Source organism: Procambarus clarkii, chromosome 68 (assembly GCF_040958095.1).
Source record: "Procambarus clarkii isolate CNS0578487 chromosome 68, FALCON_Pclarkii_2.0, whole genome shotgun sequence".
NCBI classification, from domain to species: Eukaryota; Metazoa; Arthropoda; class Malacostraca; order Decapoda; family Cambaridae; genus Procambarus; species Procambarus clarkii.
The window spans coordinates 12,171,912-12,316,090 of record NC_091217.1 but is presented as its reverse complement, the minus strand read 5'-3'; the positions used below and the strand labels follow the sequence as shown (position 1 = coordinate 12,316,090).

The window sequence follows — 144,179 nt, the reverse complement described above, 5'->3', positions numbered from 1 at the left end:
CAGCGATTCAACGACTAAGTGATCGCACACTTAGTGGAGGTTGAGTCGTTTCTAGTTCCTCGGTGGATGAGGCGAAGGACTCACCAGAAGCCCAGCTTGTGAGCGAAGATGTGCATGGTCTCCACCAGCGACCCCTTCACCTCGTAGGGCGGGTAGCTCGCATTCAAGAAGATGAACGGCCAAAACTGCAATAGTGAAATATCAGTGATAACATTTATATTTTTATATTTATTTATATATACAAGAGTTCTTACATTCTTGTACAGCCACCAGCACGCGTAGTGTTTCGGGCAAGTCCTTAATCCCATGTTCCCCGGAATACGACCCGCCAAATCGTTTAACAACCAGGTACCCATTTTACTGTTGGGTAAAATATATATATCTTTAATATCAACAGGGTCAAACTAAATCTGTGTAAACACACTATGCAAATAAAGGGACCTAGTCTATGGAACTCGCTCGCAAACAAATTATAAAGCTGTCCAACCTATCCATTATTCAAAAGTATCACCAAAAAGTACCTAATTTCATCCTCACAGTTTTCTACCAATAAAATCAGCAGACTTCTAGATGTTACAACTGCTCGGCTTAGACTCGGTTACAAATATCTCTGGGAATTCTCATTATTTGCTGATGTAGACCTGACCAAATGTAAACGGTGTCAAAATTATTCGCACACCCTCCTTCATTATGTCGTGGAGTGCGAAAAGATACGTGAATTCAGAGACAATTCTATAACCAATGTTCCAACGATGTGTAAAGATTTTATTCAAAATGATCTGCTACCAGAAATTTTAGCCAAATATCCCCAGTTTGCTAACTGTAGGTAGTAACCGAGTGATTGTAACCTATCCACCGCTGCCCACTGGATGGGGGCGGTGTGCAGGACAAACATAAATTGTGACATTAGCTCTCCACATATATCAATTGCTTAATTTAGAAACTGTACTTGTGGACGGTCTTGAACCCATTGATAATGTGACTTGTACTGAATGTTGTAACTAGCTCATCAAGATTGTAACTTTCTTAGCCAAGTGAATTGTGTGGTTCAGTCCCTGAGCCCATTATGTGCCTCTGTAACCCTTTCCACTACCGCCCACAAGATGGGTATGGGGTGCATAATAAATGAACTAAAATAAATCTACCTAGTGCTTCACACTCGCACTGTATCGTGTGCTACCCACTACCCCAAAATATGTGCCTAAGCCATATAACTTTACCGTTGTAATCAATGCCATCATCTTATATCGTGGTTGTTATGTTGAACGCAATTTTTACTACAATATGTACCTAGAAATAATCATCAAATTATGCTACAATGTACCTGTTGATAATCCTCAAATTTGACTAAAATGTACCTACTAATTTTCTGAAAATTTTCTTACACTGTATCTGTTAACTTTTTTCAAATTTTCTACAAATTCGCTACTTAAAATTATCTGTTAGATTAAGGACCTGCCCGAAACGCTATGCTTGCTAGTGACTTTACAATAATGTAAAATCATCAATGCTATGTGCTCTCATAAACCCATTGTAACTTTTTTATATATATCAATAAATAAATAATCTTGTGCAACTGTGAAATGTTAGTAACAATCTCTGCAACATGGAAATTTTAGTGTCTAGCTCTGCCACGGCCTTTACAACAGCCGCGGCAGTAACACCTGTGATGGTCACGGCACTGTCTGCGGTGCTGCTGATTTTCTGGCTTAAAGGAAACTCGCAATACATGGAGGACTTTTAATAATAAAATTTTGTAATATAAAGTACAATACAAAATTGTAATTTGATAGACTAAGTAACAGTTATAAATTTAGTAGACTAAGTAACAGTTGTAAATTTAATAGACTAAGTAATGTGCAGACAACTTACAATAGTTACCAGTAGACGTAAGTATAAAGTTCCATGACATAAGAACTAAAATATGACTTTTAACTTACATAAAGAACACAATAGTAATTAACAGAGTACACAAAGTTGATTGAGTTACCAGTTGATTGACAGTTGAGAGGCGGGACCAAAGAGCCAAATCTCAACCCCCGCAAGCACAAATAGGTACTACAAAGTAAATAACGGTTTATGACCGTAGAGTAAGTACCAAAACGATTGTACCAATTGTAAGATGAAGTCATTAACATACCGATACATGACGAATTAAGATCGCAAAGTTTGTACCATAAAATTTGTATCATAAATGTATGGTAAAGGAAATAACCTAGAAAACATGAGATAGTTACCGGGGGTAATTACCATGAGTAAAATCATAAAGTATTTAAAATTACACATAGTAGCACCTAAATGACACTAAAAATTTAACCTTACAGCTTTGCAAAGTTTGCAATTAGAGAGCTATGTAATTTTTTTTACTAAGCTATGCAATTACCTTTACGGCCAGAAGTGGGACATTACACTTTGGGAGGTTCCAGCAGACACGAAACCACCCAACCCGAAGGGCAGCGTTAGCTGGTAGCGGCCAGCTGAAACCCCCTCACGGGGGTAACACTACTGCATCACATCTGACGTAATAACTAAAAGCCTCACTCCTCCATCTCCCCACCGCCTTGATGGTCTCCGTTGGAGGGGTTATCCCTGTGCATTTTGCATAGCCCTGTCAATTCGGAATGAGTGCAACACGTAATTTTGCTTCGGAATGCCAAGTGCCCCAAGTGAAGAGTGGAGTATTCTAGCGAAATCTCGCAGTGTGACCGGGCTCCCATCCCTGTGCATGAATAAGGGCCCCGGACGTGTATCCCGTCTCTTGATGAGCTTTTTCAGCGCCCGCACAGGGCAATGTGTGCACCGAGGGGTTGGCCCGCAGGTGCAGGGTCGGCGTCTTGCTTGCGCTGTGCTTGTAGGATGCGAAGGTTATTATGGCATTACTACTCGAGAGCTGAAGTGGTTCCGGGCAGTGTGAGTGCTGACCTGCGGTATGCACAGCCTCCCCTGCATGTATGCAAGCGTGATAAGCTAAGGCGAAGAGCCCCCTATAGCAGTGTTTCCCATACTTTGTTGTGCAGGTAGTTCCTAGCACAGCCAACAGGTTGCGCAGGAGTTTTCACGTTATGGGCATGTGTGCAGTAGCGCCCGCAACCTGTGATGCATTCCGGGCTCCCTTGAGTAGTTGCAGTACCAGGAAAGAACGAGCGGGGTCTCTCCTTCCATGCAGTTTGACCATGAAGGCTGTAGCCATGAGGTAAGACCATATGGTATGGTAAGCTAGCCCCCGTGAGACCAAGAACTGCAGGCAATCGGCGAGCACGTGTAAAGGTGCGGAGAGGAGAATTTCCCGATACCCGCACACTACCGCATAACTTGCATATTCATTCCACTTATGCTGGTAGGCTTGCCTAGTTGATGGTTGAAGTGAGTTGAGGATGATAGTGTTCACTGTCCCACGGTGAAGTTGCAGGGCAACGGGCTTAGCTGTACCCCGATTGGTTCAGCTGTGAGTCCCTGAACAAAAACGAGCAGAACATCAATTAGGAGTCGTGGACTGGCCAGACCCGCCAGGGCGAGTCGAGGGGAACAAAACGCTGTGTAAACTGGAGAGCAATTGCATTAAATTAAACAAAACAGAAAAAACACAGTGCGCTGCAACAGTGACCTGCATTTGCCGTAGTCCAGGAGAGGACAGCGGACCAGCTCGAACTGTGGACAAGTGAGTAGCGGAAGACAGCATAATACCAACCCAGGTACCCAGCAACTAAGTGCAAACATCAAAAGGAAAATATATCCGCAGAAGACACGAAAAGGGAGGGGGGAACCAGAAAAAATCAAGAGGACCTGCGAAGCACTTAGACCAAGGGCAGAGTAAGTCAGAAAATGCCAAAATCTTCGCTGGGGAATTCCAATGTCCAGTAATTCAAACGTAGGTGCTGAGAAGCCAACCCGTGGGTAACACATATCTAGGAATGCACACATAGGGATAACAGGATGTTGCATTGGCGTGCCTCTGCCAGGAATTGCACCCAGAAGCTGAACCTCCGCCTGGGGGGGAGGGTAGCCGGGGACAGCACCCGCTGGAGATGAGAAGCTTACCTGTGGCTGTCACTTTTCCAGGGCTGTACACGTAGATGCTAGGGGGTAAGCACAGCCACAGGGAACAAGGAAGAGCGGTGTCAGAGCACCAGCTAAAATATCCCCCATTCTTTGCGCGCGCAGCCGACCCAAGAAGGGGCGACAGACGTATTTCCTTTATCCAGAAATTTATCCGCTTTCCAAGCAGGTCCATATTCGTAGCTCTGGGAGGCGTCCTAATGTTTACAATAAATTTAGTTAATTTAAAATATCGTAGTTCGTCAGTTATTGAGTCTGGTAATGTAACCTGGGGCCAGATTTACGAAGTACCAAAGTTTTCGTTCTTACCATCTTTGTGGCGACTACGCCGGGATTCAGGAAGGCATTAAAGAGCAAAAATCTTACAAAAAACACCGCCTCAAACTACAACACCTCCAGACCAGTTGTAGCTTCCCGTAAACTGTATATAACTGTAGTTAGCCTCTACTACACAAACTGGTGGATCAGAATTTAATAATAAACATATTTGTGCTGGCGAGTCCTTCATGTTAGCTATATATGCAGTTTCTGCTTGTAACTTGTAATAAATGTCGTTTTTGTGAAATGATAATTAGATTTTGCATAGTAATATATTATTCCAGTAGTTATTAAGTAAATAAACGCTGGTGAACTTGAAATATAAGATTAGGTGGTGATCCCAGGTGGGTCAGGAATGTTTGGAAGCATTTACTATCACTTAATTCCTCTGTTCACCTAGCAGTAAGTATAGTACACAGAAGTTAGTCAGCTTGTTGTGAAGCTGCATCCTGTGGGGAAGGGGGGGGGGCTGGAACCTCGATATAGGCCTGACATATATAATTAATAATCATTATTAGCTGATAACCCTCAGTGGGTAAGAATGACTGAGGTTGGTTGGCATCAGTGGTTATTTAAATGGTTCTACTAGTGTAAGTCTTCCTCGCTGGAGTTCTACCATCTCAGACAAAGCAATGCTTAATCAACCCGTTGGCATTCTTTCGAGTTACACGCAGTTTGAAAAAAAAGATTCTGCCTATATCTAGTTAAACATTCATTTACAAAAACGGTGGTTTTAAATGATAGTGAGTATTAGCGATGCCGGATGGCCGCGTTGTGTACTCACATCGTAGACACAGAGCTTGAGACAGCGAGATGTGTTGAGAGCAGCCATCACAGCGGCCATCACCAACAAGATCCTGCAGCAAATGGTGCAAGAGTCCAGCACCCGGCATGCTCCCTCTGAGGAAAACATTATTGATAACTCTCCTCGTGACGCATCGTTGTTAATTATCGTTCAAATAACCTTTAGAAAAGTATATTACTGATGAAATATCAGCAGCTAATCATGCCAGGCTTCTTCTCAACACGTTTCATATGTTTAGAGAGGAGAGGAGAGCCAAATATACAACTCATCCTCCTGTTTAGATAGTACATATTGTGACGGTCGTCAATAGTCACGAATTCGTACGTACTTAGTTTCAAGATAGTAGTATTGTTAGGATTAAGGTCACTTAAGATTAGGTTTGTAACATTAAGATCCGATACTCATTTGTATTCATGGCACCTATACCCGGTGACGTCATGTTTTGTGGTTGTTGAATAAACGCCATGTGGATCACACGTTCGTTTCTCTTCTTGGCAAATTATTACAGTGGCGACGAGGATTATTAACACCTAAGGCAGAGAGCCGGGGTACAAGACGAGGTGAGTAGGATCAGGAGAGAGCAGAGTATGTCGTGTGGACGGGTGGAAGAATTTTGACAACAGTCAGTTGTTTAACCCCATGGCTGCCTAAGCACTTATTGCCAAGGAGTCGTTTGATACTACCAAGATCTCGTTGTACCTATGGCTGAGTCTGCTGGAAGCAAACTTCCAGTACTGTGGGATTAAGGATGTCGCAAATAAGAAAGCGGTGCTTAGTTTCACTGGGTACAACAGTATATGGTGTCTTGGGTAACGTGTGGGCTCCTGAGGTACCCCACACGAAGACCTATGAAGACCTGATTACCCTGCTTAAACGTCATTATGTAGTGAAACCTTCATATCACAGGTGTTTGATAGATTTCCAGAAGAAGACGAAACAACAGCAGGAATCCTTACAGGATTTATATGCGGAATTGAAGACGTTGGCTAACAACTGCAATATTGGAACACAAGTTTGATTGCCGGGTGTGGGATCAGTTGTTCATGGCAGTAGAAAATGAGATATTTTTCCCTAACCTGGTGGTGGAAAACTTGGATTTACAATCGATGATTTCATGGACAGTGCCAGAGAAGATTTTAAACATAGAAAGGGCTTTCGGAGGTAAGAAATCTACTACCCAAGAAATTATGGTCGTACAGGATCAAACAAGATGTAAAAATTGTGGGTACAATCACAGTAGTAGCAACTACAAGTTTTAAGGACTATATGTCCAACTTTTGTGACAAGAAAGAGCATTTGAGGAAAGTGTGCAGAGAATACTTGAAAAAAATATCAAGGCCTTGGAAAAGAAACGATCATGGAAGGCAGGAAGAAGAGGTAGTGGTACTGTGGTCAAGGCAGTAGAGGAAGGTAAACTGTTTGAAGAAGCTGCAGGTGAGGACAGCAGACTATATTCGGTGAAAGAAGAGGTATGTTCGGTGAAGTCACAAGTGGTGAATTTTGTAATTAATGGGAAGTTAGTTTCCTTGCAACTGGACACTGGTGCTGCAGTGTTAACACTGTCTAAAGATTGGGCAGATACCTTGTAATTAAATGTAAAACCCTGTGGAAAATCATTAAGTGCATACGATAATGTACCGATTAAAGTCTATGGCAAGGTGTCAGCAAAAGTAGGTTATAATAGGAAAGAATTTCTCCAGGGTTTTTATGTAGTGGATTCACATAATCCTAGCCTATGTGATAAGGATCTCGTGGAAAAAGTGGTAATTTTCTTGGCGGGCCTGGATGAATTCTCTATAAATAAAAAGATCAATAGTGCCGAAGATATGTTGAAAAAATATTCAGTGGATGCGGGTTAGCCAATTAATATCATGGTTACAAACATTTACCTGAAAAGTGGGGCTTCACCTAAATTCTTCAATGCAAGAACAGTTCCGTTCCATTACAAGCAACTGGTCGAATCAGCCCTGAAAAGGCATATGAGGCAGAAGGCATCTTGGAGCCAGTTACACATAATGAGTGGGCAGACACAATTGTACCAGTGGTGAAGGCAGACCGTAAATCCATTAGAATCTGTGCAGATTTTAAGGAATTAAACAATAGAATCCATTGCGAAAAATACCCATTACTCAAGATAGACGAGTTGTTGTCAGTGGTTTGCAAGAGGGGCAATTTTTTCTAAGATTGACCTGAATGATGCTTACTTGCAAATTCCTGTAGATGAGGAGAACCATAAATTTTTAGTGATTAATACTCCTATATGCTATTTAAATATAAAAGACTTCCTTTTCGACTCTCCTCCTCTCCCGCAATTTTTCAGAGATTCATGTCCCAATTGTTAGTAAACATTGAGGGTGTGGCTAGCTTTTTAGATGACATTATTGTATGCGGGGAGAATGAGGAAGAGCATGATACTAGATCAGAAAATACTTTCATTGAAAATGCAAGACCTTGCATGTGGGGCATAACCCACGTCACAACTGCCAACTTTATAACATTACCTTGCAGCAGATTGATAAAGGAAAGGACCTTGGAGTCAAAATCCACCATTCGCTGAGAAAGCTGCGGAACAGGTAGGAGCAGTAGTTAATAAAGAGCTAACCAAACCCTTGGAATAATCAAGCGTACCCTTGACTTTAAGGAAAAAAAGTTGTTATTTAACTGCACAAATCTCCGGTGCGAACCCAATTGGATTATTGTATCTAAGCATGGAGACCTTATCTTCATCTTCAGGAGGACATAGCTGCTTTTGAGAAAGTACAACCCCGGGCGACAAAAATCATTCCAGAACTAAGTCAACTCACACCAGGAATGATTGAGGGCCTCAGGGCTAACATTACAAACCAGGCATGACAAGGCGGATCTCATCGAAACCTTTAAAATACTGAACGATTTGGAGGATGTTGATCCAGACAACTTCTTCAAAAGGTCAGATGTAACACAAACAAGGAGCAACGGTTTCAAGTTCAGCAAGCCCCAGTGCAGGACTGAAAACTGGAGATGCCTTTTCACCAACAAGGCTATAAACTATGGAACCGCCTACCCGCCGAAGCCGTAAATACCAAAACTTTTACATTTTAAAACCCAGCTGAAAAAAATCATCAGAGCAAATGGGGGGGGGGGGAGGAGGAACCTTTGACAAGCCGCCGGCTTCCTGTCCTCGTCGAGGCCACTACAGTTACCTTGTGGTGCTTCAGGGGCTTAGCGTCCCCGCGGCCCGGTCGTCGACCAGGCCTCCTGGTTGCCGGACTGATCAACCAGGCTGTTGGACGCGGCTGCTCGCAGCCTGACGTATGAGTCACAGCCTGGTTGATCAGGTATCCTTTGGAGGTGCTTATCCAGTTCTCTCTTGAACACTGTGAGGGGATTGCCAGTTATGCCCCTTATGTGTAGCGGAAGCGTGTTGAACAGTCTCGGGCCTCTGATGTTGATAGAGTTCTCTCTGAGTACCTGTTGCACCTCTGCTTTTCAACGGTAGAGGTGCATATTTATTTCTGGTGTGGTGATAATGGGTTTCTATTAAATCTGTCCAGGGAGAGTTTCAGAGCAGGATTTGCATTTAAGAACAGGTTTTTGTAAATGTAGTTGACACAAGAGAATGTGTGGAGTGAGATTATGTTTAGCATGTTTAGGGAGTTAAACAAGGGGGGGGGGTTAAATGGGGGGAAATGGAAAGTGAAACGTGCGTAGAAGAAAGTAAGGAAGAACATGACGTATTGATGATAGAGGATAGTCAGCAAAATGAACTTTCTAGAAGTGTTAGCGGTGTTCAACCTTCTGTAGTGACAAATGTTGAAACAAAGGTTAAAGTAAAACGGTATACAGAATTAAAAAAATAGATATGAATAATATTACCTTTGATGTTAGTAGCTGTTGTGCAAGTGAGGAGAAAGCAAAACTGTTACAGTGTTGGGAGAGTGTTGTAACGTACGGTTATGTTACGTTATTGGGTAGATCAGATACACAGTGTTTAGTGAGTTTCATATTTATTTAGTAGTCCTGGATACAGCAGTGTCATAGACGGAGCCTGGAGCAGAGCAGAGAGCCGAGTGTGGTAGGAGTCGCGGAGCTCTATGTGGGAGAGCGTTGTAGCTCGTGGGGTCCTAGTTTGTGTCGAAGCTGTAGCGTCTTGTAGACGATTCGAACTGCATACGCCAAGTGCTACATTCTTGACTGGAAATTGTACTGTTTTGCTATTCTGTTGTTGTTATAGTTTCAGCTACTCGGAACAAGTTCCAAGTAGCACGGGCTATGGTGAGCCCGTAACTTACCTGGCACAGGAGCGGGGCCAGTAGCACGGGCTATGGTGAGCCCGTGGTGGACTTACCTGGCACAGGAACGGTGCTAAATGTGTTTTTGCTATTCTCAAATCGCTTGCTTATATACGGTGACTACACCTCACAATAAGATAGGAGGGTGGAAAAACCATTACCAGTAAATAGGGATAGGATTATAGCTTGTGTAGTTAGTGTTAATTAGTTATGCCATTAAGATGATGAGATAATGGAGCGAGTATAAGTTAACTCGCTACAGTGTCTAAGAAACTCTCGTATCTCATGGAATGTGACGGTCAGGGCAAAGGTAGTTTTATTATTAAACATGGATGAAAGTAGAGTGAGGATATTATCTTGGAGCGTTAATGGGTTAAAATCTAGTACGTTGTTGTTGTTGTTAAAGATTCGCTGCCTGGAACAAAAAGTTCCAAATAACACGGGCTATGGTGAGCCCGTAGATAGTTATATGCGGTGGATGTACACTATTATACTCTTAGAGAGTACTATATTAACCTGAAATGTTAAATGAGATTCTTGTATTGCGATTTGTGTATTTGTACTCACTAAATTTGTGCGCCCCTTGAGGTACTAGAAGTAGGGGGGGGGGGAGTGTAGAAAATAGCCTAAGCTACTCTTTGATATTTTTTTTTTGTCTCAATAAATATACTTGAACTTGAAAGAGCATTATGTATTAGAGTGTCAACATATTGATAACTACAGAAATAAGGAAATAAGTAGTGTACCACATCAAATTGTTTGGATGTGTGATAATGGTATGATAGACAGTATACTTAGGAGCTACAAGAATTTTGCCCCAATGATTGTAACACTTATATGCTGTGCTTACTATATTAACCTGCAATGTTAAATGGAATTCTTGTATTGTGATTTGTGTATCTGTACTCACTGAATTTGTGCGCCCCTTGAGAGACTTGAAATAGAGGGGGGGGGTAGAAATAGCCTAAGCTACTCTATCCCTTTGAGATGCATCTTTTTTTCTTGTCTCAATAAACATACTTGAACTTGAACTTAATTTAACATATAATTTTAAGTACGTAATTTATCCCTTTATTTCTTTAATTTACGTAATTTATCCCTTTATTTTAGAGTAGGTCCCTTTATTTACATAGTGTGTTTACACTTATTTAGTTTGACTGGGGAATATCAAAGAGATATTTATTTCTGGTGTGGAGATTATGGAGTTTCTATTACATCTGTCAAGGAAGAGTTTCAGATCAGGATTTGCATCTTGTACATGTAAATGACTATTTTGTATATGTATGACTAACCATTCTGTGAGATGGGGATATTAGATAAATTTATAGCTAGCTTTTTATCTACACTGTGTAATCTTTCATTTAGAATAGGGTAACAACACATTACTGTATATACCTAAGCTTGTTAATAACAATATATATATATATATATTTTCAGCCAAACTAATAATATTTTCTCAAGTAATGCGTTGTGTTCAATAGCACCATAAAATGAAAGGTTAATTGTCTTCTGACATTTGATTCACAAAATGTTATTGTTTTCCTGGTGGATGCATCGCTCGGTTTTGTACAAAACCCTTAGTATTAAGTTTTAGTCTTTAATGTTTTTCCTGCCCCAAACGCTTTGCGTAATAGTGGCTTTAGGCATTGTATGTACTAGCTCTATCTATAAATCTATCAGTTTTTGTATAACCTCTTGTATGTATGTACTTTGCCTGAATAAACATTTATTTATTATTTTATTTATTTAAATAATTTTCTGTTCGGGGAGAACAAAAAAGACACGCACCTAGTTTGAGGGGTACTTATTTATTATGTGTAGTTAAATTTTTGTTGATTATAAATTATTATAAATAATATTATGTAGTATCCAAGTATAATTATAATAAGCTAGAAGTAATACATTTTTGACTAAGTATTATAAACCTAGCTGATAGTAGATGCAAAACAGTAACTAAGATACAGGTAGAATATTACATAAGTATATGTAAATATATACTTATTGCTAAATATGAAGGAGAGTATTACATGGTTTGTTAGGCTTAGCCGTCCAAGGTATAAAAGGATAGTTACATTTAGATTTTCTCGGTTTTAATGTTAGAGCTTACTAGTGCCTTTAAGAGTGCACTTGTTTGAAGAATTCAACTTGGTAATTACGAATTTGCATGTTAGCAGAGGTACCGATACACTTTGGGGTTCCGGCGGAGCACCCTCACCCTGCAGGCCAGCATAGCTGGAACCCCCCACCCCGAAGGGCAGGAACCTAGCTGGCCGCGGCAGGAGCCCTCACCTAGGGAGACGTATGACGTCCTATCGGACGTAAGCGGTTTATACCTCGCTTTTCCACCTGCCGACCGCCATGATTGCCGCAGCCGAGAGGCCCCCACCCCGTGGGGCGGGTGTTAGCCGGCTGATGCATAGGGGTTTATGTCGGTAGCGTCCCTTTCGCCGTATGCATTGTATGCGTGCCTAGGAGTGACAGAGGCTAGGGTATGCCATAATAACGTGGGCAATAACGCCACTACAGCAGGGTCAGCCGCCTCGTCGTGTGACGTTGCGTGCGTCCTTGGCCGTTGGTACTTGCCTGGGCTGCGTCAGCCGTACCCGTACACCCGTTACATCTGCCGTTAAAAAACAGTTAGGAGGACTTGAACTGAAAAGGTACAGAGTCGGGCATACGAGGCTGATGCTGCTATGTAAGCAACATCCGGGAATTGGGCCAATGGAGCGCCATCTAAAGTATGGACAGGCAAGGCGGACTACTGGATGTCCGTGTGAAGTGGTACTGCGGCGGGTGTGCTGTGCCCCGCCCTCTAGTATGCACGCCAGGGCGTCCTCTTGAGCATCATCATCGCTGTAGCCCGCCCTCGCGGAGGCTAGCCCTCCAAGGCCGGCCCCAGGGTGGGTGCTGGAGGTGTGGAGGTCCTGCAGACTCCATCCCGGGCAGTTCCCCGTTCCTCGAGAGCGATCCCCGGGATTCATCCTGTGGTCATCCTCCATTGCGTGTCCTTCGGGCGGTCCGTATCGTTCCTAAGCTGCAGGCGATGAAGGTAATACGTGAGAGGCCATCCATAGATGACAGCACCGGAAACGAAGTGTAAATGTCGTCTTTGACAGCTGCATTAAATTACATGGATTAATTGGAATTGAAGTTTATTGATGTGAATTTCTGAGTATAGATGAAGTTCCTTGGTGATACCCCATAAGCTGCGGGAAGCAAATGCCGGAAGGTGGCGGGTAGGAAAGTAGGGAGACGAACTGAACCGCCTGGGCAATCAAGCCGAAGTGAGATTGTTAAACGTAGATAAAAGGAAAGCATTAGGGGTAGAGTAATGATGGCAGTCGATTAACTTCCAGCAGTCGATGACACCGCGGGAAGGCAGTTTGTAACCAACAATAAGTTGTAGATAAATGCCAATGATTGGTAAGCCAAAGGTTAGACAAAGGATGTGAGCAGACGGTAGACCATTGAGTCCATCCCGTCAGGGGGGGGGGGGTGGAGGGGGGCCGACAAGGCGCCCTTCATCGCACACGCTTGTGGCGGAGAGGACATCGGAGTCAGAAGACATCTGCCAGGACATCAGAATCGAAGGATGAGGCTGTAGCGAGTAGATTATCCCAATAATATACTCGCTCCAAATGCATTGTTAATATTCCTGTCAACCTTTGGAGATGAATGAGGTGAGGCGATGCCCGAGCAACACGGTGAGGTGTTGCCCAAGCATATTTCTTGTTCATTTTATTTGTGTTTTGTATAGACTTGCTTATATATATTATCCCCTTTTATATCATAATTCTATTTTGTATTCTGCCATTCTTGCCTTGTTTTCCTGCAACCAGCCTTTTTATGCAGGCAAGTTTAGACCCTGAACTAAACCTCTTATCCACTATCTATGACAATCATCACTTTAATGATCTGAACTGCAGATATTTTACAGCACATGATGTAAACAATGTATTAACACATAATCACAATATCTCTGTAATCAACTTGAACGTTAGATCCCTAGGTAAACACTTCGATGATGTTAGTGCCTTGATTGAAACTATTGGCAACAAATTCTCGTTTATTATACTTACTGAAACATGGTTGAAAGAGGATACTACTCAACTCTTTAACATGCCTAACTACTCGGCAATTCACAACTGTCGTCAACTTCAGAGAGGTGGTGGCACTGCTCTTTACTACCACCAAGAACTAACATGCTTAAAAGAAATTAGAACTAGAGACTGCTGTGGGGAGTATATCTTCGCCAGCTTCAGAGTCAAGGGTGCCGAGTCTGTCCTGTCTGTGGGTGCAGTCTATAGAATTCCTAACACTGATGTATCCGAATTCAACTCAAACCTTAGAAATCTAATACTCGATAACAGACTGAACAAAAACCATCTAATAATCGCAGGGGACTTTAATATTGACCTCTGCGAGCCTGAACATCCTACTGCTGTTAGCTTCCTCAACTGTATGAATTCCTGCTTCCTCATACCCTTAATCACTAGACCTACTAGAATCACTGATAGTACTGCCACGACTCTAGATCACATCTGGACAAACATAACCTCTCCGCTTACTTCAGGTATAATCACCGATAGCACTACAGACCATTACCCCACATTTCTCTTAACTAACATTAGCAAACCACCACTAGAGTCAAGGAAGTTAAGTTTTAGGCTGCACAATGAAACTGCTATAAACAATTTTATAACTGCTGCTGATAATGTCAACTGGGAGTCCGAGTTAGGTAACATAGGGGACATCAACCTAGCAGTGCAATCTTTTCTTCAAAAAACTCTTAGCCTTTATAACACCCACTGTCCTATGCTTACAAAACAAATCACAACCAAAAGGCTTAACAATCCCTGGCTTACAAAGGGAATACTTAAATCCATTAATAAAAAACATGACCTTGAGAAGAAGTATAGGTTAGGAATTGTCTCCAAAGAATTCTCAAAGAATTACTCATTATTGCTATCTAAGATAATTAGACGAGCCAAAACTAAATACTACGAAGATAAATTTTCCCAAATAAAGAGCAACATTAAAAAAACTTGGAGCACAATTTCACAAATATTAGGATCACAGAAGACTTTAAATAACAAACCAACACTCCTTTCCAATAACGATGGTCAGCTTTCAGCCTCAGATTCTGCTATTGAGTTCAATAGGTTCTTCTCTTCCATTGGGTCATCCCTTGCAAATGATATTCCATCTTCCAGTACTGACGTTAAGGACTATCTCACAGGTAACTATCCACAGTCTCTGTACCTAAAGCCTATTAATTCCACTGACGTCAATGAGATAATCCTTTCCCTTGTGACGGTAAAGCGTTGGTGTTCGGCTGTTTCAAAAGCTAGGGGCAGGGCCTCGTCACATTAAAGAAAAAAAAGAGAAAAAGCTGGAACTTTCGTCTGTGGTAAGGTAATGGGAAGACACACAAAACACAAGTAAATGTAACAATGAAATTTTAATTACGTTAGAAAAGCAAGACATGAATAAAGATAAGCATAAAATATACAAGACAAGTCAACAAACAAAATAATAAGAATAATCACTGGCAAATGAAAAGTTACGTTAAGACAAGTGAGTTATAGCAAAATAAATAATAATAATGCTGGAATATTGGCTTCGAGCTGCCACCTCCCTTAGTACACGAAAGCCAAGGCTTAGTCTACCAATGAGAGATGTCAACTGCAAGGAGCACTGGGATATTCTGACTATTCTGGGCCACTGCAGCCCAGACATCAACTTGTGGCGGAGGGCAGGTGCGACGGGACACCAGCCAATCAGCGACAGGCAGGCAATGGACAAGCAGTTTGCCGGTTTACAGTGGCGGTGGCGAGCAGGTGTGCCGGTGTGCTGGATATAATAATAATAATAATAATTATAATAATTTTTATTTAGGCAAAGGTACATACATAAAGAGATTTTACAAAGTTTGTTGGCTTTATAGATAGGAGCTAGTACATACAATGCCTAAAGCCACTATTACGCAAAGCGTTTCGGGCAGGAAAAAACACTACTGACTAAAGCTTAAAACTAATGGGTAAAAAGAAAAAAAATGCGTTGAGTACAAATAAAAATAGAGGTAAAAGAGGGGGGAACATTGTTGAAAAAACAGCACAAATACAATTACAAATTATTACAGAAAATTACATTAAAACAGCGTTGATTTGTAAAACAAAAAAAAAACAAAAAACATACATGGGTTGACAATAGAGAGGTAAGGTAGGTTGCAGGATATAAACGTCGGATACGTTTTGCTCTCTGGGCAAAACGTTTTGGAGATACTTGCTGGCCGTATCTTCTATATTATCTGTTGTTGTTACGTACTTTGAAGGGAAGAGCAGGCTCAATCTCTCTTGAAAGAGATTATCGTCACACCCTTAAAACCAAGTCTAGTGCCCTTGAGGAGATACCAACTTTAATTTACAAAAAAGCCTCCAGATCTTTAGCTCCTGCTATTGCATTGCTCTTCAACAAGTCACTTGAACTCTAAACCTTTCCAGATGTTCTAAAAAAAGCGAGAGTGACGCCTGTCCACAAATGTGGTGATCCCACAGATGTTAACAACTACAGACCTATTTCAATCCTGCCTAACTTATCAAAAATTTTTGAAAAACTAATCTACAAGCAGCTTTACTCTTATCTAGCCAAGCACAATATACTTAGCTCTTGCCAATATGGCTTCAGACTCAAAAAAAGCACTAACGATGCACTTATTAGTATGATTAACTTAATTCATGCAGCTCTTGATAAAAATGAGTTCCCTGTTGGGTTATTTGTGGACCTGGGTAAGGCTTTTGACACTGTCGACCACCAAAACCTTCTTCTTAAATAACATCATTATGGAGTCAGAGGACACTCCCTACAATACCTCAAATCTTACCTTACTGACAGGCTCCTGTATGTTTCTGTGAACAATTCAATTTCTCCCACCCTACCCATCAACATTGGTGTTCCTCAGGGCAGCATACTTGGCCCTCTCCTCTTTCTCATCTTCATTAATGACCTTCCAAATGCCTCCCAACACCTCAAACCTATTCTATTTGCTGACGACACAACCTTCATTTACTCCAGTCCTGACCCCCTTGCTCTAAATGCTACAGTAAATACTGAGCTAAATAAAGTCCATCTTTGGCTAACTGCCAACAAACTCACCCTTAACATTGACAAAACTTTCTATATTCTGTTTGGCAATAAATCCTCTAATCAAATAAATCTCAAAATAAACAATACCCAAATTTGTAACAAATTAGATGGAAAATTCCTTGGCGTTCTCATTGATCACAAGCTGAATTTCCAGGGACACATTCTAAATATATCGAAAAAAGTTTCAAAAACTGTTGGCATTCTTTCTAAGATCAGATATTATGTACCCCGCCCTGCCCTGGTGACTCTCTATTACTCCCTCATCTATCCATATCTCAACTATGGTATTTGTGCTTGGGGTTCTACTACCCAAAATCATTTACGTCCTCTAATTACTCAACACAAAGCTGCCATTAGGACAATATCCAACTCTGGCCCCAGACATCACTCGGTACCCCTACTCAAATCTCTGAATATGTTAGATATTAAGTCACTGCACATTCTCTCTTGTGTATTATGCATATATAAAACGCTGAACTGTAATGCCAATCCTGACCTCAAAAGCTTCATTGAAGGTTGTAACAGAACCCATGAGCACCATACCAGAAATAAATAGTTTTGATATTCCAAGAGTACGACTTAACCAAACTAGAAATGCTCTACAAATCAAGGGACCCAGAATGTGGAATGACCTTCCCAACCATGTTAAAGACTGTACCTCTCTCAACCAGTTTAAGATAAAAACTAAACACTACCTAATAAATTCCCTGTAACCTACCTTACCCCTCTATTGTCAACCCATGTCTGTTATTTTTTTTAATCAACACTGTTTGTCAACCTATTGTATTTGTGCTGCTTTTTCATTCATGTTCCCCCTTATTTTTATCTTTATTTGTATTTGTTCTCAACACATTTTATTCTTTATGCTCAATTAGTATTAAGTTCTAGATATTAATGTTTTTCCTGCCCGAAACGCATTGCGTAATAGTGGCTTTAGGCATTGTATGTACTAGCTCTATCTATATATCGATCCATTAATGTAACATCACTTGTATGTATGTACCTTTCCTGAATAAACATATTTATTTTATTTATATAAGCAGCAGAATAGCAAACATTAACTGTGTCCTCCACAGATCTCCAGTATCAGCTCTTGATACTGGTAATGGCTCAAAAGGGCCACCACTTACGGGCTATTCATGCCCGTGCCACCTCTTGGGTGGGTTAATCTTCATCAATCAATCAAACATTAACTTTACGGGCTATTCATGCCCGTGCCACCTCTTGGGTGGCTTAATCTTTATCAATCAAACATTAACTAGTCTACTTTCAAGTGTGGTCTTGAACAGACACTTGCGAGATACCGTACCAACTGTCAGTGCGCTCAACTCACACCATTGCTCGCCAAGGTATCACCTGCATACCTCTGTATACTCGACTAAATATATATATATATATATATATATATATATATATATATATATATATATATATATATATATATATATTCTCTTAGTGTCTGTGTTTATTGTCACCATACTTTACGTAACAATAGAACAGTTACATTGGTGACCCAGTGAGTGAAAAAGAACACTTAGTCGCAAACTAGATCTTCGTCATGGATTTATCTACCAGGTTTCCAGCATACAATGCAGATGAACCAGAATTTTGATTCATGCAGATGGAGGCTATTTTCGACCACCACGAAATTACGACTGAGAAAACCCGATATGCCTGTACCCTGCCAACACTTTCCAGGCCTTAGACCCAGATGCACCCACCACCACCTCCTCTGTTCCTTCAAGTTCTGCCCCGAAGGGTCTCCCTCATGGTTCTCTGTCTGGGGTACCCCTTCTTTCTACCCAGTCTGTCTTGTTTCCTGTGTCTTCTTCCTCGTCTCCAATCCTTCTTCCCATCCTTCTCCTCTGTCTCTTAGCTCTCCACGCTGCCTGTCTGTGTGAGCTAATGTCCGTCACTCTCCCAGCGGCCATCGTCTTGTTTGGTCTCGTTCTTCTTATAATATAATAAATAAATAAATAAATAAATAAATAAATAAATGTTTATTTAGGTAAGGTACATACAAGAGATTTTACAAAGAATGATGGATTTATAGATAGAGCTAGTACATACAATGCCTAAGGCCACTATTACGCAAAGCGTTTCGGGCAGGAAAAACTTAAATGACTAAAGCTTAATACTAATTGAACATAAAGAATAAAATGAGTTGAGAACAAATAAAAAAAAAAGATTAAAAGGGGGGAACATGGCTGAAAAAGCAGCACAAATACAATTAGGTAGACAAACAGCGTCGTTTAAAAAAAAAACAGACATGGGTTGACAATAGGGGGGTAAGGTAGGTTACAGGGAATTTTATTAGGTATAGCTTCGTTTTTATCTTAAACTGGTTGAGAGAGGTACAGTCTTTAACATGGTCGGGAAGGTCATTCCACATTCTGGGTCCCTTGATTTGTAGAGCATTTCTAGTTTGATTAAGTCGTACTCTTGGAATATCAAAACTGTATTTATTTCTGGTGTGGTGCTCATGGGCTCTGTTACAACCTTCTATGAGGCTTTTGAGGTCAGGATTGGTATTACAGTTCAGCGTTTTATATATGTATAATACTTCTCCTGTTGAGACGCTTGAATCTGTTGCCCAGTACGTTGTTGCTGGGACGCCTGTCTCTTTGAGTCAGAAGCGAAAGCCTGGCTCATCTCCTTCCTCCTTCCCCGGCGTGTAAGGCTCATCTCCTTCCTCCTCCCTTCGCTTTCTTCCTCTCCCCCTACCTCTGACTCTCTCGCTCCAATCCCTCCCGTTTCGGAGGCTGCACCCCCCTGTTCCTGCTATGGCGGTTTCTTTGGCCCCCCGCTTCCCTCTCGGTTGCTGCCCTTGCTGAGGTGCACTCCCTGATTTCTGCCCCTGCTGCTGCTGTCCTTCTCCTCCTCTTCCTCCTCCGGAGGAGGAAGGAAGAGGAGGACCAGAGGCTCATCCGCCTCTGGTCGGTCCTCCCGCTCCCTTCCCTCTGTAACGTACGTTTATGTTACGTTGTTGGGTTGATTAGATACACAGTGTTTAGTGAGTTTCATATTTATTTAGTAGTCCTGGATACAGCAGTGTCATAGACGTTGAGACGAAGCCTGGAGCTGAGCAGAGAGCTGAGTGTGGCCGGAGTCGCGGAGCTCTATGTGGGATGAGGTCGTAGTCTGCTGCCTGCTCTGTGTCGAAGCTGTAGCGTCTTGGGTCGATTAGAACTGCCCACGCCGAGTACTACGTTCTTGACTGGAGATTGTACTGTTCGATATTCGATTGATGATTGATGAAGATTAAGCCACCCAAGAGGTGGCACGGGCATGAATAGCCCGTAAGTGGTGGCCCTTCTGAGCCATTACCAGTATCAAGAGCTGATACTGGAGATCTGTGGAGGTGCGACTGCACCCTGCGTGACGGGAGATGTCTCCCGTGTTTTAAACAGATGAAGAAGATGAAGATGAAGCCACCCAAAAGGTGGCACGGGCATGAATAGCTCGTAAGTGGTGGCCCTTTCGAGCCATCACCAGTATCAAGAGCTGATACTGGAGATCTGTGGAGGTGCAAGTGCACTCTGCGTGACGGGAGATGTCTCCCATGAATGTGTCCAAGATGACGATTAAACCATCCAAAAGGTGGCACGGGCATGAATAGCCCGTAAGTGGTGGCCCTTTTGAGCCATTACCAGTATCAAGAGCTGATACTGGAGATCTATGGAGGTGCGAATGCACCCTGCGTGACGGGAGATGTCTCCCTTGTGAATGTGTTAAGATGAAGATGAAGCCACCCAAAAGGTGGCACGGGCATGAATGTGGTGGCCCTTTTGAGCCATCACCAGTATCAATAGATGATACTGGAGATCTGTGGAGGTGCGACTGCACCCTGCGGACGTTCGATATTCATCAAATCGCTTGCATATATGGTGATTACACCTCAGAGTAAGATAGGAGGGTGGAAAAACCGTTACCTGTAAATAGGGATAGGATTATAGCTTGTGTAGTTAGTTATGCCATTAAGATGATGAGATAATGGAGCGAGTATAAGTTTACTCACTACACCTCCATCTTTTGTCTTTTGATACTGGTAATGGCTCGAAAGGGCCACCACTTACGGGCTATTCATGCCCGTGCCACCTCTTGGGTGGCTTAATCTTCATCAATCAATCAATCTTCATCTTTACTCAGTTTACCCGTGCCCACTAACCCTGACTTCGCTGACCCTGCGCTTCTTTTACGTGCTGTGGTTCTTTTTTCACCTTTCTCTCTTCATTGTCCTCTGTTGCTGTCCTTTCTCTTCTTGTCGATGTCTATTTTTCAGTGGAATATTCGCGGATATTACCCCAATTTCCATGAACTCCAACTTCTGATGTTACAGTTTTCGCCCCTTTGTGTCTGTCTCCAGGAGCCGATGCTTGGTGCTCGTCTTGGTCACTTCCATGGCTATTCCTTCCCCCCCCCCCCCCCCCCGGCTTTTGCTGGGGCCCGTTCCTCTTCTGCTCTCTCAATTCGTTCTGATGTTCCCATCGTCCCCCTACTTTCTCCGTCGCCTCTCCAATGTTCTGCTGCACGTGTCTTTGTGCGTAAATGGTACACAGTTTGTTCCATTTACCTCCTCCCCAAATGTCCCGCGTTCTCTTTCCGATCTTAAACACTTACTGGACTCCTTGCCAGAGCCTGTGCTCCTGCTGGGTGATTTCAATTGTTGACATACCTTATGGGGTGATGTTCTGACAAACATCGGGGTCGCCTTGGTTCTATATTAAGTTGGATTAGGGCATGGCTATTCCAAAGGAAACAGAGAGTTAGTGTAAATGGGGTTAAGTCAGAGTGGGATAATGTTGTAAGTGGAGTACCTCAGGGCTCTGTCCTGGGTCCTCTGTTGTTTATAATATATATAAATGATTTAGATTCAGGTTTGAGTAGCAACATTTGCAAATTTGCCGATGATACGAAAATCGGTAGGGAAATTAATTCGGAGGAGATCTCACTATCACTTCAAGTTGATCTAGATAGGGTTTTGAAATGGTCAAATGATTGGCAAATGCAGTTTAATGCTGATAAATGTAAAGTTCTGAGGCTAGGTAATGATGATAGAGTTACAAGATACGAGCTAGATGGTGTTGAGATTGCGAAGTCGGATTGCGAAAGGGATCTGGGAGTTATGATTAGTAAGAATTTAAAACAAAAGGATCAATGCATGAATGTTCGTAATAAGGCAAATAGGACACTGGGATTTATTAATCGAAGCGTTAGTAACAAGACACCTGGTGTGGTTCTTAAGCTATATCTTGCTCTGGTTAGGCCCCATTTAGATTATGCAGTTCAGTTTTGGTCGCCGTATTATAGAATGGATATAAATTCACTTGAATGTGTCCAACGTAGGATGACTAAGTTAATTCCCCAAATTAGAAATCTTTCATATGAAGAAAGATTAACAAAGCTTAAGCTGCATTCATTGGAAAGGCGAAGAGTTAGGGGTGACATGATAGAGGTTTACAAGTGGATGAATGGACATAACAGGGGGGATATTAATAGGGTATTAAAAATATCAACACAAGACAGAACACGAAACAATGGGTATAAATTGGATAAGTTTAGATTTAGGAAAGACTTGGGTAAATACTGGTTCAGTAACAGGGTTGTTGATTTGTGGAACCAATTGCCGCGTAACGTGGTGGAGGTGGGGTCCCTCGATTGTTTCAAGCGCGGGTTGGACAAGTATATGAGTGGGATTGGGTGGTTATAGAATAGGAGCTGCCTCGTATGCAGGCGATGAGTCACAATAACGTGGCTGAAGTATGTTGACCAGACCACACACTAGAAATTGAAGGGACGACGACGTTTCGGTCCGTCCTGGACCATTCTCAAGTCGATTGTGATGAGGACAGATGAAGATTAAGCCACCCAAAAGGTGGCACGGGCATGAATAGCCCGTGCAGTTACCTTTGTTCTTATGTTCTTATGTTCTTATGTGTCCGCAAGATAGCGGGTAAGTTCGTTCCCGATGTCTCGCCGGTCCTTCACCTTCGTGGTACTCTTGTGGCTGACCCGTTGCAGGTCGCGACCGAACTGTGTTCCCACTTTTCATCTGTTAACTCTCGTTCTCATCTTCCTCAATCTCAATCTTTCCTTCTTCATAAACCTGCTCTTGAATCTCGTCCTTTAGATTTCTACTCTCATCTCAGCCTTCCCTATAATGCTCCTTTCTCTCTCTGTGAACTTCAGTCTGCCCTGGCCCTCTGCAGTTCTACGGCGGCGGGCTTCGATGGCATTCATTATGAGATGCTTTGCCATCTCCCTCTGTGCACGTCTCAGTATTTACCGAGTATGTATAATCGGATCTGGGAGTCGTCGTCAGTCCCTGAGGACTAGCTCGATGCCGTTGTCCTCCCTGTTCGGAAACCAGGGTCTCTTGGGACATAAGAACATAAGAACATAAGAACAAAGGTAACTGCAGAAGGCCTATTGGCCCATACGAGGCAGCTCCTATTCTATAACCACCCAATCCCACTCATATACTTGTCCAACCCGTGCTTGAAACAATCGAGGGACCCCACCTCCACAATGTTACGCGGCAATTGGTTCCACAAATCAACAACCCTGTTACTGAACCAGTATTTACCCAAGTCTTTCCTAAATCTAAACTTATCCAATTTATATCCATTGTTTCGTGTTCTGTCCTGTGTTGATACTTTTAATACCCTATTAATATCCCCCCGGTTATGTCCATTCATCCACTTGTAAACCTCTATCATGTCACCCCTAACTCTTCGCCTTTCCAGTGAATGCAACTTAAGCTTTGTTAATCTTTCTTCATATGAAAGATTTCTAATTTGGGGAATTAACTTAGTCATCCTACGCTGGACACGTTCAAGTGAATTTATATCCATTCTATAATATGGCGACCAAAACTGAACTGCATAATCTAAATGGGGCCTAACTAGAGCAAGATATAGCTTGAGAACCACACCAGGTGTCTTGTTACTAACGCTGCGATTAATAAATCCAAGTGTCCGATTTGCCTTATTACGAACATTTATGCATTGATCCTTTTGTTTTAAATTCTTACTAATCATAACTCCCAGATCCCTTTCGCAATCCGACTTCGCAATCACAACACCATCTAGCTCGTATCTTGTAACTCTATCATCATTACCTAACCTCAGAACTTTACATTTATCAGCATTAAACTGCATCTGCCAATCCTTTGACCATTTCAAAACCCTATCTAGATCAACTTGAAGTGATAGTGAGTCCTCCTCCGAATTAATTTCCCTACCGATTTTCGTATCATCGGCAAATTTGCAAATGTTGCTACTCAAACCTGAATCTAAATCATTTATATATATTATAAACAACAGAGGTCCCAGGACAGAGCCTTGAGGCACTCCACTTACAACATTTTCCCACTCTGACTTGATTCCATTTATACTAACTCTCTGTTTCCTTTGGTATAGCCATGCCCTAATCCAGCTTAATATAGCACCCCCAATACCATGAGACTCTATTTTTTAATCAGTCTTTCATGTGGCACTGTATCAAAAGCTTTGCTAAAGTCAAGGTATACAACATCGCAATCCTTACCACTATCAACTGCCTCAACAATGCTAGAATAAAAAGATAACAAATTTGTTAAACATGAACGGCCATTTATAAAACCATGTTGCGACTCAATTATTAATTTATGTTTTTCAAGATGAAGACGAATTTTATTTGCTATTATAGATTCGAGTAACTTTCCCACAATAGACGTTAGGCTAATTGGTCGATAGTTAGACGCAAGTGATCTATCTCCTTTCTTAAAAACTGGTATCACATTAGCAACTTTCCAAAACTCTGGCACTCTGCCTGACTCTATTGATTTATTAAATATGGTTGACAGTGGGTCACAAAGCTCCTCTTTGCATTCTTTAAGCACCCTAGCAAACACTTCATCCGGCCCTGGGGATTTGTTTGGTTTGAGTTTTACTATTTGTTTAAGAACATCCTCCCTGGTAACTGCTAAACTCGTCAACCTGTCCTCGTCCCCACCCACATAGACTTGTTCGGCTGAAGGCATATTGTTAAGTTCCTCTTTAGTAAATACAGATACAAAATATTTATTAAAAATACTACTCATCTCTTCATCACTATCTGTTATTTGACCTGTCTCAGTTTTTAATGGACCTATCCTTTCCCTAGTCTTAGTACGATATAACTGAAAAAACCCTTTAGGATTTGTCTTTGCTTGCCCTGCTATGCGAACTTCATAGTTTCTTTTTGCTTTCCTTATCTCTTTTTTAACATATCTAACCAGTTGTACGAATTCCTGTTCTAAAGTGACCTCCCCATTTTTAATCCTTTTGTACCAAGCTCTCTTTTTACCTATAAGGTTCTTCAAATTCTTTGTTATCCACTTTGGGTCATTAGTATACGATCTATTCAATTTGTATGGTATACTACGTTCCTGTGCTTTGTTTAGAATATTCTTAAATAAGTTATATATTGAATCCACATCGAAATCCCCATTTAAGTCACCTATCGCTGGGTTCATGTCTCGCTCCAAGACCGGCCCACACCCCATACCCAAATTTCATTTCCTAAGGACTTCTACCCTATTGCCCTCACGAGTTGTGTCTGCAAACTCTTTGAATGTATGGTTAACGGTCGTTTGATGTGGTTCTTAGAACACTATCACCTCTCCCCTTCTCAATTTGGTTTTCGTAAGTGCCGCAGCACAACAGATGTCTTGGTGAACTTAGAAGTATATATTCGTACTGCTTTTGCTGTGAGGACCTTCGTTGTTGCCGTCCTTTTTGACCTGGAAAAAGCTTACGACACCACCTGGCGATATCATAAGAACAAAGGCAACTGCAGAAGGCCTATTGGCCCATACGAGGCAGCTCCTATTTATAACCACCCAATCCCACTCATATACATGTCCAACCCACGCTTGAAACAATCGAGGGACCCCACCTCCACAATGTTACGCGGCAATTGGTTCCACAAATCAACAACCCTGTTATTGAACCAGTATTTACCCAAGTCTTTCCTAAATCTAAACTTATCCAATTTATACCCATTGTTTCGTGTTCTGTCTTGTGTTGATACTTTTAATACCCTATTAATATCCCCTTTGTTATGTCCATTCACCCACTTGTAAACCTCTATCATGTCACCCCTAACTCTTCGCCTTTCCAGTGAATGCAACTTAAGCTTTGTTAATCTTTCTTCATATGAAAGATTTCTAATTTGGGGAATTAACTTAGTCATCCTACGCTGGACACGTTCAAGTGAATTTATATCCATTCTATAATATGGCGACCAAAACTGAACTGCATAATCTAAATGGGGCCTAACTAGAGCAAGATATAGCTTGAGAACCACACCAGGTGTCTTGTTACTAACGCTGCGATTAATAAATCCAAGTGTCCGATTTGCCTTATTACGAACATTTATGCATTGATCCTTTTATTTTAAATTCTTATTAATCATAACTCCCAGATCCCTTTCGCAATCCGACTTCGCAATCTCAACACCATCTAGCTCGTATCTTGTAACTCTATCATCATTACCTAACCTCAGAACTTTACATTTATCAGCATTAAACTGCATCTGCCAATCCTTTGACCATTTCAAAACCCTATCTAGATCAACTTGAAGTGATAGTGAGTCCTCCTCCGAATTAATTTCCTTACCGATTTTCGTATCATCGGCAAATTTGCAAATGTTGCTACTCAAACCTGAATCTAAATCATTTATATATATTATATACAACAGAGGTCCCAGGACAGCCTTGAGGCACTCCACTTACAACATTTTCCCACTCTGACTTGATTCCATTTATACTAACTCTGTTTCCTTTGGTATAGCCATGCCCTAATCCAGCTTAATATAGCACCCCCAATACCATGAGACTCTATCTTTTTAATCAGTCTTTCATGTGGCACTGTATCAAAAGCTTTGCTAAAGTCAAGGTACACAACACCACAATCCTTACCACTATCAACTGCCTCAACTATGCTAGAATAAAAAGATAACAAATTTGTTAAACATGAACGGTCATTTATAAAACCATGTTGCGACTCAATTATTAATTTATGTTTTTCAAGATGAAGACGAATTTTATTTGCTACTATAGATTCGAGTAACTTTCCCACAATAGACGTTAGGCTAATTGGTCGATAGTTAGACGCAAGTGATCTATCTCCTTTCTTAAAAACTGGTATCACATAAGCAACTTTCCAAAACTCTGGCACTCTGCCTGACTCTATTGATTTATTAAATATGGTTGACAGTGGGTCACAAAGCTCCTCTTTGCATTCTTTAAGCACTCTGGCAAACACTTCATCTGGCCCTGGGGATTTGTTTGGTTTGAGTTTTACTATTTGTTTAAGAACATCCTCCCTGGTAACTGTTAAACTCGTCAACCTGTCCTCGTCCCCACCCACATAGACTTGTTCGGCTGAAGGCATATTGTTAAGTTCCTCTTTAGTAAATACAGATACAAAATATTTATTAAAAATACTACTCTTCTCTTCATCACTCTCTGTTATTTGACCTGTCTCAGTTTTTAATGGACCTATCCTTTCCCTAGTCTTATCCACCGCCCCCCATCCAGTGGGCAGCGGTGGATAGGATACAATCACTCAGTTACTACCTACAGTTACCAAACTGGTGATATTTGGAAGATTTCTGGTAGCAGATCATTTTGAATGAAATATTTACACATCTTTGGAACATTTGTTACAGAATTGTATCTTAATGACCAACTTGTAAAACTGCTGATATATGTCATGTATAAACTTGATATTCCATCTGTTTATTTAATTAAAACTACTATCTGCTGTTCTGTTACAATTTCTGCTACTCCATTCAACGTGTAATCACTGTAAATTTGTTCTACTTAGTTCATTTCATGCTTTTAATCTCAATTAGTTTTGTCTTAATGTTTAAGTTTATTTTTCCTCATCTTGCCTGAAATGCTGTACGTACTATTAGCTTTAGACATAGTATATACTTGCTATATCAATATTTTGTTATTGGTTTTTTGGCTCCAGCACGATCGTTGTCAGTGGTGTGCGCCGAGTCTGTTTGCTGCTACTTGATGGCGTGTGTTCGCTGGATGGGGTCGGGACGTTTGTTGACAACATCAGTAGAACGGAGCCTATGAAGTTTGTAATTTTGCGGAGCCTATGAGTGTAACTTGCTTATGTGTACAGTATATATCAAAATAGTAAGAAAGATTTAGATTAACGAATTCTTTAACATGATAATGGATGCGCCAACGTTAATTATTGTGAGTATGGTAGTTATTTATTGGTGAGTAAAGTGGCAGTGACTTGTGAAGTAATTTTTTGTTTGGGTTCCCATAATAACAAACTTATTATGTTATTATAACAAACTCTGCCTTCGACAACACACAGCCCCTCTGTTTAAGTCCCTTAGCATGCTGAACATACACTCACGCTACACATTCTCATGTGCTTTCTACATGTACAAAACCTTGTTCCTAAATGCTAATCTTGATCAGAAACGTTTCCCTTGATGGGTCCGTCTAATTACCGCAAGCTACCACAAGCTACACAAAGCTTCCTGGCAATACGTTAGTAATGAATAAATATTATAGGTTAGGCTGACGTAACCAAACCAAACCTAACCTAACCTAACCTAACCTAACCTAACCTACGCTTGGATTGTCGACTTGATTTGGCGTCACCAGCTCTTTATTTTTGTCTAATTTCTTTATAAAAAGATACTTTTTCAGATTAAAATTGTTTTTTCGTGTTGTACATTCAGCACCAACATTATAATGAGTAAATATATCATATTTATTCATTACTAACATATTGCCAGGAAGCTTTGTGAAGCTTGTGGTAGCTTGTGGTAATTAGACGGACTGCCCTTGATACGTGTAATAGAACCCATGAGCCCCAGACCAGAAATAAACATCTTTGATATCCCCAGAGTAACACTAAATCTGTGCAAACACTCCATGCTAGTAAAGGGACCCAGTCTATGGAACTCACTCCCTGATGAATTAAAAAATTGTCCAACCTATACCTTATTCAAAATTAAACCAAACATTACCTAATTTCATCCTCATAGTTTCCTACCATGTGGTTCGGACTCACACTGTCTTGTACCGCCCACTTCCCCAATGTTAGTACTTAAGACATATTTTCACCAGTGTAATCACCTCTTGTCAATTTATATTGTAGTTATTTGTTGATATAAACCTTGCTAAACCTTGCTACAATGTACCTTTCCATCTTGCCTGATATACGGTATTAGATTAAGGACCTGCCCGAAATGCTATGCGTGTTAGTGGTTTTGCATGAATGTAAAAGTACCAATCTTATGTAATATTATCAACCCATTGTACCTTCTTGTGAATAAATTATTATTATTATAATCAGGGACAGGAAGAATGTTAGGCCTATCTTGATCCTCACCCACCCTCCTAGGTCATAAACAGTACTGGCCTTACCTTGGTTGTAACCCACGATGGTTGTCAATTTCCTGGGGTACCTATGCACTGGGCCTCGACTTACGATGCTAATCCGTTCCCAGAGACGGATCGTAAGTCGAAGAGATTTTTCCCATAAGAAATAAAGGAATTTGTAACTCAAAATTATCGTAAGTAGGGGCAATCGTAAGTCGAGGTGCCACTGTATATGGCTAGGTGAACTGAGGCATCAGGTGAAAGAAAACGTTCCCCAAATACTTCTGTCCTAGATTAGAGCTATATGCCTAGTTGGATGACATGTTGCTTGTTTTTCTTTTTTTGGGGCGTTCTTTTGTTATTTGAGGACATAGCTCACATTTTTCAACCAGACAGTGGTTTCATTACATTCAGCGCTGGTTTTCTCCTGCATACACCCTTCATATCTCTGTATTTGTTATATTTGAACATGAGCCACTTTTCAGACCAGTCAATGTACCTTGGCTCTCTTCATACTTTTGTACAGGTAATGTATTGTATATGTTTATTACAGGAAACGGATGATCTACAATATGAAGAAGAACTTCTCCGAAACCCTTTTTCAGTAAAACATTGGCAACGGTACATAGAACACAAAAAAGATGCTGCATCTGAACAGCTTAACAAGGTCTATGAAAGATCATTGCTGCAAATGCCTGGGAGTTACAAACTTTGGCACCAGTATCTAAGGTAGGCATATTGTCTAGACAAACAGATATAAAACAAAGTTTAATTGTGTGTACTCACCTATTTGTATATACTCTATACCAGTATAAGTATTGTACTATATATATATATATATATATATATATATATATATATATATATATATATATATATATATATATATATATATATATATATATATATATATATATATATATAATATATATATATATATATATATATATATATATATATATATATATATATATATATATATATATATATATATATATATATATATATATAATATTATATATATATATATATATATTATTATATATATATCTATAATTCATTATTTTGGTTGCAGATGTGTATAATTTATTTAACTTTTCAGATTACGAATGCAGCAGGTAAAAGGTCGCTGCATCACGGATCCAGAGTTCGAGAGTGTTAACAACACTTTCGAACGTGCCTTGGTATTCATGCACAAGATGCCCCGTGTATGGATAGATTATTGCCACTTTTTGATGAATCAGAAAAAAATAACAAGAACTAGGAAGGTAAATTAAAATTTTTAGATAGTACTGTCTTAGAATTTATTTATTTATTTAATCCTTAAACTACTCCTGTCATTCTCAGATGATAGACCCATGGTGCTCCTGTCATTCTCAGATGATATACCCATGGTGCTCCTGTTATTTGCAATTACCTAAGTGTAGTTACAGGATGAGAGCTATACTCGTGGTATCCCGTCTACCCAGCACTCTTTGTCATATAACGCTTTGAAACTACTGACGGTTCTGGCCTCCATCACCTTCTCATCTAACTTGTTCCAACCGTCTACCACTCTATTTGCGAAAGTGAATTTTCTTATGTTTCTTTGGCATCTTTGTTTAGTTAGTTTAAATCTATGTCCTCTTGTTCTTGAAGTTCCAGGTCTCGGGAAATCTTCCCTATCAATTTTATCAATTCCTGTTACTATTTTGTACATAGTGATCATATCACCTCTTTTTCTTCTGTCTTCTAGTTTTGGCATATTTAATGCCTCTAACCTCTCCTCGTAGCTCTTGCCCTTCAGTTCTGGGAGTCACTTAGTAGCATGTCTTGGCACCTTTTCCAGTTTGTTTATGTGCTTAAGATATGGGCACCATAGGGGCCTCGTAGCCTGGTGGATAGCGCGCAGGACTCGTAATTCTGTGGCGCGGGTTCGATTCCCGCACGAGGCAGAAACAAACGGGCAAAGTTTCTTTCACCCTGAATGCCCCTGTTACCTAGCAGTAAATAGGTACCTGGGAGTTAGTCAGCTGTCACGGGCTGCTTCCTGGGGGTGGAGGCCTGGTCGAGGACCGGGCCGCGGGGACACTAAAGCCCCGAAATCATCTCAAGATAACCTCAAGATAACCACACAACCGCTGCATATTCTAGCTTTGGTCTTAACAAAAGTCGTGAACAATTTCTTTAGTATTTCGCCATCCATGCAAAAGCAATTCTGAAGTTAGAAAGTGTAGCATAGGCTCCTCGCACAATGTTCTTAATGTGGTCCTCAGGCGGCAGTTTTCTATCTAGAACCAACCCTACATCTCTTTCTTTATCAAAATTTTTTTTAAAGCTTTCTCACATAATATATAGGTTGAGTGGGTCTATGTTCTCCTATTCCACATTCCATAACATGGCATTTATTTACATTAAATTCCATTTGCCAAGTGGTGCTCCATATACTAATTTTGTCCAGGTCTTTTTGAAGGGCATGACAATCATCTAAGTTTCTTATCTTAGCATCATCAGCAAACATGTTCATATAATTCTGTATTCCATCTGGTAGATCATTTATATAGACAATTAACATCACTGGTGCAAGAACTGAACCTTGTGGTACTCCACTTGTGACATTTCTCTAGTCCGATACATTGCCTCTTATTACTGCCCTCATTTTTCTATGTCAGAAAATTTTTCATCCATGTTAGAAGTTTACCTGTCACCCATCCAATATTTTCCAGTTTCCAGAACAACCTCTTATGTGGAACTCTGTTGAAAGCCTTTTTTAGGTCTAGATAGATGCAGTCAACCCAACCATCTCTTTCCTGTAAAATCTCTGTTGCTCGATCATAGAAACTGAGTAAATTCGATATACAGGATCTTCCAGATTGAAAACCATACTGTCTGTTTGATATTATATCATTTCTCTCCAGGTGTTCTACCCATTTAGTTTTTATTATTTTTTCCAATATTTTGACTTTTACACTTGTCAATGATACAGGTCTGTAATTGAGGGGGTCTTCCCTGCTGCCACTTTTGTAGATTGGAACTACAGTATGTTAGTCTTTTTCCACACATCTGCTGCAACTTCTGTACACAGGGATGCCTGAAAAATCAGCTGAAGTGGAATGCTGAACTCAGGTGCACTTGCAATTCTCTCAGAACCCATGGTGAAGCTCCATGTGGGCCAACTGCTTTGTTCTTGGCTCCAGGAGCATTTGTTTCACTTTGTCTCTAGACACCTCTATGTGCTCTATGCTGTTCTCTGGAATACACCATAATCAAAGTTCCTCTCTGCCTCTCTCCTTACTGACGTGTAGTTGTTTCTTGCATCTTTGTATCACTGGTATGCTTGGGGGTTTAGTCTCTTTCTGTAATGATTCCATGCTTGTCTTTTGATCTCTGGCCCTCTCGCAATTTCTGTTGAACCAATCCTGTTTCCTAGGTCTGTATGTCTGTTTTGGTATGAATGTTTGTGTGCCTTCATCGTATATTTTGCAAAATTTGGCATACATCTCATTTACTTCCTTGCCTAGCAACAAGTCTGTCCAATTATACCCTTGAAAAAAATTTCTATGTTCCCCATAGCGTCCTCTCTTGAAATCGAGTTTAACAACTGTTTCACTGTTCCCGTTCTCTACTAGATTATATCGCATAGCGTATTTAATGTCCAAGAGGACGTGATCACTCTTTCCCAAGGAAGGAAGGTACTGGATGTCAAATACCTTTTCTTCTTTCCTGGTGAATACTAGATCCAATACTGACAGAACATCCCCTTCCCTCATTCTTGTGGCCTGCTTGATGTGTTGATACATGAATGTCTCCAAGATAAGGTTTACAAATCTGTCTGTCCAAATGTCCTCTGTTCTTGCCTCGTAGGCCTCCCAGTCTATTGCCTTAAAGTTGTGAATGGTCTAATGTGTCTCTCAATATTCAGAGTTCTTGAATATTCTGTGAGGTTGTGATTCTACATTAGAGGCCTCTGGCACTCATTTGGCATACTTGGAAAAAATCCTGAAAGCCTTAGCTATCATCCTAGGCACCCTTAAAAAGAATTTGCACCATTTTAGGTGCCTCATTATCCATTTACTGATGCCTGTGCTCGGAAACATTGACACTATAAAATTTCAGGACTTATCTAGGGATACCTGGTTGATACCTGGTTGATGGGGTTCTGGGAGTTCTTCTACTCCCCAAGCCCGGCCCGAGGCCAGGCTCGACTTGTGAGAGTTTGGTCCACCAGGCTGTTGCTTGGAGCGGCCCGCAGGGCCACGTACCCACCACAGCCCGGCTGATCCGGAACTTCTCTTAGAAAACCGTCCAGTTTTCTCTTGAAGATGTCCACGGTTGTTCCGGCAATATTTCTTATGCTCGCTGGGAGGACGTTGAACAACCGCGGACCCCTGATGTTTATACAGTGCTCTCTGATTGTGCCTATGGCACCTCTGCTCTTCACTGGTTCAATCTTGCATTTTCTTCCATATCGTTCACTCCAGTACGTTGTTATTTTACTGTGTAGATTTGGGACCTGACCCTCCAGTATTTTCCATGTGTATATTATTTGGTATCTCTCTCGTCTCCTTTCTAGAGAGTACATTTGGAGAGCTTTGAGACGATCCCAATAATTTAGGTGTTTTATCTCGTCTATGCGTGCCGTATATGTTCTCTGTATTCCCTCTATTTCAGCAATCTCTCCTGCTCTGAAGGGGGAAGTGAGTACTGAGCAGTACTCGAGACGGGACAGCACAAGTGACTTGAAGAGTACAACCATTGTGATGGGATCCCTGGATTTGAAAGTTCTCGTAATCCATCCGATCATTTTTCTGGCTGACGCGATATTTGCTTGGTTATGCTCCCTAAACGTTAGATCGTCGGACATCATTATTCCCAAATCCTTGACATGCTGTTTTTCTACTATGGGAAGATTCGATTGTGTTTTGTACCCTGTATTATGTTTCAGATCCTCATTTTTGCCGTACCTGAGTACCTGAAATTTATCACTGTTAAACATCATGTTATTTTCTGCTGCCCAATCAAAAACTTTGTTGACATCTGCTTGTAGTTTTTCAATGTCTTCAGCAGAGGTAATTTTCATGCTGATTTTTGTGTCATCTGCAAAGGACGACACGAAGCTGTGGCGTGTATTTTTGTCTATATCAGATATGAGAATAAGGAACAGTAGCGGTGCAAGGACTGTACCTTGAGGTACAGAGCTTTTAACATCGCTTGGACTCGATTTTATCTGATTGACTGTTACTCTTTGTGTTCTGTTCGACAGGAAATTGAGTATCCAGCGTCCTACTTTTCCAGTTATTCCCATTGACCTCATTTTGTGAGCTATCACCCCATGGTCACATTTGTCGAACGCCTTTGCAAAGTCTGTGTATACAACATCTGCATTTTGCTTTTCTTCTAGGGCTTCTGTGATTTTGTCATAGTGGTTGAGTAACTGTGACAGACAGGATCTTCCCGCTCTAAATCCATGTTGTCCTGGATTGTGCAATTCATTGTTTTCCATAAAACTAGAAATTTGATTCCTAATCACTCTTTCAAACACTTTTATTATGTGTGATGTTAGTGCAACTGGCCTATAATTTTTTGCCAAGGCTTTACTCCCCCCCTTGTGCAACGGAGCTATATCTGCAGATTTAAGTGCTGCTGGTATCTCCCCTGTATCCAGGCTCTTTCTCCATATTCCGCTGAGTGCTCTCGCTACTGGTACTTTACATTTCTTTATGAATATTGAATTCCATGAGTCAGGCCCAGGAGCTGAGTGCATAGGCATATTATCAATTTCTCTTTCAAAGTCTTCCGAGTTTGTGGTAATATCCGTTATATTATCTGCAGCTTGAATGTCATTCATAAAGAAGCTGTCTGGGTCATCAACTTTCATGTTGTTTATTGGTGTGCTAAACATAGCCTCATACTGGCTTCTTAGAATTTCACTAATCTCTTTGTTGTCCTCTGTGTACGTACCTTCATTTGTAATTAACGGTCCAATACTGGTCGAGGTTTTTGATTTTGATTTTGCGTATGTGAAAAAATATTTCGGATTTTTCCTTATCTCTTGTATAGCTTTCTGTTCCAATTCCATTTCCTCAGACTCATATGATCGCTTCAGCGTTTGTTCTATTTCCTCAATCTCCCTGCTTAGGCTTGTTTTCCTTGCTTGTGATAGTTGTGTCTGCCGAAGCATTTCCGTTATTTTTTTCCTTCTCCTGTACAGTCGTCTCCGTTCTCTTTCTAGAGTGGTCCTCTTTCTGCCCCTCCTCACAGGCACGTGCTTCAAGCAGACCTTGTAAGCTTCAGCTGTCAGTTGAGCTATTCCCTGTGTGGGAGTTTTGTCGCTTAAGACCGTCTCCCATTGAATGGTTGCAAGGTCTACATTTATTTTTTCCCAGTCAATCCTCTTATTGTTGAAATTGAATTGATTGAATATTCCTTCTCGCTTGTTTGGTCTCTTAGACCTACTACCGTTATTTATGCTAGTTCGCACTTCAATGAGCTTATGGTCTGAGTATGAAGTATCTGAGATTGTGATATCCCTGATTAGTTCATCATTGTTTGTGAATAACAAGTCTAGTGTGTTTTCGTTCCTAGTTGGTTCTGTAATCTGTTGATTGAGCGAGAATTTGTCACAGAATCTCAAAAGTTCTCTAACCTGTGGTTGGTTATTTCCCGGGTCATTCCCTGCTATGATATTTGTGTTTGCCGTTCTCCATCTTAGACTCGGTAAATTGAAATCTCCGAGAAAGATAATATCTGGAGCTGGGTTTGCTAGGTTGTCAAGTATGTTCTCTATTTTGTGCATCTGCTCTGTGAATTCCTCAATCGTTGTATCTGGCGGTTTATATATTAGAATAATAATTAAGTTTAGTTTCTCTACCTTCATTCCAAGTACCTCTACCACCTCATTAGTTGAATTTGAACCGAAGGGAGAGCCCCTTTGGTTCACCGGAGCTATCCGGGCTGATATGAATGTATTAGACCCAGGTATCAGTCAAAGCGAATGGAGTTCTAGACCTACCTGGGACCACAAGCCAGAACCTGGCCCCCCTCTTATAGGCACGAGGAGCAATAGCCTATAGAAACCCCCGTGTGGTTGGAAGCATTCTATATCTACCATCGACTGGGTCAAGCACCCAGAAAGGTAGGCACCCCAAAACAAACCCTATCTGGTTAAAATATTGCTACTGAAAGCCGAACTGTTGGACAGAACTCCCTCGAACAAAAAAACGAGCATGACATCACACCCGTCACTTCGCCGCTGTCTGCTCAGCTCCCCCCTTCCCGGGAGGGGGAAAGGGGAAGCCCAGACCCCCGCTCCAGCTATCCACACCTTCAGTTCTGAGGCTGATGTGAGACGTGGCGGTCGTGCGACTCTGGCTCCAGACTTGTTCCAGTGCTGTGCCTTGTGGTGTGGTCCTGTCCTGTGGTGGTGTGCAAGCCAGGAGTATTTTCACCGATACTCGGGCTGCATGCGCTTAGGGTTTTCTTCCCTAGGTTCCCTGTAAGTACTGCCCTTGTGACTTCATGTTATCTTCCACAAGTTGCTCAGGATCTACCTCCACCATGGTCTTTTGCTGCTCTGTGATTGCCTGCCTTTGGAGTCATCTGGGGTGTTTCATGCACTCCTGTTTGCCTCTGGGTAGGAGGTAGCTTCATCACTGGTAGGGGCACAAAGTACTGTGAAGCTTGTTTTCACCATAATACAGCAGCCAGCTCTGTTCTGCCTAGTGACATTGTGCTCGTGCAGGTTTTTTTGTTTTTTTTTCTGCCTGGAGGAGGGTCTGCCCTTGGTGTTGTTGACCCTGTTCATTCTGTATTCTTGGTGGTCCTCTGCTAGGTCCCCATGTGTGTACACATCCCGGGGATTCAGCTCTTAGTAGTTAGCTTGGTAGTTTGGGGCGCCGGTTAGCAGTACCTTGCCTAGGCTTCCCTTAGCAGAGCATCTAAGGGCCCTAGAAAAATCCCACTGGGGCTTAGTGGTCCGATGGATGTGTCCTCTGGGTCCCATCTCGCTTCATGTGAGTTTGAGGGTTGCCCTGTCCCCTTGTCTCAGGATGACAATAACATGTTCTGCCTCCCTCATTCTGCCTGTTGGGTCGGTGATAACTTTGACCCGGAGTCCTGTGAGTGGTGTTGCTTGCTTGTACTCCAGTTCACCCAGTCCACTGACCATGATATTTGGGTGCAGGCAGCTTCGTTGTTGCATGTGCGTTATAGGTTGCTGCAGCGCACTAGGTTGGTTGCTCACCTGGATGCCTCAAGGCTGCCCCATTTTGGTTATAGGGACCAAGACATGAGGGGGTTAATTGCCTTGACTTTGGTTTCGTCCATGCCTCGTGGTCCTTTCCCTGCTGTTGTTCGTCCTGATCCCTTCCCTCCTCCACTTCCGGCTCCAAAGAGTCTGAGGGTTTCGGAGTCGGGGCAGGGTTTAGTTGGTGGTGAGACTCGGGCAGTTCGGGGGATGCCCCATCTGGTGCGGAGACGAAGGCATTCGAGCCCGTTCCTCCAGCTGGTGTTTCTGGGTCTGGCTAGTGGGCCCCCTTCATTTTCGTTCCAGCTTTTCCAGCGGCTTCTGCCCTTTCTTTTGAGGCGGAGGGTTTGGAGGACAGCTCGGCTCCGGGTCCTGCTGTGGAGGTTCCCGGGGCAGGGGAGGGGCTGACTTGGGGAGCTTGGGCTCTATTTGACCCCCGCTTGGGTTTTGGTACACTCTGAGCAGGGCTTGTTGCTACAGGGAATGGCATTTTCTTATCCCCCCTCCTTGTATGAATTTGATATGGCATCAACCCCTTCCCGGGTTTGGTTCCGGATTCCCTTGGGTACTTCAGCTCCTTCCTTCTGGAGGTTTTTGGACTCCCGCATCCGCCTCGTAAGGTGTGGAAGGCCATTGCGGCTTACCTCCTGCGAGACACGGATTACACCTCGATAATGGATCTTGCCTCTTTAGAGTTTTGTTCTTCCTTTCCTGGCTCGGTGCATTACGAGGTTCCAGAGTGGTCCTGGTTGGCAGACTGTCCTCTCTTTTTGTTAGGGGCATGGCATACGTTCTGTCAGTCTCGCACATCTGAGTGGTGAAAGGTCTTTGCAGTTGTTCAGGTTTACCTAGGGGGCATGTTTGTTTGCCCCTGCCCTTCCTTGAGATGTTGGCCTGGTACAGTTTCACATGTAGGTTCCTTCCCTTTTGGCTGCCCTGGTTGCTGAGGACTTGTGCGCCCATGGCCATTTGGCTTCGGTCTTACATTTCTTTTCCCTTCTCTAGCTCTCGTCCCATTGACGGGGTGATGGGGAGGGGGGGAGCCTCGTGCTATTTACCCATGCCTGGTCCCATAATTTGTGAGCATTTTGGGTCGTTTCTTGCGGCCTGCGGTGGCATTGGGTGCCCCTTCCCTTTCAGGGGGTTCGGGGCTAGCGAGGCAGGCCGCCTCTCCTGCGCTGTCGGGTCATTTTGGAGTGAGTTTGCTTGGGCGTAGTTGGAACGTGCTTGTCCCTCAGGTGGGTTTCCTGCCCGTTTCCAGTTCTGAAAGGGGACTGCGTAGACCTGCGGTTCATTTTGGACTTGTCCCGTCTGAACTCCTGGGTTTATTGCCCCTACTATCGGATGACTACTCTGTCCCAGGGCCGTCTTCTCTTGGAGCCAGGCGCTTGGATGGTGTCCCTGGACCTCCGGGACACGTATTGGCACGTCCCGATTTATCCGGGGTTCACGGACTGGCTCGGTTTTGTTGTGGGGGCATCAGGCTTACGTTCGGGGACTCGCTTTGGGTTGATCCGGTTTACCTTCTTCCCTGTTCGCGGGTTCGGGTCTCTCAGTTGTCCGCAGGGTCATTAAATCTAGCCAGCCTGCAGTCTATCCCCGTACCCATGACATTCGTAAGTTTGCTGCTGGCCTCTACCCTTCAAACCGAACTATTTGCCTTGCTCCTTGCACTGAAATGTGTACAAGTCTCCAAACTTAATACATTAATTGTAAGTGACTCCTTATCATCCTTAAATGCTCTCAACTCTTTTAGACATAATTATAACATGCTCGTGCCCGAAGCTAGACACAAATACAACAAAATTATTAACCCTCAAACCGCTAGGGGCCCAAATGGAATTAACACCCACGGGCGCAACAAAAAAAAAAATCCAAAAAATTCTTTCGTCTTATAGAAGTGTTCATTTTTGTTCCCTGATCACGGAAAAAATAACAAAAAAATCGTAGGTGGCATATTTTAGCCGCAATAGGGTAGGGAAGTCTGTCAAAAAAGGGGCGTTGGCAGAGCCTTCGCCAGACGAGGTCTACTCCACCAGTAATGTAATCTAATGACACCAGTAATTCCATCTATCATCATACTATCATGCAAGAGGAGCCACACATCTATGGATCATCCAATAAAATCAGCAGACTTCTAGATGTTACTACTGCTCAGCTTAGACTCGGTTACAAGTATCCCTGGGAATTTTCATTATCTGCCGATGTAGACCTGACCAAATGTAAACTGTGTCAACAAAATTATTCGCACACCCTCCATCACTATGTGATGGAGTGCGAAAAGATACGTGAATTTAGAGACAATTCTATAACCAATGTTCCAACGATGTATAAATATTTCATTCAAAATGATCTGCTACCAGAAATTTTAGCCAAATATCCCCAGTTTGCTAACTGTAGGTAGTAACTAAGTGATTGTAACCTATCCACCGCTGCCCACTGGATGGGGGGTGGTGTGCAGGACAAACATATCAATTGTGACACTAGCTCTCCACACATGTCAGTTGCTTAATTTAGAAACTGTACTTGTGGTCGATCTCGAACCCATTGTTGATGTGACGACTTATATTGAATTTTGTAACTAGCTCAACAAGATTGTAACTTGCTTAGCTAAATGAATTGTGGGGTTCAGTTCCTGAGCCCATTATGTGCCTCTGTAACTCTTTCCACTACCGCCCACAAGATGGGTAAGGGGTGCATAATAAATCAACTAAACTAACTTGCTGCCGTCTTTGGCAATATGTCTTGGGCTGACATTTGGGCACGGGGTTTTTGGCGGTCGAACAGGGTCCTGGCTGCATGCTACCTTGTGAACGTTCCTGGGCCCAGTCGGGCCTGTGTTGCTTTCGGTCGGTGGTTGCAGCTCGTTGTCTCGACTTCAAGTTGAAGAGTGGAGCACCAACCACCTCCCGGGTAAGTCCCCTTTTTATTCTGTTGTCTTTGGTGAAGTAGCTCCGGGGAGCCATACGGGCTCCCCCAGAAAACCAGCGTTGAATGTAATGAAATGGCGTTTTCTGGGTTAGTCCCGCAGGCTCTCCGACAACCCTCCCTCCCTCCAGTCAGCATTTTTTTGCATTTTTTATATCCAGCTCCAGAACTGGGGTGGGGATCGCCGGCGCGGGGGTCTGGGGCTCCCCTTCCCCCTCCCAGGGAGGGGGAAAACATGCGGCGCGGCTCGGGTGACGTCATGCTTGTTAGCTCGTTTTTCTTTTGGGGAGATCTGTCCACTCATTTGGTGATTTTCGTTGTTAACCAGAATAGGGGTTTGTTTTGTGGTGCTTACCTTTCTGGGTGCCTGTCCCGGTCGAAGGCAGATACAGAATGCTCCATATTACATGTGCATTTCTATGCCCCATTGCTCCTCGTGCCTCTGTGAGGGGACCAGGTTCTGGCTCGTGGTCCCCGGTAGGCCTAGAACTCCACCCACATCGACTGATGCAAAATAGTTAGGGTATCCATATCAGCCATGGATAGCTCCGTGACTCACAAAATGGCGTTTTATTACATTTTATGTTTTTTTTTTTTTTTTTGGTTGAAACATATTTTTGCCAATTTTAACAAGTGAACCAACATCATAATCTTTCCCTTTCAGACATTTGACCGTGCCCTCTGTGCTTTACCAATAACACAACACAACCGCATATGGCCTCTGTATCTTAAGTTTGTGATGTCTTACAATATTCCAGAAACAGCTGGTAGAGTTTGGAGGAGATATCTGAAGGTAAACACATTTTTTTCTTGTACCTGTTCTAGTTTAGTTATATTGTACAATATTTTGAGATTATTTAAAATAATAATATATATTTTCATGAAACCAAACAAGTCATGTTCCTCACCTCAGGCAGAGTGTAGCTGCATTTTCTAAGTATAAACTATTTGGCTGCTCCTTTGGGCAATATTTAACTCTCTCCAGGACAACCTAATTCTAGCCTGATTGGTGTGACCTTTGTCTTTGATGCATCATTGATCTTTTCAAGTCACTCCCACTGGGTCATTGATGGGAGACACTGGAGAAATATCAGTCCAGCCTTGAATTATTGTCAGAAGGCCCAGTCACCTACACTCAAAATACCCATTGTTAGGTAATGTACTTCTACGTTCCCTCGCTTTCCTCTTCTCATTATTTTCTCCTTCTCTTTCAGTGGTTATAATAGGAACTGCCTCGTATGGGCCAATAGGCCCTCTGCAGTTCCTACCACTAGCCCCTCTACTACACCTTACTTTGCTCCTCATCTCTTGTGCCTATTTATTGCCTGTCTCTACTTCATCACAATCGACTTGAGAATGGTCCAGGACGGACCGAAACGTCGTCGTCCCTTCACATTCTAGTGTGTGGTCTGGTCATCATACTTTAACCACGTTATTGTGACTCATTGCCTGCATTTCATTACGTTCAACACCGGTTTTATGAATGTTACTTCGCAATATTCAGAAACATGGAGGATGTTGGGATAATTCTTGACAAAGAAAATCTTTTTCTATTTTCAGCTATGTCCAGAAGATACTGAGGATTACATTAGCTATCTTATATCCATTGGCCGATTAGAAGAAGCAGCCAAAAAATATGAATGGTGTGTTAACACAGACTCCTTTACTTCCAAGTATGGCAAATCGAAACATCAGTTGTGGTCTGAACTTTGTGAACTTATCTCCAAAAATCCTCAGGTAAGTTCGATAAAAACAGATTGTATATCTTTCTACTAAAGCAATGTCTTAGCTACATATTTTGTATTGCAGTGGAACCCCAATCTGTATCTCCACTTTAAAGAATTTTTGGATTATCTGGACATCTGGTTCATCCATCCCCATCAACCAGATGGATATCTAGTTAATGGGGATCCATCCTCATTAACTGGGAAGTCTTAGTGCTGCCAGGAAAAAAGTAACAAAAATAGCCTTACCTGACTTGACCAATTAGCTTATCTAAGATACCTTACCATAAATACTGTAGAGTGAAATCAGAAAAAAATTTAATTGTTATTTATGCATGCATCAATAAATGACATGGAAAACCCTGTATGAGTGCTCTTCATCGAGTGTCCCGAGTGGCCGGCACGTTTACTTTGAAAAAATTAGAGTGCTCAGAGCAGGCTACTTTAATGGCCTGAATGTCTTTAATGGCCTGAATGTACATTTTTGCATGAGTGGAAAATGTATTACTAAAATTGTGCAGGATGTGTTAGTGCCATTTGCTAGTCTTTACTAACACATTGCAGCCTGTTTACATCTCTCTCTCTCTCTCTCTCTCTCTCTCTCTCTCTCTCTCTCTCTCTCTCTCTCTCTCTCTCTGGTCATTTTAGTGCTATATTATCCTAAAATAATGAGATAGTAGAATCAGAATTCCTGTTAACATGGAGATCATTAATAACCCCTTGTTATATGTACAATACAGTATATATAATTTTTGGCAGTACTGTATATCTTGTAACGTACGTTTACAGTATCCACTCGATTTAACAGCCTATATAGGGCTGTACCCAGGTCGTTATTTCCGGGGCTCCGGTATTTCCGAAGTTGTTGAAGTGTTGGTAATATTTTGAGTAACATTCAGATGATATATTTTATATAACTAAAATGAAATAAAGTTCATTGTATAATTGCATTCCAAGTTAGTTCCTGTATCAGTGCCCATTTTATCACAGGTTACAATTAGTAATTCCTTCATATGACAAGTTGGATCACACAAGGGGACAAGTGGACCACACAACAAGTGAACCATATTAACTAGACATCTCCCTCCCTCCCTCACCGCCACTCTTCGGTGGTATTGCTAATTTTGAGTTTGGCACAGATGCCATTCCTAGGAATTCCAGATTCAACTTTCTTTATAAGCTGAACTTTTTGTTCAGAATTCATTACATGTTTTCTCTTGACTCCACCACTTGTTGAAACTTTGAATAACGGATTTCCCATATTTCTTTACGCCACAGTGGCAGGATGCAATATATATTTTACATATATAAAACGGTGAAAGAGGGGAAGGGCTTTGTTTGCTGTGGGTAAATACAAAATCAAGACTGGGTCATCAGAGTAGGTGCAGAGGTTGTGCCCCGGCAACACAGTGGCCAGCTGCCAAACTACATAGGTCTCTCCTGGGTGGAGGTGCCTGGGGTCAGGCTTGCAAACGAATAGATGAAATAATCAGATGATTAAGGTTTAGAAGAAGGGTTGGGCAGTGTATATACCAGTATATATATATTGGAATCAGGGTTGGCTCCCATGGCACAATCTTTTTGGTGCCAGGATCGACCCAAGTACTAGGTCAATCCTGGCTCTCAACAGTTAAATAGCACAACCTTCTGGGGTTGACCCAGGCATCGCTGGGTCAATCCCAGAAGATTGCATCTAGTATATAGTGTGAACTCTCTTCAACAAATATTAAAGGGTGAGGTTAATTCATTCCATAAAAGATTTCTCTCGATCCATCAGACCCCAAGCCACTCCTATCCCCTCCCAGGTAAATAACTTTTTAATTAGCCCTTCATCCATTATAATGCATATACAGGTTTGTGACTTACCTGGTGAGTAGTATAGTGAAATATCTTCTTAATAACCCTGAAGCGCATTTCACCAGAGAAACACACAAAAGGACATTGTGCAAGGAACATGTGCTATGCCTTCCAACTTCTTAATCGCTTTTAAATACTGTACATGGATGGTGAAATATTAAAGAAACTGTTCATGACTTTTGTGAGACCTAAAATTGGAATATGCAGCAGTTGTATGGTGCCCATATCTCAGGAGGAATATTGGCTACTACCAGGGCCAAAATAAGAGTAGACACAAGAAATTTTAGTGTATTTTCCATGCTTTTGCATACAGATCTACATGCAGATGATGAGTCACAATAATGTGGCTTCAAGATATGAGAACTAAACCACACACCAGAAGAGGAGGAGACGACTACGTTTCGGTCCGTCCAAGACCATTATCAAGTTGATTGTGAATTCGGTGCAGGATGGACCGTAACGTTGTCGCCGCCTCATCTTCTGACGTGTGGTTTAGTTCTCATATACAGATCTACCATTTCATAAGAAAAATAAACTAAAATCAAGAATTGTTTTTTAGCATAGTCAGGGTAACAATTTTAATGATTACTGTATTTTGAAAGATAAGATAGGCCCTGACATCTTTTGTGGTTAATAAAGATGTCCTAAATGCAGCATAAAATATCTTACGAAATATGTGTTTATATTAGAACTTAGGAAATGCTGTAATGGCAAACACTGTATAATATTTAATATAAAATAATACAGATTATACCAGGCAGGTATGTTATTAATGTTACATATACAATAATCATTCAGTTATTATTGATTATCAGTTTACATAATTGTGAAGTCCCTAATTTGTATTCTCTTCCTCATCTAGGAAACTAGCCTGAAAAACGCAGAAGCCATCATTCGTCATGGTCTTCAGCGTTACACGGACCAAGTTGGTATGCTGTGGAACTCTTTGGCTGAATTCTATATCATAAGTGCTCTATTTGAAAGAGTAAGTACAGTACTGGGCATCTTAAGATGCAGTGGTAAGCTTTCAGTTTCTGTACATGTATGTATGTGTGTGTATGTATGTATAGGGGCACCTCGGTTTACGAATTTAATCCATTCCTGGAGACTGTTCGTAACCTGAAAATTCATAAACCGAAGCGAGTTTCCCCATAAGAAATAATGGGAAAGTAATTAACCCGTTCCTGACTCCCCAAAAAATTCACTTCTAGGTAAATTTTATACCAAATTCACCCAAATCTTCACTACAAAAGTATGTACAAGTTATTACTTTCCTTTATTGATTACTCATGTTGGCATATGGAAGACAGTGAGGAGGGAGGAGGAGGAGAGGTGTTAATGTTTGGAAGGGAAGTCCCCTTCCATTATAACATCAGGCAGTGATGACTACTCTGGGGTACACACACTGGCACATTTTGCCTGCATACCACTAAGATCTGCTTCTGGCTCACTGCATGATTTTCTCATTGTTTTTCTTGATTGTTTTCCCTTCTTTGTAACACTTTTCTGTAGTGAGACATCACATTGTCATTAATAAGATCAATGCAACGGCCTGCTAAAGCTTTATCTGGGTGATTCTTTTCAGCAAAACTTTGCAGTTATTCCCATACTGCACACATTTTCTTAATTAATGAGGAAGGGACATCCTCTACTGCCTCCTCCTCCTCCTCTCCTGAAGATTTGTTATACTGCCTAGCTGGTTCAACAACACGTGTACCATTTTCATGTTTACGAATGATCTCTTGTTTTTCCTCTATGGTCATTCTTACATGTGATTTCTTGCCTTGAACCTTACCACTGGCTTTCTTGGGACCCATGGCAAGATATATAATAACAACTTTTATGCTCAAATGGCCAAAAATCTGAAAAAAACTGTAAATCCTTGTGAAAAATTCAGGCAGGATAGTCACTGGGGGCGAGGCACTGGTAAACTAAGGCGCGACCGTGGTGCCACCATGAGCTAGGTCGGCCGTACGTGTATCAATAAACTTGTATCCCGAGGTAAAGTTTGTAACCCGATTCAATTTTTCCAAACAAATCGGGCTCGTAACCCGAAAAGTTCGTAAACGGGCATTCGTAAACCAAGGTACCACTGTATATATGTGTGTATGTATGTGGCATGTGTGCATGTAATTACCTAAAACTAGTTACAGGATGAGAGCTACGATTGTGGTGTCCCGTCTTCCCAGTGCTCTTTGTTGTATAGCATTTTGAAACTACAGTGTGTCCTCACTTGAACGAACTATATGGGGCGAAGCCGATTCGTTCCAGTGCGGAATTCGTTCCATCCGTCCGGCCCCAATAACCTTCTTATTTTTTTTTTTTTTTAAACATATGCCAGGACACATTAGTTTGTTTCTTTGTTGTGTGGTGCTTCATTATAATATCTTTCATGCTCTTTTGGTGTCGATAATAATCTGAGATGCGAGAATCACCATCCCCCACCCCACTCAAACCATCCTCCACACCACCCACAAAATCCTCCACACCACCCACACCATCCTCCACACCACCCACACCATCCTCCACACCACCCACACCATCCTCCACACCACCCACACCATCCTCCACACCACCCACACCATCCTCCACACCACCCACACCATTCTCCACACCACCCACACCATCCCCCACACCACCCACACCATCCCCCACACCACCCATACCATCCCCCACACCACCCACACCATCCCCCACACCACCCACACCATCCCCCACACCACCCACACCATCCCCCACACCACCCACACCATCCCCCACACCACCCACACCATCTATGGGGTGTATTGAAGCAGCAGGCTTGGAAACGTCTCAACTCGCCCAACAAAAAAAAAAAAAAAAGATGGGTTGACAGGTCTCCCCTCACACCTCCAGGACCCCCCCACCCACCCTCCAGGTACGTGGCCATACACACCACAATGCCAAGTCAGCTATAGTTTTTTACAGGAAACAATAAAACATGTTAATGATTAATAATGTATATTAACACTTTCGCGCTATCTGGACGCGCCGGCGCGTTCGGTTTCGTCTAACGTAAACGCATAGTGGACATAAAGTTATGTCAACTTTTAAAATATTTGTATAAAATTCAATTTTTATCCGATTTACTTTGGGTTTGTTTTAAACTGCGCGCTATGAGGCTCTCTTTCTCACCACTAGGCTGCATGGTACAATAAGTTCATGAAAGGTGTGGATAACTTCGATCAAATGGTATTTTGTCCCAAACGGTTTGCAGGTGGGTGACTTTAGCCGTTTATACTGGTAATTCTTCCCCCATATCATGTATTATATGCATATGTCTGTTTAGGGAATTTTATTCCGATCAATATACAACCAAAAATAACTGTGTGCAACAAGTATAATCTTGACAAACATAACAAAAGTAAAAATATTTCGTGTGTGTTTGACGCTCACTGATATGTTCCAGCGTTGTTTTATATTTGTCGCTATTCTAACTTACGCTTTGTTGATATTTTTTACCTATGGGCACATAGAACATTCTATTGCAAACACATTGACATAAAAATGAATGACGTACATAGAAAATTAATGTCATGAGAGTGAAATAAGTATAAACTTTCAAAGCGCCGTGCGTCGTCCCGTCACCGATACCGGGTAACAATTTCACCACTTCCCACACTCTTGCGGGCGGGCTGCATCATTATTCTACGCTTATATTCATATCACCGTGTTGGGAATTTCATTGCGAGTCCATTGATACCAAAATTAACGCTGTAGAGCAAGTGTGGAGGTGATTACAATCCCAAGAGTAAAAACATTTTGTTGCTGATGGGCGCTCACGGCGAGTCATCTACGTAGTTATTTATTTGGTGCTGGTATCCCTATATGTTTCGTGACTTATTTTACTAATGTTCTTCTAGAGAATTTTATTGCGAACACGTTGGTACCAAAATGAAATACGTAGCATGAGAACTAAGGTCAGAAGAGTAAAAAGAGTATACACATTTTTGTTTTTACGCTTAAGCGATAAAAACGCAGCGCGCACATTCGGTTGGCTGAGTGACCTTTGCGGAGAGCGCGAAAGTGTTAATACACGAAAATTAACATATTTTGGCATAAATATTTTACAGCTAAGATTGAGATTTATAATAGAGTATGAATGAGAGGTTTGGCAGCAATGCGTGGTCAGCACCCTTCTCTCTCCACTTCCACCTCCCCTGACAACACCTTCCACCACTGACCCCACCTGCCTCCCCTGACCCCACCTGCCTCCCCTGACCCCACCTGCCTCCCCTGACCCCACCTGCCTCCCCTGACCCCATCTGCCTCCCCTGACCCCACGTGCCTCCCCTGACCCCACCTGCCTCCCCTGACCCCACCTGCCTCCCCTGACCCCGCCTGCCTCCCCTGACCCCGCCTGCCTCCCCTGACCCCGCCTGCCTCCCCTGACCCCGCCTGCCTCCCCTGACCCCGCCTGCCTCCCCTGACCCCGCCTGCCTCCCCTGACCCCGCCTGCCTCCCCTGACCCCGCCTGCCTTCCCTGACACCGCCTGCCTCCCCTGACCCCGCCTGCCTCCCCTGACACCGCCTGCCTCCCCTGACACCACCACAAATGATGCCAGCCACCTCACCAAGGCCTAACGTTCACACGACCTGTGCTTGTTTTATTGGCCTCCTCAAAATTTATTCTAAATAGGTATTAGTACAGTACGTAGGCTGTTAGAGGAGGGAGGGAGGGATCCAGGAAACAAACCCCCACCCCCTCAATGGCTCAGGGAGCGACCGGCCGGCCACACAATGCTAGCTGTTATCTACACCCCAATTGTATTAAAAATTCTGTGAAAAGGAAATGTGTTCAAACTGTTCAAAATATGTACTGTATATATCACAGTTTTCACCATTATTATTGCTCCAATATGACATTTTTCTAATAAAAAGGCTATTTTCAGTGTAGATAATGCGATAATTATTATTAAATTGACTCTTGGCATCTGACGACGAGAGGAGAGTGAGGTAGTGGGTGGTCTCTGTGGTCAGGTGCAGGAAGGAGGGTGGGGGGCAGGGGAGCATGGAGGCGCCAGTCACGTGTTGCCTCTACTGACACCACTTGCCTCCTGACAACAACTCTCTCACCAATGCCCCCTGACACCATTTTATCACCCTTTCAGCTGGTTGTCAGCTGCCTGGCTGACAACCTGCCTCCCATGAGAATACGTAACTTACACCACCTGCCCCCTAACAAAAAACCTTAACTACTGACACCACTTGCCTCCTGGCAACAACTCTCTCACTAATGCCCCCTGACACCATTTTATCACAATTTTTATCACCATTTCTCCCTAGAAACAGTGGGTAGGGATAATAAAATACTATACACGTATAACTGTTTACACTGGCGAATCATAGTTGATGACAGCCAGCTCCGACGCTCGGCCTCGGTGACCGCTTGGACGAACATTCCTCACTTAATCGAACATTTGTATGTTCCACTGAACATTTGGTACCGAATTCAATTTGTTCGGCTCTTCCGGGAATTCGATAGAGCGGGGTTCGTTAGTCTGAGGAAGCACTGTACTGACAGTTTTAGCCTCCACCACGTTCTTGGTTAGCTTGTTCAAACCATGTATCACTGTATTCAAATGAAAACTTTCTAATATTTTTTTTAGCACCTTTGTTTCCTTAGCTTGAATCTGTGTCCTCTTGTTCAGTAAATTGCTAGTTTCAGGAATTCCTCTTTCAATTTGATAGTTTCCTGTTAGTATTTTGTAAGTGGTAATCATATCATCTTTTTTTCTTCTATCTTCTAGTTTTGGCATGTTTAACACCTCTAGTCTCTACTCGTAACTCTTTTTATGAGGAGAGACGGGAGGCTTCAAGAATTTGTAATCTAATTACATCATGAGTTTTGTCTATTATGCAAGTAAATAGTGAGAGTAAGAACAAGACCGGAACATGAAGATGCCAACATAGATGACATTGCTCAAAATGCCACACCCACTACACCAGATTAATCTTTGTGTTTTCCCCTTTTTTCGGTTTATTTGTCCCCATTTACACTATTCTTCCCCTCCCTTTATGCCATACTCTTCACCTATTTGTACTTGTATGTATTTGACCCCCTAATGGAATAAATCCTATATGCCCAGTACAGTTCCATCACTTGAAAACGAACCATGTAGGTTTGAAACGTTGTGTAAATTTATAAATAGTGTAATACCGAGTTACTTGCATAGTTCTGTTGAATAAAACATGTAGATAGGTATACATAACATGTGTAAATAGTGTAATACAATCAGTAACAGTATGGTGGGAGGAGCAATGTTGGCGAGTAATATGTTGGAGGCGTGAGGGAGAGACTGGATGTTGGAGGAGTGAGGGGTGTTGCAGCTGACACTCGTAGAGTTCCGAGTGTGTTCATGTTGAATGTATATAGTGATAGTGTATAGTGTGTAAATAGACTGTATATATACATAAATTAGCATAATACAATGGAAATATGTGCCGGATATGTGTACACATGTGTCATGCACGTAACACAGTGTCTTCGGACAGAACGGATGTTCTACTGCTATAATATAGACTACATGTTCATTATACATAGGATTGGCACGTAAAAGCATGTAAAATGTATTTGGAAATGTGTGCAGAAAATGAACAAAAAAATATTCGTGGCAACTCGCGCATCCTGCCCCGAGCTCCCTATCGGCCCCGGGGGCGTATGCCACGGGCGACCAGGAAACGATGACGTCACGCACAAACTTACGGATCCCATAGCAGCTAAAGTACTTACAATTTCGACCTTCTGTTGCTATACCCTTACTCAGGGAAGGGTTTTTGACACTTTAAAAAACAGAAAAAAAAATTTCTTGAGATTTTATTTCCTGCGCACTGGGGGGGTGTCATATTTGGAGGCCGCACAGTTAACACTTTTGCCCGGGCATGACACAGCATTGCGTCATCTGTTTACTGTCGGTAATGCCGGGGATGACGCAGCATTGCGTCATCCACTTTAAATAATCGCCGAAAATCAAGTTTTTATCCGATTTTTTTTGGACTGGTTTTAAAATGCGCGCCGATGTCTTCCCATTTTCTTTGTTGAGCCTCGTGGCCCTCAGGTGGCTTGGCACACGCCGTGGGCCCATTGTTTTCGCTCCACTGTTGTGACCAATGTCGCCTGCCCTCGCATCTTAAAAGTGTGAACATTTCGGCTATTTTCCGTGGCTATATTTCTTACTGCGGCTTTAGAAACTATCTACGCTTACTCCACGATGGATAGTGATCATGAACAAGGCCCTTCCAGGAAGAAAATTGCGAAAGAAAGGCTTGAAAAGGGCGGGAATTGGGAGTGTAGCTGGAAGGTGTGCGAGCGCTCACTTGCGGCTAACGCGTGGCCCATCTTCAACTCGTTGGCGGTTGGAGCATGACCAGGTTTTTTATTTTATATGCTAATGTTCCTCTAGAGAATTCTATTGCGAACCCATTGAAACCAAAATGAAAGACCTAGGACGAAAATGGAGGTGACCAGAGTGAAAATAGTGAAAACATTTTATCGCGTTTGCACGCTCCTGGGTAACTCGTTCGCACTTTCTCTGTTTGCTGCGGGTAATTAGCTGGGCTTTTGGAGTTTATATGCATTTAGTGCTGTAGAGAATTCTATTGCGAACACAATGATACAAAATTTAATCTCGTAGGACGAGAATTAAGGTGACAAAGTTGAAGAGAGTATACACTTTTCAGTATTTACGCGCGCTCCTGTGACACCCTGGGTCCTATATCGCACAGTTGAGGGGTGGCGCGCGGGGTACGCCAAAGTGTTAAGGGGTTAAATTTCTATGCTGTTGTAAGATACTAGTATAATTTTACTCGAGTACAAGAAAGTATTTCACCCGAAGTATTGTGACACCATGTACTGTACATCTATGTGCATCTTCTGCTTTTGTTTATTGTTGCACATACCTTTTTAATTATAATAAAATAAATGGGTTAACTTGTTTTGAAAAAGGAATGACAGAAGTATCTTAATTTGATTTGTCATTTGTAAATAGGTAAAAACGAATACTCTTTAATTATGATCTCAGGCTCGAGATGTATATGAAGAAGGGCTGAGAAGTGTGATGACAGTGCGAGATTTTACGCAAGTGTTTGATGCCTATGCTCAGTTTGAAGAATTAATGCTAAAAAAACGTATGGAAGAAGTGGGAAATGAAGTTGAAGAAGAAGATGAAATTGACCTCGAATTACGGTATGTTTTGTTTCAATAAATTGTACTTAATTTGTATTTAGGTTTAGTAGTGTTTAATAAAAGGAATATAAATAGGGAATACTAAACCACACATGAGAAAATGAGGAGCTGACAACGTTTCGATCGATCCTAGACCAACCATCATCACAATTGACTTGATAATGATCCAGGACGGACCGAAACGACGTTGTCTCCTCATTTTCTAGTGTGTGGTTTAATCTTCATATCTTAAGCCAGGTTATTGTGACTCATCATTTGCATATAAATAGGGTTTTAAAAACATCAAGCCAAGTTAGATTACAAAAATATATTTAAATTGCAGAAATAGAAATTTAGAAATTAAAAACGTGAACACTAGTTCTGAAATATGTTGCAGATCTGTAGAATAAGATACCAAGAGTTATCATAGAAGAAACCTTGCTAGAAGTTTTCAAGCATTAGTTCCATAAGTAATTAAGTTGTAATAGTTGACATAAATAGAAGCTGCCTATCATGGGCCAGTAGCCTTTTACAAATTCATTAATTTGTATATCTAGAGCAGAGATTTTTCAACCATTTTCCTTCCATTTTCCTCTGAACATTATTAGTGTCATTCGTGTACCCCTGTAGTAACTAAAAAGTATGAAGAATTACATTCAATTATAAATATTTATTTATAATTGAATGTAATAATATTTCAATTATAAAATTTATTAGCATAAATAAATGGCTATATGACCATTTAATAGACCATTACAGTCCCCGTGGTATAGTGGTTAAGCCTGGCGTTTCGCGAGCGCTTTGCCCTGGGTTCGTATCCTGGCCGGGGAGGATTTACAGGGTGCAAATCCTTAACTGTAACCTCTGTTTAACTCAATAGTAAAATGTGTTTATTGGTTGTTAAGCGATTTTTTGTGGGGTCATATTCCAGGGAACATAGGATTAAGCACTGCAACATCTATTAGGTGGAAGAACTTTTTCGTCCACTTCACAGACTTGCGCCGCACTCCACTGCACCAAGCATCATGTCACATTTATTGACGAGGCACATGTTCACGTTATACTCTGACACAGTCCGGTTTATACATGGGGAAGTGTGTCAGAAAGTGAACTTTCCCACTGTCCAATATGGCACTGGTGTGAATCGTAATCAGCATACTCACCGCACGTCTGTTCTTCCACCGCACTGACAGCATATTGTCACACACTTGCGCAGCTGGCAATCACCCACTGCTATACCAATACCGAACACTGGCATTTCCTTCCTGTGGGTCTTCACAATGCCACATATGCCAGTGTTGTGGGCAAGGAGGTATGCGGTCAACAAGGGGCTGGTGTAATAGTTGTCAGTGAACAGTATACTGTATGCCCCTTGTTCGGCAACGGTTCCATCTGGGTTTTTATGACACTGCCGGAGAACCCCGTGTTCATCTTGAGCTGGTATGTCGACGTTTGTACCAGAATACAATATCATGTCCAAGACGATACCAGTCTCACAGTCGCACAGCACGAAAATCTTCAGTCCAGAATGGTGCCGCTTTGATGGGAGGTACTGCTTGAATGCCAGTCACCCCTTGAACAGTACTAGCAATTGTCGATAACCACATTCTGTGCAGGTACAAAATAATCCCTGAACTTCCCTCTCATGTCACTGAACACCTTCAATACTTTCCATACCTTCCACAGTCTGTCGTGTTTGTCCTCATTTGCATTATTCTCGAAATGCAGGCAGCCAAGAATCAAGAGGAACCTATCACACGACACATACCAGTTGAACACAGGCGATGGCACTAGGCTGTCTTTGCTCCAATAATCCTGGACGACATCTTTCTCGGAGTGCTTCTTCATCATCATGCTGAGTGCCAGAAACACGTACATTTCGTCAATTGTCGTGAACTTCTATCGCGTGAGGTGTGAGGCAGGTAAAATGCTGGCGTCTATGAGGCTGTGAGCGTACCTGTTTGTCTCAGTCACAAGATGCGTCATGAATATGTTGTTGAAATACACCTGGAAATATTCCATTTCTGCCATATCATCACCAGTATATGGGAATAATGGTGTAACACCAACATCGGTATCATCAAATGTTGGTATTTGAGAGACAAATGTGGAGCAATCATCCCAAACAAGTACACCCGGGGGTTTGGTGTTGGCGCCAACACCATGGCCAACACCACCACGAGCACCAAAAACGCGGCTGCGTCGTCTGGTGCTGGAGCTGCGTGAGGGGTATGCTAGACGATGAGGCAGATTTATGTACCGTAGGTCTACCACGAACACCTGATGTTGAGGGGCCACTGTCATCATTGCCCAAATGCTGTGAGACACGCTGCCGCCTGCCGTGACGTGTTGCTGAGGCAGCAAAACCCCGCCTGGTAACACACTCGCTGCTCGTACTCGGGTCGTCCACACTACTCGTATTGGAGCCTATGTCACTGAAGCCCGAGAAAGATTCATCGCATGTACTGTCACTGAATAAACTTGCGTCTGGGGACATACGTGGTGGTGGTGGTGATAACGTTGTTGCAACCCGTTCTCGCAAATTTAATAAGTCAATATTGACTTATTAAATATGTGCATAGGTGACATACTTAACATAATAGATACCCTTAAAAAGATTCATAGAAAACACCGACCTTACCTAACCTTGTTAGTATCTTAAGATAAGCATCTTATTGCTTCGTAATTACAATTATTACCTAACCTATAATAGGTATAGGTTAAGTAATAATTGTAATTACGAAGCAACAAGATGCTTATCTTAAGATACTAACAAGGTTAGGTAAGGTCGGTGTTTTCTATGAATCTTTTTAGGGGTATCTATTATGTTTAGTATATCACCTATGCACGTAGTTAAGTCAATATTGACTTTACGAATTTGCGAGAACGGGTTGGTTGTTGACCCAGGGCGGTGAGGCAGGCTGGGCGAGGCGCATGTGCTGTACATGCTCGCCATATCATCCACCTCAGTCTCCCTCACTTGTATCAGACCTCTGTGTAAAGTCTTTCTCTGGATCATAGTCTAGGTCATCATCCATAGCACCATCATCATGCAAAATATCGCGTATCTCCTCCTCAGAGAGTCGTTTTCCATGACCGGGGGTCACTGTGGAGCGGGAGCTCGTAGACAATGCGTCAGACATGGTTGTTGCTTTGAAACTGAGGCTCCCCATGGCTGCAGGGCATGCTGGGATTTTTTTTTCAAGATGGCAGACGATCACTGGGGGCCCCCAGGCATCCATCTCATACCCGCGTCACCGTGAGCTCGTTTTGAATGGAACATAAAAAATATAGATACTTAGAAGTGTGTTACGCACCCCCGTCGAGGGCCTGCAGGTGCAATGCGCAGTTGAGGGGTTAAGGATAGGAGTAGGAGGTGAGGCAAAGAAAAGAATGAGCAGATATGTTGTATGAGATGCAGGGAGTGTGTGTTTACAGTGCATGAAATGTGGAAGGGAACACTTAGTGCTGTAGCAGTTTATGAAGAGTGACTGAATGTTTAACATAGAATTTACCATGACAACTCTTGGGAAGAGCTTTACATTGAGTCATATCTAGCAGTGTGCTACTGTGGATGACTTGCTGGAATATGATACTGAAGCTACATGATGCAATGATGTGTGTGAGATTTGGTGAATGGATGGGTGTCTTTATCAGCATCTTTAAGGTTTTTTCTTTTTCAATTGCAGGTTGGCTAGATACGAAGATCTGATGCAACGCAGACCACTTTTACTCAATTCAGTTATGCTACGGCAAAATCCACATAACGTTTTAGAGTGGCAGAAGAGAGTAACACTCTATGAAGGAAAGCCTAAAATGGTAATTATTCTTTTTCTTAGTTATTAATGAAACTTGTTGATCTTTGAAGTTTTGAAGCATTCCACAATGTGATTTATAAAAATGGTAGAATAGAGCATTGTAGCAAGACAGTCATAAAAGTAAATAGATGTTTAATTATTATATTTCTTTGTTTGAGATGAGTGTATTTTATGGATAAATTGTAAAAGTGAATCAAGACATATGCCTCATCCGATGGACTACAGTGCAGTAATAATAAATAACAATTATTCCATATGAAAGATCCTCTTTTTCTGTGGGGAGCCCCATCAGCTCCCTGAAGCTATCATCACTGATTAAGTGCCAAACTACCTAGTGTCATCAGTTGCCGAGTTCTTTTTGCCTACTGGGGACCAAGAGCCAAAACCTGGCCCTCAGAGAGGTGCAGGGAGCGATGGCCTATGATCACTTTACATTTAAAGGATATCATCTTTGCCATCACCAGGGAAGGCATCCAGAAAGTTAGAAGAATCAAAACAAACCAGTGCCTGGTTCGCACACTAATACTCCTGGCTTACATACACTTCCCTGTAAAACACTGCCATAAAAGCAAGATAACAGAAAAGAAAATGGGAAATAAGAGCCAGAACAACGTGACCTTCAGGTAAGCACATCGGTAAAGAATTGAAGCCTATTGCCCTGGGTAGCCCGGGCCGGCTTCCTCCTACCCCCAATGAGGTGAAGGTGGAGCAGGGGGCTAGTTTCACCAAGTTTTGGTTGTTTCTTTAAGTATTGGGAGAGTTCTTTTGTCATTTTTGGGGCTTTGGTTGCATTTTTAAACTATCAGTGGTTTGTTTTGATTCATCTATCTTTCTGGCATCCTTTCCTGGTGATGGCAAAGATGATAAATAAATAAATAAATAAATAAATAAATAAATAAATAAATTTTTATTCAGGTAAGGTACATACATACAAGGTAAGGTAAAAAAGTTGATGGATTTATAGATAGAGCTAGTACATACAATGCCTAAAGCCACTATTACGCAAAGCGTTTCGGGCAGATATGATATCCTTTATCCTTTAAATGTAAAGTGATCATAGGCCATCACTCTCTGCACCTCTCTGAGGGTGCCAGGTTTTGGCTCGTGGTCCCCAGTAGGCAAAAAGGACTCTGCAACTGATGACACCAGGTAGTATGGCCTATAGGTATAGGTAATCAGTGATGATAGCTTCAAGGAGCCTCTGGGACTGGTTGGTGTGGGCTCCCAGCCAGTCTGCTTGTCTGCTCGCCGCAGGGGTGGTTCTTTCCCAGTTTGCCGGGTTCGGGATCCTGGTGCACTGAAGGAAGTCTCATCTTGTTCCATCCCAGGGTCAGACCTGTCTGGTCCTCGTGTGGGACTCGGACCGCTTCCATGTCCCTCCCTCTGGTGCCATTGCTGCAGCCGCGGTCCTGCCTTCAGCTGTTCTGAGGGGTTCCCGGGTCACTCGGTGGTTGCTCGTGCAGTTGTGTGGGGGTCTGAACTTCGCAGTGCTGATTTACCCGCCAGGTCGGGTCTGGCTGCGGCATCTGTTCTGGTTCCTTCGGGGATGTCACTTCCACCTCTCTCGAGATTGCTGGGTTTGGCTTTGGCGCCTACCTGAGCCCTCACTCGATGTGTTCACGGATGCCTCGTCTCTCGGCTGGGGTTTTGTAACTGGTGCTCACCAGGCCGGTCAAGGGGGTGGACTCCGTCCTTTTGTCGGGCTCACAGTGTGGTGCGGGGTTTCGTAGCGGTTGGCTGTCTCTTCAGAGGGTTCAGGTCACTCAGGGTTCGACGATTTGGCTCCATTCGGACTGCTCTCCGGTGGTTAATTGTCTGAACTGCGGGGGTTCTCTTCGGTCCTTGGCTCTTGGGGCTGGTCGCTTCGAGTGGCTTGCCTTGATTTTCAGGGTTTGGCTCTCCGTGCGGTTCATATCTGGGGAGTATCCAACGTCCTGGCAGATGATCTGTCTCGGTTCATTCCCCTGTCCTTGGAATGGGCGGTTGACGCCAACTCCTTTAGGTGGCTCTGCTGGACGTACTTACTCCCGGGGGTGGACCTCTTCGCGTTGACGTGGTCTTGGCATCACCTGATATATATGGCGCCGTTTCCCGACTTTAGAGCCATTGTGGTGGAAGCCCTTCGGTAGGACTGGTCGAGGTGGAGTTACCTGTACATCTTTCCCCACTGTCCAGCTATTGCTTCAGGTCCTGGCTTGGTTGGAGACTTACCAGGGGAGAGTCATCCTGTTGGCTCCTTGGTGGCCAGCCCAGCCATGGTTCAGGCGCTGCTTGGTCAGTGTCCGAATCCCCAATGCTTTCCGCAGCTCTGCCTCTTTCAGCAAATCGAACTGGTCAGGTATGTGGCTAGTTCAGTCTACTCTTCTACTCTTCACATCTGGTCTTTTTGACACAGGTTTATCACCACTTGCCTGGTGATCAGGTGGCTTCGGTGATGTTGTTCCACCTGCGAGCTTCATCTCAGCGACAGTATGAAGTTTCCTGGTGATCTTTTCATCATTTTCTATCTCTTCGTAGGTTGTCGTCTATATCTGTTCAGTTCTTGTTCTTTCTTTCTTGACTTTTTCAGGACCGTCATTTGATGCCACATACTGTCACCTCTTATCGTGCAGCACTGGCGGAGCCACATATCAGGTGTTGCCCCTTCCGACTCGGTGATGTAGGTTGAGCCAGAATTCCTTGCTAAAGCTTTAGAGTCGGCCTAGCAGGCTTCTCTCTTGGAAGTTTTTTCCTTGGACTCTGTGTTTTCTTCAAGGGTTGTGGGCTTGGATGAGGTCTCTGCCCCAGGGCCTGTGTCGGGGGTTCCCGGGGGTGGAGGGAAATCCGCTTGGAGTGCTTGACGTAACAATGAACCAGCCTTGTAACATTGACTCCTTTTGAATCTGCCTGGGCCTTTGTGTCTTTGTTGTGCATCAACAACCTTGGATTGTTGATATTTGGTTCGTTAGGCGGGGGGTGCATCATGTTTTGTGTCCGATTGCAGCTTTACGTTGCTATTTGTGAGCTATTGGTACAGCGGCAGTAGACGAGCTCTGGGTGGACCTGGTTTTCCTGGTTCCCTGTTCCAGGGCTCATGTCTCTCAGGTTGTCCGCAGGGTTATCAAGTCTAGCCAGCCTGCGGTCTACCTTCGTGCTAATGATGTGAGGAAGTACATTAGTACCTCAGTTTTTGAATTTAATCCGTTCCCAGAGATGGTATGAAAACCCAAAATACAAAAACCAAAACGAATTTTCCCATAAGAAATAATGTAAATTTAATTAATATGTTCCACACCTCCCAAATATATTAACTAAAACATAAATTTAATGCAGATTTATACTCTTAGATACCTTACCTTTATTGAGGACTCTTGTTAGTGTATGTAAGACAGTGAGGAAGGGGGAGAGGAAGAGAGGTGTTAGTGTTTGAAAGGGGAGTCTCCCTTCCATTATAACAGCAGTGATGACATTTCTGGGGTACTTTCTCTTATGTTTTGCAGGCATACCACTAGGACCTGGTTGTGGCTCATTGCTTGCTTGTGTTACTAACAATCTGTCTATAGACACTTGTTTTCCCTATGTTTTAACACTTGTCTGTAGTGAGACATCACATTGTCTCACTATGAATGATCTCTTCTTTTTCCTCTTATCATCATCCTCACAACTATTTTCTTAGGTTGAACATTACTACTGACTTTCTTGGAACCCATGCATGATATATAATAAAAACTTTTATGTTCAGAAACCAAAAAAGCACAAAAACAAGGAAATTCATCACAAAGAATTCAAACTCAATCATCACTATGCGGGAGACACTGGTAAACTGAGACGCCACATGCTCTGTCGACTCGTATGTGTATAAACAAACTCCAAAAACCGAGGCAAACAACAAGTACCGAATCAAATTTTTCAAAGAAATTGAGTTAGAGTACTGAAAAATATACAAAAAACGGGCATACAAAAACCGAGGTTCCTCTGTATGCAGCTCTTGCTGCCGTCTTTGGTAATATGTTCTGGGTCGATATTCGGGTGCAGGGGTTTTGGAAATCGAACAGGATCCTGGCCGTCAGATATCTTGTTAATGTCCTGAACCCTCTGTGGCCTTGTGTTGCCTTGGGACATCTGTCATGGCCAGTTGTCTTCGTCATGAGACCTGCGGTACTGCCGCCTCCACGGTAAGTCCCTGTTTTTAGTTATCTGTGGGTAGATAGCTTCAGGGAGCCAACGGAGCTTCCCCTCTGAAAACTAGCATTTAATGTAATGAAACACCATTTTCTGGGTGAGCCCCGGTGGCTCCCTGACACCCTCCCTCCCTCCGTTCGGTGATTTTCATCATTCTCAGAGCTGAGGGTGGTGCTGCCTGCTCGCCTGCTCCATTCGCCTCTATGAGGGGGACGCTAGGTTTTTGGCTCGTGGCCCCCAGTAGGCACTCGAACTCAAAGGACTGATGGCACCAAACTAAAATGGCACATACCAGTTTGATAGCTTCAGTGAGTCTACGGGGCTCACCCAGAAAATGGCATTTCATTACATTCAACGCTGGTTTGTTGTGCGTCTTCAAGTGGATTACTTTTACCAAGGAACAAATAATAATTTTTTATTTTTATGTCTTTTTGCAGATTGTTGCTACATATATGGAAGCAGTAAAAACAATTGATCCAAAACAAGCAACAGGAAAGCTGTTTTCACTTTGGGTTAACTTTGCCAAGTTTTATGAAGAAAATAACCAAATTATAGATGCACGAATTATATTTCAGCGAGCTACTGAAGTAACATATGTAAAGGTTGACGATTTAGCCAGTGTTTGGTGTGAGTGGGCTGAAATGGAAATAAGACACGAGTGAGTACTTTTGCACTATGTAATTTTATATCTTCCTTAAAAATAATTTTTAATTTGGTATACCTGGTAAAGATACCTTATCAATATGAGAAATAATTAGAAAACGATAAAGTAGTATGATTTGTATTTAGGCAGTGCAAGCATAAAGCAAGTATCTCTGTATACTATTTAAGCATGCTTATCTGGGAAAAAATGTATATATAATATATACAATATGTGTGTGTGTGTAATTACCTAAGTGTAATTACCTAAGTGTAGTTACAGGATGAGAGCTACGCTCGTGGTGTCCCGTCTTCCCAGCACTCTTTGTCATATAACGCTTTGAAACTACTGACAGTCTTGGCCTCCACCACCTTCTCACCTAACTTGTTCCAACCGTCTACCACTCTGTTTGCGAAAGTGAATTTTCTTATATTTCTTCGGCATCTGTGTTTAGCTAGTTTATATATATGACCTCTTGTTCTTAAAGTTCCAGGTCTCAGGAAATCTTCCCTATCAATTTTATCAATTCCTGTTACTATTTTGTATGTAGTGATCATATCACCTCTTTTTCTTCTGTCTTCTAGTTTTGGCATATTTAATGCCTCTAACCTCTCCTTGTAGCTCTTGCCCTTCAGTTCTGGGAGCCACTTAGTAGCATGTCTTTGCACCTTTTCCAGTTTGTTGATGTGCTTCTTAAGATATGGGCACCACACAACCGCTGCATATTCTAGCTTTGGCGTAACAAAAGTTGTGAACAATTTCTTTAATATATCGCCATCCATGTATTTAAAAGCAATTCTGAACTTGTGTGTGTGTGTACACATGTGCATGTGTACACACACTTGTGTACACATGTGTACTTGTACTTGTGTACACTTGTGTACACCCCACTGAGAAGGTAGACACACCATCAGATGATGGTTTCAAAGGATTCTCAACACAAGATATAAGGAAAGGAGGTGTTCTTGGCAGGTTAGAGATAATTGAGGACATGCAAAAGAAGTATGAAGAAAAAGTGCTTAAATTAGAAGAGGACAATGGAACTCTTTGGAGTGAGCTTTGCACTCTAAAAGGGAGTATGCTTCAACAAGGTAAGATTATTACTGCATTAACAGACAAGGTAACAAATCAGGAGGAGCAAATCAAGGAACTAGTGAAAGAAAATGAGGCATGGAAAGTGAAGTGTGGTGACTTTGAAGAAATAAACAAGAAGATAGACTCATATGGTGAACAACTCCAAGCAAGCCTAAGGGCTAACATAGAGTTAGGTAAGGATCTCCAACTGGAAACTTCACTGTCAACTCACATAGAGGAGGTGAATAAAGAACTAGAAAAGTATAAAGAAGAAATAAAAGCGACATATGCTGAAGTTGTAAAAGAGAAAGAGACTATCAAAGAAGTGTGTTCGGAAGTCAAAACCAGAAATGACCAACAAGAAGCAGAAATTAGGCAAGCAATTAGGAAAGAACTGGTTACCAACAGTAAACTGGTACAAAACACTGCAGATAGAACTAAGTCTATAATCATTTTTTGATGTTTAGAGAAAGAAATTCCATCTAGGGTGGACCGAGCGGCAGAAGAGATGAAAATCATAGAGAAAATAGTAGGTTTAGGAGAAGGCTCAAAGGAAAATGTCAGTGATTTTAGAAGAATAGGAAAATATGAGAAAGAAAAGAACCGCCCCTTAAGGGTGACGTTTAATGGTGTGAAAAACATGATGGAAGTGCTAAGAAATGCCAGGAAACTGCAGAGTGATGAGGTTGGCAAATTTTGGTCAATAAGACAAGACCTCTCCAAGGAAGACAGAGAAAAGCTGAAAATGAACTTAATTGAGGCAAAACGTCTAAATGGGGATAGAAATGAAGAAGACAGAAATTCTTTTTTTTACAAAGTGACAGGGACTGGAAAGCTTGTGAAATGGTACATAAAAACAAAGCAACAAGATCAGTAGTGGAAGGGGGAGTAAAGAGCAAAGGAAAAGGGAACATGTTCCTGAAAATTGTATATACCAACATAGATGGAGTGAGGTCAAAAACTTTGGAGTTGCAAGATATAATCCAGCTTAGGGTCCCAGATATTGTTGCATTATCAGAAACGAAACTTGAAGGAAATATAATAAATGAAGTCATATTCCCAAGAGGCTACTCAGTTTGGAGACGTGACAGGAAAACTGGGAAGGGAGGAGGAGTGGCTGTACTGGTGAAAAAACACCTGAAGGTAAAAGAGTTAATATTTGAAAACCCTCGAGATATTGACATAATGGCATTGCAGGTCTGGAATCAGGATGATAACCTGATAATTGTAAATACCTACAGCCCACCAGCAAGCAACACGTGGACAAAGGAAGAACTGGATGACAAACGAGAGGGCCTCATAATGGTCATGAGAGATATTATTGTACAAGCAGATAAAGATAAATCACGACTGTTGATACTGGGGGACTTCAACTTTAGAGCAATAGACTGGGAGGCCTATGAAGCAAGAACGGAGGACTTTTGGACATGCAGATTTGTGAACCTCATTCTGGAGACATTCTTGTATCAACACATAAAGCAAGCCACAAGAATGAGGGAAGGAGATGTACCGTCAGTACTGGATCTAGTATTCACCAGGAAAGAAGAAGAGATTTTTGACATCCAGTACCTTCCTCCCTTGGGAAAGAGTGATCACGTCCTGTTAGACATTAAATATGCTTTAAGATATCATCTAGAAGAATATGGGGACATTGAAACAGTTGATAAACTCGATTTAAAGAGAGGCAACTATGGGGAACTTCGAAATTTTTTTAATGAGTGTAATTGGACAGAATTGTTGGTAGGCAGGGAAGTAAATGAAATGTATGCCAAATTTTTAAAACTATACGAGGAAGGCACACAAACATTCATACCAAAACAGAGATGCAGGACCAGAAAACAGGATTGGTTCGACAGAAATTGTGAGAGGGCAAGAGACCAAAAGACACAAAAATGGAATCAGTATAGGAAGAGGCCAAACCCCCAAACATACCAGCGATACAAAGATGCGAGAAACAACTATACAGCAGTAAGGAGAGAGGCAGAAAGAAATTTTGAAAAAGGGATAGCAGATACTGTAAATGTAAAACAGAACCGGGCCTATTCTACAAATTCATAAACAACAAATTGCAGGTAAAGGATAATATCCAGAGGTTGAAAATGGGAAACAGATTCACGGAAAATGAAAAGGAAATGTGTGAAACATTAAATGAAAAGTTCCAAAGTGTGTTTGTACAAAATGAAATCTTCAGAGAACCAGACACAATAAGAATTCCAGAGAACAACATAGAGCGGATAGAGGTGTCTAGAGATGAAGTGGAAAATATGCTAAAGGAGCTCGGGAGGAACAAAGCAGCTGGCCCAGATGGCGTTTCACCATGGGTTCTGAGAGAATGTGCATCTGAGCTCAGCATTCCACTTCACCTGATCTTTCAGGCATCCCTGGGTACAGGAATCGTAGCAGACGTGTGGAAACAGGCTAACATAGTTCCAATCTACAAAAGTGGCAGCAGGGAAGACCCCCTCAATTATAGACCTGTATCATTGACAAGTGTAATAGTGAAAGTATTGGAAAAGCTAATCAAAACTAAATGGGTAGAACACCTGGAGAGAAATGATATAATATCAGACAGACAGTATGGTTTTCGATCAGGAAGATCCTGTGTATCGAATTTACTCAGTTTCTATGATCGGGCCACAGAGATATTACAGGAAAGAGATGGCTGGGTTGACTGCATCTATCTGGACCTAAAAAAGGCTTTCGACAGAGTTCCACATAAGAGGTTGTTCTGGAAACTGGAAAATATTGGAGGGGTGACAGGTAAGCTTCTATCATGGATGAAAAATTTTCTGACTGATAGAAAAATGAGGGCAGTAATCAGAGGCAATGTATCGGAATGGAGAAATGTCACAAGTGGAGTACCACAGGGTTCAGTTCTTGCACCAGTGATGTTTATTGTGTACATAAATGATCTACCAGTTGGTATACAGAATTATATGAACATGTTTGCTGATGATGCTAAGATAATAGGAACGATAAGAAATTTAGATGATTGTCATGCCCTTCAAGAAGACCTGGACAAAATAAGTATATGGAGCACCACCTGGCAAATGGAATTTAATGTTAATAAATGTCATGTTATGGAATGTGGAATAGGAGAACATAGACCCCATACAACCTATATATTATGTGAGAAATCTTTAAAGAATTCTGATAAAGAAAAAGATCTAGGGGTGGTTCTAGATAGAAAACTATCACCTGAGGACCACATAAAGAATATTGTGCAAGGAGCCTATGCGATGCTTTCTAACTTCAGAATTGCATTTAAATACATGGATGGCGATATACTAAAGAAATTGTTCATGACTTTTGTTAGGCCAAAGCTAGAATATGCAGTTGTTGTGTGGTGCCCATATCTTAAGAAGCACATCAACAAGCTGGAAAAGGTGCAAAGACATGCTACGAAGTGGCTCCCAGAACTGAAGGGCAAGAGCTACGAGGAGAGGTTGAAAGCATTAAACATGCCAAAACTAGAAGACAGAAGAAAAAGAGGTGATATGATCACTACGTACAAAATAGTAACAGGAATTGATAAAATCGACAGGGAAGGATTCCTGAGACCTGGCACTTCAAGAACAAGAGGTCATAGATTTAAACTAGCTAAACACAGATGCCGAAGAAATATAAGAAAATTCACCTTCGCAAATAGAGTGGTAGACGGTTGGAACAAGTTAAGTGAGAAGGTGGTGGAGGCCAAGACCGTCAGTAGTTTCAAAGCGTTATATGACAAAGAGTGCTGGGAAGACGGGACACCACGAGCGTAGCTCTCATCCTGTAACTACACTTAGGTAATTACACTTAGGTAATTACATGTCTGTGTGTGTGCACATGTGTATATGCATACACACGTGTGTGTAACATACCTTGTGTATATACATAATGTGTATATGTGTATGTGTATCTTTTTTTTCGGAGGGGGCTCTGTTCCCTTCTCTGTTGACGGGGCGCTGGGGTAGCACCTTGCTCTGTTGACTCTCGCATGGTCCCGCAGTTAGTGAGCGCTTTTGGTTGTCTTCCGGCCTCTGGTGGCAGCGGTGGACGGCTTCTAACCTCTGCGCTTCGTCATGTCATCTTAGTGGGTGCGTTGGACGTGGTTGATCCACCCCAATCTTCTGGGGTTCCCGTCTGCTCTTTGCAGAGATGGGCCTGTCGAATCTGCGGGTCTTCTGGACTACTTCAGTCTGCGCCCTGGATTCTATGCCCTCATCGGAGGACTGTTGTCTCCTGTCCGGCTTCTGTTGGGGCCGGGTGCCTGGATGGTGGCCCTGGACCTCCAGGTCAATTCTTGGCATGTTCCTCTCCAGTTTTCCAGGACTGGCACAGTTGGTGGTGGGACTTCATGCTTACCGCTTTTGTTGCCTTCCCTATTTTGTAATTGGCACTTGGTGTATTTTTGCATCTTTACCGGATCTTGGTGCCCTGTCTGAGTCTGCTTGGGATTCGGTGTCTGGCCTACCTCAACGACTAGCTGATGTGGGCTCCCAGTCGGTCCGCTTGTCTGCTCGCCAGGGGTGTGGTTCTTTCCAGATCGCCGGGTTTGGTTTCCTTGTGATATGGAGGCCATTCCATCTGTTTCCATCCCGGGTTCGGACCTGGCTGGGTCTTGTTTAGGGCTCTTGGGCCGCTCCTTGTCTTTCCCTCCAGAAGTGTTGCTGCGGCTGTGGTCCCGCCTTCGGCTGTTCATGAGGGGGTCCCGGGTTGCTCAACGGTACCTCGAGCAGTTGTGCGGGAGTCTGAACTTCGACGTGCTGGTCTGCCCGCGGGGTCGGGTTTGACTTCGGCGTCTGGTTGCTTCCTTTGGAGACTCTCCTTCTGCCTCTCTTGCAATCGTTGGGTTCGTTCCTCCGGGGATCTTGTGTTGGTGCTGTGTCACCAGCTTCCTCTTTGGGGTTTTCGGGGTTCCGTGCCTTGACACCTCCCCAAGCCTTCGCTCGATGTGTTCACGGACGGGTCATCTCTCGGCTGGGGCTTTGTGACCAGTGCTCACCAGGTCGACCGGGGATGGTGTGGTCTGTCCATCCGTCGGGCTCACAGCACTTCGAGAGTTTGTGACTGTCTGATTTGTGCTTCGGAGGGTTTGGGCCACTCGGTGCTCTACCATTCAGCTCCATTCGGACTGTTCTCTGGCAGTTCTTTGCCGGAACCACAGGGTTTTCTCTTAGGTGTTGACCTTTGGGGTTGGTTCCTTAAAGTGGCTCATTTGCTGGATTCTCGGGGTTTGGCTAACAGTGAGGTTCATGTTCGGGGTGTCCTGCGTCCAGGCGGACAGCTGTCTCGGTTCATTCCTCCGTTTGCGGATTGGCCAGTCATCGCCGATTCGTTTTGTTGGCTCTGCCTGACGTATGGACTCCTGGCCATAGACGTCTTCGAGTTGGCGTGGTCTAGGCGTCGCCCCTTTTTATGTGGCGCCCTTTCCCGCGTACGAGGCGTTCATGGTGTATGCTTTTCGGCAGGACTGGTCGAGGTGGGGTACCTGTTCCTCTTCTCCCGGTCCAGCTGTTGCTTCGGGTTCTGGCTCGTTTGGAGCCCATTCCCACAAGAGGTTCGGCAGTATAGAAACACCAGTTCCTGGTGTTTCTATGCACTGTTTCTTGCTCTTCGTAGGTTGTCTTCTTTTTTGCATTGGGTTGTCTTGTCCTTTTTTGGGTTTTCAGGACTACAGTTATTTGATGTTTCTTACTGTCGCCTCGTTTTGTGCCGTGCTGGCGGAGCCACTCCGGCTCCGGCAATTCAGTGTGTGTGTGTAATTACCTAAGTGTAGTTACAGGATGAGAGCTACACTCGTGGTGTCCCGTCTTCCCAGCACTCTTTGTCATATAACGCTTTGAAATATGTGTGTGTGTGTGTGTAATTACCTAAGTGTAATTACCTAAGTGTAATTACCTAAGTGTAGTTACAGGATGAGAGCTACGCTCGTGGTGTCCCGTCTTCCCAGCACTCTTTGTCATATAACGCTTTGAAACTACTGACGGTCTTGGCCTCCACCACCTTCTCACTTAACTTGTTCCAACCGTCTACCACTCTGTTTGCGAAGGTGAATTTTCTTATATTTCTTCGGCATCTGTGTTTAGCTAGTTTAAATCTATGACCTCTTGTTCTTGAAGTGCCAGGTCTCAGGAAATCTTCCCTGTCGATTTTATCAATTCCTGTTACTATTTTGTATGTAGTGATCATATCACCTCTTTTTCTTCTGTCTTCTAGTTTTGGCATGTTTAATGCTTCTAACCTCTCCTCGTAGCTCTTACCCTTCAGTTCTGGGGGCCACTTAACAGCATGTCTTTGCACCTTTTCCAGTTTGTTGATGTGCTTCTTAAGATATGGGCACCACACATATTCTAGCTTTGGCCTAACAAAAGTCATGAACAATTTCTTTAGTATATCGCCATCCATGTATTTAAATGCAATTCTGAAGTTAGAAAGCATAGCATAGGCTCCTTGCACAATATTCTTTATGTGGTCCTCAGGTGATAGTTTTCTATCTAGAACCACCCCTAGATCTCTTTCTTTATCAGAATTCTTTAAAGATTTCTCACATAATATATAGGTTGTGTGGGGTCTATGTTCTCCTATTCCACATTCCATAACATGACATTTATTAACATTAAATTCCATTTGCCAAGTGGTGCTCCATCTACTTATTTTGTCCAGGTCTTCTTGAAGGGCATGACAATCATCTAAATTCCTTATCCTTCCTATTATCTTAGCATCATCAGCAAATATGTTCATATAATTCTGTATACCAACTGGTAGATCATTTATGTACACAATAAACATCACTGGTGCAAGAACTGAACCCTGTGGTACTCCACTTGTGACATTTCTCCATTCCAATACATTGCCTGTGATTACTGCCCTCATTATTCTATCAGTCAGAAAATTTTTCATCCATGATAGAAGCTTACCTGTCACCCCTCCAATATTTTCCAGTTTCCAGAACAACCTCTTATGTGGAACTCTGTCGAAAGCCTTTTTTAGGTCCAGATAGATGCAGTCAACCCAACCATCTCTTTCCTGTAATATCTCTGTGGCTCGATCATAGAAACTGAGTAAATTCGATACACAGGATCTTCCAGATCGAAAACCATACTGTCTGTCTGATATTATATCATTTCTCTCTAGGTGTTCTACCCATTTAGTTTTGATTAGTTTTTCCAATACTTTCACTATTACACTTGTCAATGATACAGGTCTATAATTGAGGGGGTCTTCCCTGCTGCCACTTTTGTAGATTGGAACTATGTTAGCCTGTTTCCACACGTCTGCTACGATTCCTGTACACAGGGATGCCTGAAAGATCAGGTGAAGTGGAATGCTGAGCTCAGGTGCACATTCTCTCAGAACCCATGGTGAAACTCCATCTGGACCAACTGCTTTGTTCTTACTTAGCTCCTTGAGCATTTTTTCCACTTCGTCTCTAGACACCTCTATGTGCTCTATGTTGTTCTCTGGAATTCTTATTGTATCTGGTTCCCTAAAGATTTCATTTGTACAAACACACTTTGGAACGTTTCGTTTAGTGTTTCACACATTTCCTTTTCATCTTCCGTGAATCTATTTCCCATTTTCAACCTCTGAATATTATCCTTTACCTGCAATTTGTTGTTTATGAATTTATAGAATAGACCTGGTTCTGTTTTACATTTGTCTGCAATCCCTTTTTCAAAATTTCTTTCTCCCTCTCTCCTCACTGCCGTGTAGTTGTTTCTCACATCTTTGTATCGCTGGTATGTTTGAGGGTTCGGCCTCTTCCTGTATTGATTTCATTTTTGTGTCTTTTGGTCTCTAGCCCTCTCGCAATTTTTATTGAACCAATCCTGTTTCCTAGTTCTGCATCTCTGTTTTGGTATAAATTTTTTTGTGCCTTTATCATATATTTCACAAAACTTGACATTCATCTCATTCACTTCCTTGCCTAGCATCAAGTCTGTCCAATTATACTCACTAAAAAAATTTCTAAGGTCACCATAATGTCCTCTCCTGAAGTCTGGTTTTTCAACTGCTTCAACCTCCTTATTTTCTTCCAGCTTATAACGCATTGCATACTTTATTCCCAAAAAGACATGGTCACTTTTACCCAAGGGAGGAAGGTACTGAATGTCAAATATCTCTTCCTCCTTCCTGGTAAATATCAAATCTAGCATAGAGGGAACGTCCCCTTCCCTCATCCTCGTAGCTTGTTTAACATGTTGATACAAGAATGTTTCCAGGATGAGGTCTACAAATTTACAGGTCCAAAAATCTAATGTTTTAGCTTCATATGCTTCCCAGTCTATGGATTTCAAATTGAAGTCACCGACTATCAACAGTCGTGATCTATCGGTATCCGCTCTCGCTATAATCTCTCTCATTATTGTTATAAGACTTTCACGTTTACTATCTAGCTCCTCCTTTGACCATGTGCTGCTTGGCGGTGGACTATATGCATTTATTATCATTAGTTTATCATCCTCATGGCAGATCTCTAGTGCTATTATGTCAACTTCTTGTGGATTGGCAGTCATTATTTCCCTCACCTTTAGGTGTTCTTTTACCAGCACAGCAACGCCACCGCCTTTCCTAATTTTTCTGTCCCGTCTCCAAATTGAGTAGCCCCTTGGGAATATGACCTCATTTAAAATTACATCTTCAAGTTTTGTCTCCGTGAGTGCAACAATGTCTGGTGTCTGCAGCTGTATTACATCACTTAACTCCAGTATCTTCGATCTCACTCCATCTATGTTGGTGTATGCAATCTTCAGGAACTTGTTCCCCCTCTCCTTATTCTTCACTCCCCCTCTCTCTATTGATTTTGCTGGTTTGCCTTTATGTACCACTTTACTGGTTTGCCTACCCCTATCACTTTGTAGAAAAAAAGAATTTATTTCTTCTTCATTCCTGCTCTCATTTAAACGTTTTGCCTCGGCGAGGTTCAGTTTCAGCTTCTCTCTATCTTCTTTTGAAAGATCTCGTCTTAACGACCACCCTTTCTCATCCTCATCGTGTGTGTGTGTGTGTGTGTGTGTGTGTGTGTGTGTGTGTGTGTGTGTGTGTGTGTGTGTGTGTGTGTGTGTGTGTGTGTGTGTGTGTGTATGTGTATACACACACACACACACACACACACACACACACACACACACACACACACACACACATACACACATACATACACACACACACACACACACACACACACACACACACACACACATACATACATACATACACACACAGTGGTACCTCTATTTTCAAATTTAATCTGTTCCCAGAGACGGTTCAAAAACCGAAACAAATTTTCCCATAAGAAATAATGTAAATTGAATTAATCTGTTCCACACACCCAAAAATATTTACTTAAAAATTCATTTTATACAGAATACTACTCATACTTTTCATACAAAAAACAATCAGGTACAGTATAAATATAAACCATAAATAAAATAAGTGAACATTTAACTGCAATTTACCTGTACTGAGGACTCTTGTTGATGTATAGGAGACGGTGAGGTGGGAGGGAGATGTGGTGTTGGTGTATGGGGAGGAGGAGGAGGAGGGAGGAGTTGAGACCATTCCCTGGGTGGAGGACTACATCCTCTCCTCCATCTACTATTATATTATTGAGAGGCAACATTATGATGTTGCCTCTCCTCTTGTTTTTTTCACTGATGTTCTGTTTACTTTTAATTTATCCATTTTTATTTTATTGATTTCGTGTTTTATATTTTAATTTCAGCAATGAAGAAGAAGCTCTAAAGCTTATGAAAAGAGCCACAGCACCACCACCTCACAAAGTTGCATATAATGATGAGTCAGAACCCGTTCAGCGGCGAGTATACAAGTCCCTTAAGCTGTGGTCAATGTATGCTGACTTGGAGGAATGTCTTGGTACCTTTAAATCCTGCAAGGCTGTGTATGATAGAATTATTGACTTGCGGATTGCTACTCCACAAATTATTATAAATTATGGAATGTTTCTGCAGGTTTGTAACTCCTTTAGCGAGTGTTCTGTGTGCATGTCTCTACTAGTTCTCAAATTTTATCATGTATACTTTTGCAAAACTGTCTCTGAAAATTAATTTCAATCATATTCTGTTCATTATACCTGTATGTGTAACAAATTACTTTCCTAACTAGATGTTGAATATTTTTCTGCCATATAATTGTGTAATGTATTCATATCTCAAATATCCCTTTTAATAAATAAATTGCATTGCACCCTCAATTCAACGAACTATATGGGGCCATCCCAATTCGTTGCAACTGGATATTGCTCCAGGAGGCCTATATTAGTGAATGAAAATTGGGAAATCTCAAAATGAAAATGAACCATAGAATTTGGTTTTAAATGTGCTTAACACTTTGAGGTTCCACAGACTGACTATCTCGTCACTCATTTTTCTACTGAATGTGTTCCAACGACGCAGTACTGAGTCACTCATTAAAATATTTTTTAAAAATTTAAATTTTATCAGATCAATCTGGTAGTGGTTTTAAAATAAGCGCCTTTAGATTGCACACAATTTGATACCAAAATCAAAGATATAACATGAAACTTGATGTCCAAACACTTGAAATATTATAAATAGGCCAGAACACGAAACAATGTTCTGTTCGGACAGAACACGAAACAATGGGTATAAATTGGATAAGTTTAGATTTAGGAAAGACTTGGGTAAATACTGGTTCAGTAACAGGGTTGTTGATTTGTGGAACCAATTGCCGCGTAACATTGTGGAGGTGGGGTCCCTCGATTGTTTCAAGCACGGGTTGGACAAGTATATGAGTGGGATTGGGTGGTTATAGAATAGGAGCTGCCTCGTATGGGCCAATAGGCCTTCTGCAGTTGCCTTTGTTCTTATGTTCTTATGTTCTTAGGCCTATGGTCCAAATATTAAAATATTTGTTAAAATTCTATTTATTGTCCTATTATCTTGGGACTAGTTTTAAAATGCGCGCCTTTCTATTGCGAACAATTTGATACCAAAATGAAAGATGTAACACGAATATTTATGTCAGAACACTGGAAAGTTATAAATAAATTTGTGATGATGAGCATCCAGAATTAAAATATTTGTTAAAAATCCAGTTATTGCTCTATTATTTTGGGACTAGTTTTAAAATACTCACCTTTTTATTGCGAACAATTTGATACCAAAACGAGCGACGTAGCTCGAAATTTGATGTTATCAAATTGAACGAGTTGAACATTAGGTTGCAATGTACAAAATGGTGCTCGTTCACAGGTAACTTTAGGCTTTTCTGCGGGGAGGCACTCCAGCCTTTTGTACATTTTATTCATACACATCTGTAGGGAATTTAATTGCGAACACAATGATACCAAAATGAGCAACGTAGCACGAGAATTAAGGTAAAAAAATGGAACGAGAATGCACATGTTACTGATTTTGTGCGTTTTTGCCGACTTTACGCTTTGCTGTTGGGAGTCACGCTAGGCTTTTGGACATTATATTTATACACACCTGTAGAGAATTTAATTGCGAACACAATGATACCAAAACGAGCGACGTAGCACGAGAATTAAGGTGAGAAAGCTGGAACGAGTATACACATTTGGGTGTCACCGCGCGCTTACCCGCACAGAGGGGCCACGTTCCCCCTGTCAACCGCGAGTTTCCACGGAGCGCGAAAGTGTTAATGGCTTTCCCAAGGCCATTAACCCTTAAGCTGCTAAGGGGTCCTGAGGAGATTTACACCCCTGTGCACAAGAAAAAACAATTAAATTATTTTGTCTTCTAAAAATGTTAATTTGTGTTCCCTGAGCATGGGAAAAATAATAAAAAAATCATAGGTGACATATTTTAGGCACAATAGGTCGAGGAAGTCTGGCAAAATGTGGGCATTGACAGAGCGGTCGTCAGAGGCGGTCAGCGTCACTCGAGCTGACAAGTGGAAGTTGCCACAAAGATATTATCACCTAATTATTTCAATGTGTCTAATTGATTTTACCCTATTTTTTTGCCATAATATTATTCAATTGTGTGTAATGTGATAATAGATTTATATAATAAAATGTGTGAATCATCGCTATACTCAAAAGTATGGTGTTCATATTAGTGATTCAATTATTACGTTCATAAAACAATAAACAAATAGTTTAGCACTATATACACACAGTATATATAAGTATCTACATGTTTTGTTCACCATAACTGTACAAATAAGCTGATATAGTTAGTGCAGGCACTAAGAGACATCACTACACACACAGTCAGCTGGTGGCTGCCTCCCTCACTCATTCAAGGTCAGGCACACTAAAATTTCTCCCCTAACAATACTGTTTGGGGTGTTATTACACTATATATACACATTATATATAAGTATCTACATGTTGTATGCACCGTAACTGTACACCTAAGCTTGTAGGGTGCCCAAAGAGCATAGTGGCCACCCTCTACACAGCTAGACAAATTATGCAGACGACATCGGCACCGTCACCCAAATAGCTCCTCCCAACATAATCCTTTTGCTGTTATTACACTAATACACACATTATGTATAAGTATCTACATTTGTGTTCACCATAGAGAACCACTGGTATGGTAAATGCAGACAATAACTGGTGGCCACACAGTCAGTAATTTCCCTCCCTCAGCATTACTCCTCCCACACAGTGCTAATTATCACAACAATCCTGCTATTATCACAATCCTGGTCATTTTTATCATAGTCAGGGGTCATCTGTAATACTGTCATCGCTAAATAATAGTTACAGATTTATTTTGACATTTTTAGGCGATGCTGTGGTCACAAGCTGAACAGCAATGCTGTTAGCTCATGCTGCGTGTGTAAGATTGGTTGCTCCCACGGTACTGTGACTCTCACACCGGAGAATATTGCCCACAATTTTTTTTAAACATGGCGTCTGTTTACAAGAGCCCTGAGGAAGCTGATGTGAACCCCGTGTAGCCGCGGGCCATTTGAATTGTGCCTGGCACCCTATGGCGTATATATGCGCCATGAGCTCGGTGGGACATGTTACTCACAGCGTATATATACGCCTTGCACAGTTTAAGGGTTAAGCACATTTAACCCCAACTCTTTCTTCTAATGTTATACCCATCTACAAAAATCATTAAAAACATGATTGAAGCCATATTAACAGATTTACTGTTAATACTCTAATATTTCCCATGCTCTATGGGCTGATTTCATTAAGGAAAATCTTTACATTTTAACCCATAATATGATCGGCAAGTTTTCCACCACTCAGTGAACTGTCCCAACATTGTAAGCAAATCCGCACATGCCCCAATTCAGCCAACAAGAGTTGGTCGAATCGGGTGAGTAAATCCCGTCTGGAAAGTTTACGTCCTAACTGGAGATTCGCTGAACCAAGGTTTGCTGAATCGAGGGTCCACTGTGTTTAAAAAAAATCATTTCACTCCTCAGTATTTGAAATGTACTGTACTATTTGACATCTACTGTACTTTCCCTGGGTCATACATGAAGTCTTCATGATTTGTTCAGCATACGTTATTGTTTGTACTTACTCATTCACTAAAATGATTTTGGGCATTTATTTTCTAGGAAAACAACTACTTTGAAGAAGCATTTAAAGCATATGAAAAAGGCATCTCCTTGTTCAAATGGCCATATGTGTATGATATTTGGAACACTTACCTCACCAAGTTCCTTGAACGTTATACGGGAACTAAGATAGAGCGTGCAAGAGATCTGTTTGAACAGGTGAGAAGCATTTTTAATTCACTATTTACTGAAGTATTAAACTTCAGTAAACTTTATAAGAAAGTTTAATCATGTTTATCTTAATTTAAAGCTGTTGTACCACACTAATTTATTCCATTCCCATTTGCATAGAGTTAAATAGTTGCATTAAACTTCAAAAGAGAGATTTCTTTAAAAACTTATGTATGTACATTTACAGCTTTCTTCCTAAAACTTAAATTTGCTTTTATATGTAAAATTATTTATTTGGCATAGGTGTCTTTGAAAGGAAATTTAGTTGAAATTTGTTTTTATTATCTCGTGCAGTGTCTAGAGAAATGTCCTCCAAGCTATGCTAGAAACCTATACCTCTTATATGCCAAGATGGAGGAAGAGCATGGGCTGGCAAGACATGCCATGCAGGTATATAGCCGTGCAACCAAAGCAGTACCACCTGAAGAGAAATTGGCTATATACAACATATACCTCCAACATGCTCAGCAGATTTATGGTGTAACAAGAACAAGAGAAATTTATCAGGTGAGTAATGTTCAGCAACTTTTGAGTGATGTTGATAGTTATATCTATCCATAACACTTGCATACAATACATTTTGCCAGATATTTGAGCCTCTTTGTCATTGTTATCATTAGTTTATATTTTGTTTACATACAAATAAAATGTCAAAGATAGATATTTTAGAATTTTCAGCTTGTTATTGAGCAATCTTGGTCATTTCCTTGATAAAAAGTACTACTTCACTTGCCATTTCTTTTTATCTTTACTTTATTCTTTGTTTCTTGCCAGAGTCCACTTCATTAATTACATGTATGTATTTACTATATGGGCAACAAGATAGGTTGTGATCTCATATGTCCTGATCATAAGTTAAAGTTTTAATCATATAACATGACAGATCATCCTTTGCTTTCATCAGTCTCACTCTCTTGCGTGACCTCCTGACAGTCACTTTAAGTAAGTTACTCTGAGACCTTAACATTACAAAAAATATGAATGTCAAGACAAGCTTGAGTGCATAATATTAAGAGCAATTAAACTAATAGCACATTCAGAAAGTAAACTCTGAAAAAAATTGAACTAACCTTCCTAATGAAGTTTAGTTCCCTAATGAAGTGAAGAGTATGGAGTGACCTGATTCAAGTCTTCAAAATATTGAAGAATGCAACCAAGAACTATTGGATATGCAAATAGCTCTCTGATGTCATAGGTGTTAATTCATGCCAGATACTTAAGAAACACCTGAATAGATATTTTTGAAACTATGTTAATTGAACCTAAATATTCATCTCGCTGGTTGCTGTATAATGCACTGTGCACAATTGCCTTTTCTGGTAGTATAAATAATAGCTGTGGTAGAGACAGCAATTGTCCTTAATATAATTAGTTGCAGCAAACAGTGTAGCAGTAGAACAAGATTAGGTTATTCTCTTTCCTCTTCACCCAACTACTTGGGCTGGGCGGCAGAGCGATGGTCTCGCTTCATGCAGGTCGGCGTTCAATCCTCGACAGTCCAAGTGGTTGGGCACCATTCCTTTCCCCCCCGTCTCATCCCAAATCCTTATCCTGATCCCTTCCAAGTGCTATATAGTCAAAATGGCTTGGTACTTTCTCCTGATAGTTCCCTTCCCTTCTTTCCTCTTCAGTTTCTATGTCATGATGATTCATCTAAAGTATGATGATGATTCCATGGTGGATTGTATGTGCTGGAGGGTGTAAAGGGTTGTGAGAGCACGTTCTACTTTGTTATCCAGGTGGAAGTTACGGCAGAAGAGTAGTCCTCTTTCTGGCAGAAAACTGCCAGGAGTCATTAGATATTCTGTTATCTGTTTTACCCATGTAACATAATTGTTAATTGATCTCTACCAACTGTGTCTAAGGAATGAATCCAGCATTTTGTGGGTAATTTTCATATTAAGTTATCTTTTTCTATCGCAAAGCTTTGTTAAATTTATCAGTATTTGTAGGATTGGCATTGATGAGCTTAAATTCTTTCAGATTTTTTAATAATTTGCTTGTGAGCATATTTTTCCTATAAGGGACCTTGTATACTTAAGTTTAGTTGAAACTGTAGAGATATATTTGTTCAAATCTGCCTTCACTGTATACACTTAAGTACTGACAGATTCTAAACTAGTACAGTATTTTGATATGATTTGATTGATTCTGTATTGTACAATTCGCAAGTTAAAAGTATAAGATTTTGCTAAATAACATGTAATATACTTTTTTCCTGTCCATAGGAAGCAATTGATGACCTTCCTGATGAAGGTGCCCGTGAAATGTGCTTACGTTTTGCTGAAATGGAAAGAAAGCTGGGTGAAATTGACCGTGCTCGGGAAATTTATGCCTACTGCAGTCATATATGTGACCCACGTATCACTGCAGAATTCTGGGCCAAGTGGACTGATTTTGAAGTTGCTCATGGCAATGAAGATACTATGAAGGAGCTACTTCGCATCAAGAGATCTATGCAAGCTAAATACAACACCCAGGTTTGAATACAGTTATAACCTTTTAGAGATATCAACTGACTTTGCCAACAGAAGAAATTTAGCTGTATATTTGAAATATACAGCTTTTGAAAATTCTTTACAGACTTACTAATGCAGGCATTCCACTTGTTTTCTAGGTGAACATGATGTCTGCACAAATGTTAGCATCTGCAGACACAGTTGCAGGCACTGTTTCTGATCTTGCCCCAGGTGCTAAGGATGGCATGCGCATGTTAGAGGCTCGTGCTGTAGCCATGAACCAGTTAGAGGAACAAAATCCTCCACCATCACATGCTCCACCTGCAGGTACCCTTCTAAATACATCTACAAATTCACATACATATAATATAAGTATTGTAGACTTAAAGATATGCAGTATCACATTTTTGGTTTGTTCCAGGACTTTGTTTTAAACTTTCTTTGATATAGTTCTTCACTTAAAATTTTCATAATATGCAGCTTCCTGTCAAACAAATTCAAGGCATTAATATTTATAACTTCAAAGATGAAGAAAGGTTTTCAAAAAAATTCTTGACTAATACTATGCAGTACAGTACTGTATCTAGAAATTTAGGCCTTTTATGTGGGAAACCAGGAGACCTGGTCAACGATCAGGCCACGGGGACGCTAAGCCCTAAAAACACCTCAAAGTAATCTTAAGGTAAAATAGCCCCGTCAGCTCCCTGAAGCTATTCGAACTGATATGTGCTATATTAGTTTGGGGTCATCAATCACGAGTTCTTATGCCTTCTAGGGAACCACGAGTCAAAACCTGGATCCCTCAGAGAGGTGCAGGGAGCAATGGTCTACGAGCACTTTACATATTTATTTATATATTTATTTATATATATATATATACAAGAAGGTACATTGGGATTGTGAGGATACATAATATAGTAATTACAATCTTGTAAAGCCACTAGTACGCGCAGCGTTTGGGGAAGAAGACGAAAGTATGTAGTACAGAAAGAAAGTATAAAGTACAGTATGTCATAACTGAACAGGCATGTGTCAGATCTAGATAAGGAACATCCTTCTATATCTTATCTTTATCCTGTTCATAACCCTTGCTTTAAATTTTTCTTCTTCTGTCATTGGGTAATTTAGTCTTGTGGCTAAACATTAATAAGACTTAGGCATTACAGTACTGTACTTACTTCTTGCATTAGTGTTATTTAAAAAACTATAGTTAAATATTAAATTTTTCTTATTACAGGTGGCTCCAAAATATTATTTGTACGAGGCACAACTACCAAAAGGGACGACGAGGTTGCTGATACAGCTCGTACTGCAAACCCAGATGAAATTGACTTAGATGATGAGGATGATAATGATGATGATGATGATGACGATGATGATGATGATGGTGAGTTTCTTATGAAAGTAATCTTATAATAATAATACTAATACTTGGTTGACACCTTTCAGTTGCTCCCTTCAATTTGCATTACTGAAATGCACTTTCTGTTGTTGTTTGGGGTGTGGAGGGGAAGCACACGTGAGCATGAGCTCTGTGAAAAACAATATATATCTAGGGATATTTCAGTGATACAGGAACTAAACACAGTCAGATATCTCATAAAGTGTGTGTCAACATATTAAACAATATACCATAGTGATTGCCATTCGACTTTTGTGTTTTAAGGAAATAAACTCTGGCTACATATATGACTTCGAGGTGTATTCCGGAATTGGTAAAACAACAGTGGTGACAGTCATGGGCTTGATTCGTCTTCATTTGCTTTATATTTTGTTATTGGTATTGCTTATATATATTGAGGTTGTTATTGTTTATATTTGTCTGTCTATTTAGAGCATTTTATTGCGAATAATTTGATACCACAATGAACAATGTTGCACAAAAACTTCTGTTAGCAAACTGTATGTGTTTGTCTGGTGTATTGGGTGTAGCGGGTGTGGCAATGAGTGTGCTCTAGTAGGTAAGGCTTTGGCAACTTTAGGGGTCATTGCGGGTTATGCGACCCATGTTGTCTAATTTATAGGCATATGTCTTGTTACGGCCCTCTCGGGACGCAACGGGGTTCTTACTCTGATGTAGTTAGAGGAAGATATATATCCGGCCCCAAGCCAGTAGAGGCTATCAAGGGATGCGATCCGTGACGCAAGTAACTTAAAGGGAGTAGGGAAAGAAAGGTAAGAACTTAATATAATATAATATAACCTTCACCATTTAAATATATAAAAGTAAAACGTACACAAGGGGGAAGGGTATTAACACTTTACAAAGGGGATCAACACTGTAGTCTTCTGCTGGAGACTATGGATCCTCGAAGCTAGGTGCTGAGTCCGCGGTGCTTTCTTCGTGGCCTCAAGACGTGTCCTCTGAGAACGCCGAGCCTAACCTGGCCACAGGTCAGCCACAACACAGGTCCACTGGGGGCACCGTCGTGGAGGCCGTCAACCACACGTCCAGCAGGTCTGCTGGCAGGTACTGAGCCACCAAGGCTGGTACGGCCACTCCACGAACGATAAAAGGGGTACGCCCTAGACAGGAGTCTCGTGTGATATCACCAATCACCCTCCTGTCCTCAATACCCCAGTGGATTATCGTCTCCAACCGTCGGTCCCGGGTAAATCCTTCCACTGCCACTCCACTGGCAGGCTTAACACACCACAGTGTTCTTCCGGGGGGACGACGTCACAACAGCTGCAGCAAACTTCACAGTATGGAGACTGGCTGCCTCGGGTAGACTGACTACACCTTCAACACAGTGGTCCCAGGTCGGCTCTGTAAACAGACACGTCATCAATAACTGGGACACTAATACACCACACTCACAGGCTCAGATACAAACGCCCGACATATCCACTCCATAGATGGCGCTGTCGTCGAAGCACCACCTCACCAGAGGTCAGGAGCGGCGGTGTTGAGTGCTGAACCAGACTGGAAACTGGTCCTCGAGGCCAGTACACGCTGTCCTCACTAGGTGTCGTCGTTCGTTTGGCGGGGGTTTCGGGAGCTGACCCACAGATGGCGTGTTTGTCACTGCTCCAGGCACGGACGCTGGATCCGGGTTCGTAACACCTCCCCACCAAAAAGAATTTGGTTTGGGGTTCTATAAAAAACACAAACCAAATTAGCAGGGCGACACAACTCCAAATGGACTTACTTATACTATGAACTGGAGTGATGAGGTTGTCTTGTCCACAGAACTTTTCTGAGGAACCCTGGCACAAAGGGAACTTGCAGATAGAAGGCAATGATCTGCCTGACGTAATCTTCCACGTCTCCCACATCTCCACTGCGATGTCAAGCAGGGGCATCATTTCACACCTCTCTAGTAAGGATCCGTGTAGACACGATCTGGGGTGACTCGACACTTCTCTGCGTCGAGGCACCGATGACGGCTGATCACAGACGGCATTTCTGGTACCGGTCCGATGGTCCTTCAGGGAGACAGGAACCTGGAATACAGGGGTCTGATAATTCAGAGTGATAGCGACAGGGGATAAGTCGATACTTACTGCATACGCCTCTACTAGGCTCACACCTAGTTCCAACAGGGCTGCTTGTACGTCGCAGATGGCATTCACTCTGCCACCGTCAGGTCGACCAACGTTCCGCATAATGCTGCATTGAGGCTCAGCTATCACGCGAGGGGTGTCAACCTGTCGGAAACAGTCACTCATTTTATCATCTATCGTACCTCCTGTATCATCTATTACCTCCCAGGTCCCTTCTTCAACTGCAACACTTGCAGTACAAATCTCCAATCCCTGGGACCTTTTCGCGATGTTCATGGGAGCCATCATTCGTCGGGTCGTCCACCGGTCCTTACTGAGAACACATAGGAGAACACATGCGAGAACAAAACAAAATACTGCTAAGAAACATGGGGTCAATTGAGGGATATGCTTCCCGAGCCAGTCATGTCCATAGCCGGCAACATCCACTAGCCTGGCTTGGACCGAAGAGGGCACTAGACCTTTTGAACACACCTCACATACCTCTGAAGTCTGGGGAATCTCTGGCTGGTTCAATACACGCTGTACCTTGCCATACCGCAAGTACACATCCGCCTTCGCTCCAGACTCGTTGGTATCTGTGGGTGCCTGCACACAAGGCCTCTCTTCGTGCTCAGGTACCTCTGCCTTCTTAACTTCATGTTCCTTGTCGAGAGAATCAGGAGACACTGCTAGAACGCTCTCAATCTGTAGGCGAGAGGACAAATTAAACATAGTTACATCCGGGTCTGTCTTTACCTGGACATTACCATTGCCTGTAGACACCTCCGACCTTGCTGTTCTGGTAGACTCGTCCACAATCTTGGGAAGATTGATGCTCCAATCGGTCACCAAGTCGTTGGCTAGTACCACGTCAATCCCAGCCACAGGGAGGGTATCGACTACTGCCAACTCACATGTGCCGCTGAAATAAGGCGAATCAAGATGTACTGGCACTAAGGGGGCGATGTACTGCGTCCTAGGAAACCCAACCAGGATCACCTCTGGTCTCCCATCCACGCTTACTCCCTCGGGTAACGAGCTCTTCACGATCAGGGACTGGGCTGCTCCACTATCTCTGAGCACTACAATTGATCTACCAGTATGATCACTCGTTACATACCCGGTTGAAGTGTGAGGGGCCAACAAACTTGGTCCTTCCTGCGTCGTCGTAGACTGGTTTCCTACTGGTGATGTAACACAGCTCACCAACATCACCTCCCTTCGTGCGCTGCCACCTCTTCTACCTCGGCACCTAGCAGCTATGTGCCCTTTCTGCCCACAAGTCCAGCACACCATATTCCTCCTTGGACTACGGTGTTTCGGACTACTGGGACTTGTTCTTCGGGGGCTACTTGGGGGCGTCTTCTTAGCACTTTGTGGGACGGGTCTTTCTTCTTCTTCATGAGGTCTGTCAAACCGGCGCTGGTAATTCCTCGGGACGTACTTAGCAGACGGCCTATGAGTCAGGATATACTCTTCAGCCATGGTGGCTGCTGCACTCAAGGTCTCTACCTGCTGTTCCTCCAAGTACGTCTTGAGGTCTCCAGACAAACAATCCTTGAAGTCCTCGAGCAGAATCAGCTGCTCGAGGTCTTCCTTGGTCTCCACCTTCCGAGAGGCACACCATTCTTGAAAAAGTCGCTCCTTGATGGTGGCGAATTCGGTGAAAGTGTGCTCTGAGGTCTTCTTCAGGTTTCGGAACTTTTGCCTATATGCCTCAGGTACCAATTGGTACGCCATGAGCACCACTTTCTTCACCATATCGTAATCGCCGGAGTCGTCAAGGGATAACGTAGAGTAGGCAATTTGGGCCTTCCCAGTCAAGACTGACTGTATCATGATGGCCCAATTCTCCCTTGGCCACTCCAAAGAGGCAGCGACTTTCTCGAAGGCTGCGAAGAACTTCGAGACTTCCCTCTCATTGAATTTGGGGACCATCTTGATATTTCTTACCGGATCGAAACCGCTTACTCCAGTTTGTCTCTGTCCAGCGCCTAGTCGTAAAACTTCTAGTTCATGTTGTCTCTGTCTTTCTTTTTCTTCTCTTTCTCGTTCTTCTCTCTCTCTTTCTCTTTCTTCTCTCTCTCTTTCTCGTTCTTCTCTCTCTCTTTCTCGTTCTAATTCTAAACGCCTCATCGCCAATTCTTTATCTTGTCTTTCTCTTTCCATTTCTAATTTCTTCCACTCTATTTCTCGATTAATTTCCAAGGCACGCATTTTGACTGTTAGGAAGCTGATATTAAGCTCACCTGCATCACTGTCAATGTCACTGCCCTTATCTTCCTTTTCTGTGGAAGCTATTTCCTCACCTTCCCTTGTACTAGGAGTCTCGCCTTCCTGTTTCTCTTCTGCCTTCAGGTGCCGGTGAACCTTGGACAAGATCTCCACACGGGAATCACTGGCACGGATCTTGATCTCCAGGTAGGCGCTCACTAGTACAAGTTCCGGTTTGCTCAGATACTTTAATCTGGCAAGACAGTCCACTCTATTCAGAAAAGCCTGAACATCGTCCAGATCATCGATGGTAGCTTTTTCTGCCATTGTCACAGATGGAACACTCAACTAGCACTTAACACACCGCTTACACGTTAGCACTTAACACACCGAGTACTGTTCTACGCCAATATTGCACTTTATCGCACCAAACACTGCACTTGCCAATATTGCACGTAATCACTTCGGGCACCACACTACCCAATATTGCACTGAGTCCAAGCGAACACTTCGCTCTACAATATTGCACTGAATCACTGAGCACCGCACTAGTCAATATTGCACTTAATCGCTTAATCACAGCGAGCACCGCACTGCACAATATCGCACTTAGTCACTGAGCACCGCACAGGACGTATAACGTCACAATCGTCACACAGGGGGAATTATATACAGGGATTACGCCACTTCACCACCCCTGTCAAACATACTTAACAAGGGGACGGATCCCGCTGGGGATGCCAATTATGTTACGGCCCTCTCGGGACGCAACGGGGTTCTTACTCTGATGTAGTTAGAGGAAGATATATATCCGGCCCCAAGCCAGTAGAGGCTATCAAGGGATGCGATCCGTGACGCAAGTAACTTAAAGGGAGTAGGGAAAGAAAGGTAAGAACTTAATATAATATAATATAACCTTCACCATTTAAATATATAAAAGTAAAACGTACACAAGGGGGAAGGGTATTAACACTTTACAAAGGGGATCAACACTGTAGTCTTCTGCTGGAGACTATGGATCCTCGAAGCTAGGTGCTGAGTCCGCGGTGCTTTCTTCGTGGCCTCAAGACGTGTCCTCTGAGAACGCCGAGCCTAACCTGGCCACAGGTCAGCCACAACACAGGTCCACTGGGGGCACCGTCGTGGAGGCCGTCAACCACACGTCCAGCAGGTCTGCTGGCAGGTACTGAGCCACCAAGGCTGGTACGGCCACTCCACGAACGATAAAAGGGGTACGCCCTAGACAGGAGTCTCGTGTGATATCACCAATCACCCTCCTGTCCTCAATACCCCAGTGGATTATCGTCTCCAACCGTCGGTCCCGGGTAAATCCTTCCACTGCCACTCCACTGGCAGGCTTAACACACCACAGTGTTCTTCCGGGGGGACGACGTCACAACAGCTGCAGCAAACTTCACAGTATGGAGACTGGCTGCCTCGGGTAGACTGACTACACCTTCAACACAGTGGTCCCAGGTCGGCTCTGTAAACAGACACGTCATCAATAACTGGGACACTAATACACCACACTCACAGGCTCAGATACAAACGCCCGACATATCCACTCCATAGATGGCGCTGTCGTCGGAGCACCACCTCACCAGAGGTCAGGAGCGGCGGTGTTGAGTGCTGAACCAGACTGGAAACTGGTCCTCGAGGCCAGTACACGCTGTCCTCACTAGGTGTCGTCGTTCGTTTGGCGGGGGTTTCGGGAGCTGACCCACAGATGGCGTGTTTGTCACTGCTCCAGGCACGGACGCTGGATCCGGGTTCGTAACATGTCTGTGTAGGAAATTTTATTGCAATCACACGTGGTACAAAAAAGAACGATGTCGAACAAGTTTGGATTTGATAAATCTGAAAAGAGTAGCAACATGTTCACGCTGTTTGGCGTGCACGCTAACAAACGACTTAGTTTTTTATTTGGTGCCGGCATCACGTTAGCTTTGGTGACATGTTATACATATGTTCCTCTAGAACATTTCATTGAGAACACATCGATATGAAAATGAAACACGTACATCGAAAATTAAGGTCAAAAACATGAGCAGAGTATGAACTTTTCAGTAGAGTGTAGCTGATAGCAGTTGGGCGTGCAGTAACAGGTAACCCTTGGGCATCTTCCCATGGTCTTGCGGGTGGGGTGTGCCCATGTTTTGTACTTTATATTCATATGTCTGTGTAGAGAATTTTATTGCGATCACAATGATACCAAAATTAACGATGTAGAACAATTCTGGGGTTGACAAACCTGAAAAGAGCATAAACATTTCATCGTTGTTTGGTACTCACGGCTAACGATTGCCATAGTTTTTTATTTGGTGCGGGTCTAACATCGGCTTTAGTTAAATTTTATATATATATTCCTCTAGAGTATTCTCTTGTGAACAAATTGATACCAAAATTAAATACATACATGGGAAAATTAAAGTGAGCAGACTGAAAAGATTATAAACATTTAAGTGTCGCCGCGCGGTCTCCCGAAACGCTAGTCACACAAGGGGAAAGTTACACAAGCTTCTGCCGTGTGTGGGAAAGTGTTGAGATAATGTACCAATTGTAATACAATAGCATTAAGATATACAAATGACAAACTAGGATGATTATTAAAAGATTTCTGTGTGAAATGTTACATAATTGTTACAGATTCAGATATATATGATCTTGCTGAAAAAGGTAAAATATGGCAGATTATAAGATTCTTTCTTAATTCTCTAAATTTTTCAGACCTTCCTCAGCAACGAGAAGTACCATCAGCAGTGTTTGGCCAGCTCAAGAAGGAGTAAACTGTAATTGTTTTAACTTTGGTCTGTTTAATAAAATGTAAATAAAATTTTACATACAGTATTTTTATTACAACTTTTACATAATATGCATCAAGAGTCTAATATTATGGTGTCTGCAAATCTATAAAAGTGCCTGTCTTATTTGAATAAGACAGGGTATGACAATTAATAGCTGATCTTATTGTCTTTGGTTCTTTTAATACCCATCCATGCCTGATTGAGAGGGGTGTGAGAGTTTAGACTCCCAGTTTTCTTGCCTAAGTTCTGTAAAATTCCAACTCTTCTGGCAGTGCGTTTCAAAGTATGCAGTTTGGGGGTCATTGTAACAGGCATGGTGTTTATTAGTTTTCATCAAGTTCTGGCTATCGGACAGTATGGGGGCCAACCTAAAGGGTTAACGAATATCTGATTCTTATGTACTAGATCGTTATTAAATGTCTGGACTGTGGAGGGATCATAAGTGCTATATTACTCTGACATGTGAGCAGACGAAAGTCTTCCTCCTGTCGAGCGGAAGAAACACTGAGCCACTTGCATTTAAAAGTCCCACCGGGCAGGATGATAGTCGTTCTAGGGTTATGATCTGATAACAAATCTGTTACAATATAGATGTGCATCAGGCATGAGAGATGTTGAAACCAACACAAGAGGTCTAGAATGCTTCCAGAAATCTGCGTGTTTTCAAAGTCGCCCACAATCTGTACATTATCATGACTATTTAGTAGCGACAGCAGTTGATTCCCATTCCTGTTACTAAAGCGGGAGCCACAAATGTCCTTGTGTCTGACATTGTAGTCACCAAAATGATGGTAGGCTCTGCTTGAGCACGGCATGGAAGATCAATATAATTGAACTGGGGAATTAAATGAGGTACTTTGAGCTCTGTAGCATATAGATTAATATATATATTGTGGATCGAGTTGTCCACATAAATCCTCACTCCATGATACTGTTGTCCCTCGGTTTATTTTTCTCAAAGAAATTCATGGAGGAGGGATTTTTTGATGTATAGAATGCAAGAGTTACTGGATTTGAGGTTGTAAAGATCAAATGAGGGTAATTTTGGGGGGTAAGGATCTTGCAGGAACTTGACATACACTATCAATTGGTTCAGTTATTACTTTGTTATGTAAGTCGGAGAACTTTTTTTTTTTCGTGAAACATGCAACTGTTTCAACATGGTGATCTTGAATCCTTCTGTAAACAAAAACTTGCCCACAATTTAACTGGCAAAAGGGTGCAAAATTTTGTTTGAAAACAGTGCATTGTTAACTTACAACGTTAATGTTATCAAGCTATTTTACGCAGGGTAAAACTTTCCCTTTGTTTAGTGCCATTATTACTACCTTCAAATTTATATAATTTATAATTAAAGTTAATAATAATTCAGTTTATTAATAAACTTTTATCGCCATAGCATGATTGAATCACCAATAGGAAAAATACTAAGTGGACTCGTACTGTCAATTTATATAATGCTTACGACACAAACAATGCAGCTAAAACTGCATATAATAAGCTTGAAATTGAGTTAGATCTATATTGGCATTCCAATCTCTTGTAAATCCAACAGTATATCAGGAAATTAGGAATGTCAGAAGAGCAGTCAATGACACTCGAAGGCCAAAAAGCATATGTATAATCAGTTATGATATGTGTAGAATTGAGAATTATATGTACAGACAGCACAAAACGTCCACTATAAACAGTGTGACATTGTAATTGTAATCCCAGAATTAGGCTGGTATATCAATATTTATGACAGGTGGTTGTTATATATGTGTGTGTGTGTTTTCTATAACTCATAATGCAGTGCAATAAAATTATTAAAAAAAGAAAAAAAAGAATAGGGGTAGTAGGAGAAGAAAATATTAGTGTTTGGTGGTCTTCTGAATACTCTTTATTTTCAAGCACTGTTCACTACAGGTAATGAACCCCCCAATGGTAGATACTACCCCAGTTGTAAACTATGTAAACAAGAGCTATGATATTCTCCAACACCTTGAAGGAGGTAAAGAAAATGAAAAGATGTTTTTTTGTGAATATATACCAGTTATTACATTCTTGTAAAGCCACTAGCACACAGTGTTTCGGGCAGGTCCTTAATCCTAATTTTTCTCAAAGTGCGATCCGCCAAATTATTTAACATCCAGGTACTCATTCACTGCTGGGTGAACAGAGGCTACAGTTAAGGATTGGCACCCAGTCAATCCTCCCCTGGCCAGGATACGAACCCAGGCCAAAGCACTCACTCAGTCCCCACATGGAGACTGCAAATAATACAACCCATTATTACTCACTCACCAGTTACACTTGCCTCTCACTGTCCTATGAGTGGCAGTGGGAACAGTATAAAGGCACACACAACCCATACCTACACCTTACCCACTTCCACCCCAACCCATCCTACCTACACATCACCACATTACCCACTCCCACCCCACCCATCCGAGTTACACATCCCCCACTTCCACCCCACCCATCCTATCTACACATCACCACATTACCCACTCCCACCCCCACCCATCCTACTTACACATCACCCACTCCCGCCCCTACCCATCATAATCCTACCTACACAACGTGCACCTTCTCATTCTTACCAGTTATGACCCCGCTCCTGTGCCATGTAAATTCGCTATGGGCTCACCATAGCCTGTGCTACTCGGAACTTTGTGTTCCGAGTAGCTGAATCTAAAACAACAACAGCATTCTTATTCTTATATACAGCTTGGGGGTCTGACCGTTGAGTGGACAGCGCTCGGGGTTCGTAGTCCTAATAGTCTGGGTTCGATCCCCAGCAGAAGCAGAAATAAATGGGCAGGGTTTCATTCACCCTGATGCCCCTGTTCACCTAGCAATAAATAGGTGCCTGAGAGTTAGAGGGATGTATGGGAAAATTAGGATTAGGGACCTGCCCGAAAAGCTATGCATTGCAGACTAGTGGCTGTACAAGAATGCAAGAACTCATGTATGTATGTATGTGTGTGTATGTTAACAAACACAGCAACACAAACAGTGCGCCAAACACAAGTCAGCCTCCATTTAATATACAGTATATGCACACTGATTTTAGTGTATTCACCTAGTTATGCTTGCAGGGGTTGAGCTCTGGCTCTTTCGGCCTGCCTCTCAACTGTCAAATATTTTTTTCCCCCATGCACGCACATGCCACCAGGAAGCAGCCCATAACAGCTGTCTAACACCCAGGTACCTATTTACTGCTAGGCAAACAGGGGCAACAGGGTGAAAGAAACTCTACCTATTTGTTTCCGCCATCGCCGGGGATCGATCCCTGGTCCCTAGGACTACGAATCCCAAACGCTGTCCACTCAGCCACCAGGCCCCCATATATCTCCACTCAGCCACCAGGCCCCCTTATATCTCCACTCAGCCACCAGGTCCAACATATCTACACTCAGTGTAGATATGTTGATGTGATCATCATAATATATAGATGCTAGGACGACAAAAACGTATTTTATTCATTAATTGTATAAAGATAAATTAAAAGAACTCAACCTAAATATTATCTGAAGACATGCGCTAATTATATGATCAAATGCCATGTATTTATTCATATTCTTAACTTTTTATCAACTTCTATTGTCTCGTTTTGGTCAAAAAATAATTGTCTTGGAAGACGAGAACAACAGCGAACTCCAGCCAGCGCACATGTGTAAACAAAAAGGGTTCGTGTATATAAACTTGTTTGTGAACGAACTGGATTTTTGTGTACTGAACCGCCGGTATCCGAAATGGTTATATATGATTCGAACAGTTCCCAATTAGGATGACCGGCCCTCAGGTAAATTCAGGTAAACACTTTATCTGTGATTGCCCTGTAATCAATGATTTCAGGCCAAACGGCATGAGGAACTTTTGGCTATGTAACTGCTTCATACATTGTTTTCCTTGTAAAATAGAAGAGTAAGGGGAGACATGATAACCACCTACAAAATTCTCAGGGGAATTGACAGGGTGGACAAAGACAAACTCTTTAGCACGGGCGGAACACGAACAAGGGGACACAGGTGGAACTGAGTACCCAGATGGGCCACAGAGACGTTAGAAAGACTTTTTTTCAGTGTCCGAGTAGTTAACAAATGGAATGCATTAAGCAGTGATGTGGTGGAGGCTGACTCCATACACAGTTTCAAATGCAGATTTGATAGAGCCCAGTAGGCTCAGGAATCTGTACACCAGTTGATTGACAGTTTAAAGGCGGGACCAAAGAGCCAATAGATCAGAGGCCTCGAAATTGAATTGAAATTGAAATAAGTTTATTGAGGTAAAATACACACAGAGGGATGAGGTAGCTCAAGCTATTCTCACCCCATTCAGTACAACGTGTTAATATATACATAGACACACATCACAAATAAACACATTACCAAACATTTTGAGAGGTAAAAATATACATTTCCTCCTTCACAAGTAGTATGTTATCAGACGTACACACAAATACTTTTATGACCTAGGTATACTGTATAGACAAATTGCAAGACACCTGCAGATAATTCAACAAAATATTACAATCTTGGTGCAAAATTCTTATATCTCTCAAGAATATCATCAACCTTTCCGAATCAGAGGCCTCGCGTTTCATGTTCTCTCTTGATTCCATGCATGATTCCATGCATCCTGTGGAATGAGGATATTAGATGAACTTGTAGCTAGTTTTTTTTTTATCTACACTTTGTAATCTTTCATATAGAATAAGGTATATAAGCTTGTGCATACTAATGTATTATTATTATTATTTATTTATTTTATTTATGCATTATTATTATTGTTTTTATGTATTATTATTATTGTTGTTGTTATTATAAACTAACTTCTAAATAAATAAAAGGCCCCTCCGATTCCTCAATCGTCGTCTCCCCCTCATTTAACAACAAGTAAATAAAATAGTAAACATTTGTACTAATGATCCCTCTCAGAGTTAAGGAACCCGCGAATTAGTCCAAACATTACGCGCTCCCGTACCCCCGTGTCGAGAACACTCAAGTACCACATTGACCCCATCACAATGGACTTGTCCGAGTGCTGCGAAAATAACCACAAAAATGTTTTCCTGGACTCGGCCGTGCCAGACGTGTGTAAGGAGGAGCCGTGTGTGTTGGGGGTGGACGAGGCTGGCAGGGGTCCCGTCTTAGGTGAGATCACACATTTACCTGTCTTCTTAACTTGGCTCAAACCCAAAATTTATCATACCAACCTATTTACTACTTGGTATTATCCATTCATATTATTTCAGGTGTGTTATTTACATTAATTAGATCAATCAACTGGTGTACAGATCTAATTTATTTACATTACATAGATCTACTACCCAAAATCATTTACGTCCTCTAATTACTCAACACAAAGCTGCTATTAGGACAATATCCAACTCTGGCCCCAGACATCACTCGGTACCCCTACTCAAATCTCTGAAGATGTTAGACATTAAGTCACTGCACATTCTCTCATGTGTATTATACATATATAAAACGCAAAATTGTAATGCCAATCCTGAACTCAAAAGCTTCATAGAAGGTTGTAACAGAACCCATGAGCACCACACCAGAAATAAATACAGTTTTGATATTCCTAGAGTACGACTTAATCAAACTAGAAATGCTCTACAAATCAAGGGGCCCAGATTGTTGAATGACCTTCCCAACCATGTTAAAGACTGTACCTCTCTCAACCAGTTTAAGATAAAAACGAAGCTATACCTAATAAATTCCCTGTAACCTACCTTACCCCTCTATTGTCAACCAATGTCTGTTTGTTTTTTTAAAGAGCACTGTTTGTCGACAGAATTGTATTTGTGCTGCTTTTTCAGCTATGTTTTCATTTCTTGTTTTCATTTTACTCTTTATGCTCAATTAGTATTAAGCTTTAGTCATTTAAGTTTTTCATGCCCGAAACGCTTTGCGTAATACTGTAGTGGCTTTAGGCATTGTATGTACTAGCTCTATCTATAAGTCCACCAATCTTTGTAAAAATTTCTTGTATGTATGTACCTTACCTAAATAAACATTTATTTATTATTTTATTTATTAATTTATTACGAATATAAATAAAGTTACTATGAATGTTGACCTGTCAACTTAATGCTTCATTCGCCAGTAACTTTTTGTTTGATTCCAGGTTATTGCAACTTTTTAGGTTGTGTTTTGTCTATTTGGTTATCAGTGGTAAAAAAAAAACTGGTAGTATTTATTTTATTTTAGATCATGAAAGAGTTGAAAACGAAAGAGCCTTCATTTTATCCCATGTTAACCCACTAATTCTTAATAGCATAGTGAATACTGAACTAAATAAAGTCCATTTGTGGTTGACTGCTAACAAACTTACCTTTAATATTGACTAGACATTTTACATATTGTTTGGTAATAAATCCAACACTCAAATTAATAAAAGAATTAACAATACAGTATCCAAATTATGAGCAGAGTAGATGTGAAGTTCCTTAGTGTTCATATTGACAACAAACTAAATTTCCTTTGCCATCTTGAGGTTATCTTGAGATGATTTCGGGGCTTAACGTCTCCTGCGGCCCGGTCCTCAACCAGGCCTCCTTTTTGTTACACCCCCCCAGGAAACAGCCCGTAGCAGCTGTCTAACTCCCAAATACCTATTTACTGCTAGGTGAACAGTGCATCAGGGTGAAAGAAACTCTGCCGATTTGTTTCCACCTCCACCGGGGATTGAACCCGGAACCTCAGGACTACGAAACCCAAAGCTTTGTCCACTCAGCTGTCAGGCCCCCCTGTGCCATACACAATACTGTATATAACTAATAAAGTTCCTAAAACTGTAGGCATTCTCTTAAAGTCAGATACAGTACTATGTACCTTGCCCTGCCCTCTCCTCCCCTTTCTGAGGCCTCGATTCTCCCAAAAAAACAAACGGTCAAACCTGTCAGAGTGGAGAGCTTTGCTCTTCAGTCCAGGTGAGTATTCTGTCCTCAGCTTTCTCCATCATTTTTATCCCTAACCAAGTCTTCTGCCCTAGTCACTCTGTATTATTACCTCATTTATCTATATCTCACCTATGGTATCTGTGCCAGGGGATCAACCCCCCTTAATTATCTCTGACCCCTAATTACTCGACAAAAATCAACAATTAGAACAATAACAAATTGTAGTCCCAGACTCCACTCTGCTCCCTTACTGAAATTAAGGGAGCTGTTAAATATCAAGTCACTGCACATACTTTCAAACATTCTCTGTATCTATAAAACTGAACTGCAATGCCAATCCTGAGCGGTTTCTCAGGCAGTTTCCAATTAAGCGGTTTCTAGAGCGCTGTAATAGAACTCATGGGTCACCACACAAGAAACAAGTATCTCGCCCTGCCCTGGTAACACACTATTACTCTCTCATCTATCCTTATCTCCATTATGGTATCTGTGCTTGGGGTTCTACTACCCAAAATCATCTACATCCTCTAATTACTCAATACAAATCTGCTATTAGAACAATAACAAACTCTGGCCCCAATAACAAATGCACTGCAAATCAAGGGACCCAGGATGATGTGGAATGACCTTCCCAATCACGTCAAAGACTGTCCCTCTTTCAACCAAGTTAGGATAAAACTAAGTACTACTACCTAATAAACTCCATGTAACCTACCTTACCTCCTAAATGTCAACCTATGTCTTGCTATTTTCAAACAATATTGATTATTGACCAACTTGTATAACTGTTGATATCCACTATGTATAAACTTGAAGAAAATTATAGTATTCTGTTTATTTAGTTAAAATTAATTTTGCTATGATGTTTCAATTTCTGCTGTTCCATCCATCATGTAATTATTATCATTCTTTTCTGTAGAGAGCCCCTCCGGCTCCCCGGAGCTATACTGGGCTGATGTGTATGTATTAAACCGTGGCATCAGTCAATTAGATTGGAGTTCTAGCCTACCGGGGACCATGAGCCAGAACCTGGGCCTTAAGAGAGGCATGAGGAGCAGTGGCCTATAGAAATGCCCATGTGGTTGGAAGCATTCTATGTCTGCCATCTACCGGGTTAGGCACCCAGAAAGGTAGGCGTCCCAAAACAGGCTCCACCTGGTTAAAATTGCTACTGAAAGCTGAACTATCAAGCAGAACTCCACAACCTGAAAACAAGCAAACAAGCATGACGTCACAATTGCCATCTCGCTGCTGTCTGTGCAGCTTTCCCTCCTCAGGAAGGGGAAGGGGAAGCCCTAAACCCCTCGTGCCGGCCATCCAACCTCAGTTCTGAGGCTGATAAGTTCCTCTTATGTTTCTGTTGTTAGATTACTCCGGGAAGCTGGAGGGGCTCTCCACAGAAAACCAGCGTTGAACGTAATGAAAGGCCATTTTCTGGGTGAGGCCTGGAGGCTCCCGGGAGTCGGTCGGCCGAGTGGACAGCACGCTGGACTTGGGATCCTGTGGTCCTGAGTTCGATCCCAGGCACCAGCGAGAAACAATGGGCAGAGTTTCTTTCACCCTATGCTCCTGTTACCTAGCAGTAAAATAGGTACCTGGGTGTTAGTCAGCTGTCACAGGCTGCTTCCTGGGGGTGGAGGCCTGGTCGAGGACCGGACCGTGGGGACACTAAAAAAACAAGCCCCGAAATCATCTCAAGATAACCTCCCCAGCAACCCACCCTCTCTTCGGTCGGCAGTTTTAGCTGTTTTGACATCCAGCCTCTAAACTGGGGGTGGATAGCCGGTGCAGGAGGGGGTCTGGATTTTCCCCTTTTCCCTCCCAGGGAGGGGGAGTTGCACAGACAGCGGCGTGGTGATGGTTGTGACGTCATGCTCATTTGCTCGTTTTTACTTTGGGGAGTTCTGTCCAACAGTTCGGCTTTCAGTAGCAAATTTGTAACTAGATAGGGTTTTTTTTGGGTGCCTACCTTTTTGGGTGCCTGACCCTGTCGATGGCATACATAGAATGCCTCCAGCCACACAGGGATTTCTATAGTCCATTGCTCCTCATGCCTCTCTGAGGGGGGCCAGGTTCTGGCTCGTGGTCCCCGGTAGGCCTAGAACTCTTTGCATAAAACGTAGTGGCTTCATTACTTGTGTCCAATTTTACATTACTCTTACTGTATATTCTTTGTGCACACATTCTTTTGAATAAAAATTTGAATTTGAAAAGTTTTAAGTTCTGTTTAGGGTTTTGATTGTAATTAAAATGTTCTATAATAGAATATGTTTTATTCTCTAAATAAATAGAATGAAGCATGAGGGTTACCTTACCTTAGGGTGACAGTAACTAGATGTTGGACACTGGTTGAGAGGCCAGGTCACACCAGCGGTACTCCCAGTACACTGCACTGGTATAAGCAGAGTCCATAACGAAAGTCTCATGTACCATGGTTAGACCTTTTTGTCATATTTTAAATAATACAATAATTGACTAGAGCATTACTATACAATATTAAGATTGTTCCCAATTTTATTACCCAGGTCCTATGGTGTATGGAATTTGTTTTTGCCCTTTGAGCAAGCACGATGATCTCAAAGCTGCTGGTGTGGCCGATTCAAAAACACTGACAGAAGAGCAAAGAGAGAAGATTTTTGGAATAATTCATGAACATAATGAGTACATAGGCTGGTCACTTGAAGTAATATCACCTTTATATATATCTAATTGCATGTATAAAAGGTAAGCTCATCTATTCGTTTGCCTTGTTCGGGTTGAATGTAGACACAGTAGTCGCTTCTGTATATATTTATTGAGTGAGGCAAACAGGTGTATAACTGGCCAGCCGAGGTCCACCTACTCTGGGTCTGTGAGGATGACTGAGGCTGCTGGGAGCATGCTTGATGCTCCTCTGTCTCGCATGACGTCAGAGGCCTACTTGCCTGTGATTGGTTACATTTCAACTGACAGAATTTGAGTATAACACCGCTCGGACACGCTACCAAGTCGACGTCCCTTGTCGACAAGCTCTGGCTAGCTATATAGTTACAATGATACTGAAAGGACCTCGGTGGGATACAATAATGGCTTACATGTGAAATTTGCATAATAAAACATTGAAAGAAGATCAGGTGTGCGTAATACAAACAACTCGGCATATATGCACCAAAAAAAAATTCATCATAATAGGTGAAAATCATGGTAACAATGCTTTGATTAAATCAGAGTATTAAGAACATGTGTATGTCTACTGATCAGATATGAACAATACAACTCAAGGTATTGCCTAAACAAAATTATTAACATGTGTCAATGGCATGTGCTTGAAAACCATACAAAATTAAACAATTATTACATTAATAGAACAAAGTTCTGACCTAACAACCACAATTGAATTTCAAGATAGATAATTTTTTTTTTTTTTTCTTTTTTTTTTTTTTTTTTTCGAAATATACAATATATTTACAAGACCAATGTACAATATATATAATGTGCAATATATTTACAAGCATATACAAGACCTGGATCAAGAAGACTAACATCTGCGTGATAGCAATCAGGATTCACTGGCCACAATGTGGTTGCTAGAACAATAATAACTCTTATGACAAGCACTGTAAAAATACAAATGGTAGTAGACTTAACAATGGCATCTAATTCATAACAAAATAAAGTTGAGAAAAACTATACATTATATATAATGGTAATAATAAGACACATGTGGTAGAAATACTGCAATTGAGTTTTTTTTTTTTTTTTTCAAAACAAACAGAATAACTACAGAGTGCATTCAATTATAAATTCTGCGGATATCTACACCTAGCTCATCCAGAGCACTATACAACTCTGGCTCTGACTGAAGGTCCGGAACAGATGAAACTTCATGTGACAAACTATCATCTTGAGAGATATCCTCGTTAACATCTAGCCAATGGACATGTGGTGAGTGCACGGTTGAAACGAGAGGTCTAGATCTAAGATTATAATTGCTAGTATGGGGTTGCTGAACATCAAGTGGTCTGTCAACCACAGAAGGTGGTGTCCGAGTAGGAGTATCTGTCTGGGTAAGTTCATTGTCATCTTCCTCATCAGTCTCGTCAACAGTCATTTTAGCTAACTTCATGTGGTCTAAATGCTCATTTATATACTCTCCTGTTAACAAGTTCTTAAGTCTGTATTTGTTACCTTTAATAAGCTCGATTACCTTATATGGACCCAAAAATTTCTTAGTTAACTTGTACATAGGACCAGACCTGTGTTGGTTAAGTATCATTACTACAGATCCAATAGTTATTTTATTGGGTTTAGCTCGTGCATTCCTTGCTAGAGTGAACTCGGCTGTTGCTTTGGACAGTTGTTCTCGTATTTTCTTGAATACTAATTGCATTTGTCTACGCTTCACTTGAACAAAATCATCTACGTTATATAAGGGAGTAGGAGGTACGTTAATCAATTCATTAGGGAGGATCTTATCTGTACCATAAAGAATAGCGTGAGGTGTGTCACCAGTAGAAACATTAATTGAAGAATTTATAGCACACTGAATTAAGGGTATAAAATCATCCCAATTGTTGTTATCAAAATTCAACGTGACTCTCAAGGCATCTAACACTTTCCTGTTAGTACGTTCAGCTAGTCCATTACTTGCCGGATGGTAAGGCATAATGCTACATTTTTTGATGTTATATAAATCACACAAGCTAGTTAGAATACTATTACTGAATTCCGGACCATTATCTGAAAGGATTACTTTAGGCATACTATATCTACAAATTATTTGGTCATGGAATGCGCTGGCTATGGTTTCTGCTGTTTTGTTCGGGATAGGAACTAGTTCGCAAAACCGTGAAAAATTATCGACCATTACAAGCAAATGTTTGTTCCCTTTCTCTGTTTCCGCAAAATTTGTCAATAAATCCATCGATATTCGTTCCCAAGGAGCTTTAGTTGCTGGGTACACCTGAATTGGATTAGGTCCTGAAACATGTCCCTTGTGCTGTAAACAAGTTAAACATCTGTCAACATAATGAGCAATCTCCTTAGCCATTTTTGGCCAAAAATATTTCAATCGACCTTGTTGGAGTGTACGATCCTTTCCTGGATGTGCACTTGCAGGAGCATCATGGATAATTTTTAACGCAGTTGGTACCAAGACAGCTGGAACAACTAACTGACAACATTTCCTCGGGGCTGTCCCTAGCTTTACTACTCTACACAGTAAATTGTCCAACATAACTAGTTCTTTCAATGGTACTGGTGGTTTATGAATCGGGCGAGTGTCTTGCTTAGTCAAAAATTTAATGACGGGTGCCCATATGGGGTCTTGTCTTTGTTCCGTTTCTACTACTGTAGCATCTAATGCTGGGTAATTTAACTGAATCGCAGCTACGTGTCGAGAAAACGCATCGGCTACAACATTTTGCTTTCCTGGAATATATCCAAATGTGGGATTGAATTCTTGAATTGTGAGCAAATATCTAGCAAACTTTCCAACTGGATTCTTATTTTTGAACAAGGGAATTAATGGTTGGTGATCTGTAAGAACATGAACTGGGTAATTATAAATTGTATCCTTGAAATGTTTAAGTGCCCAAACAACTGCCAAGGCTTCTCGTTCTGTTGCACTATAATTTTTCTCTTCTTTAGATAATGTGCGGCTAGCATAAGCTATTGCGTGATCTCTGTGACCTTCTGTTTGAAGTAATGCAGCACCTAAACCTATGTCACTAGCATCTGTAACCAACGTAAAAGGTTTAGAAAAATCTGGGTACCTAAGGACAGGTGACGAAATCAAGGCTGCTTTGAGTTTTTTGAATGATTGATCCTGGGCCTCTCCCCAAACAAAGGGTTCATCTTTTCTTTGCAACTTGTAAAGCGGAGCGGCTATAATAGAGAATCCAGCAATAAATGAACGATAAAATCCTACAAGACCTGTGAACTGTCTTACGGCTTCTGCGGTACGAGGTGTTGGAAAATCACGGGCAGCGATAATTTTTGATTCATTCAATGTAATACCTGAAGGTGTAACTGTATGACCTAGGAAATTAATCTTTTGCTTTAAAAATGAACATTTTGCAAGCTTTATTTTTAAATTAGCTTCAGCGAGCTTTGCAAGTACTTTTTCAAGGTTCTGGAAATGAGTCTGAACATCTTGCGACATGATTATGAGATCATCAAGGTAAACTAGAAGCGTACTTCCTATCAATCTACGAAATAGATTTGTCATGAGCCGTGAAAAGGTTATTGGACTACTACGCAAACCAAACGGCATTCTTTTGAAATGAAAATGACCATTGGGAGTACTAAAGGCTGTCAATTGTTTACTTTCCTCATCAAGGGGGATTTGCCAGAATCCCTGCAACAAATCTAACGTTGAGAATACTTTGTTTCGACCAATACTTTGCAACAAATCATTGAGAACTGGAAGTGGGAAACGATCAGGTATTGTTACTCTGTTAAGCTTGCGATAATCGATTACAGGTCTCCAAGACCCATCTCGCTTTGGTACAAGAATCAATGGAGCGTTCCATGGCGAATTACTCGATTCAATTACATCACTCTGTAACATTTCTTCTACAAGTCTATCTGCTTCTGCTCTCTGAGAATGGGGAAGTCGGTAAGCTGGTACATAAATAGGCGTAGTTCCTTGTTCAAGGGGAATTTTATGTGTAATAAGAGGAGTGAGACCTAATTTTTCTCCTGGTAGAGCAACAACAGCTCTATTCTTGTTCAAAATTTTCAAAAGCTGAGCCACAGAGTCAGGAAAATCAGTAGGACTGAGGTGTTGCGCTTGCACCTCTGGCTGAGATCCCTGTTCTCCTGGTGTGAGCGTACAAACAGTATGATCCATGGAGACATCATCCACAACTCGCACCGGTAACGAGCAATGGGCAAAATCTACAACATGGGTACCAGACTGGAGATGGATATCGGCATTACTTGTGTTCGCGATAAAAAGTGAGACAGTACCATCCTGCACTGTGTGCCAGGAGGGTTCAACAAATGTACCATTCACTTTACATGTTTCACTTTCCGCAATCACATCCGACAACTCAGGCACTCCCTGAACCTTAACTCTTATTCTGGTGAGAGAATGAGGGTGTAACACAGTGTCAGTAGCCATGGAACCACTGACTTCAGAGATGGAAGCTGCCAGGCGAGCGAGACAACGAGAATCCGTTAGGGCGTCCCCTTCCAGAAAGTCCCGATACTCATTCTCCTTAACAACTGCACAACTACTATGCTTCAATCGAGTGCCTGTTTTCTCGGGTATGCTACCACGACAATGATCTGACAAACCTACGCTAGCAAGGCGGGTGTCAACAAAATTAACATAATCTGATTGAAGGTTGAACTCGTGGCCCTGTCGATACATGCTACACAAGGGTATGACGTGGTCTTTGATACTTATGTTCCAACGATGGGGAAACAATGCAATATTTTCATCAATCATGGTGTACAGACCTAAGAGAATGTCTCCAGGAAAATGAATAATGTCAACAACTAAACATGTTATAGACAATGTGACATCATTGAACTTGAGTGGGAGGTCAATTTCACCCTGAACTTTTACTTTATTTCCTGAAATACCACTTAGAAAAGGTATGTGTGACTGTTTTAAAATAGTAGGGTGCATACTTTCAATGTCTCTAAGAGCTGAGGGCTTGACAATATTAATTTTTGCACCTGAGTCAAGAAAAACTTTTAAAACTCTACCATGTACAATGGCTGATACAAGGGGACCATCACTTGAGACTGGACAAGTTACTATTTTTGACTTATGTTGTCTGGGATATCTGCGTCTTGTTTGTGTCAAATTTACTGTGGATCCGTCAACATCTACAACTGGTCTAGAGTCAGTGTCCTCCTCTGTCAAGTGTCCAAATCTATTTTGGGTAGCTACTGAATACACAGGGAGGGCACTAGGATTGGCTAGCTTGAATTGGTTAGCGGATGGCCTTGGGGGTTTCCCGACGACATGGAGTGAACATTCTGAGCTCCAGCATTCTGTGACTGAGCATTATAATTTGAAGTTGCATTATAGCTGGGCTGGGAGTTGTAATTACGAGAGTTCTGATAATGTCTTGGACGCTGTGAGCCTCGCCAAGACTGACCATGGGAGTTACGAGGTGGAGATGTCCTTTGCCTAGCTCTACAATCCGCAGTGTGGTGACCAACTTGTTTATGGTACGTGCAATATGGAAGCCTAGAATGATTAGATTGATGAGGGGGCCGAGAGAATTGTCTAGGAGGTGATGATCTAGGGGCGGACCAACAGTCCCTTGCAAGGTGGTTACTCTTACCACAATGCCAACATGAGGGAGTGGATGGTTGTGGACTATGGCGTTTCGGCATTTTATGAGGCGGCGAATTTGACTGGGGGCTACGAGCATGGGTACGCTTCTGCGACCAAGAGTTTTGAGAATTTGTGGGAGGATGCTGAGAGCTTGTGACTACATTTACAGCATCAGAGGGTGGCAACAGTTGAGCACTTCGGGGAGCTAGTTTATCTGCGGCATTGTTAATAGCCTCAAATACTTCACCAATTTCATGTTTAACACCAAAATTTTGTTGCTCAACGATTGGTTTTGTATGCTCGGGGGCAAAATGCATTAAAGTACCAAATGCTATCATTTTGGCCATAGCCTCAGGGGACAGATTATTGTCTTTATCTAACCAAGTTGAATTATTCATAGCAGAAACTAAGGCATACAGATACTGATCGAGACGGCTAGTAAACGCATTAAACGATTCACCAGGCTGCATGGTGGCATTGGCAATTTTCTTGACTAACCTATATGGGTCAAGGTCTCCTTTATTAACAAAGCGACGGCGAAAGAAATCCTTAAATTCAGGCCAAGACTGGAGGCTAACAATGGCTTTCTCATCAACAACAAAACGTGCATCACCTTTGGTTGTGTCCACGGCTGACCGTGCAATTGCTAAGTATTCGGCATCAGTAGGCTTAGAAAAACGTGCAACTGTTTTCGCTTCAACCTTACTAAACCATGATTCTAATAAACGCGATTCCCCAGCAAAAAGAGGAATAGCCATTTCCTGAGCTGATCTCTGGCCATTGGGACGAGCAACTGTTCCCATTGATTCTGAAGGGGTTTCAACAGTGGTAGGCATTGTCACAGCCGTGGAAGTAATATTTGAACGCAGATTATAATTAAGTGCACCTGGCATCAGAAATAGTATACACAAAAATAAACACAAAAAAATATCAACTTGGCTAAAGTAAAAATGGCAGAAATAAAATTATTAAATTGGGCTAGGCAAGAAAATAATTAAGAACAAGCAATTGTAAACTAAATTTAGCAATCTTTCATTAAAAAATGACTGGAATTAGATGTATGTAAATTAATTAAACCAGACTAAGCACAGCAATTTAGAATAAAAACTGGGAAATGCAATTGCAAAATTTCATTAAAAAGATTCAACACAACAAGTGGCAATGCAAGAAATATGGATGTAGCACATAAACTGGACACAGGAATGTATATAACTCCTATGGTAAAAGTTTAAAATAAAATGCTTAAAGGATAAATTTCAAGTTAGGTCTGGAGAAATATAAAAAAAAATTTCTATGTTCTATTGTCTATGGAAATCTCAAAAACAAATTTCTTTTATGCAAAATAAACTGCTAGAACAATTATTTCTTACTTCTCTCACCTTTGAATTCAGTAATGACACTAGTAACAATTAATGAATAATGGAATCATATGCAGGGAATATTGAAATGTCTCAGAGAAACTGTGGGCCTCTGGAGTACTAAACCGGCTCCAATATTTAACAAGTCACTGAATGGTTAATTCACAGGATATTATGGGAATTATTACATAAGTCACTTTTTAACACTTGGCACGTTGTTCTCAACTAGCAATTACTTATCTCAGGGTTGTAATTTATGAGGATCACCAGTAGCCAAAGTAGGAGAAGCGTCGTGAAGATCGGAAGAGGCCCATGTGAGGCGTGTTTACAAACTGGATGCGATGGCAGCGCTCCTGGCGGCGGTGGCGCGAGACTCAGGGACCCCACACTGTTCACGCTAGAAGCACGAAGATAAATTCTGACGACGACAATATTGCGACGATGGAATAACCAGTTGATACTTGCGACGATGGCTGACGACGATTGCAGTAGCTTGCACCCTCACGAAGCTTGATACTGTCAGCTTGGGTGGCGGTGGTGGTGGTGGTGGGTGCACTAGGTGGTTCCCACGTGGTGGCGCGAGGTTCAAAAATGGCTGGCGCGGGAAGCTTCCTTCCTCCTCACTGATGAGTGCCCGTTCTCACAGGAAAATATTGATCCTTACTTCTGAAACGTTGGCCTGGAGTAGTGGTTGATGGCAGGACCCCGGTCTGGCACAATATTTGATGCGTGGGTGGCAGGATGGCGGCTTATGGCGGTGGCGGTGGCGGCGGTTTTGGCTGGAACACGAGGCGATGCTGGGTACTGGAACTTTTGCTTCCAGAAAAAAATTTCTGGATCCCACTGCTGCTACCAGTATTCGTTTGCCTTGTTCGGGTTGAATGTAGACACAGTAGTCGCTTCTGTATATATTTATTGAGTGAGGCAAACAGGTGTATAACTGGCCAGCCGAGGTCCACCTACTCTGGGTCTGTGAGGACGACTGAGGCTGCTGGGAGCATGCTTGATGCTCCTCTGTCTCGCATGACGTCAGAGGCCTACTTGCCTGTGATTGGTTACATTTCAACTGACAGAATTTGAGTATAACACATCTCCCTTTGTACCACATAGTATAATCATAATTTCATAGATCAAAAATTGCCTATTATACTTTACAGGTGTTTGATTTTCTTAAGGAAAATTTGTGTATTAGATTAATGTTTGTGAGTAATATCCAGTGATCATTTGCTTTTGTTGAAGATTTTATTAGACATGCTAGAAATTTCTGAGCTAATGTCTGATGGATGATCTCTGAGCCATCAACTGAGAGAATTGCCCATTATGTCACATACATGAGTTATTATTAATATTATTATTACGGGTGTATTATTATTATTAAACTCTTGAAAACTTTTAAACTTCCCCTGTCAAATATGTCCACACCTGGGACTTCTTTCATCTACTAGGCTCTCATCATCTTTATCCCCCATGGTTACAAATAGCTTTTCCAGTGGTCTAGTCATTTTTTAGGTATGGTAGATATTATCAAGTCTAATTCAAGCCAGCACCGAGGGACCAGTTAGCTATAATACAAAACGGCAAACATTATCCTGAACACACCCTTGCATGTGATAATTTGAGACACAAAGGATGCCAATTAACCCCTGCACTGTGCACCTGTTTTTGGCAAAACCTTCATAGTGCAATTGTCAAGGACATATTTTTGTTGTTTTTATAAATGTTCAGGTAAAGTTAATGTCAGTGTTTCCAAACTCAACCATTTTCATTTCAAAACACAAAGAGTGATGTAAACATTAAAAACATTAAAATATAGCCTAATTAAACAAAAAATAGTACAACTCTCAGAACGAGATTTCTCGGTTGACAGAGCACAGTGGTTAAAATTGTAAGCTACAAGTTAGTATACAAATGTTACACTAACTACCACCGGACTACAGTACCCATCATGAAAGTGTAGTTGGAGTAATGAAGCCATCCTCACTTTGTGCCTGGTGTCCATTCATTGCTCACCTAGGTTCTGTAGTTGTTATGCAAGTTATTCTAACTTGTTTTATCCTAGACACTTCACTCCATGGGGGGCTTCAGTGTGGTCTACCAGTCATTTGTGTGCCATTGACAACTTTTATCTACTTCATCTGTGTTTCAGGGTTATATCTCTTGGCACTATTTGTTAGGGGGCCATTAGCTAAAAAAGTATTTTTCTGGGGGGAGCCCCGTCGGCTCCCCGGAGCTATCCAGGTTGAATGGATATGTATAACTTTCTGGCATCAGTCAATGCATGGAGTTCTTGCCTACCGGGGACCACGAGCCAGAACCTAGCCCCCTCTAGAGAGGCACGAGGAGCAATGTCCTATAGAGACCTCCCTTATGATTGGGAGCATTCTATGTCTGCCATCAACCGGGACAGGCACCCAGAAAGGTAGGCGCCCCAAAACAAACCCCTATTCTGGTAAACTATTGCGACCGAAGACTGAACAGGTGGACAGAACTCCCCAAATGAAAATTAGCCCTCATGACGTCATCATGATATGCACTTGTACACACAGGTGAAAATATAAATATATATAGTTAATTTTGGCTTGCTAGCCACAACCTTTTATGATGGTTGATTGTGTTGATCAATTTGTCAACTACATGTGACCTAGACTCACCTGACAGGTGTACATCATCTCTTGCCAGGTTTTGCCTGTATGGTCTGGCTGTAAATTGAATGTAAGTTATGAGCTGTTGCTCATGGTGACCTGAAGATTCTTACCTCAGTGTGAGGTATAGGTCTGAGTGTTGTGGGTAACTGACTGTGTCCCACTAGTGCTACCTTATACATGAAGTATAGACAGCAAATAAATTGGTGTGAGTTAGGCTAACTTATGTGGTACACTGCCAGTAGCCACATAATAAAATGTGGTTAGTCTAGATTACTACACACTGTAATTAGTTATGATTAATTAGGATAGCTTGATTCTGCTATCTATCCGGTTCAAAGGACCTTAATTTTTGTGGGTCCTTCGCAACCGAAATAGATTTAATATTAATTGTAATGTATCCGGTTCAATAAGGACTCATAATTTTGTGTTAGGAAGAAAGCTTATTCTCTATTTATTGTTTGATGTTTAATTAATTAATTGATTTAAATTAATCGAAGGACCACCCTATTTTTACTGAAAAGGGAAACAGATAAATGAACATTAAACAAGGACTGAATACCAGTGCCTGTGAATAATATAACTATTAAGAGTTATTCCTTAAACTTTAATGGACTGTAAATTAAATTACTGTTCGAAAATAAACTTTCCGTCCTTCACAAAATGGGGGGGTTAATACCAGAAGTAAAATATTCCCAGTACGCTACATCAAGGCTGGTTCTTCCTCGAATGAAATAAGTAACTCTTACTAAGGTATACACAAATAAACATTAAATATATTGGTTAGTAGCAAGAATATTATATGATGGTTAAACAAGAAATCATTCTCATTTGAAGTTCATGAGGTTATCAAATTGTACTAGATTTTTAAATCATGTAAATTTATATTCTTAAATGACTACTAGTTCTCTACCAACCAGTAATAAAATAAACTAAATTGAACTAATTCAGCTGCTTAGCTGTAATAGTGAACGGAGATGTAGAGTCATGATGGCGTCATCTGGTACTTGCTGTAACACGTGTGCCCGAGCGTGGCGTGGGAAAGTGAGGAGACCATGGCCGTTTCAACCCAGGCTGAAATTCCAACTAAATGTACAAATTGTCTATACAGTACCAGGTAAATTGTGTCATCACTATTCATTAGGAGGGACAGAGCAAATTCCTAACGGACGTACTTGCAGTTTGGGGAGGTCTAGTGGCGTAACGATGGATACAGTGTTATAAATTTAAAAGAGCTCGGTTAAAAGTATGAGAACACTTAACCTGCGGGTTGTCCACCGATGCAATTTTTGGATCGTTACTAGGTCGATTAATAGCAAGGGCCTGGCGTTGTGATTGGTAATTTGCGTCTCCCCGGACGCTCGTGTTGCAATTCTGGTGGCGTCTCTAGCAATGGCGTCGCTGCGCCTCCCTTGAGAGTTGATTCGCTACTGCGTGGCATCGCCACGCTTCCGTCTCCCTCAACCCTCTCTCACGCATTCGCAATAGAATTAAGTAAGGACAGAAAATTCTTTTCGTGTAATTACTTCACGTAATGCGTTAATGAGAACAGGGTTGCAATTGTAGGGAATTAAATATTCTCTATATTCTCGTTAAATGGTATTAATCGAGAAATGGAGAGAATTTCTATTTCCTCCATAGCGTTTGGATATAACAGATAAAACTGTTATATAGTGATAATTTAAGTTAATAACGCTTGGTTATTGAATCACTAGTCATAATATTATCAGAGATTAATTCTTATAAAGAATACTGATAAAAGTTGAGAATATTATTCAATTCTCTAACAGGTTGGTAATAATTATGTCCTGCTGGACATTATCTAATGCAATATGCTTCTCGATGGCATGAGAATTTTAGTAAATGACGCGCAGATAGAGAAATATTAATTTACGTTAGCACTACAGTTAGTAGAGTTAATAGTTACTGTACTTAGCATACAATAGTGATGTATTATGATACAATAGGAATGTATCAGTATTGGAAATTTCCAACACTCTACCTCCCTCCCCCCTCCCCCCCTCCCACCCCTCCCCCTTTCCCCCTCTCTCCCTCTCTCCCTCCCTCCCTCCCTCCCTCCCTCCCTCCCTCCCTCCCTCCCCCCTTCTTCCCCTTCTTCCCCTTCTTTCTGAAATCTTCTTTTCTCTTCTTTTCAAATCTTTTTCAAATCTTCTTTTCTTCTTTTAAATATAAAGATTTCAAAATAAATCTTCTTTTTGAAGATTTCTTCTTCAAAAATCCTCCGTTCTAGCTTCACATGCCTCCCAGTCTATGGATATAAAGTTGAAGTCGTCGACTACCAACAGTTGTGATCTATCTTTATCAGCTCTCGCTATAATTTCTCTCATTATTGTTATAAGACCCTCTCGTTTATTATCTAGCTCCTTCTTTGTCCATGTGTTGCTTGGCAGTGGTCTATATGCATTTATGATCATTAATTTATCATCCTGATTGCAGAAATTGTGATTGATTGTGTGTAGATTACTCTTATCTAAGTACAGTACTGTAGTTCGTTCATTAACTAATTTAGCAGTTCTCACACCCATACAGACCTAAAGTATCACTGAATGAGGTGTCTCACAATTCGGCCATTGGCTTGATAAACCGTGCTATTGCTGCTGGGGTGAATGTGTCTGAAGTCTACGTGGATACTGTTGGTCCACCAGAAAAGTATCAGGTTAGTTTTTATATGGAGATACCATAATACAGTTCTAATACTAATTTTTGCATATTTTGAGAGTTAATACATTCTTTGATCTTGATAAACATCACATTCTTTGTCAGTTAAATAAAAATGCTGTTTTCCTCCATAATTTTGTAAAATATCAACCCCTTGGTTAGAAGTACTGTCTAAGCTCACTTATCCGGACTATATGGGAAGGACACTTTACCGTATAAGCAGAATTCTTACAGGGGGGAAATGCAGAAATGACCATATTCACAATTTTTTGTTCCACAACCAACATATTTCAAATATCCATACATATTATAGAGTATATCAAAAATATATTTTAAAAGAGAAACTTTAGCTCATCTTGTTGTAGTTTGTCTTTTTGTTTTATGCTTTATATCATGAAATGTGTACGCCTTGAAAATTTACACAACCTAATCTCTGGTTATCAGATTTTTATCTGGACATGAAGTTTTGCAGGAAATTATCTGGATGCAATTTTGGGCGCCTAACCCGAATATTAGGTTTAGCGGAATTCGGAAAAGCGAGCACATGCAGTACTGTACCTGTATTAATCCAGTCTTGATTCTGATTATTTATGTATACACTATAAAAAAATATGCCATTAATCCTGCCTAGTAGTCTAGGGAGCCGGTCGGCCGAGCGGACAGCATGCTGGACTTGTGATCCTGTGGTCCTGGGTTCAATCCCAGGCGCCGGCGAGAAACAATGGGCCGAGTTTCTTTCACCCTATGCCCCTGTTACCTAGCAGTAAAATAGGTACCTGGGTGTTAGTCAGCTTCCTGGGGGTGGAGGCCTGGTCAAGGACCGGGCCGTGGGGACACTAAAGCCCCGAAATCAACTCAAGATAACCTCAAGATAGTAGTAAGTGTTAGATGTTTCTGAGCCCACTTTTTCTGCAGCTTCCTGAAGCATAGAACTTTTTGCCATACAAAGTATCATGATTTGGCTAGGCAGGAAAATATGTGGTACTGATACCACAAGGACAGAGGTGCTTATATAAGATATTTGAGTCACTGGGGAAAAAAAAAATGAATCCAACCAAGTAAATAAAGGCTAAATGTCTTTTCTAATACAATATGATCCAAACAATAAATAACAATGGTATATGTTACCATTTTTTAACTGCACAGCTGTAAAGGGCAGCTTTCTCTTACTATACATGTAACCAAAAATGCAGTTGTAATTTGTTGACAGTCTTCTTGACCAGAGAAAAAATAAAACTTATTTCTGTGGAGAGCCTTGAAGCTATCTGTAGTGAATAAGTGCCATACTACTTGGAGTCATCAGTCGCAGAGTTTTTGTATGCTTACTGGGGACCACTAGACAGAATCTGGCCCCCTCAGAGAGGTGCAGGGAGCAGTGGTCCATGAAGACTTTAAATAAAAAGTTTGTCATCTTGCCATCAACCAGGGAAGCACACAAAAAGGTAGGCGAATCAAAACTGACTTACTGTCTGGTTGAAAAATGTGACCTATGCTCTCAAATTATCACAAGAACTTATCCACAAAGAAAACAAATGGGCAAAACTTCATCCAACTAACCCCCTCGTTAGTTAACTTACCCCTTGTTAGAGAGAGGGGGGAGCTGGCCCTGGTGAGCCAGGCCACCACCAGCCAGTTCGTGACTGATGTCGTGCCTGGCAGTCATCGGCTCGCTCTGGCCACAGTTTTCTGTTTTTGTTGGTGTTTTGGCTTATGAGACTGTTCCTACAGGGAAGTGTTTGTTGACAAGGAGTTTCAAAAACTGGAGCTGCATGTGCTTAGGGTCACCTTCCCTAGGTGTTCTTTAAGTACTGCCCTTGCATGGTCAGGTTTTTTTCCCTTGGGTGTTAAGGAATTGCTCCCCATTTGAGGACTTCCTCACTTGTGATCTTCACCCTTGGGGTACGTCGGGGGTCTTAGGTCTTCGATCTCACCCTGGGTAGGGGAGTGGTGTTGGCTGATGGGGGTGCAATATGAGTGGCATTTCTGGCTCTTCAGCTTGCTGAGGTGCACCAATGTTTCTCCCTGACTTCTTGTTGGCTGTTGTGGGGTCACAGGGTTTTTTCTTTCACTCTTTCATTTGCTGGTGCTTTAGTACACCTTTTCTGGGGGAAGCCCCATTGACTCCCTGAAGCTAACCGAACTGATATGTGCTTTATTAGTTTGGGGTCATCAGTCACTGGAGTTTTGAGCCTATTAGGGACCATTAGCCAGAACCTGGTCTCCTCAGAGAGGTGCTGGGAGCAATGGCGTATGAGTACTTACAATTTACAGTATTGTCATATTCCACCATCGACCAGGGCAGTAGCCCAGAAAGATAGGCGAGCCAAAACAAGCAATTAGCTGGTAAAATGCTACCTACAGCCCAAAAGAGCAAAGAAACTTCCTTGCTAGAAATTAAACAAACCGAACCTAGCAACCCTGCAAGCAAACTAGTACTCCCGCTTGTTATCTCGTTTTCTTTGCCAGAAAAGGAGGAGAGGGCTGCAACTTAACAAAATGACCCTCAGGGCCAAAAAACAACAATCCTGGCACCGGAGGAGAGCATGAAGCTCCACAACCCGAGCCCCAAAAGCCAAGGCCAATAAAAACAAGGCCTTGTGAAAACAATCACTGACCGAATGGGCCATAACAAAGCACTGAGAAGAAAGAAAAGAAAGAACTCGGTCCAAAGACCAGGAAGGCTCTGGCGGCACATGAGTAGGAGGTAAAAAATTGCATGTGAAAGCAGAGCAAAGCTCAGAGTAGAACGGAGCAGAAGTAACATCTACCCCGAAAACATGCTGGAGCGGCTCTGCCAACACCGTACAGTACGAAGCGACAGTATTCGGCATGAGACAGTATTCATCATTGTTTTCCGTTTTGGGCTGCATCTGGCACCTTGCGTTTTTATGCACTTGACTTGGGTCATGATGGCCCGTCTTCATATGCTAAGTCTTCGGGTCTTGGTCTATTCGACGACTGGTTGGTTTGGTCTTCCAGCCAGTCTGTCTGCTAGCCAGGGATCTGGCTCTTTCCCAGGTCTCCGAGTTCGGGTTTCTGGTGAGCTGGAGGAAGTCCCAGTTGGTTCTGTCCCAGGTTCGGACTTGGTTGGGTCTTGTTTGGGATTTGTGTATGGCATCTCTTTCTCTTAAGGCGGCCTTGCTTTGGCTGCAGTCCTGCCATCGGCTGTTGCTGTGAGGGTCCTTGAATACCTTGACAGTTGCTCAAGCAGCTGTGCGGGACCCTGACCTTTGCCCTTCTGGTTTATCCAGTGGGTGGGGTTTGGCTCTGGAAGCTGTTCTGGTATCATTAGAGCAGCCCCCTTCAACGCTTTCGCGATCACGAGGTCCTCCCCCCAGGGTCCCTGAGCTGGTTGCTGTGTCACTGGCTTCCTCTTCAGGGTTTTTGAGGTTCGGTGCCATAGCCCTTTCCCCTTCCCTTGCTCGATGTTTTCATGGTCGTCTCGGCGCTCGGTTGGGGCTTTGTGTTCGGGTTTACCAGTTTGGCCAGGGGCGTTGAGGCTTGTCTTTTTGTCGGGCATCCAGCACTGTGCAGGCGTTTGCAACAATGTGGTAGGCGATGTGGAGGGTTTGTATTCCTTGGGGCTCAGTGATCTGGCTCCATTCGGACTGTTCCTCCATGGTTCATTTTATCAAGTGGGGGTGCCCTTTGCTACGTCCCTCTTTGCAAACTGGTCACTTTGGGTAGTTCTTCTGCTGAATTCTCAGGGTTTAGCTCTTTGCGCTGTTCACGTTCAGGGAGTGTCCAATGTCCCGATGGACCATCTCACTTCCTTCCCCTTTCCACAGAGTGGACAGTCCATGTTGAGTCCTTTGCGATGGGGATTATCCCCATTTGCTTCTCTCCGGGTCTTCTGTACATGGCACCATTCCCCTACTGCGAGGCGCTTGCAGTAGATGTTTTTCAGCTGGACTGGTCAAATGGGGGTTTCAGTTCCTCTTTCCCCTGGTCCAGCTCTCGCTCCGGGGTCTGGCTCGGCTGGGATCTTACAGAGGAAGAGTGCTTCTTCTGGCCCCATTGTAGCCAGCCCAGTCATGGGTACAGGCGCTGCTTGCTCAGTGTCCGAACCTGGCCATTTTTTCTCGGCTTTGCCTTTATCAGCAGGTCAGATGGGTGAGGTACTGCGCTTGTTTGACTCTTTCCTCCGCAATATACATCTGATATTTCTGGTACGTATTTATCTCCATTTGTATAGTGATCAGGTGGCTGGTTTCATGGTGTTCAGCTTTTTCTGAATTGGCATTTTGTGCCAAATAGTGTCGCTTCTTATTGTATGGCATTGGCGGAGCCACTTGAGCTTGCGTCCAGGATGGATGTCACTTCCGCCTTGTTCCACAAGCTGTCTTGTGTGTTTCTGGGGGGAGTCCTTCGGCTCCCCAGAGCTATCCAGGCTGATATGAATGTATTACACAGAGGTATCAGTCAAAGCAAATGGAGTTCTTAGGCCTACCAGGGACCATGAGCGAGAACCTGGCCCCCCACAGAGAGGCACAAGGAGCAATGGCCTATTGAAACCCCCCCTGCGGTTGGAAGCATTCTATGTCTGCCATCGACTGGGTCAGGCACCCAGAAAGGTAGGCGCCAAAATGCCCCAAAACGAACCCTATCTGGTTAAAAATTGCTACTGAAAGCTGAACTGTTGGACAGAACTCCCTAAACTAAAAACGAGCAAATGAGCATGATGTCACAACCGTCACTACGCCGCTGTCTGCACAGGTCTCCCCCCCCCCCTCCCCGGTGGGTGGGTGAGTTACAGAGCACCACTTGGTTTCCGAACTTTAGTTATCCGAAACTTCCAGTTTCCCGATTGGGGTTGGGGAGTCATGCTACCCGAACAAAGTTCGGGTAGGAAGGGGTCCGCCAAGCGTCACGCCGGCTTGTTGTGGTGGGTGGGAGATGGTCCAGTTTGCCCACTGTGACTTCACAGATTCACGGCCTATTATTCCTATTATTTTGAATTGCCATAAGGCTGGAATGTTCATTCTGTGCTTTTGTTTTACATATCTGCACAATCAAGAAACATCTGTGCACCATGTTGGCTCCAAATGCACGCATTGCATCAGTGATGGCCGACTGGTGGGTGGATGAACGATGCAACTTAGGTGGGAGGCAGTATGAATGAGGAGGGGGGGAGAATCAGTGACAGAGGGGGAGAGAGAGATGCTAGGAGGGAGGGGGAGGTAGGGAGAGATGTTAGGAGGTAGGGAGAGATGCTAAGAGGGAGGGGGAGGTAGGGAGAGATGCTAGGAGGTAGGCAGGAAGGGATGGAAGTAGTGAGAATTAGGGAGGGAAAGGCAGGCTGGCAGGCACAGGCAGGCAGGCACAGGCAGGCAGGCACAGGCAGGCAGGCACAGGCAGGCAGGCAGGCAGGCAGGCACAGGCAGGCAGGCAGGCACAGGCAGGCACAGGCAGGCACAGGCAGGCAGGCAGGCAGGCAGGCAGGCAGGCACAGGCAGGCAGGCAGGCAGGCAGGCAGGCGCAGCAGGGAGTGAGTGGTAGTCACGCGGTTGAACCGCGTGACCTTGAGAGATGGGATGTAGGGGGGCGGGTGGTTTGTTGGTGGTGGGGGTGAGACCGGCTCATTCCCGAAGATAAGCCTAACACACACTACCCGTTAGCATGATGGCAGGGAGGGAGGCAGGCTGGCTGGAAAGGAAGCAGGCTGGCAGGCTGGGAAGGAGGCAGGCAGGCAGGCAGGCTTGCAGGCTGGGAAGGAGGCAGGCAGGCAGGCAGGCTTGCAGGCTGGGAAGGAGGCAGGCAGGCAGGCTTGCAGGCTGGGAAGGAGGCAGGCAGGCAGGCAGGCTTGCAGGCTGGGAAGGAGGCAGGCAGGCTTGCAGGCTGGGAAGGAGGCAGGCAGGCAGGCAGGCTTGCAGGCTGGGAAGGAGGCAGGCAGGCTTGCAGGCTGGGAAGGAGGCAGGCAGGCAGGCAGGCTTGCAGGCTGGGAAGGAGGCAGGCAGGCAGGCAGGCTTGCAGGCTGGGAAGGAGGCAGGCAGGCAGGCTTGCAGGCTGGAAAGGAGGCAGGCAGGCTTGCAGGCTGGGAAGGAGGCAAGCAGGCAGGCAGGCTTGCAGGCTGGGAAGGAGGCAAGCAGGCAGGCAGGCTTGCAGGCTGGGAAGGAGGCAGGCAGGCAGGCAGGCTTGCAGGCTGGGAAGGAGGCAGGCAGCCAGACAGGCTTGCAGGCTGGGAAGGAGGCAGGCAGGCTTGCAGGCTGGGAAGGAGGCAGGCAGGCAGGCAGGCTTGCAGGCTGGGAAGGAGGCAGGCAGGCAGGCAGGCTTGCAGGCTGGGATGGAGGCAGGCAGGCAGGCAGGCTTGCAGGCTGGGAAGGAGGCAGGCAGGCAGGCAGGCTTGCAGGCTGGGAAGGAGGCAGGCAGGCAGGGATGCTTGCAGGCTGGGAAGGAGGCAGGCAGGTTTGCAGGCTGGGAAGGAGGCAGGCAGGCAGGCTTGCAGGCTGGGAAGGAGGCAGGCAGGCAGGCAGGCAGGCAGGCAGGCAGGCAGGCAGGCAGGCAGGCAGGCAGGCAGGCTTGCAGGCTGGGAAGGAGGCAGGCAGGCAGGCAGGCTTGCAGGCTGGGAAGGAGGCAGGCAGGCAGGCAGGCTTGCAGGCTGGGAAGGAGGCAGGCAGGCAGGCTTGCAGGCTGGGAAGGAGGCAGGCAGGCAGGCAGGCTTGCAGGCTGGGAAGGAGGCAGGCAGGCAGGCTTGCAGGCTGGGAAGGAGGCAGGCAGGCTTGCAGGCTGGGAAGGAGGCAAGCAGGCAGGCAGGCTTGCAGGCTGGGAAGGAGGCAAGCAGGCAGGCAGGCTTGCAGGCTGGGAAGGAGGCAGGCAGGCAGGCAGGCTTGCAGGCTGGGAAGGAGGCAGGCAGCCAGACAGGCTTGCAGGCTGGGAAGGAGGCAGGCAGGCTTGCAGGCTGGGAAGGAGGCAGGCAGGCAGGCAGGCTTGCAGGCTGGGAAGGAGGCAGGCAGGCAGGCAGGCTTGCAGGCTGGGATGGAGGCAGGCAGGCAGGCAGGCTTGCAGGCTGGGAAGGAGGCAGGCAGGCAGGCAGGCTTGCAGGCTGGGAAGGAGGCAGGCAGGCAGGGATGCTTGCAGGCTGGGAAGGAGGCAGGCAGGCAGGCAGGTTTGCAGGCTGGGAAGGAGGCAGGCAGGCAGGCAGGCTTGCAGGCTGGGAAGGAGGCAGGCAGGCTTGCAGGCAGGCAGGCAGGCAGGCAGGCAGGCAGGCAGGCTTGCAGGCTGGGAAGGAGGCAGGCAGGCAGGCAGGCTTGCAGGCTGGGAAGGAGGCAGGCAGGCAGGCAGGCTTGCAGGCTGGGAAGGAGGCAGGCAGCCAGACAGGCTTGCAGGCTGGGAAGGAGGCAGGCAGGCTTGCAGGCTGGGAAGGAGGCAGGCAGGCAGGCAGGCTTGCAGGCTGGGAAGGAGGCAGGCAGGCAGGCAGGCTTGCAGGCTGGGATGGAGGCAGGCAGGCAGGCAGGCTTGCAGGCTGGGAAGGAGGCAGGCAGGCAGGCAGGCAGGCTTGCAGGCTGGGAAGGAGGCAGGCAGGCAGGCAGGCTTGCAGGCTGGGAAGGAGGCAGGCAGGCTTGCAGGCTGGGAAGGAGGCAGGCAGGCTTGCAGGCTGGGAAGGAGGCAGGCAGGCAGGAAGCGATATATGGGTGTTGAAGTGAACCATGAACCACGTGACCTTTGAGTGTGTGTGTGTGTGTGTGTATGGGTTTGGGGTGGGGGGAGAGGGGGAGGTGTATCGGTGGTGGGGGAGGGACCGGCTGACTCCGTAAGCCTAACCACACTCCACAGACCTGTGACCCAGATTTGTTTCTTAAATGTACAGTACAGCATCGTATATTTTAGGCAGGATGTGCCTGCAGGCTGGCAGGAAACATCCAGAGGATGTTTGCCAGACGTCTTAATAATCAGTTAGGAACAATTAAGGACTTTTATAAAGCGGATCAGGACTTCACTTATTGGTGAGTACAAACAAAACACAGTCGCATTTACGCTATGAACATGTCGATTTTTTCCCCTAGAGTTTTTTTCGTGAATTTTTTCGGAAAAATTTATTTTTACATTTCTAGTTTATTTTTTCCCCTCAATTTCTCGTATACGAACTTACATGTTAACCGACGGGTCTCGTCCCCAAGGGGTTCGGAAACCAAGTGGTGCTCTGTACCTGTTTCTCTTCTCCCGGTCCAGCTGTTGCTTCGGGTTCTGGCTCGGTTGGAGTCCATTCCCTAGGAGAATAGTCCTCATGGTAATTTGGTGGCCGACCCAGCTTTATTTTCAGACGCTGCTTGATAGGTGTCCGAACCCAGGGCGTTTTCCCGCGGCTCAGCCTCTTTTGGCAGGTCGGACCGGTTCTGTACGTGACTGGTTTGGCCTTCTCCTCGGCTCTTCGCATCTGGTATTTTGATGTGGGTATCACCATCTTTATGGTGATCAGGTGGCTTCGTTGATGGTGTCCCACCTGCGAGCTTTGTCTCGGCGACAGTATGACGTTCCTGGTGTTTCTATGCACTATTCTTGCTCTTCGTAGGTTGTCTTCTCTTTCGCATCGGGTTGTTTTGTCCTTTCTTGGGTTTTCAGGATTACAGTTATTTGATGTTTCTTACTGTCGCATCATTTTGTGCGGTGCTGGCGGAGCCGCTCCGGCTTGCGTTCAGGGTGGACGTCGCATCTACCCCGTTCCGTGCACTTTCTCCTGTTTTGTTTCACCTCCAGCCTGCTCATGCGTTGCCTGAGCCATCCTTGTCCTTGATCAGGGTGCCCTCTTCTCCTCAGTTTGTGGTAGCCCCTTCGGTTCAAGTTTGGTTTTCATAGGTCATATTTTATTGGCATGGGCCTCTGCGGGTTGGGTCGGGGAGCTTCCGGCTCTTCCGGTGCAGAGGTTTCTGCTCTTTGGTTCTGCTGGTAGGTTTGTATGTTTGCAGCCTTTCTCAGTCCTTCTGGCGACAGTCAAAACGGCTGCTTTCCGGAGGGGTCCTTGGATTATTGATGCCTGATTGGTTCGGCCAGGGGTGCATCCTGTGTTGTCCAGTTGCACCTCTTTGCCGTTACCTGCGTACCGTGTCTGGGAATGTGCTTTGGGTTGATCCGGTTCCCCTCGTTCCCTGTTTCAGGGCTCGGGTCTCCCAGGTCGTCCGCAGAGTTTTTAAATCTTCCAACCTGCGGTCTATCCTTGCGCCCGTGCTGTTCGGACGTTTGCAGCTTTCGCTGCTGTGTTGGTGATGTCTAGGGCTCATTTTGGGTGCGAGGATTTGAGGGTCACACAGGTTCCTGGCCGCTCGTTCTTTATGCGCGTGTCTGCTCCTGTGCGTTCTTGTTGCCTTGGATTGCAGGTTGAAGTCTGTTGTCTTGGCTTCGCATTGTGAATTTTGTGGCGGCCACCTCCCGGGTTAGCCCTTTCTTTTCCTTCTCTTTGGGTATGAAGCTCCAGGGAGCCGTAGGGGCTCCCCACAGAAAACCAGCATTGAATGTAATGAAACACCTTTTTCTGGGTGAGCCCCGCAGGCTCCCTGGCAACCCTCCCTCCCACCGGTCTGCGTTTTTTTCGCGTTGGTTGAAGCTTAGCTTCCGAACTGATGCTAGGCAGCCGGTGTGGTGAGGTCCGGAGCTCCCTCATTCCCCTCTCGGGTCGGGGAGGGCTGCGCGGTCGATCGGCGCGGCAGTAAAGTGTGATGTTTGGCTTGTTTGCTTGTTTCCTTGGGATTGTAGGGAGTTTCTACCTCTTTGTTCGGTTTTATGTTTTAGTTTTTTACCATGTGGGGTTTGTTATGTTATGCCTACCTTTCTGGGTGCCTAACCCCAGTCGATGGCAGATAAGGAAAACCCCAACCACAAGGGAGTTTTCCAGGGTCATTGCTCCCTGAAACTTCTCTGAAGGGGCCAGGTTCTGGCACTGGTCCCTGGTAGGTCTGAACTCCTTAGCTAATGTCCTGGTCTAATATAACATACAGGCATACCTCAGAATAAGAGTTTAATCCGTTCCTGGAGACGCCTCGCCTTCCGAAAACTCGCATTCCGAAGTTAATTTCTCCATAAGAAATAAAGGGGTTTGAATTAATCCGTTCCTGACTACCCCAAAAACCCCACATCAAACTAAATTTTTATACCTAATTTACCTAATTCATCTAAATAAACCTACAAAACTGTGTTCCAGTTATTACTTACCTTGCTGTCGAGTGCTGTAGGCGTATGGAAGATGGTGAGGAGGGGGGAGGAGGAGAGGAGTTACTGTTTGGAAGGGGAGTCCCCTTTCATAATCACATCACATAACCCCATGCCTTGTAACACTATGGATACCACTTCTCTTTCTAAATTTTTCAAACCAGCCCCTGCTTGCCTTAAACTCTTTCTTATCTGCATCACTCGTTGCAGGGGTATTCTTTAGAAGGTCTTCGTGCAACACCCTGGCTTTCTCACAAATAATGGCCTCCGAAACACTATCACCCCTCAACTCCTTGTCGTGTATCCAAATTAATAACAACTTTTCCACTTCTTCAAGTATTTGTGGTCTTTGTGCCGTTAATGTTCTTACTCCTTTTGCCACTTTAGCACCCATAATCTTATTTTTCTTCTTAAGTATAGTGCATATTGTTGATGTGGCTTTGTTGTACTGCCTACAAAGTTCAACAACACGTGTACCGTTCTCATACTTCCGAATGATCTCTTGTTTCTCCTCAATTGTCATCCTCACATGAGCTTTCTGGCCTTTATCCTTACCACTGGCTTTCTTGGGACCCATGGTGAGATATATAATAACAAATTGTATAGACAAATCACCAAAAATCCAACAAAACACTGAAAATACGCGAGAAGAATTGATGTGGGGGTAGTCACTGAGCGCGAGACAATAATAAACTGAGGGGCGGCGGGGCGGAGGGGCGACGAACGCGCTAGGTCGGCTGTACGCGTATCAACAAACTCGCGTCCAAACTCGCCTCCCGAAGTAACCCTCGCCTTCTGAGACAAATTTTTGGAGTAAATACACCTCGCCTTCCGAAAACCTCGCATACAGGGACAATCGCATTCCGAGGTACCACTGTACATTAGTCCGATAAGTTCCAGGGAGCATCCGGGCCTCACCCAGAAAATGGCATTTCGTTACATTCAACGCTGGTTTTTTGTCCTTTGTTGTTTGCGGAGTTTGCGGTGGTGTAGTATCTGTAATACTGTAACGACCGCAGACATGACATGTAACCCCATACATGTCTCTTGCTAAGGATACTTCTTCCTTTACGACAGTGTATGTGTGTGTGTTCTGCATGTGAGTCACAATTATTATTACTGTGCGAAGGATTTATGTATTTTTAAGTGGCAAAATACCATGCTTGGAAAGGGAGCTTTTCACAAGCTTAGGAGTCATTTTATAGTAGATCAAACTCCCTCACCCACTTACCAATTTGCAGATATGTATTAGCTTACCAGTAGCAAGTTTTGTAAATCAAAATTTAATTAGAAAATTATGCATTACGTATTATTACAATTTATTTTCATCATTATACAAATTTTCTTTCCATTGTACCAGGCTAAATTACAAGAAGTCTTTCCAACAATCAAGGTGACAGTTGAGAAGAAAGCTGATGCTCTGTTTCCATGTGTATCTGGTGCAAGTATCTGTGCAAAAGTGAGTATTTAATGTTATTAAGCTTGAAGTGCCTCAGATCATGGGAATAAATGAGACTAAGGATAACAAATATAAAAAGGAGAAAAGTGTAGAAGATTTTAATGTTAAACAGTGATGAGTTCAAAACCTGAATGTATGAATGTCAGAAAGCTTTAAAGTTTTAGCATTTGTTATATTCTTGTTCTGCAAGAACATTGGCTAAAATCTTATGAATTTAAAAAGCTCTCTATATTTGTAGTGTAGTGGAGCCTAGAGTTTGTTGAGAGAGATAATAGTAGTTTGGGGGATAGCAAGCCACTAGTGCCACAGCACTCTCTCACTCTAGCACTCCCCTCGGGTCTTACTCCTCTCCCTCGGTGCCACTGTCCACCCAGAGGAAGCCGACTTACTTAATTGCCCACTGGGTTAGAGTTCCCTAAACCTGGCCTTGCCCCCGTGGCAAGTAAGGTAAGCGAACTGCTCCCATGCCTTCATCCAAAGTGCCCATAGACATGGAGACCTTCATATCTCATGTCTTCAAGCTTCACTCGGCCATCTTCTCCGTCACAAAAGTAACAAAGTTTTAAGGTCGCCAATCTGACCTGTACTCATCTTAGGCCAGATAAATTCTTCTTGTTGCAGTATACTCATTTGAGTTTGCTACTTATTCAGTATTGTTTTGTGCTCTGTAAATCTCAGACAAACATACAGATAAATAAAGAGGGAGAGGAAGCAAATACCACCTTAAAATTATTCACCGTTTACTAAAATTAAAGCTACAAAGTAACGGCCTGAAAATATCTCAATTATTTTACAGATGGCAACACTCCTGTGAAAGTCAATAACGATATGGCAACACTCCAACAGTCTGTAGATTACTAGATGTGAGGCTAACTTTTCCTCTAATCGTTTTCTAGAATATGAGGCCACTTGAAACTGCCTTAACCCCTGGGCTGCTCTTGCAATTATAGCCTGCAACATGCCCAGTTGTAAGAAAACAAAAACAAAAATTTATCTTATAAAACTGTTCATTTGTGTTACTTGACCACAGGAAAAATAATAAAAAAATCGTAGGTGGCATATTTTGGCGGGGAAGAAGTCGTATTTGTTTTCACATTGGCAATCCTGCTGTATTACTGGGTGCTAAAATTTTGCATTTGCAAATTACTTTGTGTCCTCTACTATCTTGCCAAATTTCATGAAAATCTGAGATCGTCCACTTGTTTATGATGATGTGGCATGGAATGACTATATAGTTCCAAAGATTTAGTAGAAATGCCTTTATTATTATTCCAATTCATGGAATAATATTTTTTTTAATTTTGAATAATGTTTCATATTCTAGGTTGCACGTGATAGAGCCTTGAAAAAATGGGAATTTCCTGAAGGAATTAAAATTGACAATTGGGGTAGTGGATACCCCGGAGGTGAGTAAAAGATTTTCTGAGCTCTTACATTTGTCTGCTTCTAAAATTGATGACACCCATGTGGTGCTCCGAAAATAAATTCTTTCCAAAAAATTATTTTCACTTCTTATATTGTTAAAATAGTCTTTGATCACTGGAAATTAAACAAAAATGTTGTATGTGACATACTTCAGCTATGATGGAGCTGGGAAGTTGAGCAAATTATGGGCATTGAGCGATGGAGCGCCCGGGGTCACGCAGCCTCGCCACCCCGTGGGGGAGGCAGTTGCTGCGAATATAACGTTTCACAATTATTTTATTGTTTCTCGTTCATTTCTTCTTTGTTTTTTTGCTATAATATTATTCAAACGTGAGTAATTTGTGGAATTTATATAGTTCAATGTGTGGAACATCTCTATGCTGAAAATTATGGGGCTCATAATAATATACATACATATATATATTTTCTAAGGTTTCAGGGGTCTTACCAGCAGCCCTTTCTTTGCTGCCTTTTCCCTGGACCCTTCCTTTTCTTTAAGGGCAGAGGGCGTGGAGGACGGCTCTGTCCCGGGGCTGTGGGGGAGGCCCGCTAGCAGTTCTGAGGCTGTTTGCCCCTGCCTGGTTCTTCTGCTTCTTGGCGGGGTTTTTCATCCCTCTAGTCTGTTGACTTCCCGCATTTGCTGGTGTGTTTTCGGATCTATTGCATCGGTCACGGCTCCTTGTTTCTGGTGGCCATTTTCTTTCTGTGGGTTTTCCCGCTTGGCCAACAGGGCAGCGCTGCGGTTTGTTTACATGTGCCTGGGTGTGGGAGCTCGCATTTTGGGTGAGTTTTTTCACTTTTATGGGTTTTATCCTCCTGTTGCCAATTCTTTGCTTTTTCTAGGGTGTTCTGCCCTTCTTCTGTCCCTCTGAGAACGCTTGGGTGTTGGTTTTTACACTGGTTTTTGCATTTTCTGTGTTTGGGTCTGTGCCCAGGTGTTTGGGCTCTAGTGTCCCTGTCTGTTTATGCTTGCTCCCACACCTTGTCCCTCAGTTTTCGGTCCGTTTTGGCCGTTTTCCTGGGGGTTCTGTCTGGGTGCAGTACTTTGCCCTTTCTGTGGTGTATATCCGCTGGCAAATGTGGTGGTTTGGGCTCCCCCGGGTTCAATTCGAGAATAAATGAACACAAAATGTATTGTACGGGGACACAGAGAACAATGCAACAATACGCAATGCAGATGCTGAGTCGCAACAATACGGGTCACAGAAACCAACAATAATTACACTAAACCAAAGTACACCGGATCACAGAAACCACTTAATATAGTACACACACTAATGAACACAACACACTGACACACACTCGTGTCAATAAAACAATAATAAACACAATAAACTGACACACTCGTGTCAACAATGTAATATAACCTTACTTGTTGACCAGCCCAGCTTTGTTTTCAGACGCTGCTTGATAGGTGTCCGAACCCGGGACGTTTCCCGCGGCTCCGCCTCTTTCGACAGGTTGGACCGGTCCTGTACGTGGCTGGTTCGGTCTTCTCCTTAGCTCTTTGTGTCTGGTCTTTTGATGCGAGTGTATCACCATCTCTATGGTGATCAGGTGGCTTTGTTGATGGTGTCCCACCTGCGAGCTTCGTCTCGGCGACAGTTTGACGTTTCCTGGCTTTTCTCTTCGCCATTTTCTTGCTCTTCGTAGGTTGTCTTCTCTTTCACATAGGTTGTCTTGTCCTTTCTTGATTTTTTCAGGACCGTTAATTGATGCTTCTTACTGTCGCCTCGTATCGTGCGGCGCTAGTGGAGCTACTCCGGCTTGCGTTCGGGATGGACGTCACATCTGCCCTGTTCCACACACTTTCTCGTGCTTTGTTTCACCTCTTGCCTGTTCATGCGCCGCCTGAGCCATCCTGATCCTTGATCAGGGTGCTCTCTTATCTTTCCTCTCCTCAGTTTGTTGTAGCCCCTTCGGTTCAAGATTGTTTTTCAAAGGCCATATTTTGTTGGCATTGGCCTCTGCGGGTCAGGTCGGGAAGCTTCCGGCTCTCCTTCAGCACGGGTTTTCTGCTCCTTTGGTACTGGTGGTAGGTTTGTACATTTGCAGCCTTTCTCCGTCCTTCTGGCGACGGCCGAGTCGGCTGCTTTCCGGAGGGGTCCTTGGGTTATTGATGCTTGGTTGGTTTAGCCAGAGATGCATCATGTGTTGTGTCCGGTTGCGGCTCTTCGCCGTTACCTGCGTGCCGTGGCTGGGGATGCACTTTGGGTTGATCCGATTCTCCTCGTTCCCTGTTTCAGGGCTCAGGTCTCCCATGTTGTCCGCAGGGTTCTTAAGTCTACCAGCCTGCGGTTTATCCTTGCGCCCGTGCCGTTCGGACATTTGCAACTTTCGCTGCCATGTTTGGTGATGTCTTGGACTCATTTCGGGTGCGAGGATTTGGGGGTCACACAGGTTCCTGGCCGCCCATTATTTTGTGAGCATGTCTGCTCCTGTGCGTTCTTGTGTTGCTTTGGGTTGTAGGTTGCTGCCTGTTGTCTCAACTTCGCATTGCGGAGTTTGTGGCGGGCGCCTCCTGGGTCAGCCCTTTCTTTTCCTTCTCTTTGGGTATGTAGCTCCAGGGAGCCGTAGGGGCTCCCCACAGAAAACCAGCGTTGATTGTAATGAAATGCCATTTTCTGGGTGAGCCCCGAAGGCTCCCTGGCAACCCTCCCTCCCACCGGTCGCCGTTTTTTTTCACATTGGTTGAAGCTTAGCTTCCGAACTGGTTCTTGGCAGCCAGCGTGGTGAGGACCGAGGCCCCTCCCCTCCCCCTTTTGGGGAAGGGAGGGCTGCGCAGACGAGCGGCGTGGCAGTAAAGTGTGATGTTTGCCTGTTTCCTTGGGATTGTAGGGAATTTCTACCTCTCTGTTTGGTTTTTTGTTTTAGTTTCTTACCATGTGGGGTTTGTTTTGTTATGCCTACCTTTCTGGGTGCCTAACCCTAGTCGATGGCAGATAAGGAAAACCCCAACCACAAGGGGGTTTCCAGGGCCATTGCTCCTGGAAACCTCTCTGAAGGGACCAGGTTCTGGCACTGGTTCCTGGTAGGTATGAACTCCATAGCTAATGTCCCGGTCTAATATAACATACATTAGCCCGATAAGCTCCAGGGAGCCTCCAGGGCTCACCCAGAAAATGGTGTTTCATTACATTCAACACTGGTTTTTTTATCACCCTCTAATACCCATATAAATATTTGCTGAAGTTGCTCCCATTCATTTAAAACATGCAGCTCCTACAATACTTTTTTATTTGCTAGTGGATAGTGTAACTTGGCAAGTGTTGTATGCATTCATTCAGACTCTAAATATCTCATAGTTTAGAAAACTGTATGTGAAGGCAACTAGTTCCACAAAGAGTGTGTGTCTAAGATATAATCAGGGAGAAAGGAAGAATTATGTTGGGTCTTTCAGAATAGTATTGAGACTGGAAAATTGTTTGGGCTACATGGTAAAAGTACAGTACTGCAAACTTCAGTTTTAAAACCTATAATGTTAAACTTGTTGCCCCATAATTTTTTCAGTCTAGCAGCTTTCTTATTCCTTTCTAGATGCTGTAACCAAGAACTTCTTGATTAACTCACTTGACCAAGTATTTGGTTTTCCGGGAATTGTAAGGTTTTCCTGGTCCACTGCAGAGAAAATCATAGAAGAAAAATGTATTCCAGTAACATGGTGAGTGGAATTTGTATTGCTGCATTAATTTTCAAGATTGTATTTATTGTTGAAAATAATGTACTGTACAGTCTATACATTTATGATATAATTCATTTAAACAACATATTCAACTGCTGTGTTTGTCTTAGTGATGGGGCAATTAATCGGAACTGGTATCGAGAATCAAAAGAATCAAGCATTTTACAGTACAGGTAATCAGTATCAGAATCGAGAGAAATTTATCATAATTTCAGATTCTTAAAATGATTCTTTAACATTTAATAGCAAAATAATTTTTTGCTTTAGGTAATAATTAAAACTTTAAATTATGATTACGAATCAAGTATTATACAGTACTCTTAAAGTTTCATTTTACTATTGCAATGTAATTTTACCTGAAAAAAAAGGATTAACAATTTTATTGTATTGTAAATTTGTATATTAATGTTTGCACCTTTGACTACTAATCAGATGTTTTCAGTGTTTCATAGATTAATGATTACTTTTGAGAAAGAGGAACTAGCTATGCTTCTTTGATCTAGTGTTGCAATATTAACGTTATTACACAGAGAAATCACATTATCGTGATATAGCGATGAGAAAATCTCCAGGAGAAAATCCATGTGAAGGGCGAGTCACAGCCAAGTAACAATGAAGTAAATTAACGCAAGATCACCTAATAACATTAGTACACTTGACAACTAAAGACTGGCTGGTAGGTTGTGACAAGGTGGGTGGTGATGTTTTATAACCCGAGTGGGGAAAGGGGAGGTAATGTCTCGGCATGAACATCAATAAACACAAGTCAGTGAACTATCACTTTGCCTTCCAAAAAACTAAGTCCCAACTGGACTGACAAATGGTAAAGTCAAAAACTCTTCTTAAAAGTCAAAGTCCACAATGACTGGAAATATGACAGTCAAGAAACTCTAGTGAAGTTAGAGTTCACATTGACTGACTAATGGCAAAGTCAATTACATTGACACTTGAATGTATGACCTCAGCATGTCCAGTCCGAACTGGTTAGGCTGGGTCATAACAGGCACAGAGCCAGGAAATGTGAAAAGGGTATGTATGTGGGTAGGAAGGGAGGAAACAGGGAAGGGCATGTGTATGGACGAGGAGGAGATGGGGAGAGTGTGTAGGAGGATAGGGTGAGGGTTTGTAGATGGATATGGGGAGGTTGTGGGTAGGGGGGGGATGTAGATAGTGTGAAAAAAAATATACATACATACATACATACATACAGTAATTTTATGTTTGGAGATGATGCAATTGTAGAAGAAAATCATAACTTATTAGTAGATTAGATTAAAATTTCCTTCATCCCAGATATATGATACTGTACCTGTATTTGCATAATGTCAATATCGCCCACAGTTGACTATGCCTTGTTAACTAGGGAAAGCTGTACTCATTTACTAACATGTTTTAATAATGCAACATTTTCTTGCAGGAATGAAGATGAGGATGAGGAGGAGAAAGAAAAAACACCATCTGTCCTCCAGTTCTTTGCCAAGAAAACTAAATCCTCAGACGATAGTCCAGCTGCTCCTCCGCCCAAGAAGAGGAATCACTTTTTTACTGATCGCTGCCTTAAGTCTGTAGAGAGTTTTTAAATTAGTTTCAACATCATTTTATGGAAGAAGGTAGCTGGTGTGTAAGTATCAGTGTTTAATATAATATCATTAGAACTGGCCACTTGTATGCATTTATATGAATTTATAAAACAGAATAATTTGACCCTATGTAATGTAAATGATGGCCTTGTGTGCATATCCAGGGATTTCATTAATTAAAATTAAGTTTTGAGTTAGCCATACGAGGGTTAGGTAGGAAAGGGGTAATTCAAAATAACGCATTCTTTGCTTCAGAGTTGAGCAAAGCTAGTACAGTATAATGGAACCTTGGTACCCAAGCTTAATTGATTCCAGAAGGCTGTTTGAGTGTCTATCTGTTCGAATACTGAATAATTTTTTCCCATAATGAATAATGTAAATTACATTAATCCATTCCAGACCACAAAAAATACACACATGAATACAATAAATAAATGAAATAAGTGCAAATATATATTTTCTTTACCTACACTTAGGAGAGTTGATTCCACTTAGTATGTGGAATGTGGTGAGGAAAAGGAGATGTTATTGTTTGGCAGGGAAGTCCTCTACCATAAAAACATCTGGTAAGTGTGCTTCTGGGGTTCTTTCTCTTTTCTTGTTTTCTCTCGAGACTCGCTGGATGCTTTTCTTACAAGAAATTTGTCCAGTGATATTTGTAGCAAGAACAAACATGGGTGCACCATATTTTGCTGTGAGTTCTTTTTTTCATGTGTCATGGTTCTGGCTAATTTTCTTTTTGTTTGACTCTTAAGCACCATAGTGACTTGTTACTGCTAAGAATAAAAAACTATCAAAGAAAATACAAGAAAGTTTACAGAGAAGTAACATTGAACAACAGCTACAGAGAAACTGACATGCTTGTTACATGTGTTTACATTTGAGTGCAGAGCAAACGGTCAACCATCGAGCACGAACACAGCATTTGCGTGCCAAATTGTTTGAATTTGGAACCTTTTGAGTACTGAGGTTCCTGTAGTAGGCATCCATCAGTCATAGGAGACTATGGAGTTGCACTCTGGTTGTTGGTCTGGGGTGGCCTCTCCAGGGCGCAAAGCCAGGGTAGGTAGATATGGAGGAGAAGCTGTCGCCCAGGCAGCGGTTTTCCCCCCTCTCCATGGCACTGAAAGTCTACAATGGAAAGGCAAACACCAATACGATTGGTTCCAGCATCGTCACAGGAACTGTCAGAACGAGGTTGAAGGCAACAACGAACTGTCATAGGGGCTCCAGTTCCGACGTTAACCTCAAAGTTGGTAAAAGTAGGCACAGGGACTCCAAACCCGGAGACCGCCATGGTCAGAGCCGGAGAAGAACCACCACAGCAAGGGCAAGAACGACCTCAGCCTCTCGAAGCAGAGCTTGGGCCACACGAGCCCCTGGAGGTGGACTTCCAAGCCCTGCATTTGTAAAATTGGAAACTACATTGTGTGTGTGTTCCTTTATCGTATGTTCACAGGGACAGTTCATAGATTTAATAGAATATACCAAATTTGACCCAAGATAATGTTTAGGGAATAAATTACAAAATATATTTTGCAGTACAGTATGTGTAAACATAACAAGCGTCTTGCCTTTATAACAACACAGTTTGTACCTCAGTAAACATCATTTGCAGTTGTATGTTTTTCCTGTTGACATTAAACTTCTAACCCATAATGTAACAAACACAATTGGACTCTTTGGGAGTGCTTCCAACTTAAACAAATATTAATACCATGTAGGGTGAATGTAACATTCCTATGTAACAGTATGTCACACGGGGAAAGTTTACCCTGTGTCAGTAATGGGCATCTGAGGAAGATAACATAGGCATCCTCATGGTATGAGTGAAGCTACATGCGATCACTAGTTGGAAACAAAGACCCCCGCGCAGTTCCATGTGGCGATTACAGTGGGAGCTAGACAGAGGATATGAGTTCCTAGGACAGTGTGTCTTGCATTTTGGGTGAGGAGCAGAGGTGCCCCTGGGTACATCAGGCTGGGATCCAGAGGTCACCTCCATCCCTCCTTTGAATCTAGTAAATTGTAAGTAACTTATATCAATGTTTAATTATTTGCATATTATAAATATTGCCTCTGATTGTGATAGGAAATAATTTAAGTTAGAATGTACATGTTAATTAAATAAATTACTATGAAATTGGAACATCAAGTCTTCATGTAAGTGTTCTCTTGTTCTCTTGCTTGTCGCCTTTCTTGTCCCCTTGCTTCTTCCATTGTCGTCTGTAATCTGTTTCCTTGCCCGTTTTCCTGACGTCTTGATCTTCCCGCTGAGTTGTGATGAATATGATCTTGTGTTTTTGGCAGCTAGTAGCTACACGGAGTTACTTATATTTATGCATATAAACAAAACTGAACATTCACAAACTTTTTGCCTAATTTTGTGGCATAGCTCCCCTGGCTTAACCCACAGTATCGGAGCTTTGAATATACCCAGAGTCTCGCTGGAGCCAATTTATGCCACCTCAGGCACTTCCGGATAAGATCTTTGCCTCTCTCAGCCAACCAGTGGACCCGACTGCGGCTCCCTGCAGGCACAGTGGTCCATAGCCAGACTAAGAGACTTTGCCCTGCAATAAACTCAGTCTCTCTTTCAAAGATACGCTTAAAATTCTAGAATTATTGATTCGAATTATATTAAATTAAGTTTCAAATATAATAATGAAAATAATAGTAGTATTAATAGCAATAATAATAGTGGTAACCATGAAAAAAGATTCGAATCTGTACCATGGGTAATCTTAAGCACACGCCTTAAAGCACTGGATACATACATATAATCTGGGATTCAACTGAATGCTCTACGGGTCCTGAGGCATCGAGTTGACACAGAGACAAGGTTTCACACGCCTGTGGTAAAAAATAATAAATTACCAGCTTAAACTGCACACACTGGTGTGGTATAGGAGAGTTCCCCCACCCAGTATACACTGGTGTGGTATAGGAGAGTTCCCCCACCCAGTATACACTGGTGTGGTATAGGAGAGTACCCCGCCCAGTATACACTCTGGTGCGGGATAGGGGAAACCCAAAATAACGTCGCTTTTCGTTCGTATGCGCTATGACCAAAACTGACGTAATTTGAAATTAAATCGGCTCACGAAAGTGATGTACTGTCCCGTTTTCTGTTTGGGTCCTCCGGCTTGGTCTGTAGGGTTAGGAGAGGACACTTTCAATTAACATTTTTCATGACGTTTTGAAACTTTAGGAGAATTTCCTGCCCTCCTAACCTACCAGAGGACCCTTAACTTGCTGCTTTGGAAAAAAAAATCCCAAATTTATTTTCATTTTTTTCATTTTCAAATTGTCAGTTTTCGGGCAAACGGCTAAATTCAGACGTAATTTGTAAGAGGACAGGTTGACCCCTCCCAATGCGCTAAGAAATCACATTAACATTGTATATCTGAGAACATAGTTGAAGTCATGCGCTTGTGCACACTCGTGGTGTGCAGAAGTGGGTAGTGCACACCATGAGTGTGTGTGTACACAAGTGGATGGTACACACCATGAGTGTGTGTGTGTGTGTGTGTGTGTGTGTGTGTGTGTGTGTGTGTGCTAATGGTTTAATCTAACACCGCCGTAGAGTCGTTAAGGGGAAGGAAATTGGGCCAGAGCGGTGGTAAAAGTTTTACTCCTGCTGTTTATTGGGTCCTTAAGTATCCCAAACAAGACGATGTGTATTGCCTGTACACGCTCCCTTAACAGTGTACACCTTTGGTTTACCTACTGGCTTGTTTACTGATTACTTGCTTGACTTGTCTAGTTTACTTGTCTCGTTACAAGGCTCCAGAGTCCCGGGTATAAAGTTGTTTGTTTCGGTATAAACAAAGATAATAGGTTGTTAGTAAAGGTGTCTCAAAGCAAGTGAGTGTAACAGGATTTCGCGATCGTGTTTTTTATTAAATTGCATTTCTGATGTTTTCGTCATACTATTGACGCCGATCAAAGGGTTTCCAGCCTCGATTGGATATATTGTTACACGCCAGATACTGTACATCTGTACACAGTGAAATAAAATTCTTCTGAATGAAACACAAAGTGGATATTTATCGAAAACTACTGTTACTTGTTCAAGTAATATTGTGAGCGTGTATTAAAGGTATATCAAACTATGTCTAGAGATGTTACAAGAATCTAACCCCTTCTCGCAGTGCGAACTCCAGGATGAGGTATTAACGCAGCACGAATCTTCCACAACATCACCAGCATATAGCAAGCTGGCAAACACTACAGTGTTACTTAAAACCTAAATAAGGATTCCTTCAAGAGATTCTTTCTATACAACCTTTGCTAGACAAATCCTGGAATATGTAGTACCGACCTATAGATTACGCACCCTGGGAAGCATAAAACCAAAATTGATAACAAATACAGAGGTTATTAGCAAGATAATTGTCAGAACTAAACCCCACAGCCGTTATGATAGAAGAAACAGCTGAAGGATGTTATCAGAACCAAGATGCTGGGGAGAATTGACACTGTGGACAAAGACAGTCTCGTTTAACTGAAAGTAGAAGTGGACATAAATGTAAGCTGAAAATGCAAATGTGTTGAAGAAATGTCAGAAAATACTTGGATCATGTTCGGACGGTCAGCAAGTGGAATGCACTGAAAGTAGTCATGCACATACTGGGCATAACGAACTAGACCTCACGTCTCCTAAGTCCCATAAGCACAGGCTCTAGTCACTGACGCATCTGAAGCTGGAAACATTGCTATATATCCCACATTTGCCTGCATATTTTTGGTACAAATGGATTTTTTTTACAAGACGATGGTTGTATAGCTAAATTAAACTACAAAAAAATCTACCCCAAAAATTACAATTATAAGCTAATTTGTTTGTTTTAATTCCATAATATACTTTTGATTTACTTTTGTTTTTGTAAGGATTTTAGCTCCATAAAAACAGCGTGAGCTTTACACATGTCCTTGAGGTCTTCTCGCTCCTTTACTACAACCTTTCCACAACTCGACCCTCAGTTAAACCAGCCGAGCCGAGATTTCTTAAAAGGCGGAGATTGGCGATCTTCATAATTCTACTGGCAGGTTCCAGACGCTGTAAACTGTCTCCAGGGGGTCCTTCAGGCGCCAAGACACGGAGGTAAAACCTGCTTCTGAAAAATTGGGCGACATTACAAGATGCTTCGTAAGCAGATCCAGAGACATTCCACGTCCCTCTCGCCCACCACGCACATTCCCACATGGGTCCTCAATATCCTCTGCGTGGACTGGAATTCTTCACTCCTCGAAATTCCCCATACAAATAACAAACAGTACTTCCCATTGTAATTTATGAATATTGTAATTTACGATAATTACTTTTATAATATTTTATGTTTGATGACCAAAACCACACATCTGAAGATGAAGAAACGACGAAGTTCTAGACCATTATCAAGTCGTGTTGATAATGGTCAACACGGCTTGATAATGGTCCAGGACGGACAGAAACATAGTCGTTTCTTCATCTTCTGGTGTGTGGTTTGGTAATCATCTCTTCAGCCACGTTATTGTGACTCATCGTCTGCATATTTTATGTTTAGTGGTGATTTTTGGAATTCGTAATATAATATGGTAAATTTAGTGGTAGCCTGAGAACTCAAACGGCGTATATATAATAACGTTGAAATTATCCATGTTTAAGTCCGAAAATACTATCAGTACAGTTACCTTAACTCTCATATGTACGATAGCAGGGAAGCACATTTCGTTTACAATTAAATTGTTTGGATTCCAAAAAATATTTTATAGGATAACCAAGCTCTACTATTACAAAGAAAATATTAATACGGGAAAACTAGGCTATCGATACCCAAAACTTTTAATGCTAAAAAAAAATCTAGGCCATCTGCATTCTGGTGTGATCCATCGGGCGACCTGCGAACACCGCGATCCAAGGAAGCAGCACTGATGTGGTAAAAACGAGAGCTCTGCCCAACATGTGCAAGAGAGAAACCTTCAGCACTTTATATGAGCGCTCTTGAATAACCGTGAGAGTGTGTGTGAGAATGAGTTGTTGTTATAGATTCAGCTACTCGGAACAAGTTCCAAGTAGCACGGGCTACTTGGTGAGCCCGTAACTTACCTGGCATAGGAGCGGGGCAAGAAGCATGGGCTATACGTAGCCTCTGAGACTGAGACCGACCGACCAAGATATAGTTTCGTATGACTTGGGGTGGATAGTTTTGGTGATGATGGTATACGGTGTATTAATGTAAGCGGCTTGTAGTAATTGTATTCGGCATGTTGGTGTATGTTATGTCTTGTAGTGGTGTGGTGATGGTGTATTTGTGTTGCACGTGAGTAGGTGATAGGCTATATAAACGTGGTTATTTTGTCATATATCCTATTAACACTTTAATAAATTAAAATTACTCGTTCACTTTTTACATACGATCTTTTCAATAACTACAAGTTATTGAGCTAATCAGTGAAACTTATTAGCAAGAAGTCTTTAGAAACACGCTCTCGTTACTAAAGTAGTTTTAATTTGAACCACAAGTTGTTGTTTCCAACTTCCTCACAAACTTAGAAATTATATTTGATACTGGTTCGCTTTTTCCGAAATAGTATCCCAGACATCGATTCCCAGTTATAGCCCCGCTCCTATGTCATGTAAGTCCGCTACGGGCTCACCATAGCCTGTGCTATTTGGACCTTTCTGTTCCGAGTAGCTGAATCTAAAACAATAACAACATCGATTCCCTAACTGATGTTAGGGTCTATATGATCAAATATATGATCGTGCCGTGAGCGATCATATATTTGTTGTTATTCTCAAACCCGGGTTTTACTTGAAGTTCGGAACGTGAGGTAACATGGCGACGGCTGGAGGTGTGCCCAGCGTCTCCTACAAACATTCACGATACCTTTGAAGGTTTTTAAGAAACCACTGTTACGTGACACGCATTTATATCTAGATGGTCTCCCGGTCTTAGTGGAGGATCCAGAGGGAGTTTTCCTTTACAGTAAACATCACCATAAGGCGAACAGATTAGAGGCGAAACGCCGCCAGCATCCAGAGGTAACCAGATTATCCCGGCCCCACGTGGCCTGCGTATCAACATCCTCCGCTCAACCAAGGTAGGACGAGTTCTGGTTTGCAAACGTTCATCATTGCTCTTGATGACGGTACATCCGAAGATAGGAGTATCTTTGAAAATAGCAGAGCACAAAGTATCCTATATTATGGCATTCCCAATATATTTAAGATCAACGTTCATGATATCAGATCTAATAAACAAAGGAACTTAATCACAGTGGACCACAAACACAGCGAGGAACTAGAGCGTTCAGACGTTACTGACATCTGTGGGTACAAAGATGCTACTTTGCGTCACTCGGTGATACTGCCACTAGGGGAACCGAATAGCGAAATATGTAATCCGACATGTTGTAGACATTAGTGCAGACATGTAGACATTATTGCAGACGACATCAAGACACAACTAAAGGCAGATGACATTCCAATTTTTGGAGTAAACAAAAATTGTGCGTAAAACAAACGGAGAACTGAGTGATACAGGCACTGTCCTACTTACTTTAATAGACTACTTTTTTCCCTTGATCAGGTTTGGATTAACGGCTTCCTCTAAAAAAATAGAGGTGTACGTATCACGTCCCACTCAGTGTGTTAGATGTGAAGGTTTTAACCATGCCTCGAAAGGCTGCACCAAAGACATCAAATGTTGGAAATACTCTGGTTCCTATTACACACAAGACTGTGTCAGATATACTTACCTGCTCAAACTGTGGTGGCGATCATATTAGTTTCAAACAGTGTCCTTCATACACAGCGGCAATAACTAAGGTTCTCCTTAACAACAACCTGCAATACAGTAGTTCATTTAAGGGCCCAATTGATAGTTTTTGAAAGTTGTTCAATGTTAACCAATTTTTTTTTGTCTAGTTGTATATGAAAAGGGTTTCATCTAATCCAAGTCTCAGCATCGTAGCATAAATAGGAAGGGAGAAAAAAATATTGAATTGTGTTTCAAAAATTTTCCAAAATGGTCAAAAACGATTATAAAAAACAAGTGTCAATTGAAATCATGTCTATGACTCTCAGCTATCACAACAGCATATATTAAAAAAACATTATAATTAGTTTTATTAAAAAAAATTATGTTAAAAAAAATTAGTTTTACTTTTTTTTTCTTATTTGTTTATCGGACGATTTGCATGAAACTTATACACCTGACTGCACGTAAGCCTATCTGTAAGGGTGCCAATTTTGAAGGAAATTGGTTGATGTCAACCTCAGTCACAGATGGCAGCACCTTAGACTTTATTTTTTACTTATTTTTTTTTTTACTTTGTATAACTTTTTCATTGTTTACTCAATTTACATGAAACTTACACCTTATATGTAAAGTTTATGTCTCTAAAATCCAACGCCATCGTTTTTTCCTAAGTTCATTTATTGATTTTATAATAGCAATAAAACATGATATATTTGCATAATTTTTTGGTTACACAACATAACATGACCCATCTTCAACTAACCTCCCTCAACCTAACCTAAATTTATACACAATAACCCAATGCTATTTAATGTGCTCTAACTACTTTAACCTATTCTTATGAATCAATAAAACTTGATTCTGACATTTATCATGATAAAGCATTTATGCTCCTTAGTCTTTCCTCAGTTCTTGGGAGATTAACATTATGTACATTTGTTTTCTAGTATATATATTTGAGTTAAATGTAGCATGCTGTAGTGTGTTTGTATGAGATATTTTTGCTAATGCTATTGCATGTTTATTCATGTTGGGGAGGGGGGGGGGGCCGTGGCGTCTCATGGGGGGATGACCATATTTGGATGTTCCAGTGATGCATGCAGTGTATCCAACATAGAGTCACTGATTCACCCCTATAAATATTCCGTGTTCTTGTATGTACAATTTTCGTTATTACACCTTTGTAGTGGCTAATGTATATTATGGTATTTATAAATATGTTCATAAATATTCCTCTCGGATAGCAGAGCATCTAGAGATTTCATGTGGTTCTTAGTTGGTAATGTGTAGACGCCTCCGAGGAAGGTGTCTAGCAGAGTCAGTAGCATGGGGGAGGTTGTTTGAGGTGGACCTGTATCATGAGTTAAGTAAAAAGTGCCCGTTTAGTTCAGTTTACATAGATACTTGCCTGGTTAGACCATTATTTGCATACCCATCTATTCATGTAAGATTTAATTAAAGTGTTAAGTGCTCATAGGAGTTACTTACCTCATTATAAGTATCTTGTTAAAATAATTCTGCTGATTCCTAGCTACCTGTAATTTCATTTAGCGTCTGCCCGAAACGCTGTGCATACTAGTGGCTTTAGAAGAATGTAAACACAATGCTGTGTATTCTCACAAACGGTTGACTTATTTACCCTGGCCTAGACTATTGTAGTTGGCAAGGCCACATTTATCTCTATTATACAACTGCAAAAGCAGAGGAATCATACCCAGAGGTCAGGGGTCATAACATCTATCCGTACTGCGACTAACTCCCAAACATACTTCGACTCACAGTCACTTGACTAAACCACACACATAGAACAGTAACACTTTGCTATCACCATCAACTCAATTCCTCATCTTTGCCATCCCGAGTCCATTTCCAGTCATATGTTTATTTTTATCATTATTCTCACACAAATAGAAGACATCGATAATTTTCAACCGCTGCCACATCATGAACACTGATGCACCACTGTGAGTGCCGTATCTTGCAACATCACCACTAGTGCAGTCATCAGGAACCAAACCTTCATGCAAACTGCTCGTATCGAGAAGAAGACTTCAAGTTCTTAGCGCATAGTACACTTCTCAAATGAGTTGGCAGTGATTTAAGGGTTCTCGCAATGCAAAATTATAAAGAGCGATACAAAGTAAAATTTCAAGAGCTGGAAACATTTAATGACTGAATTGAAAATGTAGTTAAACCACCAACCCGTCCTTGACTCGAGTCCATTACATCCAGCGGTCGACCCCACAGACGCATTCATAAATTTTAACATGCTGTTCATTCAAAATGGAGTTTTCTCAAATATAAATTAATATTGTAATATATTTGCATATTGTACATTCATAGGGGTTAGATTAGGTTAGGTGTTTAGGTTCTGTTGGCGATTATTTGTATTTGTAGTACGTGGGTGAAGCATTTATAGCGTTGTGGTTCGAACAAAATTCGTCAGTGAAGCACTTGTTCTGGAAGTGTTCGAACAAAATCAGGTGTGAGTCGTGTGTAAAACGTTTTTTATTCATAAACAGGGGGTTTGGCGGGTGGATGGAATCTCTTTTGTGTCTTTGTTTGGAGGACCGCCTGGATTCACAACTGATGACGTTCGAACATTTCCGGAACAAGTGCTTCACTGACGAGTTTTGTTCGAACTACAACACTATAAATGCTTCACCCACGTACTACAAATATAAATAATCGCCAACAAAACCTAAACACCTAACCTATGCCTATATATGCACAATATGGTAATATGACAATGTCAGACCACGGAGGAAAAATGAAACAGGAAATTTCCTTAAGTACTTTCGTATATTAAATACATCTTCAGAAGGTCCTTCTTCTGAAGGTGTGACCTTCTGAAGATGTATTTAATATACGAAAGTACTTAAGGAAATTTCCTGTTTCATTTTTCCTCCGTGGTCTGACATTGTCACATTCTTAATCACGTGTTTATTTTCGTGATATACACACGGTAATATATTATAATATTAATTAATATTTGCGAAAATTCCAGTTTTGAATGGATAGCATGTAAAAATTTATGAATGCGTCCGTGGGGGTCGACTGCTGGATGTAATGGACTTGAGTCGAGAACGGGCTGCTAAATTAATATGGTTAGCAGTATTGTACCTTTTCTTGCGGTTCTCATTTATTCTACTCCAGCTTCCTTCATCCTAATACAGCCATAGAAGTAAACAAATTACATAATTAATCTGAAGCACGAATAAGTATTTAAATTAATCATTTAAATATATATAAGTATGCTAATAATTTATGTCTGGATGAAATTAACGTTTCTACTACAATCAACTATTTCCACTACCATTCACAGGATGAGTATACCTGTAGTTCAGTTCATTTGTTATGCAGCTTATGCCTTCCTGAATGGTACTGTTATAAGCTATACAAAGGCGCACAGTGTGCTGAGGAACTAAACCTCCAACTTTTTTTTTTTTGCAGGGATATTCCTGCGCGGGATCCCCAAACTTCGTTTAGCTAAGGAAGTTCCAGCCTTGAACGAATTGCATAGTTTGTTAACATATGCATCAATAGCCTATGCATAGATGATCAAATTAACTTCACCGTGACCCTAGGAGTCCGTAGCTCAAGTGAGAGTTTTAGTTCAATTAATTTATCGTGGATGCAGTTCCCATCCTGTGGGTGCGTGGGAGAGAGGTTTCAGTGACATAATAGGTTCATGTACTAGGCTCCATTGATCTTAAAACTAAGCAATTTACATTTGTGATGAACAATTACATATAATTATAATTTGCTTCACATGCACCCATCCAATAGATAGGTTACAACAAAGTGTATGTTTGTTGTGGCTGCACTACCTGTACTAGGTTGTTGTGGCTACACTACCTGCACTAGGTTGTTGTGGCTACACTACCTGCACTAGGTTGTTGTGGCTACACTACCTGTACTAGGTTGTTGTGGCTACACTACCTGCACTAGGTTGTTGTGGCTACACTACCTACACTAGGTTGTTGTGGCTACACTACCTGTACTAGGTTGTTGTGGCTACACTACCTGCACTAGGTTGTTGTGGCTACACTACCTGCACTAGGATGTTGTGGCTACACTACCTGCACTAGGATGTTGTGGCTACACTACCTGCACTAGGATGTTGTGGCTACACTACCTGCACTAGGATGTTGTGGCTACACTACCTGCACTAGGATGTTGTGGCTACACTACCTGCACTAGGATGTTGTGGCTACACTACCTGCACTAGGTTGTTGTGGCTGCACTACCTACACTAGTGTAACGGGGGTTGGGGGAAATAGCTCTATCTTGTCCATTATTCCACCCCCCCAGTTAACTAACGAGGCCGGGGGAAACAGCTCTCTCTAGTCCGTTATCCCGTCCCCAGTTAGCTAACTATTCTAGAGCACTCCCAGAGATCCTAAGGCAACCTCTATCGTTCAACACCTTGTAACCTAGGTATTTGACGACCTAGGTGCTAAGACTACAAGGCGTCGTAACTGGATCAGCTACCCGAAACTCTAGAGAGAACTCTAGAATACAGAATCACTGCCACAAACGTATAAGAGAAAACGAAAGGAAAGAAATGAATAGTGAAGTAATTAGTGAGGGTTTGGGGTGAGAGGGTTGATTGGGCGCAGCCCAGTAGGAAGGTGTGTGTGGACTCGGGGAAGGAACATCATCTCCCGGAAACGGTGGAACAACATACGAGTAAGTACGGCTCTCTTGTACTAAAGCACCTCATTCAGTACTCTTGGCCTCTAGTAGGGAATATAGTTAGGGAGTGTCTTATTTAATTATTTCAAATAAAGTCAGATATTAAGTGTTATTAAATGTGTATTAATGGTTCCTTGCCTAGTGATATTGGGCCTACCGTCCCCTTTGCCCCAGTGACCTAGTGTTCTTAATTATCCCGTACTCCTCCCCCCGTTCGTTTTCCGTGTTGAGGTATTAGTATTGGGGGTGTCCCGCCTTATTCTTGTGTACACCATAGTTCCCAAGTGGTCAGGATTATTCGAGTGTCAGGCCAGGATCCTTGTACCGTTCAATTGTTCCCTACACCTGTCCTGGTAGGTTATTCCATCTGCAAGACCTACGACTCTCACTCCGGTCCCCTGTCCGGTAACTCAGGGTGGTGGCAGCGTCACTCGGTAACTCATACGATAGGTTGTGACTACGATTATCTCTTATCTTTCTGTCTCACTCTCCCTCACTAGTGTCTCACTCTCCCTCGCCCCTCACTCGCTCTCTTTCTCCCTCCCTTGCTCTCGTTCTCGCTCTGCCTCCCTCTTCCTCTCTCTCTCTCTCCTTCCTCTGTGTACTGGTTTACGTCTTCGTATGACGGCCCGAGTGTTAACATCTTACATGATCGGTATAGCATCTGTTATTACCATAGAAAGAGCGGAGATTGCACGGTTAGCTCAGTGGTAGTAGCGGGTGCGCGGTCGAGATAGATACAAGGCGAGATATTACAATCAGGGTCATTACAATGGTTACCAGACTACAATTATAAGCTTAGCGGAAGCAAGGTGAAATTCTCATGATCTGACCTCAGGTCACTTGAGGTCATTAACGCTTTGAGGTGTGAGATCTCAGGCCGACAAACTGGCGCCTCTCAGATCCTTGTCTGTGACTCATGTACTCTATGTATGTATTAAACTAAACCAAACACTTTTACAGTGTTACACTAGGATGTTGTGGCTGTACTACCTGCACTAGGATGTTGTGGCTGCACAACCTGCACTAGGATGTTGTGGCTGCACTAGGATGTTGTGGCTGCACTACCTGCACTAGGATGTTGTGGCTGCACTACCTGCACTAGGATGTTGTGGCTGCACTACCTGCACTAGGATGTTGTGGCTGCACTACCTGCACTAGGATGTTGTGGCTGCACTACCTGCACTAGGATGTTGTGGCTGCACTACCTGCACTAGGATGTTGTGGCTGCACTACCTGCACTAGGATGTTGTGGCTGCACTACCTACACTAGGATGTTGTGGCTACACTACCTACACTAGGATGTTGTGGCTGCACTACCTGCACTAGGATGTTGTGGCTGCACTACCTACACTAGGATGTTGTGGCTGCACTACCTACACTAGGATGTTGTGGCTGCACTACCTACACTAGGATGTTGTGGCTGCACTACCTACACTAGGATGTTGTGGCTACACTACCTACACTAGGATGTTGTGGCTGCACTACCTACACTAGGATGTTGTGGCTGCACTACCTACACTAGGATGTTGTGGCTGCACTACCTACACTAGGATGTTGTGGCTGCACTACCTACACTAGGATGTTGTGGCTACACTACCTACACTAGGATGTTGTGGCTGCACTACCTACACTAGGATGTTGTGGCTGCACTACCTACACTAGGATGTTGTGGCTGCACTACCTACACTAGGATGTTGTGGCTGCACTACCTACACTAGGATGTTGTGGCTGCACTACCTACACTAGGATGTTGTGGCTGCACTACCTACACTAGGATGTTGTGGATGTACTGCCTGCACTAGGATGTTGTGGCTGCACTACCTACACTAGGATGTTGTGGCTGCACTACCTACACTAGGGTGTTGTGGCTGCACTACCTGCACTAGGATGTTGTGGCTGCACTACCTGCACTAGGATGTTGTGACTGCACTACCTACACTAGGATGTTGTGGCTGCACTACCTACACTAGGATGTTGTGGCTGCACTACTTGCACTAGGATGTTGTGGCTGCACTACTTGCACTAGGATGTTGTGGCTGCACTACCTACACTAGGATGTTGTGGCTGCACTACCTGCACTAGGATGTTGTGGCTGCACTACCTGCACTAGGATGTTGTGGCTGTACTACCTGCACTAGGATGTTGTGGATGCACTACCTGCACTAGGATGTTGTGGATGCACTGCCTGCACTAGGATGTTGTGACTGCACTACCTGCACTAGGATGTTGTGGCTGCACTACCTACACTAGGATGTTGTGGCTGCACTACCTACACTAGGATGTTGTGGATGCACTACCTGCACTAGGATGTTGTGGATGCACTGCCTGCACTAGGATGTTGTGACTGCACTACCTGCACTAGGATGTTGTGGCTGCACTACCTGCACTAGGATGTTGTGGCTGCACTACCTGCACTAGGATGTTGTGGCTGTACTACCTGCACTAGGATGTTGTGGCTGTACTACCTGCACTAGGATGTTATGGCTGCACTACCTGCACTAGGTTGTTGTGGCTGCACTACCTACACTAGGATGTTGTGGCTGCACTACCTACACTAGGATGTTGTGGCTGTACTACCTACACTAGGATGTTGTGGGTGCACTACCTACACTAGGATGTTGTAGCTGTACTACCTGCATTAGGATGTTGTGGCTACACTAGGTTGTTGTGGCTGCACTACCTACACTAGGATGTTGTGGATGCACTGCCTGCACTAGGTAAACTTCAACTTCTACGCAAAAATTTCTGGTAATAGATTATTTAGAATTAAATACATACACATTTCTTGAACATTTGTTTTAGTTATTTATAAAATTCTATATTTTTTCATATTAAATTACATACTGAATCAATGAAACAAACTTGTCTAATCAAACATTTCAGTGAAATTTTGTATTTCATTTATTTTATACTTGCAACGGCATTGGAAAACAGTAACATGGGTTAACAATAATTTAGTTTTGGCAAACCAGGAGGCAAGAAAATAACCGATGGAGCCTCTTGAAGAAGTGATAGGATGGAGAACAAGAAGTTTGTGAGTTTTAGGAAGACCGTAGAAATAAAGAAAAGGGCATATGACATGGAAACATTTGACGAGATCAAATACAGGAGGACAGAGATTAGAGAGCTGTCTTGGATTACGGTTAAAAGATGTTTTAAGGCGATGCAAAGCGGAAGCGCATATATGTCCGAGTCTGACTCTGTAAAGGGTTCTCCATCGGCTTCGAGCTGTTTTTAATTAATAAGGAGGTCGGTAGTCTTCTTTGTTTTATAGAATATGATCAGGTCTATGTTCTGGTTAGGAGTAGTGCTTTTTACTCCTTTACGGATTATTTCATCATTTTTATGTTCACTGTGCATGATTGATTTGTAATATAATTTTATTGGAGGTGTTGTGGTTTCTGTTCTAGGTTCAGGATTTCTACTAATGTAGAAACGAGGACACTCCAAAAGTTGACAGCCCTCAACAGTGGACAGTTAAAGATCCCTCGTCCAAAAGATGGCTACATACTGTCATATTCAATGAATCATGTATAAAAGAAAACCTGCTGCCAGTATACACCTATATTATATATATATATATATATATATATATATATATATATATATATATATATATATATATATATATATATATATATATATAATAAGATATATATATATAAGATATATATATATAATATTTATTTAAAGCAATAATGTTTGAGTAGGAAAATACTATTTGTCAAATATAGACATCGTTCGTAAAAGGTTCCCCCATTTTGAACCCACAAGAAAACGTAAATTTCCTTTGACAAATGTTAATCTTCTTGTTTGATGAGTTGTTCACTTGAGACAATTAAGCAAGTCCCAGCTGTGTTTGGGTACAAGTGACAGGATGAACACCCTAGCGGGGTTTCTTCCTTTTCAGGGTGCTTGTATGGTGGTATTTTCTCTAACAGGATGAGTGGCGCTGCCTAATAAACTCGCCCCTCGGGGCAAAATTAAAAACAATAAAGTATCAATAATAAAAAGAAAAATATGAGGAGCACCAAAGGACAGTGACAACACCAGGGACAGTGGTAGCAGCGAGGAACAATGTTAATTAACGGCTCCTTCACCTCAGTCTGTGGTAACTGCACACAGGATTTAGAAAGGAGGAAAGACCCTGCAGACCTAAAAATATAACAGAGTTGCGTGGTCGACAAGACCAGTACTGGTGAGCCAGCAGTAGGCTTAAGGTTTGTCTCAGATAAATGCCAGCAAATTCCCAACGCAGCAGCAGTCCCTCAAGCGACAGCAGTGGGGCTAATCCCAAACCCCATCTCTTGACCACATGGACCAACGACAATTATGGATAATCAGGTCCAACGACAAGGCTGGATAAATGGCGCTGTTATCATTGTGGATAGGCGTGGCATTGGAAGGGGAGGGAAGTGATACTATGTGGGTGGGGCTGGTGATGGTTGGGTTGTGGTGGTGGGGGGAGAGAGGCCGGTGGTGGAGGCAGCGAAGGGGAGTGAGCCTCAGTGTGTATTGTGCCGTGGTGCTGAGCGGTCGGGGTTTTGGATTCTGCGCGCGGCTCTGCTTCTCACTGAAGGTGGCCCAAGATTTTTCTATTCATCAAAGAATCGGAGTGATCTGATTACATCGGTGCGTATCTGCCTTAGCATAAGCTACAGTTAACACTTGTCGTTTTTCTCTCTGTATATGAACTTTATTAATAATTGGAATATAGTGTAGGGTCAAAATTCCTGTTTGGAGATCGTTAGTAATTTTCATTTCGGAAACATGGCTTCGTAAAGTTTTCAGTGAAAACATGGTTTTCACTGTAAGATATATAATTCCTGTCAATTATATTATAAAAATACATTTACTCAGGCATATAAGAAGGATGAGAAGGTGAAAAAGATTTGACTGACAGGAATTGTAAACACCTCTGCTCACAGGATAAGTATGGGATGCACAATAAACTAGCCGCCTTCCGGCGGCAATAATCAATTATCTCTGCCAAACTGTGGGGTACTAATGTAGAGTATCAATACAAGTACAGCGCTGGAGACTGAGCTCCGAGATATATGCTACGTTGGACATACTGCAAATACACTTGAGTAGAAGTTTTACACTTCATTTGCAAGTGGGAGTTATTAAGCAACATCATTCTCATCACCATCCTGAATCGCCAAGGCAATGAAAGATATGATTATAATCACACGCACCGACGATCGTAGGACGCTTCGTAAGCTTGAGGCTGTGGTTATTCGGGAGCTGACACCAGTTATCAGATGAATTAGACTTTGAGCATACAGCTGTTCGATGGTCCTCCATTGACTGAGAGGGAAGATGTAAGACCTGGC

The 144,179-nt window shown here is 42.5% G+C and overlaps 3 protein-coding genes across 3 annotated transcripts in view; 2 read left to right on the top strand and 1 right to left on the bottom strand.

The window, feature by feature from the left end:
* Positions 1-490, bottom strand: part of LOC123774811 (glutamate receptor ionotropic, kainate 5) — a 42,351-nt gene extending 41,861 nt beyond the window's left edge. Inside the window, exon 1 of the mRNA XM_045769439.2 lies at positions 85-490. Within this exon, the coding sequence (XP_045625395.2) occupies positions 85-356 (272 nt within the window). The 5' untranslated portion in view covers positions 357-490. The remainder of the gene's footprint in view (positions 1-84) is intronic.
* Positions 491-27,627: 27,137 nt separating this feature from the next.
* Positions 27,628-86,287, top strand: fand (Pre-mRNA-splicing factor SYF1 fand). Its single transcript, XM_045769438.2, has 16 exons — positions 27,628-27,838; positions 29,538-29,713; positions 30,087-30,252; positions 40,801-40,929; positions 41,697-41,873; positions 44,580-44,702; positions 51,757-51,920; positions 55,589-55,718; positions 60,316-60,536; positions 71,302-71,548; positions 75,117-75,275; positions 75,582-75,794; positions 77,516-77,767; positions 77,905-78,073; positions 78,984-79,133; positions 86,177-86,287. Exons 1-16 carry the CDS (start codon positions 27,809-27,811, stop codon positions 86,233-86,235), a joined length of 2,565 nt encoding a protein of 854 aa, XP_045625394.1. The 5' UTR covers positions 27,628-27,808; the 3' UTR covers positions 86,236-86,287.
* A 4,876-nt stretch (positions 86,288-91,163) lies between these two features.
* LOC123774809 (ribonuclease H2 subunit A) lies at positions 91,164-126,844 on the top strand. Its single transcript, XM_045769436.2, has 7 exons — positions 91,164-91,394; positions 95,677-95,875; positions 107,980-108,106; positions 119,609-119,707; positions 121,032-121,113; positions 124,670-124,793; positions 126,232-126,844. Exons 1-7 carry the CDS (start codon positions 91,268-91,270, stop codon positions 126,392-126,394), a joined length of 921 nt encoding a protein of 306 aa, XP_045625392.1. The 5' UTR covers positions 91,164-91,267; the 3' UTR covers positions 126,395-126,844.
* The last annotated feature ends 17,335 nt before the right edge of the window (positions 126,845-144,179 follow it).

What these genes read in the sequence shown, in the direction of transcription:
- fand (XM_045769438.2), top strand. Translation starts at nt 27,809, where the DNA reads ATGATAATGGATGCGCCAACGTTAATTATT. An exon ending in AAGCTAAATACAACACCCAG is followed by an intron (nt 77,768 to 77,904) that starts GTTTGAATACAG and finishes CTTGTTTTCTAG; the next exon opens with GTGAACATGATGTCTGCACA. An exon ending in TGACGATGATGATGATGATG is followed by an intron (nt 79,134 to 86,176) that starts GTGAGTTTCTTA and finishes TAAATTTTTCAG; the next exon opens with ACCTTCCTCAGCAACGAGAA.
- LOC123774809 (XM_045769436.2), top strand. Translation starts at nt 91,268, where the DNA reads ATGGACTTGTCCGAGTGCTGCGAAAATAACCACAAAAATGTTTTCCTG. An exon ending in TGGCAGGGGTCCCGTCTTAG is followed by an intron (nt 91,395 to 95,676) that starts GTGAGATCACAC and finishes TTTATTACCCAG; the next exon opens with GTCCTATGGTGTATGGAATT. An exon ending in AAATGTATTCCAGTAACATG is followed by an intron (nt 124,794 to 126,231) that starts GTGAGTGGAATT and finishes ATTTTCTTGCAG; the next exon opens with GAATGAAGATGAGGATGAGG.